General features: G+C 38.8%; 15 protein-coding genes and 1 pseudogene across 17 annotated transcripts; 2 read left to right on the forward strand and 14 right to left on the reverse strand.

Moving 5' to 3' along the window:
- Nucleotides 1–709: 709 nt before the first annotated feature.
- Nucleotides 710–2,142, reverse strand: LOC145490891 (uncharacterized). Its single transcript, XM_081470010.1, has 2 exons — nucleotides 2,112–2,142; nucleotides 710–1,260 (listed from the first exon to the last, which is right to left on the reverse strand). The coding sequence occupies exons 1-2, from the start codon at nucleotides 2,125–2,127 to the stop codon at nucleotides 710–712; spliced, it is 567 nt and encodes a 188-aa protein (XP_081326136.1). The 5' UTR covers nucleotides 2,128–2,142.
- An 8,336-nt stretch (nucleotides 2,143–10,478) lies between these two features.
- On the reverse strand, nucleotides 10,479–16,363 carry LOC145490619 (uncharacterized). Its single transcript, XM_081469705.1, has 5 exons — nucleotides 16,228–16,363; nucleotides 14,808–15,022; nucleotides 14,169–14,271; nucleotides 13,405–13,554; nucleotides 10,479–11,023 (listed from the first exon to the last, which is right to left on the reverse strand). The coding sequence occupies exons 1-5, from the start codon at nucleotides 16,361–16,363 to the stop codon at nucleotides 10,491–10,493; spliced, it is 1,137 nt and encodes a 378-aa protein (XP_081325831.1). The 3' UTR covers nucleotides 10,479–10,490.
- Nucleotides 16,364–30,811: 14,448 nt separating this feature from the next.
- Nucleotides 30,812–35,996, reverse strand: LOC145490622 (uncharacterized). Its single transcript, XM_081469706.1, has 6 exons — nucleotides 35,726–35,996; nucleotides 35,136–35,285; nucleotides 33,705–33,827; nucleotides 32,652–32,983; nucleotides 31,667–31,811; nucleotides 30,812–31,188 (listed from the first exon to the last, which is right to left on the reverse strand). Exons 1-6 carry the CDS (start codon nucleotides 35,994–35,996, stop codon nucleotides 30,812–30,814), a joined length of 1,398 nt encoding a protein of 465 aa, XP_081325832.1.
- Nucleotides 35,997–39,369: 3,373 nt separating this feature from the next.
- Nucleotides 39,370–40,182, reverse strand: LOC145491213 (uncharacterized). The gene is made up of 2 exons (XM_081470365.1): nucleotides 40,064–40,182; nucleotides 39,370–39,911 (listed from the first exon to the last, which is right to left on the reverse strand). The coding sequence occupies exons 1-2, from the start codon at nucleotides 40,077–40,079 to the stop codon at nucleotides 39,370–39,372; spliced, it is 558 nt and encodes a 185-aa protein (XP_081326491.1). The 5' UTR covers nucleotides 40,080–40,182.
- A 5,515-nt stretch (nucleotides 40,183–45,697) lies between these two features.
- On the reverse strand, nucleotides 45,698–48,704 carry LOC145490623 (uncharacterized). Its single transcript, XM_081469707.1, has 5 exons — nucleotides 48,668–48,704; nucleotides 47,885–47,995; nucleotides 47,597–47,806; nucleotides 46,787–46,936; nucleotides 45,698–46,251 (listed from the first exon to the last, which is right to left on the reverse strand). Exons 1-5 carry the CDS (start codon nucleotides 48,702–48,704, stop codon nucleotides 45,698–45,700), a joined length of 1,062 nt encoding a protein of 353 aa, XP_081325833.1.
- Nucleotides 48,705–52,006: 3,302 nt separating this feature from the next.
- LOC145490624 (uncharacterized) lies at nucleotides 52,007–55,557 on the reverse strand. The gene is made up of 5 exons (XM_081469708.1): nucleotides 55,521–55,557; nucleotides 54,903–54,977; nucleotides 54,232–54,441; nucleotides 53,417–53,563; nucleotides 52,007–52,563 (listed from the first exon to the last, which is right to left on the reverse strand). Exons 1-5 carry the CDS (start codon nucleotides 55,555–55,557, stop codon nucleotides 52,007–52,009), a joined length of 1,026 nt encoding a protein of 341 aa, XP_081325834.1.
- Nucleotides 55,558–61,711: 6,154 nt separating this feature from the next.
- Nucleotides 61,712–67,632, reverse strand: LOC145490625 (uncharacterized). The gene is made up of 5 exons (XM_081469710.1): nucleotides 67,497–67,632; nucleotides 66,057–66,271; nucleotides 65,405–65,507; nucleotides 64,649–64,798; nucleotides 61,712–62,441 (listed from the first exon to the last, which is right to left on the reverse strand). The coding sequence occupies exons 1-5, from the start codon at nucleotides 67,630–67,632 to the stop codon at nucleotides 61,909–61,911; spliced, it is 1,137 nt and encodes a 378-aa protein (XP_081325836.1). The 3' UTR covers nucleotides 61,712–61,908.
- A 5,799-nt stretch (nucleotides 67,633–73,431) lies between these two features.
- On the reverse strand, nucleotides 73,432–75,534 carry LOC145491211 (uncharacterized). Its single transcript, XM_081470363.1, has 2 exons — nucleotides 74,852–75,534; nucleotides 73,432–74,193 (listed from the first exon to the last, which is right to left on the reverse strand). Exons 1-2 carry the CDS (start codon nucleotides 74,855–74,857, stop codon nucleotides 73,771–73,773), a joined length of 429 nt encoding a protein of 142 aa, XP_081326489.1. The 5' UTR covers nucleotides 74,858–75,534; the 3' UTR covers nucleotides 73,432–73,770.
- A 986-nt stretch (nucleotides 75,535–76,520) lies between these two features.
- Nucleotides 76,521–85,427, reverse strand: LOC145491206 (uncharacterized). Of its 2 annotated transcripts, XM_081470357.1 has the most exons (7): nucleotides 85,182–85,427; nucleotides 83,341–83,695; nucleotides 82,751–82,900; nucleotides 80,412–80,534; nucleotides 79,335–79,666; nucleotides 78,349–78,493; nucleotides 76,521–77,869 (listed from the first exon to the last, which is right to left on the reverse strand). In XM_081470357.1, the coding sequence occupies exons 2-7, from the start codon at nucleotides 83,651–83,653 to the stop codon at nucleotides 77,493–77,495; spliced, it is 1,440 nt and encodes a 479-aa protein (XP_081326483.1). In that variant the 5' UTR covers nucleotides 83,654–83,695; nucleotides 85,182–85,427; the 3' UTR covers nucleotides 76,521–77,492. The 2 variants fall into 2 exon arrangements, with proteins under 2 accessions (XP_081326483.1, XP_081326484.1); XM_081470358.1 differs by lacking the exon at nucleotides 85,182–85,427 and having other exon boundaries at nucleotides 83,341–84,858.
- A 10-nt stretch (nucleotides 85,428–85,437) lies between these two features.
- Nucleotides 85,438–89,879, reverse strand: LOC145490626 (uncharacterized; annotated as a pseudogene). The gene is made up of 5 exons (XR_014049713.1): nucleotides 89,862–89,879; nucleotides 89,270–89,512; nucleotides 88,672–88,774; nucleotides 87,770–87,919; nucleotides 85,438–87,617 (listed from the first exon to the last, which is right to left on the reverse strand). The product of XR_014049713.1 is annotated as an uncharacterized LOC145490626 (transcript).
- A 2,843-nt stretch (nucleotides 89,880–92,722) lies between these two features.
- Nucleotides 92,723–94,354, reverse strand: LOC145491212 (oncoprotein-induced transcript 3 protein-like). Its single transcript, XM_081470364.1, has 2 exons — nucleotides 94,177–94,354; nucleotides 92,723–93,697 (listed from the first exon to the last, which is right to left on the reverse strand). Exons 1-2 carry the CDS (start codon nucleotides 94,352–94,354, stop codon nucleotides 93,321–93,323), a joined length of 555 nt encoding a protein of 184 aa, XP_081326490.1. The 3' UTR covers nucleotides 92,723–93,320.
- A 768-nt stretch (nucleotides 94,355–95,122) lies between these two features.
- LOC145490627 (lactadherin-like) lies at nucleotides 95,123–96,495 on the reverse strand. The gene is made up of 2 exons (XM_081469711.1): nucleotides 96,278–96,495; nucleotides 95,123–95,490 (listed from the first exon to the last, which is right to left on the reverse strand). Exons 1-2 carry the CDS (start codon nucleotides 96,396–96,398, stop codon nucleotides 95,123–95,125), a joined length of 489 nt encoding a protein of 162 aa, XP_081325837.1. The 5' UTR covers nucleotides 96,399–96,495.
- Nucleotides 96,496–97,672: 1,177 nt separating this feature from the next.
- Nucleotides 97,673–98,571, reverse strand: LOC145490628 (uncharacterized). The gene is made up of 2 exons (XM_081469712.1): nucleotides 98,301–98,571; nucleotides 97,673–97,860 (listed from the first exon to the last, which is right to left on the reverse strand). Exons 1-2 carry the CDS (start codon nucleotides 98,569–98,571, stop codon nucleotides 97,673–97,675), a joined length of 459 nt encoding a protein of 152 aa, XP_081325838.1.
- A 3,344-nt stretch (nucleotides 98,572–101,915) lies between these two features.
- LOC145491210 (uncharacterized) lies at nucleotides 101,916–103,168 on the reverse strand. Its single transcript, XM_081470362.1, has 2 exons — nucleotides 102,645–103,168; nucleotides 101,916–102,492 (listed from the first exon to the last, which is right to left on the reverse strand). The coding sequence occupies exons 1-2, from the start codon at nucleotides 102,658–102,660 to the stop codon at nucleotides 101,951–101,953; spliced, it is 558 nt and encodes a 185-aa protein (XP_081326488.1). The 5' UTR covers nucleotides 102,661–103,168; the 3' UTR covers nucleotides 101,916–101,950.
- A 9,543-nt stretch (nucleotides 103,169–112,711) lies between these two features.
- LOC145491208 (ubiquinone/menaquinone biosynthesis C-methyltransferase UbiE-like) lies at nucleotides 112,712–116,040 on the forward strand. The gene has a single exon (XM_081470360.1). The coding sequence runs from the start codon at nucleotides 113,598–113,600 to the stop codon at nucleotides 114,384–114,386; it is 789 nt and encodes a 262-aa protein (XP_081326486.1). The 5' UTR covers nucleotides 112,712–113,597; the 3' UTR covers nucleotides 114,387–116,040.
- Nucleotides 116,041–117,014: 974 nt separating this feature from the next.
- LOC145491209 (demethylmenaquinone methyltransferase-like) lies at nucleotides 117,015–119,238 on the forward strand. The gene has a single exon (XM_081470361.1). The coding sequence runs from the start codon at nucleotides 117,104–117,106 to the stop codon at nucleotides 117,887–117,889; it is 786 nt and encodes a 261-aa protein (XP_081326487.1). The 5' UTR covers nucleotides 117,015–117,103; the 3' UTR covers nucleotides 117,890–119,238.
- The last annotated feature ends 2,658 nt before the right edge of the window (nucleotides 119,239–121,896 follow it).

The raw sequence follows: 121,896 nt of genomic DNA on the forward strand, positions 1-121,896 counted from the left end.
TACCCCAATTGGACAGTGTAACTGGACAATACGCGTCATTTTCTTTGCACTCTGTCTTGGACAGATGTTCTTGAATAGATTCCTTTCCCTGTGTATCTTGGTCAAAACACTCTGAACTGTTAAAATTTTAGATTTCATCAAGACGTTGGTCATCACATTTTGTTATTGCTTTGATTTATTGGTAAAACGACTTCATGTTGTCCAATCCTGTATGTTATTATAGTCGTGATTAAACTATACGGACTACTGTTACGTAATCGTCCGGCTTTGGTAATCACTCCTATGATTACAGACCGAATAAGACACCACCCAGTTCTATTATCTTTATGAATCTTACGACACCCGGTCCAATTATCAGTACGACTGTCCAAAGTAATTTGCATCTGATTTCTTTTATAACACTTAAAAACCTCGCACTTTTCACCACTTTGTCGTGCAATCAGAAGTAAAACCAAAACCAATGGGGACTCATTTGAACACGTTTTCTCGCCCTTCACATCCCTTACAGTTATTTGCTTCCAGCATTGAATGACACTGCATTAACCATGCCCTTTCTGATGGGCTAGATTTATTACCCCTGTTTTGGTTTAACTATTCTCAATAGAAAACGGCTCTTATTGACTTCAGTTTTAGACATGAGTTTGCAGCTACGTCTACGTAAAATTTATTTTGGATTGAAATTCTCAGAAACATCCAAACTACTTATTGATTAACGGACATAAATATTCCAGAAGTCTCCAGATGAAAGAGTAGAGCCATCTACAAAATCATCACATTCCCATCTGTGCGGATGTGGAAGTGCGCTCCAGTGATATAAGTGTGAAATAAATGCTGGATATCTATACAACTCAGGCACTATATCGTGTCCCCATTTATCAACTTTATATAAACCACTGGATGTATTTAAACCCCAGTTGGCACAATCCCCTGCAAGAAATGAGTTGTCTCCACTCAGTCTTACAAATGATCCACAGGCGTAGGGCTTAGCATCGGTCTGACGGCTGAAGTACTGGACTACAGCTTTACCAGTGCTGTTAGTGACCGTGGTAACATGGAACGTACGTCCAAGTCGTTTACTGCAGTGGAATCTCAGCTGAGTGAAGGACAAGTGTGTTCTCAGCTCTTTCAAGGCGATAGTCGCTAGGACCATGTTGTTGTTCTTATAATGGTTGATACCGCGGTATGATGTCTCAATACTCAAGGTAGTGGGAGGAGATGAGGTGCCGTCAATCACAATGTTGTAGATCAGAAGCCAGCCTCCTGAAATACATAATATTTAGAATATCAGAAAAACATGAAAAGATAAGAACCCAACCACCTGAAATGACCATTTTAACATCCTGTTATTTCGCTATTATGTGGGAATACTGAGTAATGGGAATAATAAGAAGACAATCTTCTATTTCGTGGTGTTGCTTAGTTTACCACCCATATGCAAGAACCTGGGTCTGGCATGGGGAACTGTACAATAAGCATACGGGGACCATTGATGCTCCTTATGGCTTAGAAATTGTCGTAGGTTAAAAAATGCAAATGCCAATAATTTTTTTGACTTAAAAAAGGACATTTTTGTCAGCTTCTGGACTCACTGACTGGCATAAAGCAAGACATCGGGTACCCTTTAGATATTTCTTTCTAAGTTACCACATTTTGATCCCCTACAGAGACGTTCTCTGTGCTTGTCACATAATCTTGCAAGTCACAAGAACGTCTGCGTCGCAGGCCAATCGCCTTTCCTGGAAAGTCTCTTGGCTATGGACAGTGCTGCGCCTGTATCTTGTAAGAATTAAAACCCATTTTAACCTATCCTATGAAATTGAAGAGGAAAGGTGAGCTTTACAAGGGGTCGCCAGTATGATATCATCTCGCTATCTAACTCAACCTCGGTTATCTCGAAAATGGTTTCACTTGGGGAGGTTGGGGTTTGAGATAGCAAATGAGAAAAAAGCATATCCAGCGGAATATTATTTGAGATAGTGAGAAATTCGAATTAACCAAGTTTGAGCTCGGTTTCAACTGTTTGTGAAAACTCTGCCATCTGGAACCACTTTTTCGTTTTCATTCCAGATATTGATCCAATTCATCGTTTAAATAACAGTCAATTCTCCTACCTCCATCGGTTGTCATGTCACAGTACACTGATAAAGGGTTTCCGTTGTTCTCGGGGTCGATCCAGTACTCTCCGTTTCCTTTAGAGTTTCCAGAGCCCCGAATGCTCTTACATGAATGACCAGGCTGTTGAAAATACCAACCGGGTACTAAAGCTGTACAAGAAAAATCATTATTTCCATGTGGCGTTATGTTATCACATTGCAATGTTATCTTTTAAAACAAAGAACCTCATAATGGATGGTAAACGCCGCGTAGATTGGGAAGGACTAGGGATCCTCTCGTGACGAACTTGAACAATTTTGTTAAACATCATATTTAATATACGCAGCCCGGACGAGTTAGGTAGACTAAAGTTTGCATACGAACAAATTAAGTGGCCCATTGGGCCGACGCTTTTCTCCGGTTTCTGTAGCATGACGAAATATATCTACCCCACCCCATCCCCCTAGTTGGGATGCTAGTCCATCGTAGGGTTACCCCCTAGCATTAAATTCGCCGGTGCCCGTTCATACACCTGGGTGGAAAGAAGCACTGTGAGAGTGAGGTGTCATACACCAGAACAAAACATAACCCGGACGAAGCATCCTGAAACTGACATTTGCAAGATCTTGCCTTAAAATTGTGTGATACAGTCCTCGCAAGGCACAAGCTCGACAAGGCATACCATGCTAGACCCGTAATATTTAAATGTAAAAACATGCTAGATGACTTTTACACTTGGCTATATAAGAACTTTGGGATCATGGACGAGACAAGTAAACTATAAATCTGATACAGATCCGTTAGCAATAATGAAAGTGGTTGTTGCCTCACTTTTCTCATAGTAAGTGAATCCCTTGGTTGCTTTGAAGTCCTTTGGCTTAGAAAGTCGTGTTTGGTTATTCATTTCACATATTTTGTTGTCATGGTGGCCGTCAGAATGACAAGTGTATGATAGACATTTCTTGTTCCTCGCACATCGCAAACCACATTCAAACTCACTATTAATTGAAGTTTCTATGATGTGACCAAGAAGCCTGAAACCTGAAGGTAAGATATTTCATCAGAAATGAAACTTTATGTAAAATTCAAGAACAAGAAAAGCCTATACTAACAACACGTATCGCAGAATCTGTTTTGAGTTTTCAAACAGTTATGATTAAGGTGGGTAGCTTGCGTGGTTGCAATCATTTCGTATCCAGTGCAAACAGAGTAGTTGTCTTAATCTGAACCAACATACTTCGTTTATTGTTTTTGTTTAAAAGCAGACATGATCTGAATCCAAACAAAAGCGACAAAGGTACATATACGGGGCTCCGAAGTTTGAAATTAAAGTTGTAGTCATTTACATTTCAAAGCTTATTCATTTTTCATGATTTTGCGAAAATCGGTTCTTTAGATGTATAAACTTTGACGACAAAGGCAGTACTTACCTTTGTGAATTTCATACAACCGATTTGCATGTAGTTTTGAATAAGAATTAGATGGTGTTCCGAAAACCAGACTATCCACAAAGGGAAGAAGTGTCAACACAATGATCACAGTCTGAATGAAGCCTTTTAGTATCTTCACACACACGCCTGAGATTAGAATAAAAGGTTAAGCTGTAGGGTTATCTGGGGAACAGTTCAAAATTGGTTGTGCCAATATACCCCAAAGTCAAATATCAATCGTGTCTTTACATCAAACAAAGCCAAAAATCTAATCCGGATGAAAATTATTTAAGGTGGCTCACAACCGTTTCCAGCATCTTTTGGGCACTTGTCCCTGTACAAGAGAGAAAGGAGGGCTATAAAACTTAGTCTGACCTGCCATATATATTGAATATCAGTATATATAGCATGAGCAAAGTTAACCTCGTTTTGTTATTTTCATTGGCAATGTTTTAAGACAATTGAATCCAGCCCTAAGCTGTGCCTTAACGAGTTACGATACACGCTAAAGCATTAATCAATTGTCAAGTAATCACATTGGAGAACGTGTGTCTAAAAACTGACATATAGGTTCAGGTTATTTTGAAAAGGTTTTCAGAATCCATAAATACTTATTTTATAAATCCTGTTTATAACGTTTTCATCTGTTGCAAGATGCAATTAGAGCCAAAATGAAATTAAAAGTCTCACCTTTTTTCTCCTTGGAAAGTTTAATCTTGACCACCATTTTCCGATCAGTCAAAATAGATTCGAACTCCCTTTTTGATGTTAATCAAGTCAAGTGTCGCGAAAATCTGATGAACATATGGCGAGTAAAGAAATAGCAATGACATGCTAAAAACTAAACAAATAGCTATTATTTTTAATCCCAAACTGAGCTTGTACGGGTGCTTTGGGAAAAAATTAAATCTGTTTTATTTCTTGTTCAACATGGTGTGCATGGGTGCTTTAACGAATACATTTTTTATTATGAATTTAACTAAACTTCAACTGAGTTAAAGTACAATTTCTAACGAAATTTTTTTACAAGACTTCCCCCCAAAAAAGTTAATAATGATGTCAATATTTAAAACAAAGTTCAACCTAACATGTATCTGCATACTTTTTCCTCATAAGTGGAAAAAATGATTCTAAAAAGTGGAATGAATGGCTTGCGAATGTGACAGCTGTTGCTTGTCTCCATAATTGCTTTTCTACAACGTTCCAAAAACAAACAATACTATAAATGGGATGACTACGTCAATCTACTGATGAATTGTTAAAAACATTGGTGGTATTTTGAGAACTATTTCAAAAAACAACATGTGTCACACTTCCTTTAATTTGAAAACATAGCCTTAGCGAAGCTCGCGCTCTGATTGGCTGTAACAAACTCGATCCATTTGCCCGTGGGTTGCACGCTGACGTCAGTATGTTTATTTGTACTTTTTCTCGGCAATTTTTTTTTTATCGATGTAAAATATAATTCCTATTTTTCTTCTTCTAAAATATGGAAAATTCTGATAATTGTTTCGGAGATGAGGAATATTATTCCTGTGAGCTACCAAATTTCAAGCTTAAGTTTTTTGCCGGGCCTCCATCTAAGAAATTTGCGAATTTAAGCGAACAGGAGTTGAATCGGCTGGTTAAACAAAGGCACTCGTCACTCGGCGACGGACCAAAAAAACAACAAACTGGTCTGTATCAACCTTTCGAGGGTAGCAACGCTTAGCGGGAATTTTAGAGAGAAGTTTGTAATAAAATTCAGCACAAGCGCTAGCTTTCATTGTAAAACCTTTCTGGCATCGAAAGCCATTTAAATGCATTTGGCGAACAAAACAAGAAAGCTTTAACAAATCTCTGTTTGTGAAGTCTTACATACGAAATCCTTCTGTTCCAAAAACGTTAAAGGTAAAAGTTTTTCTGAGCTTAAATGAATGAAGTTTTGTCAAATATTGGTAGTCTCTGATGAATTATTTCAGTTCCCGGGTTTTAGTTTTGCTCGAACGCCCGTCGATCGCTCGATCGTGAATTGAACTCTTGAAGAAACAGCCGCTCGAAGGAAAGACTGCATCGTGCACAAATATAAGCTTACATTTCTGACATTTCCCTTTAGGCCTCAGTCCTCTGTTCATTTAAGCTTATTTTACCACGTAACGAAAGTGACAGAGATCATTTTTAAAAGCCATTTATGTGTTCAAGTTCAACCTTAGACGCGCAACTCATCAAATTTAAAACGAAAATGGAAAGGAAAACGTACCCCACATGATGCAATATAAACTATCTATCTATAAACTCTTACGCTTCTTTCGTGCTTAGCAACCTCCCGCGTGCATCCATTTAACAAATAGATTCCATGTTGCCGTGCGGGCCTTTGCCCACTTTGGCGAACACGCAAAAAAGCCATTTGACGTAATCTATTGTCTATAAAAAATGAAGCAATCTCATTGGTTGCTATGCGTAGCAAGGAATTGTGATTGGTCCAGAAAAATCACGCCACTGTCAAGCTTGACTCGAGCGTCGCTTCACGTGAAATGAAAACTTACAGCGAAAGCAGAACTGAGCTGCGAAATCTACAAATCTTAAAGAAAATGCTGAAAAGTCAGGTCAGTTTTTGTCATCTGAGCAGCCCTGAGAGCCGAGAAGCTTGGATGTTGTCTTGAATATTGCAGGAGTTTAAAAAATACGCTCGGAAAACTTGCGGATGCGGTCAACACTGGAGGCCATTCGGTTTGAGTTTTGTATGAAAGGAGCGTTAGTGATGGTGGAAATTTGTTTCCTCTGTGGTTGGTGATTTTCAAATCAGTTTGATATAGTGTCGGAGACAACTTATAGCTGGGATACAGTTGGCCATGAGCTGTAGTGAGCTCTGCTTTTCTCGCTACTGTGCCCTAGAGCATTCGCGTCGGAAAACATGGTTAAACTTAAGCTTATGTGTTTATTCAAACTGATGATGTTTTAGTGTTTAATTCCTGGAATCAAACTGTGTCAACAATCATTTTGCCGGACTGAGGAAAGTTGAAATTTTTAAATAAACTAATGACATAAACATTTTGCTTATTGGTTTATTTAAATTCGAGACAAAGCAATGGTTTCTTACCTTAAAGTAATTTCAAGACCAATTTTGTGTTTGGTTTAGTCTCTCTCGACTGCCGACTGACACTGCCCAAGTATTTTTCTGAGTCATTTTCTAGAAAAGACACGGCTTTTCTTTCTTCTTCCTGACTCTCGTACCTCTTCAATGCCTCGACAAGACTTTTTTGTACCTTATCTTTCCCCAGTCACGTAAAATGGTATCTAAATTCTCAAAACTTTCCGCCCTTTTAAACACACAGGGGAAAACTTTGAAATAATGACATCAATCGTGCGTCTGTCCACTAAAAGATCATAGGCGAGAACCAATCAAAATGCAAGGATAACTTGGGTTATTATATAAAACTCGATAGTTGCACGCTGCACGCTTACCATTAGGGAGCTTAGGCCCGGTTCATACGTCGCATTTCTGCCGTGTCGAATTCAATTCAACGAATTAAATTCGACAGAAATTCGACGTCTGAATCGGCTGCCGCATTTCTGCCGCACGTTCGACTGGTCTTGTCGCATTATCCGACAGAAATGCGACACCGATTCAGACGTCGAATTTCTGCCGTGTCGAATCTAATGCATAAATTATCTTAATGTATTGAGCATGCGTAAATGTGTTCCCGCCAAAGAAAAAGAAGAAACTTGGCCATTCTCGACCCAATGCAACCTGAGCATATTGCAACACATACTGCTGCGTTGTCAGCCTTCTCCTTCTCGTTCCATTGGCGGACAAGTTTTAGCAAAATTAAAGTCCTTCGTCGCTCAGTACTTTCGTCCGCCGTATTGAATACACTACGTTTAAAACATTTTCCGCTGGCCGACATACCCGACAGTATAAATTCTGAATTAAGTGCGACACAAGTGCGACGTATGAATCTACAGTCGCATTTCTGCCGCATTTAATTGAATTGAATTCGACACGGCAGAAATGCGACGTATGAACCGGGCCTTAAGAAACCACGACGGCGACGCCGAGGACAACGTCTATTAAAAAATGAGTTTATATTTTACCAACGAATCTCGAGGTACCCAAAGTCATTTACTTCGTTTATCACTGTCAAAGCTATCACGAAACTGAATCTAGGACACACCGATAAATTCGAAATAAGAATTTAAAAAATTAGCCGTCGTGGTTCACGTTCACCAAACAACGCAGAATTTCACGTTGTTGCTTTGCAGAGGACGGCAAAGAAATGTACCAAGAATTATAACGCACGGGCACAGCCATTGTTCTGCTCATTAAACCTTTTGTTTAGCGACGTTGCCGTAGCCGTTGCCGTCGTTGTTTTCTTAAGCTCCCTCTTTCTTAAGTAAAGGACGTTATTAACGGGTCAGAAATCTCCCAAAATCTTAGGCCCGGTTCATACGTCGTATTTCTGCCGTGTCGAATTCAATTCAACGAATTAAATTCGACAGAAATTCGACGTCTGAATCGGCTGCCGCATTTCTGCCGCACGTTCGACTGGGCTTGTCGCATTATCCGACAGAAATGCGACACCGAGTCAGACGTCGAATTTCTGCCGTGTCGAATCTAATGCATACATTATGTTAATTTATTGAGCATGCGTAAATGTTTTCCCGCCAAAGAAAAAGGAGAAACTTGGCCATTCTCGACCCAATGCAACCTGAACATATTGCAACACATACTGCTCCATTGTCAGCCTTCTCCTTCTCGTTCCATCGGCGGACAATTTTTCGCAAAATTAAAGTCCTTCGTCGCTCAGTATTTTCGTCCGCCATATTGAATACTCTACGTTTAAAACATTTTCCGCTGACCGACATACCCGACAGTATTAATTCTGAATTAAATTCGACACAAGTGCGACGTATGAATCCACAGTCGCATTTCTGCCGCACTTAATTGAATTGAATTCGACACGGCAGAAATGCGACGTATGAACCGGGCCTTACTGATTAAGAAAGATTGGCTGTTGGCCTGACGAAATGCAATCTAATTGAACTTAGGCTAACGCTTTCACCAGTTTAAAGAGCGAAAATCAGTTAATTACGATTAAAAACTGACTTTATCAATGGTAAGAATTCAATTCCATCTTAAGCCTTGAATTGTGATTTGGTATAGTATATGTCAAACATGACAGATCGTGTTCTACCAAATTTCCAAACACCCAGAGGAGAGGTGAAAATACGACGCCCTGGTATTTTTGGAAATTAAAACGTCGAGTTGTTTTGACATGTGTTAAAACACTGTCCTGAGTGTTTAGGATGCTTTCTCGATCAAATCAGGAAACTAACGAGAAAGCGAACAGTTCAACAAAAGCGTGAAAATATATGCGAATTCAGATCTGATGTCCAAGCACCATCATGGGTATGATTTCCGTTCCTTGAACTTGATGGCTAATATGTTTGAAAAGATATTCCTCAAAGCATCAAGTAGTGAACTGCGTTACGACTTAGTTAAGTCTACGTACACAAATAAATAGAACATTTGCTTCCAGATCTCCTGTTTACTAACGTAAAATGTAAATCTTATTTATAGTGGTGACACACTTAGCTCTACAAGCACTAAGCTTAGCTAGTTTACAGGCATGCCACTGAAACAAATAATTTTTGCGGACCTCAAGTATAGCTACATGTAACAAATGAAAGACTATAAAATGGTGATAGAGAAACTCACGAAAGAATCTATGGTCTGCTAAACTGTAGACTTAATACCCCGGTGAAATAATAAATTACAGACATGGTATCTTTTCCCATCATTGTCACCTTAGATCTTATGAAAGATATGTTTTTTTATGTTATTATAACGTTATAGGGTTAATCTCGTGTTTTCTTTTCAAGACGTTTTTTATGTTTTCTATTTTCATTTCTTCATCTAGCATAATTTTGCATGTATGTAACCTTCAAGGCTGTCTATTAGTGTAAAGCCGTAGTTAGGAGTATTTACAAGTAATTTACAGTTTCCCGACAAAATAGAGTACAAATTTTGCATCGAGTTAAACCATGCAATTTCTCCCTCTGTGAAGTGAAAGGACAAATCCAGAGGATACATCGAATAGAAATAACAGACGATTGTTTCCGCGACAAAACTCAACAAATTTTGAGGATCGCAGTCTCACCCGCCACAATCTGCGTCACTATACAGGTGCCCAAACCCAACAAGATGTTGTTGAAACTACAAACGAATCCTACAAGGGATTCGTACCAGGTTGTTTCTTCGTATGCACCTGTGGTATTGGTAAGTTTAATTGAACTGTTATCTGTCATTATAGGCTCTTAGAGATTTCAATCAAACCCCTATCATCCAGTCTACGAGGTCACTCGCCGTACGGTTTACCTGTTTGGTAAATTAGGGACCTCATTATACTCATAGATACATTATTTTCAAGTTGGTTTCTCTTGCATGTGTTTTCAACTTTACTTAATATAGTAAAGTGGCATTTTATCTCACTCTATTTTTATATATCCCAACCATTTGGTTCACTTCATCACTTAGAGTCCCTAGTTCCTGATGAATGTTACTTTTACCACCCAAATATTGCACAGCCTTGTATCTGTTTTTAACAGCCACTTTGACCCTAGCGATGCAGGCCAACAGTTAAGAGCTGTTTTCTTTTGCCTGGTTTTCAGTGGAGCGCTGGTCAAACTTTTGCGGCATAGGTCTAGTTGTTGAAAGAGCTATTTACTAACGTCCTTTATCTGAACAACTGAAGGAAAAAACACCAAATGTCAGCCTAGTGCCGCAAAACACAGAAGTCTTTTTCGGCGTTTCTGAGATTATACTCTACATCTTACATAGATTCTCCAGAAATCTTTCAATGATGCTACGCTGGGTAATTGTTTAAATTGCCTCACATTTCAAACGGAATTATGCTTTGTTTCAGAAGAAACGGACAAATGCCTCAAAATGTAAAAGTCAACAGTTCTGTGATTGTTATCTACATTTCAGCGCACATAGATTTTCCAAAAATCCCTTGACGATACTCCGTTGCTTCCCGTATCATCGCACAGCCATTTTCCGTTAACGATATTCCATTGATTCTCGCCAGGAATAAATGCCGCTCGATTGTACATCCTTTTGTTTCCTTTGTGGTTGCGGCTTCCCCATTTCCCGTTATTTTGTGAACCCCACCGATGACATTGTATGGCCAACTGAGAGTTATCATCATCCAATCTCTTAAGAGAATTGCAAGCAAGGGGAAGTACGTTCGTTTGATCACTGAAGTACTGGACCACAGCTTCACCAGTGCTGTTGGCGACCGTAGTCACGTGGAACGTACGTCCTTGTTGTTTACTGCAGTGGAATCTAAGCTGAGTGAAAGACAGGTGTGTCCTGAGCTCCTTCATGGCGCTTAATCCGATACCCATTCTGTTGTTCTGATAGTAGCTGATCCTGCGGTATGATGCCTCAGGTTCCCAGTTCTGAGCAGGTGGAGTAGAGCTTTCCATTAACCAATTGGCGACCAGAAGCCAGCCTCCTGAAATTAGGAAAACTTAAGTTTACCATTTAGTATTTCATGAATAACTTAAAGTAACACTGAAAAGTAAAAGGTATTAATTTTTCTGACTTAAGTAAGTAGAACTTTATTTTTTCAGGTTAACTCTGTCAGCTCTATGAATAAAACTGCCATCAATAGAGGCCCTGCTAATTATAAATATAAAAAATTATTAACTTTACAGTATGCCTAAAAATTATATAAAAATTAGTTAAAAATGTTAAAAACGTAAAAACTATACTAAGGTTAAAGCAAAAATTACATATATATATATATATATATATATATATATATATATATATATATATATATAAATAGAAAATTATATTTACACAGGAGCCATAATCGGGGACGGAGACCGTAAGTCTTTTGATCCGCGCGCACCTATGATATGGGACAATTTTTCTATTTTTAGAACAAATTGCGCTATCCTGACGTCATATATCCGCGCGAATCTAGGCACATGTCGGGGGCTCTCACGTGGATGTTGTCACGTTGCGTGATCAAATGGTGAGAGTTGAGAGACCTTGAGAGATTATCTTGCGTATTTTTCCCAGCGATGGCAGGGAATAAGGCAGGGAATACGAACCAGGGCGCTTATATGTAGTTTTATGCTCTGAGCTAACGGAAAAGGTGGATTTTTCAGTGTCGAAAACAAGACTTCAATCTCCCGCTGGGAATGAATAATAAGATCTGCTCGCGCTAGTTGGGCCAAGCTTACGCGTATGTTTTTGCGTTTGTTCTGACTTAAGAATGTAGCAAGAAAACTCTCTATTCTGGTATCGAATTAACTTGTGAGTTTCTCAGACAATGGTTAATCATAACCAAAACCTGTTTTGATGGTTTCTTATTGTTTCTGCTTGTTTGGTGAGTTTGCAAAAGTTTTTGAAAGGAAGGTCTGACGCGTACAATTAGCTCATTTGCATAGTGCAGCTCGTGCACTTTCAAGTCCGAGTCGATGTTTTTAATTGTCAACAAATCTTGACAAAGATTTCTTTCGTTATCTTTTGTGCTGAGATGCTGCAACAAATTTCACGAACGCAAAAAAGACTACTAACATCATGTGTGTTTCTTCAACATAAACATAGCGAAGTTCTACACTGCGAAAATGAAAATAGACAAGGCGTTTTGATAACTCGATCAACAAAATCGAAATCGTTATCCGAAGTTGATTAAAGAAAGCGTCAACGTAACTTTGCTGATTATTTCTGTTTTATTCGCATATTTTCAGCTTTATAGCTTTTAATATGTTCTCAAACATTTATCAATCTTAAACATATTCAAAAACTACAGAGTTTGTAAATAATATATTTTTAGCATTCTAATTATTTTAAGCTGAGGGCCCCAAGTTTATCAGTAACTTAAGTTACTGTCACGGGTCACCCTCATTAAATAAAGTCTTTCACTTCACTTCACTTCATTGTTTGAGTTCGATGTACGCTTTCACACGAAAGTGCGGTGGAAGTACAATTTGTCATGTTTACTGACTGTACAAAACAAGCATCAGCGGGCGCTCTCATTCATCGACAACAGAGAATTTACTGAATTTTTACACGAATAAAACTGAGCAGTATCTACGGACGTAAAGTTATTGGGCCTTGATGAAACATCAAGCGTTGCTTACAATTCAGGCGAAACTCAAACTAGCAATTATTTTGTTTTACTTTTCGGTCGCGATAGACTGGCAAATTTCTCGCAAGCGTGTGGCAAGAGGAGTAGGAAACTATGAAGTCCTGAAGCTCTGCTATATCTAAATATATTCAGCTAGTTTTTTGCTGCGTAATGGAAAGCTGTTAATCTTCAACATATGTGAAATTTAAAGTGGAGTAATGTACAGCTCATGTAAAAGAAGCATCCGTTGGAACACAACTTGGTCAGCGATATATATCTAAGCTTAAAGCGGAACATAATTCGACACTGTCCTACTTCACTCAAACTGGAACAGCTTACGACGAAAATACTTAAGCAAAATTCCAACAGACGTAAACGCGCTGAGTTGTGAGCCAAAAACATGAAAAATTTCGGGAATTTCGGACACCATTCCCCCCGCGCGACATCCGCAAAAATCCTCGACACATGTACGTGCGTGTGCCGCAGGCGATGGCGCAATTTGTTCTAAAAATGGAATTATTGTCCCATATCATGGGAACAACCCCAATACTAGAAATGGCGCGCGCCTACGGTCTCCGTCCCCGATTATGGCTCCTGATTTACATTTGCTTTTAAACAGTTATAAATTTGGCATCCAGAAGAATAAAGACTTTTCTACTACTTCAGTCTGTACTCTTGGCAAATGCAAAAAGTTACCCTGCCTCGTCCGTGGAAGCGAGACACCTCGATTAACATCGATAATTCCTTTTTACCTTCGTCAGTTGTCATGTCACAGTAGACTTTGATAGGGTTTCCATCTTTTGCAGGGTCGATCCAGTACTCCCCGTCTCCTTCCGAATCTCCAGAATACCGGATGTCCTTACAGGAATGCCCAGGAAACGTAGAGAATAAACCGAGCTTCGCTAGAAATTGAACTAAAAACACAGTTCATTGGTTATCGGGTTTTTTGTGCTTCTTTGTGTAATATAAAATAGCGACTTTTTCTCACTGTTACAAGGTCTTAGCTTATTACTTTAGGTTCTGAGAGGCGACTATGTCATTCGAGTATGGATTGCAATCAGTATCTGTTGTACTCGTCACAAAAACATAGCTTTACCGTGAGTTGCTTGTGGTGCTTCGTAGAAGTTCCTATTTAAAGGGCAGGGTCAGTTTGTTCAAATAAAGATTAACCTAACCCAGGAAAAGCGCAAGTTTGATTTTTTTCATGACTTACTGTGTTTTTTTTTTTATTTTTTTATCTCATTTTGTTTTTATTTGTATTTTTCTCACGTCTAAATACCTTATAATTGTTGTTGCTGTTCTAGCCTCTGTCTTCAATTTTCGACGTGGACTACTTTCAAACTCGATGGTACGTTTAAAATCATTGCTATTAAAATAGCAATGAATGTCAGCTCTTTTCAGTTTAATCCTGGAATAGTGTCAGTCAACTTTCAAACAACCATGGTCAGGCTACAAAACTAAACTGGGTTTTTTTCATGATTCATGATACATTAGAAAGTCCCTAACAAGAAGTTACCTGAGCTACAGGTGATCCCCTCGTACCCAGGATTACACTTGCAGTAATTCTGATGTGAGCTCCATCTCCCGTCGTTTTCACAAACAAAATTCGAGTTGGAAATCTGGAATAATAATAATCATCATCATCATCATCATAAAGGACGTTACTTAGCTTTTGTCTGAGTGTGGCATTTTATTGATACTGGTAACAGTGTGGACTCAACAGCTAACAAAAGACGTGTCTGCGATTGACTTCTTCTCCATAAGAGAAATATTATTTTATGGAGAACAGGGTAAGGTTACCCTTTAACTTTCTTTACTTTTTGCATCCCGCTAAAGAAAAGAAAACGAGAAAAGCGTAAATATAACTGGAAGAGGACCCGGGGGGACACCCATATAAAAGGATGGTGGTGCATGTCGTACCTTTTAGGGGGTTAAAAAGGCGGTTTTGGTACCTCTTGGTGTTCAGCCTCAAAAGTTTCACAGCAGGAGCTTTTCTGATACCTTTTAGGGTTTTGAACCGGAATATGTTAGGATACTGATGAGCCTACATGTAGGTGACCTATGCTTCACGGATAAACGAAGGGACATATAGAGAGAATGTAAGTCTTGGCGATATCATTTTGTCAATTTTAAGAAATATTGTGATAATACCAACCTGCTTTAGCTCGAAGTAAGTTGAGCCCCGGTTTTTCTTAAAGTCTTCAGGCCTGGAAAATCGCGTTTCTTTGTTTAAACGACAGATTTGTGCATTTAGGCTCTCTGCAGCGAAACAGTTGTATGATCGGCACTTTTCATTTCTCAAACACTGCAACCCGCACTTCAATTGGTCTCCTGTACAAACACCGATAACATGGCCAAGTAAAGCGTAATCTGCAAATAACAACATGTAATATGTGGAGAGTTAAATTGTATTAGAAAATTGATAACATGCATCTTATCAGACAGAGTTGTTGCACAGTGGTTCTTATCACAGACAGTTATTACTCTTGCTGTTTATAATATTCATTTGTTAGTTCAAATTAAACCACATTTTGCGTTGTGATGGGCTACCCAAGCGTGCAAGAAGAGACTAATGAAAATTTTGTTTGGGCAGCGATGTTCTGTTCAATGTTTCCTAGAAGGGCAGAAGGAAAGCTTCCTTTAGCCCAAGCAAACACACATTAAAAATCCCCCATAATATGTTACTAAAGCCAAGTTTGCTTTCAAAACATGTTTCCCGCGTAGCTTCACGAGGTAATCATTTATCTCGTTGCGCGCGTTAGTGTTATGTTTTGAATGTTGTGTTTGCATTCGTTTTTACACCCAGTCCTCTTAAAACTTATTAAATGTAACGAGCAATGATGAAATTGTGTTTTACTATAATCTCTGTTTAAATTTTGGCTTTAAATTTTAGCTTTATTTGTGATTTCTTGAATTTCCCCTGGTGAAATCTTCCAAAATTTCCACAGTACAACGAATGCGGTGGGATACCAATTGTAAACACGAAAAAAATTGGGTTTGTACAGGAAGTTTATTCTTTTATTTCTGCAAGGTTATGTCTGTTACCGCTGCGGAAAAACTGATCAGAAGGTTTTCCTGAAGCACCAACTAAAGTAAAATGTTTATTTACGGAATTTCTCGGGAGGAGACGCGAGTAAATTTACTGTCAGTTTTGCTTTTTGTGCTCATGTTGACGTCGTGAAATATTGACTGACATTTTCCTTCTAGCGCGCAGATTACTTAGGCTTTACGGTCCTCAGAGTGCGTGCTGTCGTAAAACTATAAGGAGCATGCGCACACCTTAATTGCGTCCTTCCTAAGTTTTAATCTCAAGGTTTAATGATCAAGGAGAGGATAACGGTAAACAATTAAACACGGTGTTTTATGAAGCACTTGTAGGCAGACTGTTTTGCTTTCCATAGTTCGCATTTTAAGAAGGGAAGTAAAAATTCTCAGTGATATCCGAATTACATGAATTACGTCTCTTGCTAGCCACACAAGGGCTCAAGGTTACGAAAATTTGACTTTGAGAAGCCTGAGGGGTTTTTATCCTAACTGCATATTGTTCTTGAAATTAAGCTAATATTTTAACCAACCTCCGTGACTCTCAAAGAAGCTTGAAACAGATGTAGCGGTTTCTGCGAAAGGTACAATCACTTTCAGGTAAATTAAGCTGTCAAGAAGTAATAGCAGTATGGATGGTAACAATATGTGTTCCAAGCTTGAAGCCATCTGTCTCGTCAAGTAAGCCTGTTTGTACCAAAACAGAAATAGATTAAACAAACAAACAAAAAAATCAAGTAGTGCCAATCAAAGTACTTTTTTCAGAAAAAGAGGATTTTGTGTAATAAATATTGTAAAGGGAAATATCTGCTGGATATCTTTAAGTATTCGTTGGCAGAGCTATGCTTAAATCAATTCCGTGCGAGTTGCGCACGTAATTACTGTTGCAGGAAGAAATCGAATAATTTCTATCTATATTTAGCAGGAGAAGACACCTGGTCTTTCTCTCTCTCTCTCTCTCTCTCTCTCTCTCTCTCTCTCTCTCTCTCTCTCTCTCTGGCCGCGTTCACACTACGCCGGAGGAATTTGAAAACAGAGGTTTCTTTCCGAAAATGCATCAAATGATTTCCGTCAGCACTACGCCCGAGGAATTTGAAACTGCAACAATCACCGGTCATTGTGGATCGATTTGTGTTCGAGATATAAAATTCGTGCAGGAAAATATCATGATTATCGTAAGCTCATCTTTTTTCGAAAAGCTTCGTTTTCAAAATGTTTTCTGTTCACGCTAAAACGTAAAGCTCCGTTTTCAAATCCCTCCGCTTTGAAGGGTGCTTTCGAAAAGCTTCGTTTTCGTGACAAATTAGCGTGGTAGGAAGGCCTAACAGGAGAAAGAAAGCTCCGTTTTCAAGTTCTTACAGCGTAATGTGAACGGGGCCTCTGAAAAACGAACAACAAGATGACAATTTCAAAGAGTATTTTGCAAAGTGATATCTCCACTTAATTGTAGTTTTGAAGAGTTCGTACAGGTGTATTATACTTGATCTTAGATTCTTAGTGTAGATTTCCTAAGCTGTTGTGTTTTAGTTATATATATATATATATATATATATATATATATATATATATAACCATATGAGGAAGTAGCAGATCCCATTAAAATAGTGCTCAATACACATATAGTGTAGAGCTGAGTATATGAGTAATAACGAAGAGGCAAGATTTGCTGTTACTCCGAGTTTCGTGCTTACGCACTCATCAGACAGTATTTAATGATAAGCATTCCTATCAACTAGATATATATACACGGTATTAAACAATAGGCTAATTGCTGGACTAGTTGCATTACAATAAGTGATAGTTATACTGGAAAACAATAGGTGTGAAGACAGAAATTACGGGGACGAGTATAAACTGCGTGGGTGCAGTACAATATAAAGAAAGTGTCAAGCGTTCTTCAAGTAGAATTTGTTCTCGTGCCGGCATTTAGAAATAAGTTCTGATCTTTTGTTTAGTAGATTGTCGTTGCTATGTTTGATAATCATTAGTTTTTCTGTGAGGCAGAGGTCGCATCGTTTGGAAATGTTGTTGTAGGGTCTTGCACGGCTAATAATTGACCATTTGATGTTGAAGTCTTGTTTTTTGTCGTGTAGTTGCCAGATGTATTTAGAAAGCTCGGTGCTGTTGATGTGTTTTCTGTGCTTAAATGTGGATTTGTGCTGCGAGAATCTCTGTTTGAATGTTCCTTCTGTCAGTCCAATGTAGTTCTTGGTTGTGTTGTTAGTTGTAACTTGTGCGTTGTAGATTACACTGGAAGTCAGGCATTTGTTGTCTAGCGGGCATTGGTCTTTTTTGCGGCAGTTGCATTGCTCTCCGGTGATTGCGTTGGCGTTGTTGTCGGCGTTTGTTATTTTCATGTTGTGTTTGTTGATTACTGTTTTCATGTTGTCCATGCAACTGTAGCTGACTTTGACGTTGTTTTTGTTGAAGAGGCTGTGGTATTTATGTTGGTTCGGAAAGTGCTTAGATATGAGCTTCAGGAATGTTCTACCGATGTTTGTCTTTACGTTTTTACTAAATGGAGGGTTGTACCATATAATGTTTCTTTGTCTGTTGCGTCGGGGGCGTGTTGGTTGATTGTCTTCGTTGTAAATTAGTGTTTCAGAGTATCCGCTGGCTTTCAAAGCAGTTTCGTAGATTGGTTTGGCCTTGTTGAATTCGTGTTCGTTGCATGAGTTGGCGGAAATACGGCGATTGATGGATGCTGGAAGTTGCTTTATTATGTTAGGTGGGTGGTTAGACTTTGTGTTGATGTACTGCGGCTCGTCGTTAGGCTTTCTGTAGGGGCAGTAGGTACCTTTTGTAAGATCGAAGGTGACGTCCAGGTAGTTAACAATTTTCATGTTAGTCTGTATGGTAATGTTAAGTCCATATGTCTTGAAGCGTCTTGTTATGTCCTTCCTTGTACGGTCTGCTTGAGGTCCGGAGATGTTTTTGAAGATGGCAAGTCCGTCGTCTCTGTAAAGCCCGATGTTGTCTATCCCGTATATGTTACACAGGTCGTCGACAATGAATAAGCCTACGAGCTCGCATACTTCGGCTCCGTCGAAGCTGCCCATAGTAACGTCAAAAGAACTGTTGTTTTTCTTGATCCAGGCGGTGTTACTGTCAAAGAGAAGGGATTTTCTTGAATGCATAATAATATCGATGTCGCGGTCCGTAATGGAAGTGAATTGTTTGGCGAAGTTGATTGCGTCTGTAAGAAGTTTCTCAGTAATGGAAGGGTAGAAGTTCTCAATGTCAAATACGGCGAAGGTATGTTGATCTTTGTGTTGTATAGAGGAGAACCAGTTGATGACGGATGATGAGTTTTTCCATTGGTTAAGGCCAGTCTTCTGTCTCACAGTCGTGTTAATGTTCGCGAGGATTTCTTTACTGATACGTCCAATCTCACTTTTTGCAGGGTTAATGAGTCTACATGTAGGTTTGTTCTGGAAGTTGTCTTTATGGTCTTTGAGTGTTATAAAAGCCTGTCGTTCAGCCATGCGTTCCGCGCGGTCGTCAATGTTCAGATTAGTAGCAATGACTTGAGCTTCTTTGTTAATAGCAGTAATCGTATTAGAATTTGCTTTCTTGTACGTCGATGTGATATTGTCCTTGAGAAGCTTGTCGTGCGAAGCTTTGTCTACTTCGTAGTAGTTGGTTGTTTTGTCAGCAGGTATGAATGTTTTTGTGGAGTTGTTTATTTTCCTAATGTCTTGTTGTAGATGGTCTTGGAAGTCATCTCGTATTTGCCTGAATTCAATGTTCTTGATCATTTCGTACACGTCAGTTTCAAAGTTGTTTAGGTCTTCGTTCTGAGGAGGGCATTTTCTTGATTTAAAACCAAAGTTGTTGTTGTCAATGTTGTCGTCGTCGTTGTTGTGGTCTGTGTTATTCTTATCTTTATTCTGTTCGAAGAAGAAGGCTTTCCAACGCATACGCTTGATTACACTTTCGGTCTTTTCGATGAGTTTCTTGAGGTAGGAGTTTCTTGGTGGGATAGGAATGTTCTTCATTGAATAGTTGAATCTTGTTTTCTCCATTGTGGATAACGGCGATCGGCTAACAACTAACAACACAACCAAGAACTACATTGGACTGACAGAAGGAACATTCAAACAGAGATTCTCGCAGCACAAATCCACATTTAAGCACAGAAAACACATCAACAGCACCGAGCTTTCTAAATACATCTGGCAACTACACGACAAAAAACAAGACTTCAACATCAAATGGTCAATTATTAGCCGTGCAAGACCCTACAACAACATTTCCAAACGATGCGACCTCTGCCTCACAGAAAAACTAATGATTATCAAACATAGCAACGACAATCTACTAAACAAAAGATCAGAACTTATTTCTAAATGCCGGCACGAGAACAAATTCTACTTGAAGAACGCTTGACACTTTCTTTATATTGTACTGCACCCACGCAGTTTATACTCGTCCCCGTAATTTCTGTCTTCACACCTATTGTTTTCCAGTATAACTATCACTTATTGTAATGCAACTAGTCCAGCAATTAGCCTATTGTTTAATACCGTGTATATATATCTAGTTGATAGGAATGCTTATCATTAAATACTGTCTGATGAGTGCGTAAGCACGAAACTCGGAGTAACAGCAAATCTTGCCTCTTCGTTATTACTCATATATATATATATATATATATATATATATATATATATATATATTAAGTTTTAGTACAAACGACTTCGCTTTAAATTTCATCGTTTTAAAATAAAGGTTGTCTATCTATATCTGTATCTTTTACCCATTTTGTCCAAAAGAAATAATAAAAAAAAAAAACAATCCCTCATACCGTCAACAACCTTAAGTTCTTTGTAGTGAAATTGGTCACGTATCGGCTTCTCCTTTTCTCTCTGTTTACAATATTTAGAGAGGAAGCTACATCAGCCTTAGCTGGTTTTCACGCGGGTACTCTATCCTGATCGAATTGAAATTTAGAGATGTTGGTTTTTGTGGAGGGAGGAAAACCAGAGAATCCGGAGAAAAACCCTCGGAGCAATGCGAGAACTAACAACAAACTCAACCCACATATCGCGTCGGAATCGAGCGCGGGTCACATTGGTGGGAGACGAACGCTCTCACCACGTACTGCGCCGTCCCTACTCCCCCCTCCCTTTCTCTCTGGGTAAAGAACGAGATAGAGTTGCTTGTCCAAAAGGAAAAGGATTGAAGTATACCACTATAATGTGTTTAAACTTAGCGGTACCTGACTTGCTATGGAGTTGTCGATGGAACTTCAGTTCACTGCTTGATGTTCAAACAAAGATGCTCACACGTTTCGTTATTCGTTATATATCGTCAGTTTAGAAAAGCACAGTCTTTTTCTTGATTCGGTCTGCATCAGTTGCACCGGACTGGCGACTTATTTCAGAAGATTTGTTTATCAGAAGATGTAGCAGCAGCTGCTGATTACGTTCTGATATGCCTCGGAATAGACTCGCTTAATATACTTTTAACAATTTGATCATTAAGTGAATAAACAAAGCATTCTGGTTTTGTGCAGAACCCTGCTGGTGATGACACAAAAGACTGCCAAGCTTTGAGACCTCTTAGGTTCAAGGGTGACATGTTATAGCATTTAAGTACGAAAACGAATTTGGATCGGAACAGCCAGCCATTTAAATACTTTTTTTGCAAATCTTTCTAATTTAAAGATTTTAACTTGCCGTTAACTTGGCCTTAATCAGTGATCTCAATTCACGTGGCGGCTTACCACAACCAGTTATTCTAAGAACGAACAGATCTAAATGCGTTTAATTTGCATGGCATTTTTTCATATGACCATACTTGCTGTGGCCATAAGACATGCGCATTACAATCCTTGGTCAGCGAAAAAGTCATTTAGAATTTGTTCTTGATTTCTAGTATATAAATCATGGATGCTTTAAAAATAGAACTATCTTTCTGAGGACATATCAGTTTTCAGGAGCCGAGTTCAATTCTGACTTTAATTAGGAATAGTAATTAGACCGAGTGAAGTACAATTCAAGGAGTAATCGGGCGAGTAATTTCAAAATCGGACGAGCGCGCGGCGCGAGACCGAATTGAAATCACGATCAGTACTCCCTGATTTGTACAACACGAGGTCCAGTTACTAATCAATCGTATCAATAACAAATTCCGAGATTTATCAAGTCTTGCTAACTTAGTTTGAGCGAAAAAGTCAGTAGCGTTGTCCGTAAGTTTCAAAAAAGGTAGGAAACACTAAGAAGGAATATCAAGCCATTAATTAACGTGCGGGTGATTGACTTGCGAGTGGCGTAGGTATCCAATTACAGTTAGTATAATTTAAAACGTTTAACTGGACACCCACGTAGTCCCGCGTAAATTACACGACGATTAGGCGCGCGGAGATCCAGTCGCGATCGAGAATCTATAGAAACGATTAAACAAGTAATTAGCAAAAGAAAAACCGAAAGTTTGAATTAATTTGGTCGTATATGATGACCAACCCAGAAGAACGGAAAGGTGGGTGCACTCAATTTGCGAGACGGGTGCTTCATCAAACACAGCAGGTACACATGCAACAACAAAATGTTCCATTAAAACTGAATCTCCCGCACAGTTAAATTAGAACGGTTTTCACTAAAGTGGCGAAAAATAATTGTTTTTGCATCATTACGCGATGCGATTGGCTAAAAAACAACTCGTGCCACGTTTAGATTCAATCACAAGTAATAACAAAACCAATCACAACTTGATCACACACGTTTTCCCGCGCTTCTCGTCGGCTACGTGTATTTACCAGAGTTTTAGTTGGTTCATTGGTTCGTCTGTATCCTTTGTGACTGGCCAGGGTGATCAATTTGGTTTTGGTTTTATACCGTCGCGTACTAATATTTACGTTTTAGCTTCAAACCCCAGGTGCCTCATCTTCCGAATGCTATTTCCGAATGTTATTTCCGAATGTTTTGCCACACACCGCGTGGATCCTAATAAACATTTTCCTAAATCTAAAAAAGTCATGATTTAAAAAATTATGTCTGTTTAGGATTCCAGAAAGTTTATTTCCTTATTTCATTTCCTTTATTTGTCGTACTTTTATAATTTTATTCCGGCTTATTTTAGCTTTCACTTTTTACTTTTGTATTTCAATTTTCGCAACGAACGCTTTATAGACTTTGCATGGAAAGTTAACTTTAGACTTACATATACTAAAATAAAGCTATGAATGTGCAAATAAACTTCACTCACCTCAACATAGGGTTGTCTTTGAGTCTTCGATGCTATTTGGGCGCAATTTATGTCCCGTTTACACCGTTTCATGGCTTGCCAACCAACGACATCGCAAACATTGGTAAGGCACAAAACGGTCTACCAGAATGTTATACGGTTTAGTTAAAACATATAATTGTATTGTATTTAAACATTTTCAACAGACAAAATTAAATTTTTTTAAAATCTCAGCCTCGGGTTTATTCTTAAAATTTCGCAAATTCCAGCTTCGATTTTTTTTATAAAATATATTATATATATATAAAACAGTGTATAAACACACTAATGTAGTCAACAGAAGAGTAGTTTGACTTTATAATGGCATGAAAGTGACTACGATCGTCCTTGCTTGTTGGTTTGCCCCGTTTCATTACCTGTTCTGTTTCACACTCGCCCTTACCCACTCAGCTAACTCGAACCTTTCCAGTACTCAGCGGTACATTTAGTATTCTTTCCAAGGGGGTCATCTTTGGGTTCTACGCTCAATGTATAAGAAAAGCTATAACAGTTGGCGTTAAATCAACACGAAAGTTTTGCTACGCTTATCACAACGCTGTTAATCTACTGGTAAACGATAACCTTTTTTACTTGGTACAAGCGTAATTTTTTTTTGGCCCTTTAGCCATGCACTAAGAACTTTTTTCTCGAGGCGTGGGGTGTATTCATAATATTTTTCCCAGTAACACGCTTTTATCGGCTTATGAACGTGCGTGCATTTTTAATAACACTTTTTCCATCCCCGAATGGTCCTAAGACTTTAAATATGTTTCACAAAAATTTTTGAGCAATAAAAATTAATTCTTTACTTTTAAAAGCAATGATGATCAATTTTGAAGATTTTTATTAACCATCAGGACATAAATGAACCGTTATTCTTAAAAAATTAAGCGAAAATCAGATTTAATTCTAGCGTAAAGACCACCACGCCATCGAGACCCTTCTAATGCCTTAAAGTGACTAGGGCGCCAAGAAACAATATTGATACATTCTTGATCATAATACCGACAAAATTTTTGCTTTCGATTTAAATCCCAAATTTTTATGAATTTTCAAAGTCGTGAAAAATCACCATAATGAAAATCGCCACCGATTCGAAGAACCAGTCAAAAGGATCTGGGTCTAGAAGGAGATCATTCGCACAACATTCACACACGTATACTTGCTCGCCTCGAGTTGTTGCAATACTATTCTGAGCAGGAAAATGCGTAAAAAGCGGTGAGTGCCGATCAAGGTCTTGGCAGCGTACATTAAGCGCCTCAGGGAACAAGATTAGGGAAGATTTCATAGTCAGGTTTGATCGATCTATGAGTCTGCAACGAAGAATGAGTAACGATAAAATTATAATTACATGGGCTTTGGTTCGTTTGGGTTACAGATTTTTGGTAGAGTTCAAGGTAATTTATCTTGTCAATTCAAGATGTTATCTTTGTTTGAATGTATTAAGTGATTCTGGTGACTGCTACTGATTTGAGTCAGAGTTTCTAATCTTCTCAGTCTGTTTACACGTACTACGCGAACGATCGACTCAATTCGGCGCACTTCGCATTTACGGTGTATAGTTTACGGATCTGAACGAAAGGCCACTGCAAAAATTTATTCATGAGACTTTCGTCGGCGAATTGCCATGCAAATAGTTATCCCAAGTCAGGGTATTTTGAAATTCTTTCTACAATCTTCGAAGCGATTCCGGTTTGTTTAGTTCAGCTTTGCATTGCATGGAATGATTACGCTACACTGCACATCCACTGGTGTGGATGTGCAATGTGGAGACAGTCCTCTAGAGTTAAGAATCTGAAGAAGTTTGGATGATGAACCTGCAATACATCTAAACATGTTTAAGGTCGCCAAGAAAAGCCGCTTTTCGATTATTTCATTGACAGACTACGGAAGTTCATTACTACTCTTCAATATCTACTCCTCTTCTCTTCAGTTCAAAACTGGCGCTAACATCCTTGTTTGACGTCTCTAGCCCCGGTCTCCGTTACCCTTGGTCGTGTACTAAATAATTACAATACAAAGAGTTCGACACTTACGTTACATGATGATTTTAACCTGAAGGTGATTCCTCAGAATTGAATTGCGCATCACTATTGGGCACCTTTTTCGCCCTCAGTGCGAGCACGCCCGCACATGAGCGCGTGCACACATCGAGAGATTTCCCTCAAGCTAAGCCCGAAAGCGAAATAAATGCTCGTTTCCTCTTAAACGAGCATGGTGACCTATATTTTTTACTGCATAACTTTCCTGTACGAATAGTTATCTTTAAGTTGAAAAATTAAAAAAATAATGTACGGAAGGAAACAAAGATATAGCTAAAAGCGTGCACAAAACAGTTAGTCGAGGATGGAAATTATGACCTCGAAACACGTTTTGAGTCGTTGTCGTTTAAAATTGTGTATTTTTCCCATAAACTATATATTACATTGTTACTGATGCTTTAGACTTTCTACCTATCAAGCTTTTTTTGCAAGTATTTCTTTGGAAAACTTTGCTTCCAGCTAACGCAAAACGTAACTTGAACCGATAAAATAACGCACGCGATTTGGCATAAATGGTGTAAGTTAAATTGCCCCATCATATCTCTTTCACGAGAATGGTGTCCTATCTTTTTCATGGTATTTTTCGACAAAGTGATTGGTAAGGAACATTCAGGGAAAGTTTCAAAAACATCGTTCGGCAACTTTTATTTCTGAGGAATCGCCTTAAGGGGGTCATACCTTAAAAGTAATTTTTTTCTATGAAGCAACTCTGTGGGACAGTTTTGCTACCAGGTTAAAGGACTTCATACTCTGACTTCAAAAATGAGCTTTTCCAGGTCACATACCACAATAGTTAATGAATAATTCGCCCCTGAGTGTTATGAAGTATTGTTCAGCATTCTCACGATAACGTACTAACTAACGGTTCGAGAGGCATGGAACTAAGTTCATCCTGTCCCTTAGCAAGTTGTCCAGGGAGCAAACCTCAGAAAACAGTGTTTTGAAGGGGTTTGCTCCTGAAAATGGGAAAAATTTTACTAATATTAACTAATATTAACTATATTAACTGAATAACAGGGGAAACATTTGAATAGCATAACATATTCGGCACTGTTTTACCACTATTTTTAAAGCATTTCACACCTCTTAACTTTTTAATAGCCACTAGTGTCTTCCCAGGCTGTCCTCGAAGATCTACTGCTGTTCCCTTAGCAACCTGACCACACGCACCTTTACCAATTATCTTCTCTAGAGTCACATGTTGTCTCGGAACCTCCCAGGAGCGTGTGGACGGATGAAGAGGTGCGTATTGGCTGCTTTGGGAAGCGTTTGATGAAGCATTATTCCCTCTATCTTCTGATACGTTTTGTAATCGAGAAGCCTGATTCAGTGACGTGTATTCGCTTTGAAAGGAAACTCCAGAATTTGGAATCCTGGCGGGATCTTCGTCCAGTCCAATGCCATCCATTTCCATTTGAGTCTAATGCGCGAAAAGTTATTAACACACAGTTGACGTTTACAAATTACCTTTTTCGGAAAGCGAGACGTAAGTTGATCTGAGTTAACTGCATAACTAATTCAGACCAGAGGGGTGATGAAAACTTTAGAGGCGCCTTCAAACTTTGAATGCTTGTACCTTTAAAAGCGCTAAAGCAATGATCTTCAAATTTGACGACTTGCCTAAAATTTATCTGGAAAAAAATAAGTATCGTATTTCATCGGTCAAGGATCTTGATCTTTCATGGCAACCGTATTGTCACAGGCATGTTTCTCTGTCGTACTTAAAATCATTAACCCTCTTGATGTTCTAAGCCTTCTTTGTTGGTTTTTAACTATTTGTAACAATATGTTTCATGCAATGCACGATGGCTCAAAGATGACGTCTGTTCAGAAATAATAAAGTCCTATGTATGTTATGGACTTCAAAGGAAATATGTTTAAACGTACTACAAATCCTTTCCATAGCCATGGTTTTAATACTCTCTGCATGACAGGTTAATGGCCTTAAATTCTCCGCCCTCCCCGCCAACCCTATACCATCAAAGGGTCAATTGCAGTCAAGTAAAAGGCTACTCGTGTAATACTTTATATTGACTACTTGAATTTTCTGTTACGTAAAGACCTACATGCATTTTGCCTCTTTCCTCATTAGATGCCGCTCCATTTACCCTAAAAAATAACTAGCAAATTAGTTTTCTCACGTAGAAAATCCACATTCAAATACACATCCAGTGTAGCTCAGTTTGTAGTGTATGACCCTTCAAAATACATTGTCATGAATTCGTCCCAGATCCCAACATAAGGTCTTTAAGTGTGAGTATTGAATTAACACGTTGTGAAATGAAAGGCTTCGTTACTCCAAACGTACTATCGACTATTGAATGAGCTTGTAGTTTTGTGCTACTCCTGCGAGTCTATCGCGGGGTTACCTCCCAACATTTTTTCCGTCAATATCCATTTATAGTCCTGGGTGGAGAGGGGCACTATAGGAGTAATGAGTCTTGCCCAAGAACACAGCACAACGACCCTGCCAGCGTTCGAACACATAATTGTAATTTGACAACATTCGTTTGAAACCCAGTGGAGATCCGTCTATTTGGTAATTTTGAAAAGTAAGGCCTTAAAGTTTTACTTCGGTCTCCGAGAACCCAAATTAGCCCTGTGAACAGGGAGGGATAGATGTAGAGAGAGGGGGAATATCGAAAGGTTTTACATAAATGTTCCACTGAATACCCGAATACACACCAGTCATAGAAATGTTAACCAGGTAGAGGAAACAATGTTCAGGACTATGATGCAAAATTCTCATAAGGACACATCCCTAAAGTTTTCTCTGTAAAGTATCATTAAAATGTACTGAATTAAATCCATTTTGAGCGTACTTTTGGACTGTAAAAAACCGTTGCTATTGGTGTTTGTATCATTGAAATATTGCTACCTGTGTAGATTTCTTAATTTTTAAAGTAAATCAAGGAGTGATTAGAGCAGAATCGTTTCAATATACGATTTGCAATTTGCCAGGGATGTTGAATCGTCATGTTTCGAAAGAACGGTTTTTTGAATAGAATTTATATCTCAGGGTATAAGGCCTCCTTAATTACGCGGCGAGTAATAGGACATGGACGAACCTGTTTAATTGAATCTGTTTAATAAGTTTAATTAAATCTACTTTATTTTTTTTTCATAAGAGAGTGACAACGAACTATGATGATTTTATTCCTCCGCAAAAATCAAAGTGACTGCCTTCTGTTATAAATCCAGGGCACTTGCAAATTGGGTGTCTAACCTGCCAAGAGATTGTATCACGAAAAAAAAGAGAGTTAAGGTCTAAAATACATTCATTCATGCATCATACACAAAATCGTTCTACTGCCGTCGCGTACCTCGATGCTTAGTTTACAGCATTAAACTTTTCTGTGGATCTGTCTGTTTGCAGTCCCAAACCCTTAGCGATTAGCCACTTTGGTCAGTTTGGGGCCTGCTCTTATGTGAGTAGTTTCAATCCTCTGATTCGAGGATTTTGTCAGTGCGATGTATGAATGAAGATTGTTGTGGTAACTCAAGTCCTAAGGACAGAAGCATCGATTTGAGAATTAAAATATCCCTCGATGCACCAGGGTGATTCTCAAGTCGAGAAGAATACAGATTTTGTTTTCGTTTGCTCGAAATTAAAGTGATTATAGTCATTAACTGAAACTTATTATATGGCTTTGGCTTGTGGCCGATATAACGCGCGCTCTGATTGGTTAATTGTCACTGAATTGTAGGGCATTATTCTCCCGTAATGCCCACGGGCCGATTACGGATTATGCAAATTAGGAAGAGCCCGGTTCTGAAAATTCAAGCGCATTGAAGTGATGAAAGCCGATTAAAATCAGTACGAGAATATCAGTAGCTAAAAGTTTAGAGATATTTCTTTAATAAAATTTATATAGATGACTTACCAGTCGGTAACCTTGGCGGGCACTAGTGAAAAACAATCAAGGTTTGCCTAGTCTTAAGTAAAGCTAAAATCGCTAAGTAAAAAACACCATCGGCAGATCTGCCATGCATCCTGAGTAGAACACCACAAAGAAACTTATAAGTTATCATCTTAGTCACAGCAATTACCGAAGTATTGAACTCCGTCAAAGTTCTCGTCAAATAGATTCCCTCGCTTTGACACAAGCAAGTGTAAATCAGCTTCCAGGATCATCAGATGTAAACAATCGGGCGGTTTCTGTCAGTAGCAGTGTTTCTGATAACTGCAGACGTTCACAAGGCTTGAAATGTTCATCCATAAATCCCAGAATGAAGAAGGCGAAGATATGTTGTCGAAAGCGAATGCGAAGATCGAGTTAAGCTTATTTTGAGCAGTGCATTCTGAAGCATTAGTATTTTCTTTCACCGAAAGACGGTTGGTTTGGACAATTTTGAAGCACTTGCTGTCTTTTCTATATGCGTTGACGTTTCGCCCCAAAAGTCGGAAAAACTTCCCCATCAACTTGTGGTACCACGATACTAAAATACGTTTTTGAGGCTGTGACAGTGACTTTTCCGTAAAGAAATGAGTGTTTTTAACGGAATACGTAATACAGTGGTGAAATTCACTGACTGTGTAGTTTTGCCCTGGGTTTGAGACGATGAATGAATCGGTAAACGCGCGCATCGCCGGATGTAAATTGACGACTTCCGCTCGAATGATTTTTCTCTTTATTGATGAGCCATATAATAAACAACTTAATAACTTCGACCGTTCGGTCGTTACGGGAAAATCTCAAACCTCGGCCTACTGTATTGACCTCGCTATCGCTCGGTCAATACGGCAAGGCCTCAGTTTGAGATTTTCCCGTAACGACCTCACTCTCGGTTATTAAGTAGTTAGTACTGTGCACAAACAAAAACTTCAGAGTTTTATTTGAACTCATTATACTTTATAACTACCTGTTACAATCAAAACAGCCCACATGTTCCAACTAAATTAAATATGCTTAATGATTATTTGTAACTTAATATAATGATTGTTGTAATGTTTTCGGCCGTATCACGCAAAATACAAACTCCTCAAAACCTTTTTCACTACCCTTGTATCACATGAAAAATGTCCCAGGTGTCTTAAAGCTACTACTACTACTACTACTATCAAAGATTGGGACGGAAGTCTATCCTAATGTATAAAACATTGAATGGTATGACACCTGATTATCTGAGATCAAGATTCGTATATCGTGACAACGTAAATGCGTATCGTTTAAGGAATACCGAAAACAAATTAGTTCTTCCACAACTTCAAACTGATTATCTTAAGAGAAGTTTTTCGTACGGCACAGCTCAGTTGTGGAACAACTTACTTACAGACCTGAGACAAGCATGTTCGCTAACCGATTTAAAATCTAAATTAAGTCGCCACTGTTTAAAGTAATATATTAATTTTAAGTAAAGTTTTAGACACGGCCTCCATAAAAAGCAGGTTTTTATTCTAATTTTTATTGTAAGTACGCAGATAGGTAGATATGTAGTCCAGTAACTTTGTTTACTATTGGAAAAACCGTGTATAAATAAAGTTATCTTATCTTATCTTATCTTATCTTATCTTATCTTATCTTAAGCATTATCCTCTCCAATGCGTGGCGCCAACATGAAATGGCCCTCGCTGCCATTTTTAAAGTTCTATTCCTATTAATTGGAAGAAGTTTCATTTGTTGACCTGGACAAATAAAAACGGCTTTGCCTTCAAAAAATTATAACCTAGAACTGCTGAAATTTAAAAAAAGTGCTCTCAGGGACAGGATCGGACTCCGTTCTACACAACTACAATTCAGTCTGAAGAATTCTCTGAAGAAGGCATCAGCTAATGATAAACCTTAGCTCTGTTGCGAGTTTTTTTGTCTGCGAAAGTATTTGCGAAAATTAAACTCTAGTAAACGTTTTAATTAGTGCCACAATAGATAAGATAACATGGATTGTACGGTGGTGTTCCACTGATGAAGTAGACATAGTAAGAACCGCAGTTTCTGACTTGAATGTTGGTGGCAAATTGACAGCAGTTTGATGACCAGGTGAAGCAGACTTGTTTGGAGACCGGACCTTCAGCTACTGTAGGATGAGGGCCATTCAACCATCCTGGAGCGTTTGCTCCACAATGGTTTTCAGAAACACACGAGGTGGGCATTTTAGTTCCAGCGTCGCCTTGGAAACGGAACCAGCCAGGACCGAGCGACTGGTCACAATAAAAGTCTGCTGCATCAACAGGAACGTACGTGGTTTTTCTGTGAGAACTGGTCAGATTTTGGTAGCCTTGGCATTCTACAAAATACAGGAAAAGAACGACGTAAGCAGGCAATTATCTTTTTATTTTGGCACGCTTCGTTGAAGAAATGATAAAGAGTCTTTAAGCGGGAATAACGTTTGTGGCCTGTATTTCGAAGACAACATTTGACAGCAACTGATAACAAAGAGGCAGGCTTGTTGCTCATACATTACCTAACTTTGTATGACAAGATATATACGTGTTGACAACGTCCTTTTCATTCACGAGATTTTTGCCCTTGTCGAACAAGCAACATAGAAGAATGTAATGACAACTATTCATAACGCACGCCCCTTACCAAACCATGTAAAAAAAAATTGTTGCTGTTGTTGTTGTTTTTGTTGCTACTGCAACTTACACCAAAACTACATGAAGTCTCAGCGACCTATTCTTTTCCTACAGAATAGTCCTACATAACCTAATTGACCTTAAAGACTGCAAATAATCTCCGCAAGCAGGCAATTTGATATGTACCTGAGTGATGATTGCTGTACACCTCCACTCTAAGGCAGTTCCAGTAATGACTATTGGTGGGGTGAAAACGGATGTATCTTGCAGGCACGGAAGTTGGTAACTTGTGTTGGTCAATAGTGGTACTGTTACCTTCCCTGTGAAATACCTTAAAATGCAACCCAAATATAACCTTGAGCATGCGCCCCCAGAGCCCGCTATCTATATCGATAGTAGCACATTGCTTCCTTAGCTAATTGGAAATTCAAAAACTAAGTCAACCACATTGTCAATAACCTACATATGCGGAAACTGACCACAAATCACTTCTCCGAAGACTTCATTTCTGTTTCGAGAAGCAAAGACTCAAGAAAAGACGTTTGTGTCTATCATCCTCAAAAAAGGATTAAATCAAATGTTAAAGTAGCTCATTGGTTCAAGAATGTTCTTTTATGCAAATCAAATCGCGTAACACAACCCGGTTGTCCTTATCCTCTCTAGATGTATTGTCTGTTTTACACCAAACGAAGCCGAACATTACTTTACCTTAGCGAGTAGCAGCAAAGAAGAAAGTTTGGAATCAAATTCAACAGCTGTGATGTAAGGCCTTCCAAAGGATCAGCAGTAAACCTTTGAAAATTTTATCCCCAGCAGAAGTCGTGCCAACTGGGAAACCCAAGGTCAACCACCCGTTGTAACCTAATGTAGATTGGGCCTAACGACCATACCTAACCGTTCAGTGGTGGGTATAATGTGCAGCTAATTTTGACGTACAATTTTGCCGGTTGGGAGATTTAATATGGGACTGGATAGGTTTCTGCCGCATTTTCCACGCCATAAATTCTTATTTTCCATGATAACTAGGGGCCATTCTCGGGGAATATCGACCTTCATGGTTGTTCTGTTTGAACCTCGAGCTCGCCGCGCTAAATCCACACTGGCAAGTCTTCAGACCATTATTAACTACTGTTTACATTCCATGGTCACTGATAAAATGTCTAAACGTTACCTGATCTGTATCATTCGCATCTTTGTAAGTTGTCCAATTTTTTCCGTCAGATGAATACGACAACTTGAAATCAGTAACCCATACATAACCACTTACGTCCCCCTGGGAAGCAACAGCGCAAACTTGGATTATTCTTTTAAAGTCGATTTGCAGCCAGTCGTTGTCGCTGTTAGAGACTGCAGAGCACCAACCGGCACCTCTGGTATCGTTCAGACGTCCGTTGTAACTGAAACTGCCACGATTATTAGTGGCGTGTGAAGAAGCTGTCATCTGGTTATCAGGAATTATGTCAGGTGAGGAGACACCAACAGGATAGTCGAAGCAATTAACCGCTAAAATTATTTTGATGAAACGTGACTTAATAGCACGGCAGATAAATACTGTAAATAAAGCCCCCGAGATTTAGTGATTTGTTGGGATCAATATCAATATCAGCAGCTGGACAATTAAAAGTCCCTTACCTAAAAATACATATTAAAATTACTTTAAAGTGCCTTACATAATAACAACAATTTAAACTGTTATAATTACTGTTCAGATGCCCTTTATAACTCTGTTGTCCAAACTATTTCACTTAAACCTAAAAGTTCCAACTTCCCTAATAATTCGTAAAGGTTCGAACTTGTTAGCCTCTTAAAGTTCGAACTTTTAGGACTGCTAAAGTTCAAACTTTAAGACTTTTAAAAGTTCGAACTTTAAGACTTTTAAAAGTTCGAACTTTAAGACTTTTAAAAGTTCGAACTTTAAGAGCCTTAAAAGTTCGAACTTTAAGAGTCTTAGTTGCTTATATTGGACCAAAGTTCGTCTTTAAGTTCGAACTTTACGATGCCTTCCAACTGAACTTGCACTTTAAAAGTCGGATCTATATCAGCACTTAAGACTCATAAGACTCTTCAAAGTCGTAGGATAGCAAAGGATAGCAACAGAAAATGGCTCTTAAAGTTCACTTTATTTCAAGCTTCTCAAGAGTACTATGAACTGACGGTATCAACAAAGGAGTATTGAAAGAATGTGGTGTTTATTTATTTACAGCGCCCGCATGTTCCTACCTACCTGTGCAGTTTTTACCATCTCCGGTAAACCCAGCATGACACAAACAATTGTAAGACCCGCGAGTGTTGATACATTTGGCATTGAGGTCACACAGCTGGACGTTAGTACTGCATTCGTCGATGTCTGAAGGGAAAATATACAGAGAATAATACGTGGGTGCGGGTAGATATGGAATCTATATTCGAATGTTCATCACTTAAATAAAGATTCTTATCCTATCTTATCTTAACTCGATATAACACCAGTGAGCGGAGCAAACTACTGAGATATAATGTTGCAAACGAGAAGAGAAATTTCGTATCTACAATCAACATGTATTATTTTGTTTATTATATTATAATATGAACATACTAATATAACGACTTTTTGACGATTTCTATTTTCTGAAAATTCTCCAAAAAATGTCCGGAGGTATTTTCCGAAAATGCCCGAAGCCGGATTACCGAAGATTAGCATATCGGTGTATGTTTCGATCATGCACCAACAAATTTAAGCTCAGTTAAAGGGTCAAACATGGTATCAATCATCACATCATCGATATTATCAAAGTGAAAAATTATCGTAATTTTATACGTGTTTAATTTCGACTTTTTTTAGAGCTGAAATCCTTTTTTCAAACACCGCAGTTTATGTAATAAAACCCTAATAGTAAAATTTAAGAAGTTCTATAAATGTCTCACCTAGATGTCAATCAAAAAACTTGCTTTTTCCAAGAAATATTTGTTGATTCATAATGGAATCGAATTGCATGATCTTCAACCATGGCCCTTAGAGTTCACAAAATGCAAGTTGTGAATAAGGCTTCAAAGGATAGTGTTATAATTATCGAACGTTTTCTTGCCTAATTTCCCTAATATATTGAATTGTTAAATGCCGCTAAATTTTACAAATAGCTTGGATAAAACGAAAAATTCCACAGGGTAAAATAGAACAACTTGCATTGCAGTCCATAAAACTTGATGATTTTGTGACAGTTTTAAGAAATCAAAATTCTGATTCTTTTGGACATCATTTTTGTTTCTTTTTGGTTGATATTTCATAATTCGCTTTTATCCCTTTAAGGGTTATGTTCTTTTTCTACTGCAAGATAATTAGGCAAGCTTATAGAAACCTCAAGTCACATTTATCAAAACTTGAGGCACCAGCTGCCTGACGCTGTCCCTTTAAATTTACATTTACGTCAGAAAGTCAGAAATGTGCCATCGATTCTATAGTCACAATACATTTTGTACTGACATTTTCCCCTCTAAGTTGTTTTTCTTCCTCGGGCAATCTCTGTAGTTTCCTACCATTCTGAGGCACCGAAATTTTGTACAATCATATCTGAAGGCGGCCGTTATGGCTGAGAGTCGTTCATTTCACGAACCATTTATGGCTACTTCATTGTAAAAGTTTAATTTTTACAGCTGTAAGTTTCATAATTTAACAGACCTTCTGTCTCCATGTCACAATGCGCAAGCACAACCTCCCCCGGTACAAGTGAATCAAACCAGTATTTGCCGCTGACCGCTCGTCCTCCTTCACTCTCCTTGATCTCTTTGCATGTTTCAGCGGGCAGTTCAGGACTGAAACCAAGTGGAACTATGACGCAAAAGCCAAGCGTTACTAAACAATTTCTGGTTTTCTGTAAAATGTATGCAAATAAATAGCATCGGTACCAACATTGTCTATATCACCCAGGTGATCGAGTCCTAGCAAAATGGCCGGGGTAAGTTAAGATGGAGCACTCGCAAAATCGAGGGCAGGAGTGATGACTTATGTCACTAGGCTATTGCAAGACGTCAGCGTCTTTTGTCCTAAGTCAAAAAACAAACACCACAATTTTTGCAGTGGATATGTCTGAGTTCTGGCTCAGGGTGGTTTTAACTTTTACCAGTGTGATAATTATAATAAACTCTCTACAGTAACAGTCACCTCTTTCTATTGTTCCAATGAATCAGTGATAATAAATTTTCGTGTGCATTAGCTACGATTTGTATCGACCTTTTCTTCCTTCCCTTCTCGTATCTTCATTGTCATACCTCTATTGGGCCAGCTTTTCACATAGACGCTGTTTTCATCCGGGACAAAACTGTATGGCTTTGCCTTTTTAGTCCTGTCATTCAGCTCGCAGATTTTGCTCGGTATGAAGTAGTTGTAGCTTTGGCACTTGAGTTCGTTTTCACATAGAACTTGACACTCAAATAGAGATCGAATTACTGATGTTTTAAAAGCGTGACCTTTGAGAGCTTTGCCATTCACCGACGCCTCAGCCGGCTTGCACTGTTGGTCAGCGGTAACACGTAGATCCATCCGGGAAATCAGGCAGAATGCAAAAAGTGCTAGCGGGCACATTTTTGTGAATCCTTAGAAAGTCAATAACATATGAAAGCGTATCTGGAGCATAAAAAAACTGAAATGAAATAGTTGATCACATTTCTTAGGCACCCGCATGAAATAGAAACGATGGGATTAACAAAAGATAATAAGTATAAAATTAATCTTCACAGCCATCAATGCAAGGCCATATGTTAATTTTCGACGATATGCTTGAAGAAAGCAGCTTGCTTAGGCATACAGCCAAACAAATGTCCTCAACAGTTGCAGTAATAATTTACTAGAGAGGTTTTAATCGTGTTCAGTCTTGAGGAGTCACTTCCAAAGGGCTAAAGCTATCAAACCTAAGTACCCTGGCGTACACTTGAGTGACCGGATGAACGATGCAAATTTGTCGACGTCTAAAAGTTTTTTCACCATTGGAAAAATCTCGAAATATAGTCCTTCAAGAACTTTTTCTACTTCTGTAATTGTCGTAGATCACATATAATTTTTTTGGCTTGATGGATAACTGTTTCTACTATCCATCGCAAATTGTGCAAAGGTGGATCTGCATCTCTGGGCCAAACGGGGTCATTTTTTTCAAGATACACTGTCCGTGTATGACCCTTGTAGATGATACAGCAGATTTTTAGGAGATCCCTGTCAATATCTTAGAGCTTGTTAAAACGTACTTCATCTGGAACTTTCATCTATCTCTAGTAAACTGTTAGCGTTCGATTTTCTGTTAGATTGATTTGGGTGGTGCTCTAGTTGCTCAAAGTTCAACTGTATCTGAACTCAAAACTCCGATCGAGCCATCTTAAAGAATTCGAAAATTTCAAACGTTCATCCTCAGTCCAAAACCTAGGCGTTATTGAATGTTCGAGTTCCTATTGGACTGACTATGATGGTGCTCTAAGCTGTTCAAAGTTAAACAGTATCGTTATATACAAACCCGATCGAGCCACTTAAGAGCTACCATTGCATCTGTTTCAATAAACTCTTAATGCAAGGTGGTATTCCAAGAAGCCGCATTTAAATTTTTCAATTTACAGGCGCAAGTCCATGTCACTGATGAGATGAAGGCGCTGGTTTAGTCTGAATATTAAAGAAGTTTCATTTATTTCACAGATAGCGACAAGTTTGAATCAATCTTCCTTGTTCGTGGCTATACTTGATTTCCTTAGTTTATGGATGTACTGAAGTTTCCTTCTATTTCAAGGGAAATTTTTTCATTGCGCAAAGAAAGCGAGTTAGAGTCTTGAAATACATTAACTCTTTAAAAACCAGACGGCGTTTTGGGTTTCCTTGGCGGTCATCCAGTTATGGTGGAGTACCTATAGATAGCCTCCTAATTGTATGTATATTGCCTTTTTCACTAGAAATTCGAAAGCCGAAAAAACATATAGAAATAAAGAAATAGTTACAACCCAAATATTAGCATGATATTTTATATTTGACTCAATCCTCATGAAGTTTCGACTTGAGCCCCAACAATGAAATGAAAAAAAAGTTTTACATCAAAGCGAAGAGACTGTTTGCCATGCAGATGAAGGAATGTAACTTACCTTCAAGACAGTTTCAAAACAACAAGACATGATTCACAAACCAAGATCATCAAAGGAAAACCATGAGCCTCGGGGAAAAATTAAGTATTTTTTTTAATATCCCAACTCGCTAAAGTTATGCAAAGTACGATACGTATCTAAATTAGAAAGTGCCGCGACAGGTGTTTAAAAGTTAGACATGTAAATTATCGTCTTTCACCTTCACCCTGTAGATAGAGGCAATGTCGAGTTAACAAATGATTACAAAACCATGGGACTCTCTTTTTACTAACTCTGGAAGGTTTTTAACCAATGCGCAGAAAAAAAAAAAAACAGGTGTAATTTGGATAATGTCCTGTAGGCGGACGTCAACTAAAATGTAAAACGGATTGGTACACAGTTCATATTTCAGTTTTAATTAAATCGAGCCTTGTCCTTCAGTTTTTGTTGATTTGTTTTCTTTAAAGTGAATGCTGCTGACAGGAGCTAAGCTCGCATCGCCACGATATATATATGTTCGTTTTTAGGCTTTTACCCCTAGAACGAAAACATGTTGAGCGCGTAGGGATGACTTTATTGTGAGAGCTCGCCTCCATTAGTGTGGCCGGAGGCGAACGGAGAAGATTGTTTCTTTTACATTCAAAACTGAAAGTTTAATTACTATCTTTTTTTTCCATAATTGTCACTTTTTTGTGTCACTTATTGTGCATGTTCTCGTGTTAGTCAAGCACGAACTCGGAACTTTGCTTCTGCAAGTTAACACATATGTTTGATGATGTGGCAGAAGAGGCCGCTTCTTTTGAGTCTTATGAGTTTTGACAGAAGCGTAAAGGAATTAGCATTACTTTCGGGGTGGGGGGAGGGCTTAACTTTGCGAATTCAGTTGTATTGTTGAATTTGGATGAGCAAGACTTGTGGAAAACAGGTTCAACTAATATGACACTAGAATAAATTTAGCCACGATGTTTCCATGGCAGCTGACTTTTGACAGGCGTAGTTTTCAAATTTGAAATTTTCCCGTCTTTAATGAAAACATTTTACATTTCTTGCAGTGACTTTTACATTTTGGGAATGCATGCATTTTTTAAATGTAGACTAAGAAGTGAACATGAATTGGCAGAAAGGGAAGATTCGCGAGCACAAAGAAGAAAGAATTGTGAGCAAAGACTGAGATAAGCTAATGTAACCATGAGAAACATTTTTTAGTCTAATCATGTGCGCTATTATTATTTTTTATTTTTTCGTCCCCAGAACCCCCTGTCCCTCTTCGCCAGCGGGGACTTGCCAAGATCTAGAGTTAAAGGTGGCTCTTGTTTTGATTGGGTACGATGTTCACCAAGCTTTTCGACTCCTAATGAATGTTACTTCTACCTAATCCGAAATATTGGACAGTTTGACCAACTCCGTTGATAAAATCCTCAAATAGACTTATCTAGAGCAGTTATCTTGTACCCGATCCTCATGATCACCGGGGTGCGGGCTCAAATTTTGCACCATGGCTGTTGAATAGACCATTTGCTAACATACGTGTCTGAACGAATTAACTCACACCAGTTGAACTCGTCACCATCGACTGCATTATTTTTGCAGGCCGGAAAGGGAGTCTATGATTTAGCCATGACAAAATTTTGCTCTGATTTGAAAACGTCATCCTTAGTGCAAAAAGATAATGCTAGAACACAAATGCTTACATATTCCACCAAATTTTGCTTTAAACTATCCATAAGCAGCAATATGTTTTTTTTTCTTTCTGGAAAACAGGTAAATGTCTCTATATAAACTAGAAATCAGCAGTTCTGTCTGTCACCACGGTCGGCATTTTAGCGCACGTAGATTTTCCAGAAATCTCCCAACGATAACGGTTTCTTTCCAACATCATCACACAACCAGATACCGTTCTGAACGACAACCCAATGATTCTCGTGAGCAATAAATGCCGCGTGGTCATACATCTTGTTCTCTCTGCGTTTGCTGTAGTGTCCCCACTTTCCAACGTAGTGTGAGCCGTCATTTCCCCACTTATCACAGTGCACGGCTAACTGAGAGTTATCGCCTTCTAGTCTTTGATACGAATTACATGAGGAGGGAAGCACGTCAGTCTGGCCGCTGAAGTACTGGACCACAGCTTCATCAGTGCTGTTTGCAACAGTGGTCACATGGAACGTACGTCCCTGTTGTTTACTGCAGTGGAATCGGATCTGAGTGAAATTCAAGAGTGCTCTCAGTTCATTCATGGCGCTGGTTGTGATGCCCATTCTATTGTTGTGATAATTACTGATTCCGCGGTATGATGCCTCAGGGGTCCAGCTAGGAGGTGGAGAAGAACTGTTCATTAACAAATTGACGACGAGAAGCCAGCCTCCTGAAATCAGACGAATGGACTTGAGTATTACCGCATTTTTAAACCGATAGGGTAAGTTATTTTTAGGTAATCACCTCCATCAGAGAGATCCTTGATTTTAACGTAGTTTTCAGATCCGTCACAAGGTAGTTGGCATATTTTCGTTATTTTACCTCCATTAGCTGTCATGTTACAGTAGACTTTCAAAGGGTTTCCATCCTTTGCAGGGTCGATCCAGTATTCCCCGTCTCCTTCCGAATTTCCAGAATCCCGGATGTCCTTACAGGAATGCCCAGGAAATGAAGAAGAAAAACCGAGTTTCTCTAGAAATTGACATAAGAACGCATTTTATTTGTTAGCGCATCTCGGTTTTTACTGTTTCTTTGTGTGATATAATACAGAGACTGGCTTTACTTTTCATAGCCTTAACTCCTTAGCTTAAGTTCTGTGAGAGGAGCGGGTAAAAAATACAGAATCGCTAGTAAAAATTCCGAAGAAGGAACTAAATGAACTTCTGGCGAATTTCTGGCCGAACATAACGACAGAAGGAAAAAGCTGATCTTATCCTTATGACGTTATGTTTCTGTTAAAGCAAGTGTGAACATCATCGACATGACAACATAACAAAGAACCAATCAGAGCGGCGCAAGAATTGTCGAACCCAGTGCGAAACCAGCACTATTTTCAAAATGGCGGTGACTGAGCAAGAATTGACTGTTGCAGAGCAAGAAATATTGACGGCGGTTCGATGCCATCCAATATTGCATGACAATTGTATGAAGGAGTTTATAAAGACCAAAAGAGGGACTTATGTCGTTATGTCAATGTTCACATTACCGACATAGGACGATTATGTCGTTATATTATGTCATTATGTCATTATGTCCTTACATTTATGTCGTTATGTCGTTAGTGTGTACTAGGCTTTATCAAGTCAGCTGCTTTCGTTTACAATGTATATCCGAGTACTTTGTTTTGTACCACATGATTTACTCTTGGCTTAAGTCCCAGGCGTAGCATAAGTCGGAACTCGAAAAAATATAATTTTTTTTCACCGTAATACAATTATTTTTCGTCTTCAAGTGTGAGTCACTGGCTCCACTTTAAAGGACAATGCAACAAATCTGGACTTCTCCTGCGTTATTTGTTTCCAGTGATTACAAAATGATCTGAGCATTTTTTTCTCTTTAACTCAATGAAGAGAGACGAGGATTTAATTCACACTATCCCGGTCGCTCTTGTAAAGACATCGTGGTCAGTGGAATTCCAGTGAAGAGCGGCGAGTATTGGATCGACCCTGAGAACAGTGGAAACCCTTTCAGAGTCTTCTGTGATATGGCAACTGATGAAGGTACATGTGATTGAGTCCGGACACAAGGAAAAAATTGCCGACGGAAATCTACATTTAATTAAAAAAAATTGAGCAGTTAAGTTATCGTACGGGCCGTGCAGGCCAATCAACCCCATTTTGCTTTACTGACGATTTATGGTCGCTCAAAATGTTTCGAAATTTCCCAAAGAGGGAAAATCACTCGCTTCTACAAACGCAAGCTGCACGAGCAGTCTACGTGATTTTCAACACATACAGGAGTTAATGATATGTCTGATATCAATGTTGTTAGCTTGATTTTCAGGTTTTTATGAATTGGCTTGAAGGCAGAATGCGATATTGATTTCTTTCTTGTGCTATTTCAAACAAAACGATATAGTATTTTTTTTCTGTAGGAGGTTGGATTCTGGTGGCAAACTTTGAGATAGATGACTCGGGACTCCCCTTAGATTGGACCCTTGAGCCAACATACCGTGCAGTAAGTAACTACAACAACAAGAGAATGGGAATCTCAAGAACCGCCTTGCATGAGTTGAGAAAACACTTGCCATTCACCCAGCTGAGATTCCACTGCAGTAAACAACATGGAAACACATTTCACGTGATTACGGTCACCAACATCACTGGTGAAGATGTAGTCCAGTACTTCAGCGGTCAGACGGATGTGAAGCCCTCTTCCTGTGGCTCTTTTGTACGAATGGAGGACGATAATTCTCAGTTAGCCGAGCAGTGCGCCAGTTGGGGATACAACGAAACGACTAATACATTTCGTGTAGGTAAATGGGGTGGGATACCTTGGTTCGGCTGGAGTAGCGATGAAATGATGTATGACCATGCTCTCTTTATTTCATCTGAAAGGCACTGCATAATCGGCAGGGCATGGGGCGGGAGATGGGAATGTGATGGTAGTGGCGACCCACCGTCCCCGAAGGACTTTTGGAGAATTTTTGTCCAGTAACTGATCGATGTACCAGTTAAGGGACAATTGAAAACTTCAACATCCCTTCTCGCGAGCTTGAGACATTTTGAATTTTCAGTTGGTCAAAATCCAAACCCCCGTCCCAAAAATGGGGTTCAAATGTCCCTTCTTAGGGTCATACTAGCTACGACCTCAAATGCCCCAACCTCCGGAGATATACACGGCAAAAACAGATAATGGAAAATAGGTATTGTTTCTGATCCAAAACGTATACGAAGAACGGTGTTGTGGCTTGATGTCTTCGACAATGCTTCACCTTGCTCGCGAGGCAAATCCCCCCTACCCCTGCCATTAATATTTGCCAGTGAGGTCAAATTCTCACCCTCCCGAGGCGCATCGAATAGTCAAATGCCCGGGTTGTGCCAAGGGGCGGGGATGTTGATGTTTTCCTTTGATCGATACATAGCTGTACGCTTACTTGCCAAGGTATGCGATGTAACACTGCATGGGTTTTCTTTAGTTGTAATATATTTTTCTGTGTCATTCTCACATATGCACGAGCATAGAACCAGTAAGCAGCTTCCGTGATGAGACACTTGAATAGGAAATGCTTGCTCACAAAAATTTAGCAGTGACGTGGAGCAATTTTGGATGCTTACCTTGACCAAACACCCACGTTCAAATTTATCGTTGAAAGTAAAAATATCACATTCAGCAGCAATATTGATTATTTAAACTATACTAAGGGTATTTTTAACACAAGCTAATCTTACGTTCTGTAAAATCGGGAAGTAATTATCATAATCAACGGCATGTGTTTTTTAATGGGTCTTTACTAAAGATGGACATTTGATGTATAGTTATCGACGAATTATAAGAGCAAGCCACATCAGCCTTAGATGGGTTACATGCGGGTCCTCTATCCTGATTGAAATGGAATTTGATGACAAATCAGTGGCAAATACCTTTCTTCGCTCAGTGGTGAAAGCCTTTACCCGAGAGACGATGATGGTCTCTTGATTTACTGTAACTGCGGCGGCCTCATAATCAGCGCTCTCGTCTCCGGATCGAGCGGTCCGGGTTTGAACCCTGGCCGGGGACATTGCGTTGTTTTCTTGGGCAAGACACTTTACTCTCAAAGTGCCTCTCTCCACCCAGGTGTATAAAAAGGGCACCGGCGAACTTAATGCTGGAGATAACTCTGCGATGGACTAGCATACTATCCAGGGGGGAGTAGAAGTACTCAAAGTCGCCTCATGCTAAAGAAACCAGGGTACACTCCGGCCTGATCCCCGGGGGGGGGGGGGGACTCCCATATTAAAAGGACGGGGTTGCCCGCCGAAAATTTTGAAAAGCACCTCTAAGAGGTACCAAGATCCTGCTTTGTGGGCGTGGCTTGAATTTTTTTCCACCCCTCAGAGGTACCAATTGTCAAACAGCAATTAATCTCCTGTCATATTTTTTCGGCTTCATAACCCAAAATGTACAGCAAAATCTCCCGCTGTGGACCCCGCTGTGGACCTTTGCGGGCTGAACATCCTAGGAGGTACCAAAACCGCTTTTCTGACCCCAAAAAGGTGCGACAAGTACCCCTCTTTTAATATGGAGTCCCTCCGGGCCTGATGGACCACTTGGCTCGTATTTTTTATAGTAATGTAAGCGCATTGAGTTTTTTTAAATGCGCCCAAAAAACTTTATTATTATTATTATTGTTATTAATATTATTATTATTATTATGGAAGACTTTACCTTTACTTACGACTAAAAATACCACGTCGTTTAGTAAATCGCAAGCATAGATTATTTTATCTTTAAAGTTTTTGTTAATAACAGCGACATTAACAGCGGCAACAACAATTAACAACAGCAACAAAAACATACACTTTGTTGCCATTGGTGGGGGGCATTGGTATTGGAGTAATATTTTCATATTTTAATAAATATTTGGATTGATATTACGTTAGTAATAGTTATAATCATCGAGCTGAGTGACAAAAACTAATATTTACAGGTACGAATTAGATAACGTGTAATAAAAGCTGAATAAGACAGAGAGGAGAGCAAACGTTAAAAGTCTATCTAATCTGTCATTTAATATAAAGAGAAACGAATAAATACTAAAAGGTACCAAATGAAAACCCGTAAAGTGCAACAACAAGATGACTGTAGTGTGTTTAGCTTGACGGTACTATTTTAAGCGTTGTAAAGGTTAGGTTAATCCACCAGTCTACATGTTTCGAACGTTTAAAGCTGCCAATTTAATAAAGCAAATGTTGAGTTTTCCACAGTTTGTTTTATCGAATCTCAAAAAAGAAAGTTGACTTGAAAGCAAGCCAAGTGTTGCGCTATGACTTGATATGACCTGTTTGAAAAAGAGAGGTAAAAGACGAGTTACAGAAGACCACTATGACATGGTTACACAATTAACCAGAGCATTGAAAAGTGGAACAAGGTAATGTCACACCACGTCTTGCATCGAGAGCAGGCGTTAAGCAACAAATATAAACAAGTAAAGTATGGGACCGGTTCGTTAAATCCACATGCAGTTTATTCTCTTAAATGGGCATGGACCTCCACATTTTTCGATAAATAGTTTTCTCTCCTATTTTCAAGAGATATAACAAAAACGAACAAGAACCAAGTTTAAGAAGTTTACGAGTTTGAATCAATTATCTTAATAGACCCACTCGAAATATTAAAGCGAAGGAAGCGACTTTTTACAGCACGTTTAAGAACTTAATGAACAGATTTTGCAGTCACATCCAGGCAGATCATTTTTCGGGCTTAAGATAGTTTTTTTGGACAATTTTTCGTTCTAACGAATTCAGCGACCCTCCATTTACACGTACGACTCAACCTAACCTTGGTGAGAGTTTATAATTACAGCTGAGCACCCACGACTTGCATATATCATCTAAAATAAGTGAAATTGTGGTAAGTTACCAGACTAGCTGGTTTGAGGAAACCGAGTTTTAGAATAGACCAATTTCGATATATTAAAATTCAGCCTAAAACAATGGACCTCAGTACGAGGCTCTGGGGAATAACTACAGAGTTTGTGGGGTTTATTCCCCAGGGCCTCGTGCTGAGGTCCATTGTTTTAGGCTGAATTTTAATATATCGAAATTGGTCTATTAGAGGCCCATTTCTGAAATGAGTACTGTTGCCATGGTAACGGGTATGTCTCCATAATTACTCTTAACATATTGTCTGAAGATATCTTTTCATAATTGTGTAAAAGTTACTACGTTATCAGTAGCTGAAATCTTTGATATATTTTGAAGTTACCTTGTAAAAGTGTGAAACGCTATATAAATGTTACGTATTTGCGAAATTCTTTGTCTCACTCTAAAATTCTCTAAACTACAGCTTGAATTCTTAACTCATGTAACTGGGCGAAGGTTTCCAAATTGTGTGACAGGTCCATGTCTCCCACAGAGACAGATTGTTCCTGAACAGAAAACATATTTACTGGAAATCCCCTTAACAGACACACTATTTGAACCCGAGTTTGTGCGAATGGAGATCAAGAATCTTTGTCCATCAAGTATTCGGTGATTAACGAACATAAATCTTCCAGAAGTCTCCAGATGATACTGAATTCGAATTTCCTAGGTCATCACATTCCCATCTGTCCCAGCCTGATTCCGGATTAGTGGCCCAATGGAAGTTAGGGAAAACAAATGCTGGGTACTTGTACAACTCACGCATTCCTTCATGTCCCCATTTATCAACGTTATAAACGCCGCCATCTTTTCCCCATTCTGTACAATGATTTGCGGTAACTGAATTGTCTCCAGGCAGTGTTGCAAATGATCCACAGGCGTCGGGCATGGCATCCGTCTGACGGCTGAAGTACTTGACTACAGCTTCACCAGCATCGTCAGCGAGCGTGGCCACGTGGAATGTACGATGTTCAGCTTGTTTGCTGCAATGGAATCTCAGTCGCGTGAAAGACAAATGAGATCTTAGCACATTTAAGGCGCTAGTCGCTAGCAGCATGTTGTTGTTGTTATAACGGCTGACGCCACGGTATGATGTCTCAATGCCCAAAGTAGAGGGAGTAGATGATGTGCCGTCAATCACAATGTTATAGATCAGAAGCCAGCCTCCTGAAATACACAATATTTTAAATATCAGAAAACAACAACTGCTTGTCTTAACAAAGGTAACAGTGTCTAATTTCGCCAAGGCACGGATCATTTTTTATCACGCGGAAGCAAGGGAATAGGAGAACTTTCCGTTGAAAGCTTAAGGACGATTGCACATTGCCACTTTTTGGCCTTGGCATTTGCAGTTTGACGTCACTTAGGACGTTTTTGCGTAAAACTAGTTTCCTGGGACTTCCTGTTGTGTTCATCCAGGACAAATATTAGCATGAGAATGAATTTGAGCAACGCCGAAAAAAAGACTGATGTCCTTCAGAAATCTCCGACGTTCCGCTTAAATGTCTGTACGGGAGGTTTGTATTCCAAGTGGTGTTGGCATAGTCTTCCGTCTTATGTCAAAAGATTCAAAGCCTTCCATAAAATTGAATAATTACGTAAACTGTGGGCATAACAAAACTCAAAATGTCAAATCTATTTCGAATGCTTCTCGCACTATTCATTTCAGAGACTGACCAACAAAGAATGATATATCACTTACCGCCATCAGTCGTCATGTCACAGTACACTGATAAAGGGTTGCCATTGTTCTCGGGGTCGATCCAGTACTCCCCGTCTCCCCTGGAGTGTCCAGAATCTAGGATGTCCTTACATGAGTGACCAGGCTGGTCGGAAAACCAACCTCGATTAGCTGTAACTGAAAAGCGCTGTTCATAGTAAAGAGATCCTTTGATTGTTCTCTCACACGAGGCTTAGTTGTTTTTCATACAGAATACAGTATTGTCCGTTAATATATGGCCATAACAATATCACAAGAACCGCAAATTGCGGTAGTGATGATGCTGAGAGTTCTCCCTTGTAGTTAAGGTTATCCCACCACTTCCGCTCCCCCCCACCTCCCCCAACCCCTACAGCCCCATAACAATGCATGGAAAATCAGGAACGTTTTAATTCAATTCAACCAAAAATTCTGGAACTTTCGAAATGGGAGCAAATGTAAAGAATTTCCTCCGAAAGATTCTGGAAAAACCGAAAATTGTTGAATTTTCGAAATGCGAACTGCAATCTAGAACTTCCTGAAATTCCGAGAGGAAAATCAAACGGAAGGGAAAGTCCCAGTAAGAAATTTTCGAAAATTTGGGTTTGCGTCGGGAGGTTGTATCCTTTTTCGGAAATTCCGGGAAATGTTGTTCTATTACACAGGAAATTTCTGGAATTCAAACCAGAGTTTTTGGTCGAATTGAACGCCCTACAAGTCGACCACTTTCGGAAATTGCAAAGTTTATATAACTAGCACGCACGATTTGGGCAGATTATGCTCGGGTAAGTTTAAAAAAAATGATTTACTTACCTTTTTCATAGTAAATGAATCCCTTGATTGGCTTCAGGTCCTTTGGTTTCATCCGTCGTGTTTGGTCGTTCATTTCACAGGTTTTATTGCCAAGGTGGCCGTCGGATGGCAAGTTGTATGACCGACATTTCACGTTCCTTGAACATCGCATACCACAGTCGAACTCATCACTTGTCGAAGTTTCTATGACGTGACCAAAAAACCTGAAATCTGAAGGTAGCCTATGTCATTCTAAATGGAAGTTAAAAAATGTTCACTGGACTTCTGTTCAGGACAAAAACGACCCACCTTTGCGAGTTTCAAAGAATTGAGTCACGTTTGATTCCACGGCGAAGGGAAGAAGTATCGTCACAAACATTACAGCCTGACCTAATCCTGCCATCATTTTTATGTACACTCCTGACAACGGAATAAAATGTTGAAATTTGTAATTAAGTATGCGTTGTTTTTTAATTGTTTACTACCTCAGAATCAAATGTCAACAATTCTTGTCAATAAAAGCCTCTTAAAATCGAGATACATTCATTTACTAGTTGTTACGATGTTGTAAGTCTTAAAGCAACCCAATTAATAATTTATGTCTAATGGAACTTCTAATCTCGATAGTTCGGGAGTATTTAGAAGAATGAAGAAACGCTTCATTTTTTGATAGCCAATAACTAGAAGGTATTTCATGCTTAAGGTGTGCTGTCATTTGTGTTTTGCATTGTTTTGAAAACTGACTCAATAGCGTGCGACATGAAAGACGACCAAAAACAAGAATATGACTAAAATTTAGCGACTTGTTCAACTTATGATAACATACATAACAAGGGGGGTTGAATTTCCAGTTTACCACACATTTCTTTGCAGTCTTCACGGACTGCATGGTGTTCCTATATGGAACATCTCTGCCTGTACATCGCATTATCGAAAGTGTCTCTAAAAATTGACATACCGTAGTCCGCTTATTTTGATAGCGCTTTATATTTCTCAAAATTCAACATTAAGTAAAAAATTCACATGTCATAAATCTTGATTATAGCGTTTCTAACTATCGTAAGATGCAATAAATAAAAAAAAAAACCTTACCATTTCTCTCGTTGAAAAGTTTAACCTTTCCGCCCATTTTGAGATCGGCGATATTCTAATGGATGTTTTGTTTTAAAAACTTAATCATGTTCAAGTCCGTTGCGTGCTTTCGTCCATGAAAATTTGGAGAACAAATTCTTAGTTAGCAACAAACAATAAAGTGCGAATAGTAAACAAATTGACTTTTTTGTTGGCCATCATTTCCGTCCCAAAATTAGCTCACCGGGTGCTATGTAGAGTAAATCTCACGCAGCTGTTTACTAACAAAGCTAAGGGATTTTTAAGCATAGTTATTTAGAGATACGCGCGAAGACGTGATTTTGGGGTGTGCGAAAGCAAATCTATTTTGTGGTCGGTTGATAATGCGATCAAGAAAACTGTAGCCCTAAAAATTACTGAGCCATAAACGACTGGGCCATGCCCCCTTGTAATTCATAACTCTCTAGCAACGTTTCCTGTTTTCTAAATGCAAAGCAATCTCTTTATTAGCATCGTGCTCCATATGTCCTTTTGTAAAGAAATTCTCAAAACATCAGTCTTCGACAATTAATTAGTATATTTCAAGAAAACATTCCATTTGTGGTTTTGTTTATTTGTAATATAATAGAGTTGAAAAACAGTTGTCTTGTAACTTCATAGTACGTTCGGCTTATCTCGATCAGCTATTTAAAAAAAAACTATAGAAAAATAATAAATGCTAGTTTAAGGTATATTTGAAATATTGAAATCACTCGAGCTTCTGGGTCTGTAAAGCCTCTAACGGAGATTAGTCGGTGATAAACTGTAGTTTCGTGACTACCAACTGGGATTTTTGACAGCAGTTTTAATTTTTAATTTCAAAATATTTGTTTGTTGATGTATAGTTTCCATGACCACAACTTGCGCAGCAGTGAGTCTCGCGACACTTATATCATAAATTCAGCACCTTGCATACGTCTGACATTCTATAAAAGAGAAAAAAGAGCTCAAATACCGAACGAAGGATTTTATGACTCTCTTCTCCATGATTGCCTCTTAATTACTGTTTCGTGTTTCTTCTTTCCAGTTTCAGACCAAAAGAGTTAATTTTTGCCTTATGAACAAAAACAAGGCCTTTGAAGATTGCAAACTGTTTAAACCTACTAGTTTACACAGCATCTCTTTATTCGACATGCAGACAGTCGCTCTTGCACTTATAACTGTGAAAACGCAGAACATGTATTAGATAAACTTCAAAATGGACTGAAATCAGCTTTTTTTCTTTTTTTTACTTTTTGACCCAGAGTGAACTATCACTTCATAGGCGTTCTGTTCCAAAGAAAAGTTTCATAGGCTTTGTAAATTACATGTAAAGCTGTAGGGATTAGTGTCGGAAAAAATGGATTAAGCCTCTCAAGGACCTTAAGGAAACCAATATTGGTGCCCTCAAGCTTCAGTTGACCCCTAAACGATTCCAGTAAAAAACATTAAGTTACATGAAGTCATGTCGGTTTTATATTTTGTAGCGACCAACTGATAAGGTCAAACACAAGCCTAGTTTATAGCCTCGTATATATTGACAAGAAATGGCGAAGCGTGTGAGAGTCAGTCCCCCATATAAGACTTCTTCCCAAGGCAATCGATCCCTTTTCAGTTAATAGATTATTCGCGGCTCAAGAAATCCCAGGGGACTCTAGGAATAGCCGATCCTATGACGGATGTTACACAGTACGTGGAAAGCCCACGCCACTCAGTTCCACGTATTTTTATCCGCCGATAAAGCATGCACGTAACGCGCATGGTAACATTATCCCCAGACGAACAGGATTCTGTATCCAAAAATAACTTGACAGGATCAGATCACCTTGAGAATATGGTCTATATGGGGGATTCATCCTACCTTAATACGTTAAACGCGTGTTAACATTAGTGTAAATGAGCTTTTTCGAATTCCTAATCGCTCGAAACGTCAGCTTTTCTCTAATTTGCTTAAGCGATTTATTTACCTTTATCGAATTCAAGTTGATGATCCAGGAACGTAAAGCGAGCTTTGTTCAAATCAGTCTAGAGAAAATACAGCGTCAATTGTTTATAACATCGAATTGTGTGAGTTGGGTGATAGTCGTACGAAGTAAACATTAACTACCACACACCCACACTAGGCAGTTGTTGCCCTGCTAGATGTAACCCCAAGGGGAACTACCATGTCGAAAGGTCGGAGATCCTGGTGGGAAAATTTGGATGAAAGCCCTGAAGGAGACCAATCTGAGCGTGAGGCAAGCTTTATTTGACCCCTTAAAGATATCACTTAAAACGGCAAGCAAAGCGTTTCTTTATTACATCGATTGACTCTAAAAGTATACAGCGAAAAGTAGTGGCGCTTTGTCCTAAATATCCTAAGTGAGATTTACAACCCTAAGCGAGACGACTAGCATGTCCTAATGTTTCCTATAGGAGTACCCACCCCAGGATCACATAGACTTTCGTTCTGCTCCAGGTGTCTGATAAGTTCTAGTAATAAAAATCCAAAACGAATATTCAAACTATAATTACAAATTACCTCAAATTACCCCAGTTTAAACTGTAATCTAAGCTATAACAAATCATGAATCCGATTAGCTATCAACAAGCCCGATTTTACCGTAAATAGAACACTATACGCGTCATACTTGTAATTGGACAGTGTGATTGGACAGTGTAATTGGACAGTGTAATTGGACAGTTTAAATCTAGTATCCTATCCTATCCTACCCTAATTGGACAGTGTAACTGGACAATACGCGTCATTTTCTGTGCACTCTGTCTTGGACAGATGTTCTTGAATAGATTCCTTTCCCTGTGTATCTTGGTCAAAACACTCTGAACTGTTAAAATTTTAGATTTCATCAAGACGTTGGTCATCACATTTTGTTATTGCTTTGATTTATTGGTAAAACGACTTCATGTTGTCCAATCCTGTATGTTATTATAGTCGTGATTAAACTATACGGACTACCGTTACGTAATCGTCCGACTTTGGTAATCACTCCTATGATTACAGACCGAATAAGACACCACCCACTTCTATTATCTTTATGAATCTTACGACACCCGGTCCAATTATCAGTACGACTGTCCAAAGTAATTTGCATCTGATTTCTTTTATAACACTTAAAAACCTCGCACTTTTCACCACTTTGTCGTGCAATCAGAAGTAAAACCAAAACCAATGGGGACTCAGTTGAACACGTTTTCTCGCCCTTCACATCCCTTACACTTATTTGCTTCCAGCATTGAATGACACTGCATTAACTATGCCCTTTCTGACATGAGTTTGCAGCTACGTCTACGTAAAATTTATTTTGGATTGAAATTCTCAGAAACATCCAAACTACTTATTGATTAACGGACATAAATATTCCAGAAGTCTCCAGATGAAAGAGTAGAGCCATCTACAGACTTATCATCATCACATTCCCATCTGTGCGGATGTGGAAGTGCGCTCCAGTGATATAAGTGTGAAATAAATGCTGGATATCTATACAACTCAGGCACTATATCGTGTCCCCATTTATCAACTTTATATAAACCACTGGATGTATTTAAACCCCAGTTGGCACAATCCCCTGCAAGAAATGAGTTGTCTTCACTCAGTCTTACAAATGATCCACAGGCGCAGGGCTTAGCATCGGTCTGACGGCTGAAGTACTGGACTACAGCTTTACCAGTGCTGTTAGTGACCGTGGTAACATGGAACGTACGTCCAAGTCGTTTACTGCAGTGGAATCTCAGCTGAGTGAAGGACAAGTGTTTTCTCAGCTCTTTCAAGGCGCTCGTTGCTAGAACCATGTTGTTGTTCTTATAATGGTTGATACCGCGGTATGATGTCTCAATACCCAAGGTGGTGGGAGGCGATGAGGTGCCGTCAATCACAATGTTGTAGATCAGAAGCCAGCCTCCTGAAATACATAATATTTAGAATATCAGAAAAACATGAAAAGATAAGAACCCAACCACCTGAAATGACCATTTTAACATCCTGTTATTTCGCTATCATGTGGGAATACTGAGTAATGGGAATAAGAAGAAGACAATCTTCTATTTCGTGGTGTTGCTTAGTTTATCACCCATATGCAAGAACCTGGGTGCTGGCATGGGGAACTGTACAATAAGCATACGGGGACCATTGATGCCCCTTATGGCTTAGAAATTGTCGTAGTTTAAAAAATGCAAATGCCAATAATTTTTTTGACTTAAAAAAGGACATTTTTGTCAGTTTCTGGACACACTGACTGGCATAAAGCAAGACATCGGGTACCCTTTAGATATTTCTTTCTAAATTTAAACCATTTTGATCCCCTACAGAGACGTTCTCTGTGCTTGTCACATAATCTTGCAAGCCACAAGAACGTCTGCGTCGGAGGCCTATCGCCTTTCCTGGAAAGTCTCTTGGCTATGGACAGTGCTGCGCCTGTATCTTGTAAGAATTAAAACCCATTTTAACCTATCCTATGAAATTGAAGAGGAAAGGTGAACTTTACAAGGGGTCGCCAGTATGATATCATCTCGCTATCTAACTCAACCTCGGTTATCTCGAAAATGGTTTCACTCGGGGAGGTTGGGGTTCGAGATAGCAAATGAGAAAAAAGCATATCCAACGGAATATTATTTGAGATAGTGAGAAATTTGAATTAACCAAGTTTGAGCTCGGTTTCAACTGTTTGTGAAAACTCTGCCATCTGGAACCACTTTTTCGTTTTCATTTCAGATATTGATCCAATTCATCGTTTAAATAACAGTCAATTCTCCTACCTCCATCGGTTGTCATGTCACAGTACACTGATAAAGGGTTTCCGTTGTTCTCGGGGTCGATCCAGTACTCTCCGTTTCCTTTAGAGTTTCCAGAGTCCCGGATGCTCTTACATGAATGACCAGGCTGTTGAAAATACCAACCGGGTACTAAAGCTGTACACGAAAAATCATTATTTCCATGTGGCGCTATGTTATCACATTGCAATGTTATCTTTTAAAAAAAAAGAACCTCATAATGGATGGTAAACGCCGCGTAGATTGGGAAGGACTAGGGATCTTCTCGTGACGAACTTGAATAATTTTGTTAAACATCATATTTAATATACGCAGCCCGGACGAGTTAGGTAGGCTAAAGTTTGCATACGAACGAATTAAGTGGCCCATCGGGCCGACGCTTTTCTCCGGTTTCTGTAGCATGACGAAATATATCTACCCCACCCCATCCCCCTAGTTGGGATGCTAGTCCATCGTAGGGTTACCCCCTAGCATTAAATTCGCCGGTGCCCGTTCATACACCTGGGTGGAAAGAAGCACTGTGAGAGTGAGGTGTCATACACCAGAACAAAGCATAACCCGGACGAAGCATCTTGAAATTGACATTTGCAAGATCTTGCCTTAAAATTGTGTGATACACTCCTCGCAAGGCACAAGCTCGACAAGGCATGCCATGCTAGACCCGTAATATTTTAATGTAAAAACATGCTAGATGACTTTTACACTTGGCTATATAAGAACTTTGGGATCATGGACGAGACAAGTAAACTATAAATCTGATACAGATCCGTTAGCAATAATGAAAGTGGTTGTTGCCTCACTTTTCTCATAGTAAGTGAATCCCTTGGTTGCTTTGAAGTCCTTTGGCTTAGAAAGTCGTGTTTGGTTATTCATTTCACATATTTTGTTGTCATGGTGGCCGTCAGAATGACAAGTGTATGATAGACATTTCTTGTTCCTCGCACATCGCAAACCACATTCAAACTCACTATTAATTGAAGTTTCTATGATGTGACCAAGAAGCCTGAAACCTGAAGGTAAGATATTTCATCAGAAATGAAACTTTATGTAAAATTCAAGAACAAGAAAAGCCTATACTAACAACACGTATCGCAGAATCTGTTTTGAGTTTTCAAACAGTTATGATTAAGGTGGGTAGCTTGCGTGGTTGCAATCATTTCGTATCCAGTGCAAACAGAGTAGTTGTCTTAATCTGAACCAACATACTTCGTTTATTGTTTTTGTTTAAAAGCAGACATGATCTGAATCCAAACAAAAGTGACAAAGGTACATATACGGGGCTCCGAAGTTTGAAATTAAAGTTGTAGTCATTTACATTTCAAAGCTTATTCATTTTTCATGATTTTGCGAAAATCGGTTCTTTAGATGTATAAACTTTGACGACAAAGGCAGTACTTATCTTTGTGAATTTCATACAACCGATTTGCATGTAGTTTTGAATAAGAATTAGATGGTGTTCCGAAAACCAGACTATCCACAAAGGGAAGAAGTGTCAACACAACGATCACAGTCTGAATGAAGCCTTTTAGTATCTTCACACACACGCCTGAGATTAGAATAAAAAGTTAAGCTGTAGGGTTATCTGGGGAACAGTTCAAAATTGGTTGTGCCAATATACCCCAAAGTCAAATATCAATCGTGTCTTTACATCAAACAAAGCCAAAAATCTAATCCGGATGAAAATTATTTAAGGTGGCTCACAACCGTTTCCAGCATCTTTTGGGCACTTGTCCCTGTACAAGAGAGAAAGGAGGGCTATAAAACTTAGTCTGACCTGCCATATATATTGAATATCAGTATATATAGCATGAGCAAAGTTAACCTCGTGTTGTTATTTTCATTGGCAATGTTTTAAGACAATTGAATCCAGCCCTAAGCTGTGCCTTAACGAGTTACGATACACGCTAAAGCATTAATCAATTGTCAAGTAATCACATTGGAGAACGTGTGTCTAAAAACTGACATATAGGTTCAGGTTATTTTGAAAAGGTTTTCAGAATCCATAAATACTTATTTTATAAATCCTGTTTATAACGTTTTCATCTGTTGCAAGATGCAATTAGAGCCAAAATGAAATTAAAAGTCTTACCTTTTTTCTCCTTAGAAAGTTTAATCTTGACCACCATTTTCCGATCAGTCAAAATAGATTCCCTTTTTGATGTTAATCAAGTCAAGTGTCGCGAAAATCTGATGAACATATGGCGAGTAAAGAAATAGCAATGACATGCTAAAAACTAAACAAATAGCTATTATTTTTAATCCCAAACTGAGCTTGTACGGGTGCTTTGGGAAAAAATTAACTCTGTTTTATTTCTTGTTCAACATGGTGTGCATGGGTGCTTTAACGAATACATTATTATGAATTTAACTAAACTTCAACTGAGTTAAACTGCAATTTCTAACGAAATTTTTTTACAAGACTTCCCCCCAAAAAAGTTAATAATGATGTCAATATTTAAAACAAAGTTCAGCCTAACATGTATCTGCATACTTTTTCCTCATAAGTGGAAAAAATGATTCTAAAAAGTGGAATGAATGGCTTGCGAATGTGACAGCTGTTGCTTGTCTCCATAATTGCTTTTCTACAACGTTCCAAAAATAAACAATACTATAAATGGGATGACTACGTCAATCTACTGATGAATTGTTAAAAACGTTGATGGTATTTTGAGAACTATTTCACAAAACAACATGTGTCACACTTCCTTTAATTTGAAAACATAGCCTTGGCGAAGCTCGCGCTCTGATTGGCTTTAATAAGCTCGATCCATTTGCCCGTGGGTTGCACGCTGACGTCACTTTGTTTATTTGTACTTTTTCTCGGCAATTTTTTTTTATCGATGTAAAATATAATTCCTATTTTTCTTCTTCTAAAATATGGAAAATTCTAATAATTGTTTCGGAGATGAGGAATATTATTCCTGTGAGCTACCAAATTTCAAGCTTAAGTTTTTTGCCGGGCCTCCATCTAAGAAATTTGCGAATTTAAGCGAACAGGAGTTGAATCGGCTGGTTGAACAAAGGCACTCGGCACTCGGCGATGGACCAAAAAAAACAACAAACTGGTCTGTATCAACCTTTCGAGGTTAGCAATGCATAGCGGGAATTTTAGAGAGAATTTTGTAATAAAATTCAGCACAAGCTTTCATTGTAAAACCTTTCTGGCATCGAAAGACGTTTAAATGCATTTGGCGAACAAAACAAGAAAGCTTTAACAAATCTCTGTTTGTGAAGTCTTACATACGAAATCCTTCTGTTCCAAAAACGTTTAAGGTAAACGTTTTTCTGAGCTTTAATAAATGAAGTTTTATCAAATATTGGTAGTTTCTGATGAATTATTTTAGTTCCCGGGTTTTAGTTTTGCTCGAACGCCCGTCGATCGCTCGATCGTGAATTGAAGAAACAGCCGCTCGAAGGAAAGACTGCATCGTGCACAAATATAAGCTTACATTTCTGACATTTCCCTTTAGGCCTCAGTCTTCTGTTCATTTAAGCTTATTTTACCACGTAACGAAAGTGACAGAAATCATTTTTAAAAGCCATTTATGTGTTCAAGTTCAACCTTAGACGCACAACTCATCAACTTTAAAACGAAAGGGGAAAGGAAAACGTACCCAAAAGTCTCAATGTTATAAAAGAAATGGTAAGCGTGCAGTGTGCAACTATCGAGTTATGGATGCACTTGGGAGGTTTGCTAAGCACTCAGGAAGCTGGAGTCGCACTCGGCTATCGCCTTGTGCGACTCTTACGCTTCTTTCGTGCTTAGCAACCTCCCGCGTGCATCCATTTAACAAACAGATTCCATGTTGTCGTGCGTCTGTTCAGTAATAGATCACAGATGACGTCAAAATGTGGTAAGAATAAATAAGTGGTATACGAGGCGATAGCCGAGTATGTCACTGATGTTCTTACCACGGTTTGACATCTTCTGTGATCTACTACTGAACAGACTCACGGCAACATGGAATCTATTTGTTTTATACAATAAAGAAACAACAGAAAAAGCTTTTTTTATTTCAAAATCTTTCAACATAACTCGAAAGCGGGCCTTTGCCCACTTTGGCGAACACGAAAAAAAGGCATTTGACGTAATCTATTGTCTATACAAAATGAAGCAATCTCATTGGTTGCTATGCGTAGCAAGGAATTGTGATTGGTCCAGGAAAATCACGCCACTGTCAAGCATGACTCGAGCGTCGCTTCACGTGGAATGAAAACTTACAGCGACAGCAGAATTGAACTGCGAAATCTACAAATCTTAAAGAAACTGCTGAAAAGTCAGGTCAGTTTTTGTCACCAGAGCAGCCCTGAGAGCCGAAAAGCTTGGATGCTGTCTTGCATATTGCAGGAGTTTAAAAAATACGCTCGGAAAACTTGCGGATGTGGTCAACACTGGAGGCCATTCGATTCGAGTTTTGTATGAAAGGAGCGTTAGTGATGGTGGAAATTTGTTTCCTCTGTGGTTGGTGATTTTCAAATCAGTTTGATATAGTACAGTGTCGGAGACAACCTATAGCTGCGATGCAGTTGGCCGTGAGCTGTAGTGAGCTCTGCTTTTCTCGCTACTGTGCCCTGAAACGGACTGGAACATTCGCGTCGGAAAACAAGGTTAAACTTAAACTTATGTGTTTATTTAAACTGATGATGTTTTGATGTTTAATTCCTGGCATCAAACTGTGTCAACAATCATTTTGCCGGACTGAGGAAAGTTGAAATTTTTAAATAAATTAATGACATAAACATTTTGCTTATTGGTTTATTTAAATTCGAGACAAAGCAATGGTTTCTTACCTTAAAGTAATTTCAAGACCAATTTTGTGTTTGGTTTAGTCTCTCTCGACTGCCGACTGAGACTGCTCGAGCATTTTTTCTGAGTCATTTTCTAGGAAAGACACGGCTTTTTCTTTCTTCTTCCTGACTCTCGTACCTGTTCAATGCCTCGACAAGACTTTTTTGTACCTTATCTTTCCCCAGTCACGTAAAATGGTATCTAAATTGTCAAAACTTTCCGCCATTTTAAACACAGAGGGGAAAACTTTGAAATAATGACGTCAATCGTGCGTCTGTCCTTTAAAAGATCATAGGCTAGAACCAATCAAAATGCGAGGATAACTTGGGTTATTATATAAAACTCGATAGTTGCACGCTGCACGCATACCATTAGGGAGCTTAAGAAACCACGACGGCGACGCCGAGGACAACGTCTATTAAAAAATGAGTTTATATTTTACCTATGAATCTCGAGGTGCCCAAAGTCATTTACTTCGTTTATCACTATCAAAGCTATCACGAAACTGAATCTAGGACACATCGATAAATTCGAAATAAAATTTTAAAAAATTAGCCGTCGTGGTTCACGTTCTCCAGACAACGCAGAATTTCACGTTGTTGTTTTGCAGAGGACGGCAAAGAAATGTACCAAGAATTATAACGCACGGGCACAGCCAATGTTCTGCTCATTAAGGACGGTGCCTACTTTTGTTAGTGCGCACACGTTCTGCGCATCACGCAAGACATAGTTAAAGCGTGCGCGCGCGCTAGGGTTGACATTGACGCAATCAACTACGCTACCAAGTACACGACTAAAATGAAAGCAAAATTTTCCCACTGTGACCAAATCAAGTTTAATGAACCTATACTTAAACCAGGAACACCAGAATAGCAGCATATCGCTAACCACTTACTGTTAACGTCTTCCAGCTGAAAAACTAGCTGTCATCTGTCGAAAATTATACTGAAATCCAACCGTGAACATGTACCTGCAGATGGCGTAGTGCGCACGCAAAACAAGTGCGAGATACGCAATTTTTTTACTTACTGGGGAGGCGACAGGAAACAGTGTAGCGGGCACCGTAAAAGTTTAAAAAAAAGATCAATAACTTTAAAAAACGCGTGGTTACCCCTACATTTTATGTTATGAAATGGAAGTGGCAAGCCTATTCAATAAGTGACTGGTTTCTGGTGGTGAGCAAAAGGTATTTAGACTGTATTTTAACTGAACCAGAGGAAGACTATCAGACATGCTAAAAGCGCTGTTGCAGCGATGTTGTTATAAAAAAAAACTTACCAAAAATGGTTTTTATGTTACCATTTACCATGCAGTTTTAAGATCGTTATAGATGTGTTTTGCAAGTGCATTTCTGTGTGTAAAGGCGAATTCTAAGGAAATCTGTGGAGAAGTATCCTTTCCTTCTTTTTTCAGAGAAATGCTGATGTCAGCATTTTTGTTAAGATTCAAGGCTAATTATCTCGAAAAAATGCGTGGCTACCCCAATTTTTCTTTGTGGATTCCAATAGCCCTTGCAAAGATCTACTTTTTCCGCGTGGTCCTCACCTGGCGAAAAAACCTTTGTATTTAGTAGGCACCTTCCTTAAACCTTCTGTTTAGCGACGTTGCCGTAGCCGTTGACGTCGTTGTTTTCTTAAGCTCCCTCTTTCTTAAGTAAAGGACGGTGTTAAGGGGTCAGAAATCTCCCAAAATCTTACTGATTAAGAAAGATTGGCTGTTGGCCTGACGAAATGCAATCTAATTGAACTTAGGCTAACGCTTTCACCAGTTTAAAGAGCGAAAATCAGTTAATTACGATTAAAAACTGACTTTATCAATGGTAAGAATTCAATTCCATCTAAAGCCTTGAATTGTGATTTGGTATAGTATATGTCAAACATGACAGATCGTGTTCCACCAAATTTCCAAACACCCAGAGGAGAGGTGAAAATACGACGCCCTGGTATTTTTGGAAAACGTCGAGTTGTTTTGACATGTGTTAAAACACTGTCCTGAGTGTTTAGGATGCTTTCTTGATCAAATCAGAAAACTAAGGAAAAAGCGAACAGTTCAACAAAAGCGTGAAAATATATGCTAATTCAGATCTGATGTCCAAGCACCATCCGGCATGGGTATGATTTTCGTTCTTTGAACTTGATGGCTAACATGTTTGAAAAGGTATTCCTCAAAGCATCAAGTAGTGAACTACGTTACGACTTAGTTAAGTCTACGTACACAAATAAATAGAACATTTGCTTCCTGATCTCCTGTTTACTAACGTAAAATGTAAATCTTATTTATAGTGGTGACACACTTAGCTCTACAAGCACTAAGCTTAGCTAGTTTACAGGCATGCCACTGAAACAAATAATTTTTGTGGACCTCAAGTATAGCTACATGTAACAAATGAAAGACTATAAAATGGTGATAGAGAAACTCACGAAAGAATCTATGGTCTGCTAAACTGAAGACTTAATACCCCGGTGAAATAATCAATTACAGACATGGTATCTTTTCCCATCATTGTCACCTTAGATCTTATGTAAGATATATTTTTTTATATTATTATAACGTTATAGGGTTAATCTCGTGTTTTCTTTTGAAGACGTTTTTTATGTTTTCTATTTTCATTTCTTCATCTAGCATAATTTTGCATGTATGTAACCTTCAAGGCTGTCTATCAGTGAAAAGCCGTAGTTAGGAGTATTTACAAGTAATTTACAGTTTCCCGACAAAATAGAGTACAAATTGTGCATCGAGTTAAACCATGCAATTTCCCCCTCTGTGAAGTGAAAGGACAAATCCAGAGGATACATCGAATAGAAATAACAGACGATTGTTTCCGCGACAAAACTCAACAAACTTTGAGGATCACAGTCTCACTCGCCACAATCTGCGTCACTATACAGGTGCCCAAACCCAACAAGATGTTGTTGAAACTACAAACGAATCCTACAAGGGATTCGTACCAAGTTGTTTCTTCGTATGCACCTGTGGTATCGGTAAGTTTAATTGAACTGTTATCTGTCATTATAGGCTCTTAGAGATTTCAATCAAACCCCTATCATCCAGTCTACGAGGTCACTCGCCGTACGGTGTACCTGTTTGGTAAATTAGGGACCTCATTATACTCATAGATACATTATTTTCAAGTTGGTTTCTTTTGCATGTGTTTTCAACCTTACTTAGTATAGTAAAGTGGCATTTTATCTCACTCTATTTTTATATATCCCAACCATTTGGTTCACTTCATCACTTAGAGTCCCTAGCTCCTGATGAATGTTACTTTTACCACCCAAATATTGCACAGCCTTGTATCTGTTTTTAACAGCCACTTTGACCCAAGCGATGCAGGCCAACAGTTAAGAGCTGTTTTCTTTTGCCTGGTTTTCAGTGGAGCGCTGGTCAAACTTTTGCAGCATAGGTCTAGTTGTTGAAAGAGCTATTTACTAACGTCCTTTATCTGAACAACTGAAGGAAAAAACAGCAAATGTCAGCCTAGTGCCGCAAAACACAGAAGTCTTTTTCGGCGTTTCTGTGATTATACTCTACATCTTACATAGATTCTCCAGAAATCTCTCAATGATGCTACGCTGAGTAATTGTTTAAATTGCCTCACATTTCAAACGGAATTATGCTTTGTTTCAGAAGAAACGGACAAATGCCTCAAAATGTAAAAGCCAACAGTTCTGTGATTGTTATCTACATTTCAGCGCACATAGATTTTCCAAAAATCCCTTGACGATACTCCGTTGCTTCCCGTATCATCGCACAGCCATTTTCCGTTAACGATATTCCATTGATTCTCGCCAGGAATAAATGCCGCTCGATTGTACATCCTTTTGTTTCCTTTGTGGTTGCGGCTTCCCCATTTCCCGTTATTTTGTGAACCCCACCGATGACATTGTATGGCCAACTGAGAGTTATCATCATCCAATCTCTTAAGAGAATTGCAAGCAAGGGGAAGTACGTTCGTTTGATCACTGAAGTACTGGACCACAGCTTCACCAGTGCTATTGGCGACCGTAGTCACGTGGAACGTACGTCCCTGTTGTTTACTGCAGTGGAATCTAAGCTGAGTGAAAGACAGGTGTGTCCTGAGCTCCTTCATGGCGCTTAATCCGATACCCATTCTGTTGTTCTGATAGTAGCTGATCCTGCGGTATGATGCCTCAGGTTCCCAGTTCTGAGCAGGTGGAGTAGAGCTTTCCATTAACCAATTGGCGACTAGAAGCCAGCCTCCTGAAATTAGGAAAACTTAAGTTTACCATTTAGTATTTCATAAATAACTTAAAGTAACACTGAAAAGTAAAAGGTATTAATTTGTCCGACTTAAGTAAGTAGAACTTTATTTTTTCAGGGTAACTCTGTCAGCTCTATGAATAAAACTGCCATCAATAGAGGCCCTGCTAATTATAAATATAAAAAATTATTAACTTTACAGTATGCCTAAAAATTATATAAAAATTATTTTAAATGTTAAAAACGTAAAAACTATACTAAGGTTAAAGCAAAAATTACATATATATATAAATAGAAAATTATATTTACACAGGAGCCATAATCGGGGACGGAGACCGTAAGTCTTGGGATCCGCGCGCACCTATGATATGGGACAATTTTTCTATTTTTAGAACAAATTGCGCTATCCTGACGTCATATATCCGCGGGGATCTAGGCACATGTTGGGGGCTCTCGCGTGGATGTTGTCACGTTGCGTGATCAAATGGTGAGATTTGAGAGACCTTGAGAGATTATCTTGCGTATTTTTCCCAGCGATGGCAGGGAATAAGGCAGGGAATACGAACCAGGGCGCTTATATGTAGTTTTATGCTCTGAGCTAACGGAAAAGGTGGATTTTTCAGTGTCGAAAACAAGACTTCAATCTCCCGCTGGGAATGAATAATAAGATCTGCTCGCGCTAGTTGGGCCAACTTTTACGCGTATGTTTTTGCGTTTGTTCTGACTTAAGAATGTAGCAAGAAAACTCTCTACTCTGGTATCGAGTTAATTTGTGAGTTTCTCAGACAATGGTTAATCATAACCAAAACCTGTTTTGATTGTTTCTGCTTGTTTGGTGAGTTTGCAAAAGTTTTTGAAAGGAAGATCTGAGGCGTACAATTAGCTCATTTGCATAGTGCAGCTCGTGCACTTTCAATTCTGAGTCGATGTTTTTAATTGTCAACAAATCTTGACAAAGATTTCTTTCGTTATCTTTTGTGCTGAGATGCTGCAACAAATTTCACGAACGCAAAAAAGGCTACTAACATCATGTGTGTTTCTTCAACATAAACATAGCGAAGTTTTACACTGCGAAAATGAAAATAGACAAGGAGTTTTGATAACTCGATCAACAAAATCGAAATCGTTATCCGAAGTTGATTAAAGAAAGCGTCAACGTAACTTTGCTGATTATTTCTGCTTTATTCGCATATTTTCAGCTTAGCTTTTAATATGTTCTCAAACATTTATCAATCTTAAACATATTCAAAACTACAGAGTTATTGTTTGAGTTCGATGTACGCTTTCACACGAAAGTGCGGCGGAAGTACAATTTGTCATGTTTACTGACTGTACAAAACAAGCATCAGCGGGTGCTCTCATTCATCGACAACAGAGAATTTACTGAATTTTTACACGAATAAAACTGAGCAGTATCTACGGACGTAAAGTTATTGGACCTTGATGAAACATCAAGCGTTGCTTACAATTCAGGCGAAACTCAAACTAGCAGTTATTTTGTTTTACTTTTCGGTCGCGATAGACTGGCAAATTTCTCGCAAGCGTGTGGCAAGAGGAGTAGGAAACTATGAAGTCCTGAAGCTCTGCTATATCTAAATATATTCAGCTAGTTTTTTGCTGCGTAATGGAAAGCTGTTAATCTTCAACATATGTGAAATTTAAAGTGGAGTAATGTACAGCTCATGTAAAAGAAGCATCCGTTGGAACACAACTTGGTCAGCGATATATATTTAAGCTTAAAGCGGAACATACCTAAATTCGACACTGTCCTACTTCACTCAAACTGGAGCAGCTTACGACGAAAATAAGCAAAATTCCGACAGACGTAAACGCGCTGAGTTGTGAGCCAAAAACATGAAAAATTTCGGGAATTTCGGACACCATTCCCCCCCGCGCGACATCCGCAAAAATCCTCGACACATGTACGTGCGTGTGCCGCAGGCGATGGCGCAATTTGTTCTAAAAATAGAATTATCGTCCCATATCATGGGGACAACCCCAATACTAGAAATGGCGCGCGCCTACGGTCTCCGTCCCCGATTATGGCTCCTGATTTACATTTACTTTTAAACAGTTATAAATTTGGCATCCAGAAGAATAAAGACTTTTCTGCTACTTCAGTCTGTACTCTTGGCAAATACAAAAAGTTACCCTGCCTCGTCCGTGGAAGCGAGACACCTCGATTAACATCGATAATTCCTTTTTACCTTCGTCAGTTGTCATGTCACAGTAGACTTTGATAGGGTTTCCATCTTTTGCAGGGTCGATCCAGTACTCCCCGTCTCCTTCCGAATCTCCAGAATCCCGGATGTCCTTACAGGAATGCCCAGGAAACGTAGAGAATAGACCGAGCTTCGCTAGAAATTGAACTAAAAACACAGTTTATTAGTTATCGGGTTTTTTGTGCTTCTTTGTGTAATATAAAATAGCGACTTTTTCTCACTGTTACAAGGTCTTAGCTTATTACTTTAGGTTCTGAGAGGCGACTATGTCATTCGAGTAGGGATTGCAATCAGTATCTGTTGTACTCGTCACAAAAACATAGCTTTAACGTGAGTTGCTTGTGGTGCTTCGAAGTAGTTCCTATATAAAGGGCAGGGTCAGTTTGTTCAAATAAAGATTAACCTAACCCAGGAAAAGCGCAAGTTTGATTTTTTTCATGACTTACTGTGTTTTTTTTGTTTTGTTTTGTTTTTTATCTCATTTTGTTTTTATTTGTATTTTTCTCACGTCTAAATACCTTATAATTGTTGTTGCTGTTCTAGCCTCTGTCTTCAATTTTCGACGTGGACTACTTTCAAACTCGATGGTACGTTTAAAATCATTGCTATTAAAATAGCAATGAATATCAGCTCTTTTCAGTTTAATCCTGGAATAGTGTCAGTCAACTTTCAAACAACCATGGTCAGGCTACAAAACTAAACTGGGTTTTTTTTATGATTCATGATACATTAGAAAGTTACCTGAGCTACAGGTGATCCCCTCGTACCCAGGATTACACTTGCAGTAATTCTGATGTGAGCTCCATCTTCCGTCGTTTTCACAAACAAAATTCGAGTTGGAAATCTGGAATAATAATAATAATAATAATCATCATCATCATCATCATCATAAAGGACGTTACTTAGCTTTTGTCTGAGTGTGGCATTTCATTGATACTGGTAACAGTGTGGACTCAACAGCTAACAAAAGACGTGTCTGCGATTGACTTCTTCTCCATAAGAGAAATATTATTTTATGGAGAACAGGGTAAGGTTACCCTTTAACTTTCTTTACTTTTTGCATCCCGCCAAAGAAAAGAAAACGAGAAAAGCGTAAATATAACTGGAAGAGGATCCGGGGGGACACCCATATAAAAAGGATGGTGGTGCACGTCGTACCTTTTAGGGGGTTAAAAACGCGGTTTTGGTACCTCTTGGTGTTCAGCCTCAAAAGTTTCACAGCAGGAGCTTTTCTGATACCTTTTAGGGTATTGAACCGGAATATGACAGGATACTGATGAGCGTACATGTAGATGACCTATGCTTCACGGATAAACAAAGGGACATATAGAGAGAATGTAAGTCTTGGCGATATCATTTTGTCAATTTTAAGAAATATTGTGATAATACCAACCTGCTTTAGCTCGAAGTAAGTTGAGCCCCGGTTTTTCTTAAAATCTTCAGGTCTGGAAAATCGCGTTTCCTTGTTTAAATGACAGATTTGTGCATCTAGGCTCTCTGCAGCGAAACAGTTGTATGATCGGCACTTTTCATTTCTCAAACACTGCAACCCGCACTTCAATTGGTCTCCTGTACAAACACCGATAACATGGCCAAGTAAAGCGTAATCTGCAAATAACAACATGTAATATGCGGAGAGTTAAATTGTATTAGAAAATTGATAACATGCACCTTATCAGACAGAGTTGTTACACAGTGGTTCTTATCACAGACAGTTATTACTCTCGCTGTTTATAATATTCATTTGTTAGTTCAAATTAGACCACATTTTGCGTTGTGATTGGCTACCCAAGCGTGCAAGAAGAGACTAATGAAAATTTTGTTTGGGCAACGATGTTCTGTTCAATGTTTCCTAGAAGGGCAGAAGGAAAGCTTCCTTTATCCCAAGCAAACACACATTAAAAATCCCCCATAATATGTTACTAAAGCCAAGTTTGCTTTCAAAACATGTTTCCCGCGTAGATTCAGGCTTTTAAAGTAGCTTCACGAGGTAATCATTTATCGCGTTGCGCGCGCTAGTGTTATGTTTTGAATGCTGTGTTTGCATTCGTTTTTACACCCAGTCCTCTTAAACTTATTAAATGTAACGAGCAATGATGAAATTGTGTTTTACTATAATCTCTGTTTAAATTTTGGCTTTAAATTTTAGCTTTATTTGTGATTTTCTTGAATTTCCTCTGGTGAAATCTTCCAAAATTTCCACAGTACAACGAATGCGGTGGGATACCAATTGTAAACACGAAAAAAATTGGGTTTGTACAGGAAGTTTATTCTTTTATTTCTGCAAGTTTATGTCTGTTACCGCTGCGGAAAAACTGATCAGAAGGTTTTCCTGAAGTACCAACTAAAGTAAAATGTTTATTTACGGAATTTCTCGGGAGGAGACGCGAGTGAATTTACTGTCAGTTTTGCTTTTTGTGCTCATGTTGACGTCGTAAAATATTGACTGACATTTTCCTTCTAGCGCGCAGATTACTTAGGCTTTACGGTCCTCAGAGTGCGTGCTGTCGTAAAACTATAAGGAGCATGCGCACACCTTACTTGCGTCCTTCCTAAGTTTTAATCTCAAGGTTTAATGATCAAGGAGAGGATAACGGTAAACAATTAAACACGGTGTTTTATGAAGCACTTGTAGGCAGACTGTTTTGCTTTCCATAGTTCGCATTTTAAGAAGGGAAGTAAAAAGTTCTCAGTGATATCCAAATTACATGAATTATGTCTCTTGCTAGCCACACAAGGGCTCAAGGTTACGGAAATTTGACTTTGAGAAGCCTGAGGGGTTTTTATCCTAACTGCATATTGTTCTTGAAATTAAGCTAATATTTTAACCAACCTCCGTGACTCTCAAAGAAGCTTGAAACAGATGTAGCGGTTTCTGCGAAAGGTACAATCACTTTCAGGTAAATTAAGCTGTCAAGAAGTAATAGCAGTATGGATGGTAACAATATGTGTTCCAAGCTTGAAGCCATCTGTCTCGTCAAGTAAGCCTGTTTGTACCAAAACAGAAATAGATTAAACAAACAAACAAAAAAATCAAGTAGTGCCAATCAAAGTACTTTTTTCAGAAAAAGAGGATTTTGTCGAATAAATATTGTAAAGGGAAATATCTGCTGGATATCTTTAAGTATTCGTTGGCAGAGCTATGTTTAAATCAATTCCGTGCGAGTTGCGCACGTAATTACTGTTGCAGGAAGAAATCGAATAATTTCTATTTATATTTAGCAGGAGAAGACACCTGGTCTTTCTCTCTCTCTCTCTGGCCGCGTTCACACTACGCCGGAGGAATTTGAAAACAGAGGTTTCTTTCCGAAAATGCATCAAATGTTTTCCGTCAACACTACGCCCGAGGAATTTGAAACTGCAACAATCACCGGTCATTGTGGATCGATTTGTGTTCGAGATATAAAATTCGTGCAGGAAAATATCATGATTATCGTAAGCTCATCTTTTTTCGAAAAGCTTCGTTTTCAAAATGTTTTCTGTTCACGCTAAAACTTAAAGCTCCGTTTTCAAATCCCTCTGCTTTGAAGGGCGCTTTCGAAAAGCTTCGTTTTCGTGACAAATTAGCGTGGTAGGAAGGCCTAACAGGAGAAAGAAAGCTCCGTTTTCAAGTTCTTACAGCGTAATGTGAACGGGGCCTCTGAAAAACGAACAACAAGATAACAATTTCAAAGAGTATTTTGCAAAGTGATATCTCCACTTAATTGTAGTTTTGAAGAGTTCGTACAGGTGTATTATACTTGATCTTAGATTCTTAGTGTAGATTTCCTAAGCTGTTGTGTTTTAGTTATATATATATATCAAGTTTTAGTACAAACGACTTCGCTTTAAATTTCATCGTTTTAAAATAAAGGTTGTCTATCTATATCTGTATCTTTTACCCATTTTGTCCAAAAGAAATTAAAAAAAAAAAACAATCCCTCATACCGTCAACAACCTTAAGTTCTTTGTAGTGAAATTGGTCACGTATCGGCTTCTCCTTTTCTCTCTGTTTACAATATTTAGAGAGGAAGCTACATCAGCCTTAGCTGGTTTTCACGCGGGTACTCTATCCTGATCGAATTGAAATTTAGAGATGTTGGTTTTTGTGGAGGGAGGAAAACCAGAGAATCCGGAGAAAAACCCTCGGAGCAATGCGAGAACTAACAACAAACTCAACCCACATATCGCGTCAGAATCGAGCGCGGGTCACATTGGTGGGAGACGAACGCTCTCACCACGTACTGCGCCGTCCCTACTCCCCCCTCCCTTTCTCTCTGGGTAAAGAACGAGATAGAGTTGCTTGTCCAAAAGGAAAAGGATTGAAGTATACCACTATAATGTGTTTAAACTTAGCGGTACCTGACTTGCTATGGAGTTGTCGATGGAACTTCAGTTCACTGCTTGATGTTCAAACAAAGATGCTCACACGTTTCGTTATTCGTTATATATCGTCAGTTTAGAAAAGCACAGTCTTTTTCTTGATTCGGTCTGCATCAGTTGCACCGGACTGGCGACTTCTTTCAGAAGATTTGTTTATCAGAAGATGTAGCAGCAGCTGCTGATTACGTTCTGATATGCCTCGGAATAGACTCGCTTAATATACTTTTAACAATTTGATCATTAAGTGAATAAACAAAGCATTCTGGTTTTGTGCAGAACCCTGCTGGTGATGCCACAAAAGAAAAGAACGTACTTTTTTTAAAAAAAAATAGAGTCTGCCAAGCTTTTAGACCTCTTAGGTTCAAGGGTGACATGTTATAGCATTTAAGTACGAAAACGAATTTGGATCGGAACGGCCAGCCATTTAAATGCTTTTTTTTGCAAATCTTTCTAATTTAAAGATTTTAACTTGCCGTTAACTTGGCCTTAATCAGTGATCTCAATTCATGTGGCGGCTTACCACAACCAGTTATTCTAAGAACGAACAGATCTAAATACGTTTAATTTGCATGGCATTTTTTCATATGACCGTACCTGCTGTGGCCATAAGACATGCGCATTACAATCCTTGGTCAGCGAAAAAGTCATTTAGAATTTGTTCTTGATTCCTAGTATATAAATCATGGATGCATTAAAAATAGAACTATCTTTCTGAGGACATATCAGTTTTCAGGAGCCGAGTTCAATTCTGACTTTAATTAGGAATAGTAATTAGACCGAGTGGAGTACAATTCAAGGAGTAATCGGGCGAGTAATTTCAAAATCGGACGAGCGCGCGGCGCGAGACCGAATTAAAATCACGATCAGTGCTCCCTGATTTGTACAACACGAGGTCCAGTTACTAATCAATTGTATCAATAACAAATTCCGATTTTTATCAAGTCTTGCGAACTTAGTTTGAGCGAAAAAGTCTGTAGCGTTGTCCGTAAGTTTCAAAAAAGGTAGGAAACACTAAGAAGGAATACCAAGCCATTAATTAACGTGCGGGTAATTGACTTGCGAGTGGCGTAGGTATCCAATTACAGTTAGCATAATTTAAAACGTTTAATTGGACACCCACGTAGTCCCGCGTAAATTACATGACGATTAGGCGCGCGGAGATCCAGTCGCGATCGAGAATCTATAGAAACGATTAAACAAGTAATTAGCAAAAGAAAAACCGAAAGTTTGAATTAATTTGGTCGTATATGATGACCAACCCAGAAGAACGGAAAGGTGGGTGCACTCAATTTGCGAGACGGGTGCTTCATCAAACACAGCAGGTACACATGCAACAACAAAATGTTCCATTAAAACTGAATCTCCCGCACAGTTAAATTAGAACGGTTTTCACTCACGTGGCGAAAAATAGTTGTTTTTGCATCATTACGCGATACGATTGGCTAAAAAACAACTCGTGCCACGTTTAGATTCAATCACAAGTAATAACAAAACCAATCACAACTTGATCACACACGTTTTCCCGCGCTTCTCGTCGGCTACGTGTATTTACCAGAGTTTTAGTTGGTTCATTGGTTTGTCTGTATCCTTTGTGACTGGCCAGGGTGATCAATTTGGTTTTGGTTTTATACCGTCACGTACTAATATTTACGTTTTAGCTTCAAACCCCAGGTGCCGCATCTTCCGATTGTTATTTCCGAATGTTTTGCCACACACCGCGTGGATCCTAATAAACATTTTCCTAAATCTAAACAAGTCATGATTTAAAAAATTATGTCTGTTTAGGATTCCAGAAAGTTTATTTCCTTATTTCATTTCCTTTGTTTGTCGTACTTTTATAATTTTATTCCAGCTTATTTTAGCTTTCACTTTTTACTTTTGTATTTCAATTTTCGCAACGAACGCTTTATTCTTAAAATTTCGCAAATTCCAGCTTCGATTTTCTTATAAAATATATTATATATATATAAAACAGTGTATAAACACGCTAATGTAGTCAACAGAAGAGTATTTTGACTTTATAATGGCATGAAAGTGACTAAGATCGTCCTTGCTTGTTGGTTTGCCCCGTTTCATTACCTGTTCTGTTTCACACTCGCCCTTACCCACTCAGCTAACTCGAACCTTTCCAGTACTCAGCGGTACATTTAGTATTCTTTCCAAGGGGGTCATCTTTGGGTTCTACGCTCAATGTATAAGAAAAGCTATAACAGTTGGCGTTAAATCAACACGAAAGTTTTGCTACGCTTTTCACAACGCTGTTAATCTACTGGTAAACGATAACCTCTTTTCGCTTGGTACAAGCGTAATTTTTTTGGCCCTTTAGTCATGCACTAAGAACTTTTTTCTCGAGGCGTGGGGTGTATTCATAATATTTTTCCCAGTAACACGCTTTTATCGGCTTATAAACGTGCGTGCATTTTAATAACACTTTTTCCATCCCCGAATGGTCCTAACACTATAAATATGTTTCACAAACATTTTTGAGCAATAAAAATTAGTTCTTTACTTTTAAAAACAATGATGATCAATTTTGAAGATTTCTATTAACCATCAGGACATAAATTAACCGTTATTCTTCAAAAATTAAGCGAAAATCAGATAATTCTAGCGTAAGGACCACCACGCCATCGAGACCCTTCTAATGCCTAAAAGTGACTATAGCGCCAAAAAACAATATTGATACATTCTTGATCATAATACCGACAAAATTTTTGCTTTCGGTTTAAATCCCAACTTTTTATGAATTTTCAAAGTCGTGAAAAATCACCATAATGAAAATCGCCACCGATTCGAAGAACCAGTCAAAAGGATCTGGGTCTAGAAGGAGATCATTTGCACAACATTCACATGCACACGTATACTTGCTCGCCTCGAGTTGTTGCAATACTATTCTGAGCAGGAAAATGCGTAAAAAGCGGTGAGCGCCGATCAAGGTCTTGGCAGCGTACATTAAGCGCCTCAGGGAACAAGATTAGGGAAGATTTCATAGTCAGGTTTGATCGATCTATGAGTCTGCAACGAAGAATGAGTAACGATAAAATTATAATTACATGGGCTTTGGTTCGTTTGGGTTACAGAATTTTGGTAGAGTTCAAGGTAATTTATCTTGTCAATTCATGTTATCTTTGTTTAAATGTATTAAGTGATTCTGGTGACTGCTACTGATTTGAGTCGGAGTTTCAAATCTTCTCAGTCTGTTTACACGTACTACGCGAACGATCGACTCAATTCGGCGCACTTCGCATTTACGGTGTATAGTTTACAGATCTGAACGAAAGGCCACTGCAAAAATTTATTCATGAGACTTTCGTCGGCGAATTGCCATGCAAATAGTTATCCCAAGTCAGGGTATTTTGAAATTCTTTCTACAAATCTTCGAAGCGATTCCGGTTTGTTTAGTTCAGCTTTGCATTGCATGGAATGATTACGCTACACTGCACATCCACTGGTGTGGATGTGCAGTGTGGAGACAGTCCTCCAGAGTTAAGAATCTGAAGAAGTTTGGATGATGAACCTGCAATACATCTAAACATGTTTAAGGTCGCCAAGAAAAGCCGCTTTTCGATTATTTCATTGACAGACTACGGAAGTTCATTACTACTCTTCAATATCTACTCCTCTTCTCTTCAGTTCAAAACTGGCGCTAACATCCTTGTTTGACGTCTCTAGCCCCGGTCTCCGTTACCCTCGGTCGTGTACTAAATAATTACAATACAAAGATTTCGACACTTACGTTACATGATAATTTTAACCTGAAGGTGATTCCTCAGAATTGAATTGCGCATCACTATTGGGCACCTTTTTCGCCCTCAGTGCGAGCACGCCCGCACATGAGCGCTAGCGCGTGCACACATCGAGAGATTTCTCTCAAGCTAAGCCCGAAAGCGAAATAAATGCTCGTTTCTTCTTAAACGAACATGGTGACCTATATTTTTTACTGCATAACTTTCCTGTACGAATAGTTATCTTTAAGTTGAAAAATTAAAAAAATAATGTACGGAAAGAAAAAAAGATATAGCGAAAAGCGTGCACAAAACAGTTAGTCGAGGATGGAAATTATGACCTCGAAACACGTTTTGAGTCGTTGTCGTTTAAAATTGTGTATTTTTCCCATAAACTATATATTACATTGTTACTGATGCTTTAGACTTTCTACCTATCAAGTTTTTTTTGCAAGTATTTCTTTGGAAAACTTTGCTTCCAGCTAACGCTAAACGTAACTTGAACCGATAAAATAACGCAGGCGATTTGGCATAAATGGTGTAAGTTAAATTGCCCCATCATATCTCTTTTACGAGAATGGTGACCTATCTTTTTCATGGTATTTTTCGACAAAGTGCTTGGTAAGGAACATTCGGGGAAAGTTTCAAAAACATCGTTCGGCAACTTTTATTTCTGAGGAATCACCTTAAGGGGGTCATACCTTAAAAGTAATTTTTTTCTATGAAGCAACTCTGTGGGACAGTTTTGCTACCAGGTTAAAGGACTTCATACTCTGACTTCAAAAATGAGCTTTTCCATGTCACATACCACAATAGTTAATGAATAATTCGCCCCTGAGTGTTATGAAGTGTTGTTCAGCATTCTCACGATAACGTACTAACTAATGGTTCGAGAGGCATGGAACTAAGTTCATCCTGTCCATTAGCAAGTTGTCCAGGGAGCAAACCTCAGAAAACAGTGTTTTGAGGGGTTTTTCTCCTGAAAATGGGAAAAATTTTACTACTATTAACTAATATTAACTATATTAACTGAATAACAGGGGAAACATTTGAATAGCATAACATATTCGGCACTGTTTTACCACTATTTTTAAAGCATTTCACACCTCTTGACTTTTTAATAGCCACTAGTGTCTTCCCAGGCCATCCTCGAAGATCTACTGCTGTTCCCTTGGCAACCTGACCAAACGCACCTTTACCAATTATCTTCTCTAGAGTCACATGTTGTCTCGGAACCTCCCAGGAGCGTGTCAACGGATGAAGAGGTGCATATTGGCTGCTTTGGGAAGCGTTTGATGAAGCATTATTCCCTCTATCTTCTGATACGTTTTGTAATCGAGAAGCCTGATTCAGTGACGTGTATTGGCTTTGAAAGGAAACTCCAGAATTTGGAATCCTGGCGGGATCTTCGTCCAGTCCAATGCCATCCATTTCCATTTGAGTCTAATGCGCGAAAAGTTATTAACACACAGTTGACGTTTACAAATTACCTTTTTCTGAAAGCGAGACGTAAGTTGATCTGAGTCAACTGCATAACTAATTCAGACCAGAGGGGTGATGAAAACTTTAGAGGCGCCTTCAAACTTTGAATGCTTGTACCTTTAAAAGCGCTAAAGCAATGAACTTCAAATTTGACGACTTGCCTAAAATTTATCTGGAAAAAAATAAGTATCGTATTTCATCGGTCAAGGATCTTGATCTTTCATGGCAACCGTATTGTCACAGGCATGTTTCTCTGTCGTACTTAAAATCATTAACCCTCTTGATGTTCTAAGCCTTCTTTGTTGGTTTTTAACTATTTGTGACAATATGTTTCATGCAATGCACGATGGCTCAAAGATGACGTCTGTTCAGAAATAATAAAGTCCTATGACGTTATCTCTGTGTGTTATGGACTTCAAAGGAAATATGTTTAAACGTACTACAAATCCTTTCCACAGCCATGGTTTTAATACTCTCTGCAGGACAGGGTAATGGCCTTTAATTCTCCGCCCTCCGCTCCAACCCTACACCATCAAAGGGTCAATTGCAGTCAAGTAAAAGGCTACTCGTGTAATACTTTATATTGACTACTTGAATTTTCTGTTACGTAAAGACCTACATGCATTTTGCCTCTTTCCTCATTAGATGCCGCTCCATTTACCCTAAAAAATAACTAGCAAATTAGTTTTCTCATGTAGAAAATCCACATTCAAATACACATCCAGTGTAGCTCAGTTTGTAGTGTATGATCCTTCAAAATACATTATCATGAATTCGTCCCAGATCCCAACATAAGGTCTTTAAGTGTGAGTATTGAATTAACACGTTGTGAAATGAAAGGCTTCGTTACTCCAAACGTACTATCGACTATTGAATGAGCTTGTAGTTTTGTGCTACTCCTGCGAGTCTATCGCGGGGTTACCTCCCAACATTTTTTCCGTCAATATCCATTTATAGTCCTGGGTGGAGAGGGGCACTATAGGAGTAATGAGTCTTGCCCAAGAACACAGCACAACGACCCTGCCAGCGCTCGAACACATAATTGTAATTTGACAACATTCGTTTGAAACCCAGTGGAGATCCGTCTATTCGGTAATTTTGAAAAGTAAGGCCTTAAAGTTTTACTTCGGTCTCCGAGAACCCAAATTAGCCCTGTGAACAGGGAGGGATAGATGCAGAGAGAGGGGGAATATCGAAAGGTTTTACATAAATGTTCCACTGAATACCCGAATACACACCAGTCATAGAAATGTTAACCAGGTAGAGGAAACAATGTTCAGGACTATGATGCAAAATTCTCATATGTACACATCCCTAAAGCTTTCTCTGTAAAGTATCATTAAAATGTACTGAATTAAATCCATTTTGAGCGTACTTTTGGACTGTAAAAAACCGTTGCTATTGGTGTTTGTATCATTGAAATATTGCTACCTGTGTAGATTTCTTAATTTAAAAGTAAATCAAAGAGTGATTAGAGCAAAATCGTTTCAATATACGATTTGCAATTTGCCAGGGATGTTGAATCGTCATGTTTCGAAAGAACGGTTTTTTGAATAGAATTTATATCTGAGGGTATAAGGCCTCCTTAATTGCGCGGCGAGTAATAGGACATGGACGAACCTGTTTAATTGAATCTGTTTAATAAATTTAATTAAATCTACTTTTTTTTTTCATAAGAGAGTGACAACGAACTATGATGATTTTATTCCTCCGCAAAAATCAAAGTGACTGCCTTCTGTTATACTACTAGTAAGTCCTTGCATAAATCCAGGGCACTTCTAAATTGGGTGTCTAACCTGCCAAGAGATTGTATCACGAAAAAAAAGAGAGTTAAGGTCTAAAATGCATTCATTCATGCATCATACACAAAATCGTTCTACTGCCGTCGCGTACCTCGATGCTTAGTTTACAGCATTAAACTTTTCTGTGGATCTGTCTGTTTGCAGTCCCAAACCCTTAGCGATTAGCCACTTTGGTCAGTTTGGGGCCTGCTCTTATGTGAGTAGTTTCAGTCCTCTGATTCGAGGATTTTGTCAGCGCAATGTATGAATGAAGATTGCTGTGATAACTCAAGTCGTAAGGACAGAAACATCGATTTGAGAATTAAAATATCCCTCGATGCACCAGGGTGATTCTCAAGGCGAGGAGAATACAGATTTTGTTTTCGTTTGCTCGAAATTAAAGTGATTATAGTCATTAACTGAAACGTACTGTGCACAAACAAAAACTTCAGAGTTTTATTTGAACTCATTATGCTTTATAACTACCTGTTATAATCAAAACAGCCCACGTGTTCCAACTAAATTAAATACGCTTAATGATTATTTGTAACTTAATATAATGATTGTTGTAGTATTTTCGGCTGTATCACGCAAAATACAAACTCCTCAAAACCTTTTTCACTACCCTTGTATCACATGAAAAATGTCCCAGGTGTCTTAAAGCTACTACTACTACTACTATCAAAGATTGGGACGGAAGTCTATCCTAATGTATAAAACATTGAATGGTATGACACCTGATTATCTGAGATCAAGATTCGTATATCGTGACAACGTAAATGCGTATCGTTTAAGGAATACCGAAAACAAATTAGTTCTTCCACAACTTCGAACTGATTATCTTAAGAGAAGTTTTTCGTACGGCAGAGCTCAGTTGTGGAACAACTTACCTACAGACCTGAGACAAGCATGTTCACTAACCGATTTAAAATCTAAATTAAGTCGCCTCTGTTTAAAGTAATATCTTAATTTTAAGTAAAGTTTTAGACACGGCCTCCATAAAAAGCAGGTTTTTATTTTAATTTTTATTGTAAGTAGGCAGATAGGTAGATAGTCCAGTAACTTTGTTGAATATTGGAAAAACCGTGTATAAATAAAGTTATCTTATCTTATGTTATCTTATGTTATCTTATCTTATCTCATCTCATCTTATCTTAAGTATTATCCTCTCCAATGCGTGGCGCCAACATGAAATGGCCCTCGCTGCCATTTTTAAAGTTCTATTCCTATTAATTGGAAGAAGTTTCATTTGTTGACCTGGACAAATAAAAACGGCTTTGCCTTCAAAAAATTATAACCTAGAACTGCTGAAATTAAAAAAAAGTGCTCTCAGGGACAGGATCGGACTCCGTTCTACACAACTACAATTCAGTCTGAAGAATTCTCTGAAGAAGGCATCAGCTAATGATAAACCTTAGCTCTGTTGCGAGTTTTTTTGTCTGCGAAAGTATTTGCGAAAATTAAACTCTAGTAAACGTTTTAATTAGTGCCACAATAGACAAGATAACATGGATTGTGCGGTGGTGTTCCACTGATGAAGTAGACATAGTAAGAACCACAGTTTCTGACTTGAATGTTGGTGGCAAATTGACAGCAGTTTGATGACCAGGTGAAGCAGACTTGTTTGGAGACCGGACCTTCAGCTACTGTAGGATGAGGGCCATTCAACCATCCTGGAGCGTTTGCTCCACAATGGTTTTCAGAAACACACGAGGTGGGCATTTTAGTTCCAGCGTCGCCTTGGAAACGGAACCAGCCAGGACCGAGCGACTGGTCACAATAAAAGTCTGCTGCATCAACAGGAACGTACGTGGTTTTTCTGTGAGAACTGGTCAGATTTTGGTAGCCTTGGCATTCTACAAAATACAGGAAAAGAACGACGTAAGCAGGCAATTATCTTTTTATTTTGGCACGCTTCGTTGAAGAAATTATAAAGAGTGTTTCAGCGGGAATAACGTTTGTGGCCTGTATTTCGAAGACAACATTTGACAGCAACTGATAACAAAGAGGCAGGCTTGTTGCTCACACATTACCTAACTTTGTATAACAAGATATGCACATGTTGACAACGTCGTTTTCATCCACGAGATTTTTGCCCTTGTCGAACAAGCAACATAGAAGAATGTAATGACAACTATTCATAACGCACGCCCCTTACCAAACCATGTAAAAAAAAATTGTTGCTGTTGTTGTTGTTTTTGTTGCTACTGCAAGTGACACCAAAACTACATGAAGTCCTAAGCGACCCATTCTTTTCCTACAGAATAGTCCTACATAACCTAATTGAACTTAAAGACTGCAAATAATCTCCGCAAGCAGGCAATTTGCTATGTACCTGAGTAATGATTGCTGTACACCTCCACTCTAAGGCAGTTCCAGTAATGACTATTGGTGGGGTGAAAACGGATGTATCTTGCAGGCACGGGAGTTGGTAACTTGTGTTGGTCAATAGTGGTACTGTTACCTTCCCTGTGAAATACCTTAAAATGCAACCCAAATATAACCTTGAGCATGCGCCCCTCAGAGCTGGCTATCTATATCGATAGTAGCACATTGCTTCCTTAGCTAATTGGAAATTCAAAAACCAAGTCAACCACATTGTCAATAACCTGCATATGCGGGAAATGACCGCAAATCACTTCTCCGAAGACTTTATTTCTGTTTCGAGAAGCAAAGACTCAAGAAAAGACGTTTGTGTCTATCATCCTCAAAAAAGGATTAAATCAAATGTTAAAGTAGCTCATTGGTTCAAGAATGGTCTTTTATGCAAATCAAATCGCGTAACGCAACCCGGTTGTCCTTATCCTTTCTAGATGTATTGTCTGTTTTACACCAAACGAAGCCGAACATTACTTTACCTTAGCGAGTAGCAGCAAAGAAGAAAGTTTGGAATCAAATTCAACAGCTGTGATGTAAGGCCTTCCAAAGGATCAGCAGTAAACCTTTGAAAATTTTATCCCCAGCAGAAGTCGTGCCAACTGGGAAACCCAAGGTCAACCACCCGTTGTAACCTAATGTAGATTGGGCCTAACGACCATACCTAACCGTTCAGTGGTGGGTATAATGTGCAGCTAATTTTGACGTACAATTTTGCCGGTTGGGAGATTTAATAAGGGACTGGATAGATTTCTGCCGCATTTTCCACGCCATAAATTCTTATTTTCCATGATAACTAGGGGCCATTCTCGGGGAATATCGACCTTCATGGTTGTTCTGTTTGAACCTCGAGCTCGCCGCGCTAAATCCACACTGGCAAGTCTTCAGACCATTATTAACTACTGTTTACATTCCATGGTCACTGATAAAATGTCTAAACGTTACCTGATCTGTATCATTCGCATCTTTGTAAGTTGTCCAATTTTTTCCGTCAGATGAATACGACAACTTGAAATCAGTAACCCATACATAACCACTTACGTCCCCCTGGGAAGCAACAGCGCAAACTTGGATTATTCTTTTAAAGTCGATTTGCAGCCAGTCGTTGTCGCTGTTAGGGACTGCAGAGCACCAACCGTCACCTCTGGTATCGTTCAGACGTCCGTTGTAACTGAAACTGCTGCGATTATTAGTGGCGTGTGAAGAAGCTGTCATCTGGTTATCAGGAATTATGTCAGGTGAGGAGACACCAACAGGATAGTCGAAGCAATTAACCGCTAAAATTATTTTGATGAAACGTGACTTAATAGCACGGCAGATAAATACTGTAAATAAAGCCCCCGAGATTTAGTGATTTGTTGGGATCAATATCAATATCAGCAGCTGGACAATTAAAAGTCCCTTACCTAAAAATACATATTAAAATTACTTTAAAGTGCCTTACATAATAACAACAATTTAAACTGTTTTAATTACTGTTCAGATGCCCTATATAACTCTGTTGTCCAAACTATTTCACTTAAACCTAAAAGTTCCAACTTCCCTAATAATTCGTAAAGGTTCGAACTTGTTAGCCTCTTAAAGTTCGAACTTTTAGGACTGCTAAAGTTCAAACTTTAAGACTTTTAAAAGTTCGAATTTTAAGAGTCTTAAAAGATCGAACTTTAAGAGTCCTAAAAGATCGAACTTTAAGACTTTTAAAAGTTCGAACTTTAAGAGCCTTAAAAGTTCGAACTTTAAGAGTCTTAGTTGCTTATATTGGACCAAAGTTCGTCTTTAAGTTCGAACTTTACGATGCCTTCCAACTGAACTTGCACTTTAAAAGTCGGATCTATATCAGCACTTAAGACTCATAAGACTCTTCAAAGTCGTAGGATAGCAAAGGATAGCAACAGAAAATGGCTCTTAAAGTTCACTTTATTTCAAGCTTCTCAAGAGTACTATGAACTGACGGTATCAACAAAGGAGTATTGAAAGAATGTGGTGTTTATTTATTTACAGCGCCCGCGTGTTCCTACCTACCTGTGCAGTTTTTACCATCTCCAGTAAACCCAGCATGACACAAACAATTGTAAGACCCGCGAGTGTTGATACATTTGGCATTGAGGTCACACAGCTGGACGTTAGCACTGCATTCGTCGATGTCTGAAGGGAAAATATACAGAGAATAATACGTGGGTGCGGGTAGATATGGAATCTATATTCCAGTGTTTATCACTTAAATAAAGATTCTTATCCTATCTTATCTTAACTCGATATAACACCAGTGAGCGGAGCAAACTACTGAGATATAATGTTGCAAACGAGAAGAGACATTTCATATCTACAATCAACATGTATTATTTTGTTTATTATATTATAATATGAACATACTAATAACGACTTTTTGACGATTTCTATTTTCCGAAAATTCTCCAAAAAATGTCCGGAGGCATTTATGTTTCGATCATGCACCAACAAGAAGATCTGTTAGATCTTATAACCGCGCTTTTAAAATTTAACTGTTTTCTTAGTACTACAGTCGCAACGCAGTGCATATTCCAAAGCAATCTTTGATGATTCATTGATTACTGTAGACATCACAGCACTTGATCAACATAAACTCTATTATCGCACCATCAGTCGTACCGTTGTGACATCTCCGATGGCGTAATAGTCTTAATCTGGAAGTTTCTTCGGGATATGTATGGGCATGAAGATACGAACACTATTACAAACCGCTTTCTTTTTTTAAAGTCACGATTAAATTTAATTGTTTTTTTCCCTTGAGTTAAGGGTTAGCAAAGAAGTCACACGAGTCACATAATTCAAGAATTGCGTTATCTACGGCTATCTTTAGTACGGTGGTTATTTCCCTATCAATGACGTAATCTTTGCACGTTCTGACACGTTCTTTGCTTGGCTTGCAAATATTTAATTTTCTTTCCGATCTATGAACTCGCTGCGATGAAACAGTCAAAGGATTTACTTCATTTGCCTAAAACCGCAAGAAATACTCGCAAAATTACAAATAAATTAATGACCGTCGCTTCTGCCGAAATAAACTTGCAAAGTAAACACGATCTTATTTGTCATGTAGCGAAAGTGAAAGCTGCAACGTCAGCGCATTCCATGGCTGACGTAATACCTTTTCTCAGCGTATTTATTATTCCCTTTAAATCCAACGCTTTGATAAAGCGAAAAGAAAATATATTTTACCCACAAAAAAGGAAACAATATCCGTAAAATTGTCCGTGTGTTTATGTTTTAACAGCTTCTGGCGGAAAAACATCACACGTTGCGTGACTCAAAGTTTGGCCGAGCGGAGGTCTGCGTCTGGTCACCGACAAAAAAAATTTAAAACAAAATAATAAACCACGGGTAAACCTAGAACCGCGCTCGGCCCATGGCCGCGCGGTTAACAAATTTAAGCTCAGTTAAAGGGTCAAGCATGGTATCAATCATCACATCATCGATATTATCAAAGTGAAAAATTATCGTAATTTTATACGTGTTTAATTTCGACTTTTTTTAGGGCTGAAATCCTTTTTTCAAACACCGCAGTTTATGTAATAAAACCCTAATAGTAAAATTTAAGAAGTTCTATAAATGTCTCACCTAGATGTCAATCAAAAAACTTGCTTTTTCCAAGAAATGTATTTGCTGAGTCATAATGGAATCGAATTGCATGATTTTCAACCATGGCCCTTAGAGTTCACAAAATGCAAGTTGTGAATAAGGCTCCAACGAATAGTGTTATAATTATCGAACGTTTTCTTGCCTAATTTCCCTAATATATTGTTAAATGCCGCTAAATTTTACAAATAGCTTAGATAAAAGGAAAAATTCCACAGGGCAAAATAGAACAACTTGCATTGCAGTCCATAAAACTTGATGATTTTGTGACAGTTCTAAGAAATCAAAATTCTGATTCTTTTGGACATCATTTTTTTTTCTTTTTGGTTGATATTTCATAATTTGCTTTTATCCCTTTAAGCGTTGTGTTCTTTTTCTACTGCAAGATAATTAGGCAAGCTTATAGAAAGCTCCAGTCACATTTATCAAAACTTGAGGCACCAGCTGCCTGACGCTGTCCCATTAAATTTACATTTACGTCAGGAAAGTCAGAAATGTGAAATCGATTCTATAGTCACAAGTCTATATTCCACATTTTGTACTGACATTTTTCCCTCTAAGTTGTTTTTCTTCCTCGGGCAATCTCTGTAGTTTCCTACCATGCCATTCTGAGGCACCGACATTTTGTACAATCATATCTGAAGGCGGCCGTTATGGCTGATGGCCGTTCATTTCGCGAACCATTTATGGCTACTTCATTGTAAAAGTTTAATTTTTACAGCTGTAAGTTTTATGATTTAACTGACCTTCCGTCCTCATGTCACAATGCGCAAGAACAACCTCCTGAGGCACAAGTGAATCAAACCAGTATTTGCCGCTGACCGCTCGTCCTCCTTCACTCTCCTTGATCTCTTTGCATGTTTCAGCGGGCAGTTCAGGAATGGAACCAAGGGGAACTATGGCGCAAAAGCCAAGTGTTACTAAACAATTTCTGGTTTTCTGTAAAATGTATGCAAATAAATAGCATCGGTACCAACATTGTCCGTATCACCCAGGTGATCGAGTCCTAGCAAAATGGCCGGGGTAACTTAAGATGGATCACTCGCAAAATCGAGGGCAGGAGTGATGACTTATGTCAGAAGGCTATTGCAAGACGTCAGCGTCTTTTGTCCTAAGTCAAAAAGCAAACACCACAATTTTTGCAGTGGATATGTCTGAGTTCTGGCTCAGGGTGGTTTTAACTTTTACCAGTGTGATAATCATAATAAACTCTCTACAGTAACAGTCACCTCTTTCTATTGTTCCAATGAATCAGTGATAATAAATTTTGTTGTGCATTAGCTACGATTTGTATCGACCTTTTCTTCCTTCCCTTCTCGTGTCTTCATTGTCATACCTCTATTGGGCCAGCTTTTCACATAGACGCTGTTTTCACCCGGGACAAAACTATATGGCCTTGCCTCTTTAGTCCTGTCATTCAGCTCGCAGGTTTTGCTCGGTATGAAGTAGTTGTAGCTTTGGCACTTGAGTTCGCTTTCACAAAGAACTTGACACTCAAACAGAGATCGAATTACTGATGTTTTAAAAGCGTGACCTTTGAGAGCTTTGCCATTCACCGACGCCTCAGCCGGTTTGCACTGTTGGTCAGCGGTGACACGTAGATCCATCCGGGAAATCAGGCAAAATGCAAAAAGTGCTAGCGGGCACATTTTTGTGGATCCTTAGAAAGTCAGTAAGATATGAAAGTGTATCTGGAGCATAAAAAAAAATGAAATGAAATAGTTGATCACATTTCTTACGTACCCGAATGAAATGGAAATGATGGGATTAACAAAAGATAATAAGTATAAAATTAATCTTCACAGCCATCAATGCAAGGCCATATGTTAATTTTCGATGATATGCTCGAAGAAAGCAGCTTGCTTAGACATACAGCCAAACAAATGTCCTCAACACTTGCAGTAATAATTTACTAGGGAGGTTTTAATCGTGTTCAGTCTTGAGGAGTCACTTCCAAAGGGCTAAAGCTATCAAACCTAAGTACTCTGGCGTACACTTGAGTGACCGGATGAACGATGCAAATTTGTCGACGTCTAAAAGTGTTTCACCACTGGAAAAATCTCGAAAGATAGTCCTTCAAGAACTTTTTCTACTTCTGTAATTGTCGTAGATAACATGTAATTTTTGGCTTGCTGGATAACTGTTTCTACTATCCATCGCAAATTGTACAAAGGTGGATCTGCATCTTTGTGACAATCGGGGTCATTTTTTTCAAGACACACTGTCCGTGTATGACCCTTGTAGATGATACAGCAGATTTTTAGGAGATCCCTGTCAAGATCTTAGAGCTTGTTAAAACGTACTTCATCTGGAACTTTCACCTATCTCTAGTAAACTGTTAGCGTTCGATTTTCTGTTAGATTGATTTGGGTGGTTCTCTAGTTGCTCAAAGTTCAAAAGTATCTGAACTCAAAACTCTGATCGAGCCATCTTAAAGAATTCGAAAATTTCAAACGTTCATCCTTAGTCCAAAACCTAGGCGTTATTGAATGTTCGTGTTCCTATTGGATTGACTATGATAGTGCTCTAAGCTGTTCAAAGTTAAGCAGTATCGTTACACACAAACTCGATCGAGCCACTTAAGAGCTACCATTACATCTGTTTTAATAAACTCTTAATGCAAGGTGATATTCCAAGAAGCCGCATTCAAATTTTTCAATTTACAGGCGCACGTCCATGTCACTGCTGAGATGAAGGCGCTGGTTTAGTCTGAATATTAAAGAAGTTTCATTTATTTCACAGATAGCGACAAATTTGAATCAATCTTCTTTGTTCGTGGCTATACTTGATTTCCTTAGTTTGTGGATATACTGAAGTTTCCTTCTATTTCAAGGGAAATTTTTTCATTGCGCAAAGAAAGCGAGTTAGAGTCTTGAAATACATTAACTCTTTAAAAACCAAACGGCGTTTTGGGTTTCCTTGGCGGTCATCCAATTATGGTGGAGTGCTTAGGTAGCCTTCTAATTGTATGTATATTTGCCTTTTTCATTAGAAATTCGAAAGCCCGAAAAACATTTGGAAAAAAAGAAATAGTTACAACCAAATATTAGCAAAATATTTTGTATTTCACTCAATCCTTATGACGTTTCGACTTGAGCCCCAACATTGATATGAAAAAAACGTTTTACATCAAAGCGAAGAGACTGTTTGCCATGCAGATGAAGGAATGTAACTTACCTTCAAGACAGTTTCAAAACAACAAGACATGATCCACAAACTAAGATCATCAAAGGAAAACCGTGAGCTTCGGGGAAAAATTAAGTATTTTTTTAATATCTCAACTCGCTAATGTTATGCAAAGTACCATACTTATCTAAATTAGAAAGTGCCGCGACAGGTGTTTAAAAGTTAGACATATAAATTATCGTCTTTCATCTTCACCCTGTAGATAGAGGCAATGTCGAATTAAGAAATGATTACAAAACCATGGGAATCTCTGTTTGCTAACTCTGGAAGGCTTTTAACGAATGCGTAGAAAAAAAAAAAAAGAAAAACAGGTCTAATTTTGGATAATGTCCTGTAGGTTGACGTCAACTAACATGTAAAGCGGATAGCTACACGGTTTATATTTCAGTTTTAATCAAATCGAGCCTTGTGTTTCAGTTTTTGTTTACTTGTTTTCTTTAAAGTAAATGCTGCTGACAGGAGCCAAGTTCGCATTGCCACGTTATATAAATGTTCGTTCCTTAGGCTTCTACCCTTGAAACGAAAACATGTTTAACGCGTAGGGATGACTTTATTGTGAGAGTTCGCCTCCATCAGTGTGGCCAGAGGCGAACGGAGGAGATTGGGTTTTTTTAACACTATTGTTTCATTTACATTCAAAACTGAAAGTTTAATTACTATCGTGTTTTTTCCATCATTGCCACTTTTTCGTGTCACTTATCATCCATGTTCTCTTGTTATTCAAGCACGAACTCGGAACTTTGCTTCTGTAAGTTAACACATATGTCTGATGATGTGGTAGAAGAGGCCGCTTCTTAATTTTGAGTCTTACGACTTTTGACAGAAGCGTAAAGGAATAAGCATTACTTTTGGGGACCTTACATTTGGGAGCTGAGTGGGGAGGAGGGCTTAACTTTGCGAATTCAATTGTATTGTCGAATTTGGATGAGCAAGGCTTGTGGAAAACAGGTTCAACTGATATGACACTAGAATAAATTTAGCCATGATAATGTCTCCATATATGGCAGCTGACTTTTGACAGGCGTAGTTTTCAAATTTGAAATTTTCCCGACTTTAATGAAAATATTTTACATTTCATGCAGTGACTTTTACATTTTGGGAATGCATGCATTTTTTAAATGCAGACTAAGAAGTGAACATGAATTGGCAGAAGGGGACGATCCGCAAGCACAAAGAAAAACGAATTGTGAGCAAAGAATGAGAGAAGCTAATGTAACCATGAGAAACATTTTTTAATCTAATCATGTACGCTGTTATTATTATTTATTTTTTCGTCCTCAGAGCCCCCTGTCCCTCTTCGCCAGCGGGGACTTGCCAAGATCTAGAGTTAAAGGTGGCTCTTGAGACACATGTTGTGATTGGGTACGACGTTGACCGAGCTTTTCGTTTTTCTCGCTTTTAAGACTCCTAATGAATGTTACTTCTGCCTAATCCGAAATATTGGACAGTTTGATCAACTCCGTTGATACAATCGTCAAATAGACTTATCTAGAGGAGTTATCTTCTACCCGATCTTCATGATCACTGGAGCGCGGGCTCAAATTTTGCACCATGGCTGTTGAATAGACCATTTGCTAACATAAGTGTCTGAACGAATTAACTCACACCAGTGGAACTCGTCACCATCGACTGCATTATTTTTGCAGGCCGGAAAGGGAGTCTATGATTTAGCCATGACAAAATTTTGCTCTGATTTCAAAACAAGTCATCCTTGGTGCAAAAAGGCAATGCTGGAACACAAATGCTTACTGATGTCATATTCCACCAAATTTTGCTTTAAACAATCCATAAGCAGCGATATGATTTTATTTCTTTCTAAAAAACAGGTAAATGTCTCTATATAAACTAGAAATCAACAGTTCTGTGACTATGGTCTGCATTTTAGCGCACGTAGATTTTCCAGAAATCTCCCAACGATAACGGTTTGTAATCGCTTCCAACATCATCACACAACCAGATACCGTTATCGACAACCCAATGATTCTCGTGAGCAATAAATGCCGCGTGGTCGTACATCCTGTTCTCTCTGTGTTTCCTGTAGTGTCCCCACTTTCCAACGTGGTGTGAGCCGTCATTTCCCCACTTATCACAGTGCATGGCCAACTGAGAGTTATCGCCTTCTAGTCTTTGATACGAATTACATGAGGAGGGAAGCACGTCAGTCTGGCCGCTGAAGTACTGGACCACAGCTTCACCAGTGCTGTTAGCAACAGTGGTCACGTGGAACGTACGTCCCCTGTTGTTTACTGCAGTGGAATCGGATCTGAGTGAAATTCAAGTGTGCTCTCAGTTGATTCATGGCGCTGGTTGTGATGCCCATTCTGTTGTTGTGATAATTACTGATTCCGCGGTATGATGCCTCAGGGGTCCAGCTAGGAGGTGGAGAAGAACTGTTCATTAACAAATTGACGACGAGAAGCCAGCCTCCTGAAATCAGACCAATGGACTTGAGCATTACCGCATTTTTAAACCGATAGGGTAAGTTATTTTTAGGCAATCACCTCCCTAAGAGAGATCCTTGATTTTAACGTAGTTTTCAGATCCGTCACTAGGTAGTTGGCATATTTTCGTTATTTTACCTCCATCAGCTGTCATGTTACAGTAGACTTTCAAAGGGTTTCCATCCTTTGCAGGGTCGATCCAGTATTCCCCGTCTCCATCCGAATTTCCAGAATCCCGGATATCCTTACAGGAATGCCCAGGAAATGAAGAAGAAAAACCGAGTTTCTCTAGAAATTGACATAAGAACGCAGTTTATTTGTTAGCGCATCTCGGTCTTTACTGTTTCTTTGTGTGATATAATACAGAGACTGGCTTTACTTTTCATAGCCTTAACTCCTTAGCTTAAGTTCTGTGAGACGATTATGTCATCTGAGTATGGAAAACAATCAGTGCCATTTGTGCTTGTTACCCAAACATAGTTGTGCTCGTTTTGCTTCAAAACCGTTCCCATTGGGAGAGCAGGGTCCGGTTTTTCAAATTAAGAATAACCTAATCCAGGAAAAGCGCATATTGTTGCTGCTGTTGTTGTTGTCTCTGCCCTTCACTAAACATGCAATAGAATGAAAACCAGCATTAATCTCAGGAGAAACTGAAATACTGCGATAAAGTTTAATCCCGAATAACTAATCGACTTCAAGCAACCAAAGTTAGGCTGCAAACCTACATTTATACATGATACATGTTATGTGAAAAGTGGCTGACCAACATGACAAGAGCGTGCAACAAAGAAAAACTCTGAGTCCCCGACAGGACCTCCCGAACACTGGAAGGGCGCTCTATCCACTGAGCTACGAGAACATGGAGAGCATTTAACTGAGTTCATATGTGACAGGCGTCCTGCATGCTGCTAGGATCAGCACTGTCGAAGTCATCGTGAGTGTGATAAGTGAATAAAGATGGTGGAAAGTGAAATTCAGCATCTTTATTCACTTATTATGATACAAGTTACATTGCAATGTTCCAGTGAACACTAACTTACTGGTGCTGCACGTGATCCCCTTGTAACCAGGCCTACACTTGCAGTAATTCTGATGTGAGCTCCATCTCCCATCGTTTACACAAACAAAATTCCAGTAAGCAATCTGGCAAAAATAGTAAATAATGTAATGTTAATAACAATAAAAAAATTGCGAAATATAGTTTTGGAAGAGCATTTTAAACCAGTGTAGCACGCGTGACATCCCATGGGGAATAAGGCGTTATATTATTGATTGTGTCGAAAGCCTGGACACAACAGAAAACAAAAGATGTGTCTGCGATTCGCTTGATCTCGATGACGAATCATGATAATATTTTATGGAGAACAAGCCAAGGTTGCCCTTTAACTTTCTTCGTGTTTTGCAAACACGCAAGGGAAGAGAGAGCGAGGAAGGCCTAGAAATTACTGGAGGAGGACAGCTGAACAAGACCTGCGGCAGACACGATGGATCGATCGATGAAACGCCATCAAAAACCTAGGATCGGGCAAAATGGGAAGACCTGAACATGTAGTTCATGAGAAGACGATAAATGGAGTTAATGTTTTCACTATACTATTTTGTTCATTTCATTTTCAGCAACATTAAGATCATGTAAACCTGCATTAATTCAAAGTAAGTTGTCCTCTGGTTTCCCTTGAAATCTTCAGGTCTGGATGTTTGTGTTTCATTGTTTAAATGACAGATTTCTGTACTTTGGTTCTCTGCATCGAAACAGTTGTATGATCGGCACCTGTCATTTCTCAAACACTGTAATCCACACACCAAATTGTTTCCGGTACAAACATCGATAACGTGGCCAAGTAAAGCGTGATCTGTAGATACGGTAAACAACACGTCACGCTATGAATTAACATGTGGATATGTTATGTTCTTTGACAATAAGAAATTGATTACGCATATCTTATCAGAGTGTACATCGTTGCAGTTTATTATATGGCTAGTCCTTCGATCCAGTGGGCATGATAAATCAAATCTTGCGTTCTGATTGGATACTCGAGCGGCAAGACGAAGTCCGACACACGCGGAATCATTCGCTGTGTTCTGCATGCCAGGAAATAAATCCTTTATTGGCCAAGCTTGCTTGTTTGGCTAAAGAGCCTTGATATTGGCCAGGTCCTTTTTTGCAATGTCTAGGTACACTTTTACGAAAAAAAGGAACACGACCATTACCTAGTCATCTTGAACTCACGCTGAAAAACTCAGACATATTTTATGAGTTTTCAATTCTTTGGCGACCTCGTACTTGGAGGAGTCCAAACGCAAATGAAAAGTTAAAATATACGGACATACTACATACAAACAGACTTACTACTTACTAGAATGTCAAATGATAGATTCACTGTCCAAAATTTTCGTTCCCGAAAGTCAAACTTTAAAAGTTAGGTTTTGCGTGGCGCGTGCTCATGCAAGAGGGCATCTTGAGCTCAGTTGTACTATGTCACAGTTAGCGCATCCTAAATTTTTCAACTTTGTCGTTTGTAATTCGTGTTAATCTTCTCCATCCTTAATCATCCGTGTCCCTTCATGGTTTTTTATTATCTCTTTGGTGTTTTTCTCTCTTGTTAAACTACTATTTTCAGAATTCCTTCAATTTAAAGGTAATTTTGTACCTGGCCAAGCTAACTCAAAATACCGTGACTGTAAGCTCCTTTAACCGGTTTTCCAATCAAAGAATACGCCGTGAAATATATGTAAAAAAATAAAAGAAATGACGTGGAATTGAAGGATGTTCAAATTTTCTTCCATTTTCATTGCAGTGTCAATGGACATCCGGGGGTACTCTCCGAAAGGTTGGGCGGGGGGGTGTGGCCCACTTCCCAAAACCCTTACCCTATTCATGACCAAAATCTGCGATTTTTTTTTTTTTTTGCGTGCTAGCTCAGTTATTTTAATCTCAGTGTTTGAAGGCCACGACAATTTAACGGAAAATGAATTAAACTTGACGTTTTTCGAGGACTGATCGACTTGTGGGCAGGTTGTTTTGCTTTTCCCATTTTCGCATTTTAGGCAAGGAATTATTTAAGTTGAAAAGTTTTGCCATCTGCATTTAAAATCAATATCGCCCTTCAAAACAAAAACAAAAGAAATATGACTCGGCGACTAAACAGTTGATACAAAATTTACACCGCCCGAGAGGCTATTTCCATAGATTTATAGTTCTTGAATTTAAATTACTTTTCTCACCCACCTTGGTGACTCTCAAAGAAGCTTGAAACAAATTCTTTGCATGATGCCAATGGGACAGTTACGTTCAGGTAAATTAAGCAGCCAGAGAGTATAAACAGTATGGATGATAACAGCATATGTGCCAAGCTTGATCCCATGATGTCCCGTCAAATATGCCTGCAGCTTGTACAGGAAAAAGCAGTGTCAACAAAATACGTTTTCATTTTCAGAAAGGAAGAAACTCTACTTATAAATACTGCAAAGCGAAATGACTGTTGGAAATCTCTTAACGATCTCAGACAGATATGTGTTTTAATTCCATCCCGTGCAAGTCGCAGGTACGTAATTAATTTTGCTTAAAGAAATTCAGAATATCAAATAATTTTTATTAAAAGTTAGTGGGCAAAAAACACCTGCTCTTACTGAAACACGAACAAGCAAGATAACCAAAGAGTGACATGTATGCTAAGTTTCAACCCTTTTGCCAAAAAACATCTTTTACACTGTCGATCAACAACCAAAATTTATTGTAGAAATTGGCCACTAATCCGGGGTATTTTTCAAGATATAGTGCGAGATGGAAATGCATGTGGAATACAAATGGATTAAAACAGACCGCTAAGTGTGTTTAAACTGAAAAATACACCTAACTTGCGAAAAAGCGTCGATGGAGCTCAACTGCTTAATCTTTCAAGAAAGATACTCACCCGTTTCGTTTACCTTTATATCTTGTCGATGTAGAAAAGCAGCTTTTTATGATCTTTTACGTATCCTTTGAGAGCGTCTTCCCATTGACAACTCCTTCAGAAGATTTCCCAGAAGATCTAGCAGCTGTTGGGAAGATGACGGGCCAATCTGATGCACGTCGGAAAAGACTGCTGGTTTAATTAGTTTGATCAATCAATACAATCATTAACCGGATAGACAAAGCAGTCTGAGCTCTCTCTTCGACTCGGTTAGAAATGAAAAGGACTCAGATTAAAATTAGAAAGTCTGTCAATCAGTTTAGACCTCTGAGGTATAAATGTGACATGCATGTTTTAGTATATGGTTTCACTAAATATACATGGAAAAAAAAATTGCATTGTTCTCGCCATTTAGCGACTTTTTAGTTATGATGCCGATCTTTCTCATTTGCAAAATTTGCCACAAAATTTTGATTAGGTCGTTATTAAAATTAGCAGCCGTGCATATGTCAGTGCGATGTATGAATGACGATTGTTGTGGTAACTCAAGTCCTAAGAACAGAAACATCGATTTGAGAATTAAAATATCCCTGGATGCACCAGGGTGATTCTCAAGGCGAGGAGAATACAGATTTTGTTTTCGTTTGATAGAAATTAAAGTGATTATAGTCATTAACTGAAACGTACTGTACACAAACAAAAACTTCAGAGTTTTATTTGAACTCATTATACTTTATAACTACCTGTTACAATCAAAACAGCCCACATGTTCCAACTAAATTAAATATGCTTAATGATTATTTGTAACTTAATATAATGATTGTTGTAATGTTTTCGGCTGTATCACGCAAAATACAAACTCCTCAAAACCTTTTTCACTACCCTTGTATCACATGAAAAATGTCCCAGGTGTCTTAAAGCTACTACTACTACCACTATCAAAGATTGGGACGGAAGTCTATCCTAATGTATAAAACATTGAATGGTATGACACCTGATGATCTGAGATCAAGATTCGTATATCGTGACAACGTAAATGCGTATCGTTTAAGGAATACCGAAAACAAATTAGTTCTTCCACAACTTCGAACTGATTATCTTAAGAGATGTTTTTCGTACGGCAGAGCTCAGTTGTGGAACAACTTACCTACAGACCTGAGACAAGCATGTTCACTAACCGATTTAAGATCTAAATTAAGTCGCCACTATTTAAAGTTAAATCTTAATTTTAAGTAAAGTTTTAGACACGGCCTCCATAAAAAGCAGGTTTTTATTTTAATTTTTATTGTAAGTAGGCAGATAGGTAGATAGTCCAGTAACTTTGTTGACTATTGGAAAAACCGTGTATAAATAAAGTTATCTTATCTTGTCTTATCTTATCTTATCTTATCTTATCTTATCTTATCTTATCTTATCTTATCTTATCTTATCTTATCTTATCTTATCTTATCTTATCTCATCTCATCTTATCTTAAGTATTATCCTCTCCAATGCGTGGCGCCAACATGAAATGGCCCTCGCTGCCATTTTTAAAGTTCTATTCCTATTAATTGGAAGAAGTTTCATTTGTTGACCTGGACAAATAAAAACGGCTTTGCCTTCAAAAAATTATAACCTAGAACTGCTGAAATTAAAAAAAAGTGCTCTCAGGGACAGGATTGGACTCCGTTCTACACAACTACAGTTCAGTCTGAAGAATTCTCTGAAGAAGGCATCAGCTAATGATAAACCTTAGCTCTGTTGCGAGTTTTTTTGTCTGCGAAAGTATTTGCGAAAATTAAACTCTAGTAAACGTTTTAATTAGTGCCACAATAGACAAGATAACATGGATTGTGCGGTGGTGTTCCACTGATGAAGTAGACATAGTAAGAACCGCAGTTTCTGACTTGAATGTTGGTGGCAAATTGACAGCAGTTTGATGACCAGGTGAAGCAGACTTGTTTGGAGACCGGACCTTCAGCTACTGTAGGATGAGGGCCATTCAACCATCCTGGAGCGTTTGCTCCACAATGGTTTTCAGAAACACACGAGGTGGGCATTTTAGTTCCAGCGTCGCCTTGGAAACGGAACCAGCCAGGACCGAGCGACTGGTCACAATAAAAGTCTGCTGCATCAACAGGAACGTACGTGGTTTTTCTGTGAGAACTGGTCAGATTTTGGTAGCCTTGGCATTCTACAAAATACAGGAAAAGAACGACGTAAGCAGGCAATTATCTTTTTATTTTGGTACGCTTCGTTGAAGAAATGATAAAGAGTCTTTAAGCGGGAATAACGTTTGTGGCCTGTATTTCGAAGACAACATTTGACAGCAACTGATAACAAAGAGGCAGGCTTGTTGCTCACACATTACCTAACTTTGTATAACAAGATATACACATGTTGACAACGTCGTTTTCATCCACGAGATTTTTGCCCTTGTCGAACAAGCAACATAGAAGAATGTAATGACAACTATTCATAACGCACGCCCCTTACCAAACCATGTAAAAAAAAATTGTTGCTGTTGTTGTTGTTTTTGCTGCTACTGCAACTGACACCAAAACTACATGAAGTCCTAAGCGACCTATTCTTTTCCTACAGAATAGTCCTACATAACCTAATTGAACTTAAAGACTGCAAATAATCTCCGCAAGCTGGCAATTTAATACGTACCTGGGTGATGATTGCTGTACACCTCCACTCTAAGGCAGTTCCAGTTATGACTAATGGTGGGGTGAAAACGGATGTATCTTGCAGGCACGGGAGTTGGTAACTTGTGTTGGTCAACAGTGGTACTGTTACCTTCCCTGTGAAATACCTTAAAATGCAACCCAAATATAACCTTGAGCATGCGCCCCCAGAGCCCGCTATCTATACCGATAGTAGCACATTGCTTCCTTAGCTAATTGGAAATTCAAAAACCAAGTCAACCACAATGTCAATAACCTGCATTCAGGGGAACTGACCACAAATCACTTCTCCGGAGACTTCATTTCTGTTTAGAGAAGCAAAGACTCAAGAAAAGGCTTTTGTGTCTATCATCCTCAAAAAAGGATTAAATCAAATGTTAAAGTAGCTCATTGGTTCAAGAATGTTCTTTTATGCAAATCAAACCGTGTAACGCAACCCGGTTGTCCTTATCCTTTCTAGACTAATTGTCTGTTTTACACCAAACGAAGCCGAACATTATTTTACCTTAGCGAGTAGCAGCAAAGAAGAAAGTTTGGAATCAAATTCAACAGTTGGGATGTAAGGCCTTCCAAAGGATCAGCGGCAAACCTTTGAAAATTTTGTCCCCAGCAGAAGTCGTGCCAACTGGGAAACCCAAGGTCAACCACCCGTTATAACCTAATGTAGATTGGGCCTAGCGACCACACCCAACCGTTCAGTGGTGGGTATAATGTGCAGCTAATTTTGGCTTACAATTTTGCCGGTTGTGAGATTTAATAAGGGACTGGATAGGTTTCTGCCGCATTTTCCACGCCATAAATTCTTATTTTCCGTGATAACTAGGGGCCATTCTCGGGGAATATCGACCTTCATGGTTGTTCTGTTTGAACCTCGAGCTCGCCGCGCTAAATCCACACTGGCAAGTCTTCAGACCATTATTAACTACTGTTTACATTCCATGGTCACTGATAAAATGTCTAAACGTTACCTGATCTGTATCGTTCGCATCTTTGTAAGTTGTCCAATTTTTTCCGTCAGATGAATACGACAACTTGAAATCAGTAACCCATACATAACCACTTACGTCCCCCTGGGAAGCAACAGCGCAAACTTGGATTATTCTTTTAAAGTCGATTTGCAGCCAGTCGTTGTCGCTGTTAGGGACTGCAGAGCACCAACCGTCACCTCTGGTATCGTTCAGACGTCCGTTGTAACTGAAACCGACGTGATCAGTAGTGGCGTGTGAAGAAGCTGTCATCTGGTTATCAGGAATTATGTCAGGTGAGGAGACACCAACAGGATAGTCGAAGCAATTAACTAAAATTATTTTGATGAAACATGACTTAATAGCACGGCAGATAAATACCGTAAATAAAGCCCCCGAGATTTAGTGATTTGTTGGGATCAATATCAATATCAGCAGCTGGACAAAGTCTTTTACATAAAAATACATATTAAAATTACTTTAAAGTACCTTACATAATTACAACAATTGAAACTGTTATAATTACTGTTCAGATGCCCTATATAACTCTGTTGTCCAAAATATTTCACTTAAACCTAAAAGTTCCAACTTCCCTAATAATTCGTAAAGGTTCGAGCTTATTAGCCTCTTAAAGTTCGAACTTTTAGGACTGCTAAAGTTCGAACTTTAAGAGTCCTAAAAGATCGAACTTTAAGACTTTTAAAAGTTCGAACTTTAAGAGTCTTAAAAGTTCGAACTTTACGAGTCTTAAAAGTTTGAAGTATAAAAGTCCTAAAAGTTCGAGCTTTAAGAGTTTTAAAATTCGAACTTTAAGAGTATTAAAATTTTGAACTTTAAGAGTCTTAGTTGCTTACATTGGACCAAAGTTCGTCTTTAAGTTCGAACTTTACGATGCCTTCCAACTGAACTTGTACTTTAAAAGTCGGATCTATATCAGCACTTAAGACTCATAAGACTCTTCAAAGTCGTAGGATAGCAAAGGATAGCAACAGAAAATGGCTCTTAAAGTTCACTTTATTTCAAGCTTCTCAAGAGTACTATGAACTGACGGTATCAACAAAGAAGTATTGAAGGAATGTGGTGTTTATTTATTTACAGCGCCCGCGTGTTACTACCTACCTGTGCAGTTTTTACCATCTCCGGTAAACCCAGCATGACACAAACAATTGTAAGACCCGCGAGTGTTGATACATTTGGCATTGAGGTCACACAGCTGGACGTTAGCACTACATTCGTCCATGTCTGAAGGGAAAATATATAGAGAATAATACGTGGGTGCGGGTAGATATGGAATCTATATTCGAATGTTCATCACTTAAATAAAGGTTCTTATCCTATCTTATCTTAACTCGATATAACACCAGTGAGCGGAGCAAACTACTGAGATATAATGTTGCAAACGAGAAGAGACATTTCATATCTACAATCAACATGTGTTATTTTGTTTATTATATTATAATATGAACATACTAATATAACGACTTTTTGAAGATTTCTAGTTACCGAAAATTCTCCAAAAAATGTCCGGAGGCATTTTCCGAAAATACCCGAAGCCGGATTATCGAAGATTAGCATATCGGTGTATGTTTCGATCATGCACAAACAAATTTAAGCTCAGTTACGTTAAAGGGTCAAAAATGGTATCAATCATCACATCATCGATATTATCAAAGTGAAAAATTATCGTAATTTTTTACGTGTTTAATTTCGACTTTTTTTAGGGCTGATATCCTTTTTTCAAATACCGCAGTTTATGTAATAAAACCCTAATAGTAAAATTTAAGAAGTTCTATAAATGTCTCACCTAGATGTCAATCAAAAAACTTGCTTTTTCCAAGAAATATTTGTTGAGTCATAATGGAATCGAATTGCATGATTTTCAACCATGGCCCTTAGAGTTCACAAAATGCAAGTTGTGAATAAGGCTTCAAAGGATAGTGTTATAATTATCGAAAGTTTTCTTGCCTAATTTCCCTAATATATTGAATTGTTAAATGCCGCTAAATTTTACAAATAGCTTGGATAAAACGAAAAATTCCACAGGGCAAAATAGAACAACTTGCGTTGCAGTCCATAAAACTTGATGATTTTGTGACAGTTTTAAGAAATCAAAATTCTGGTTCTTTTGGACATCATTTTTTTTTTCTTTTTGGTTGATATTTCATAATTTGCTTTTATCCCTTTAAGCGTTATGTTATTTTTCTACTGCATGATAATTAGGCAAGCTTATAGAAAGCTCCAGTCACATTTATCAAAACTTGAGGCACCAGCTGCCTGACGCTGTCCCTTTAAATTTACATTTACGTCAGGAAAGTCAGAAATGTGCCATCTATAGTCACAATACATTTCGTACTGACATTTTTCCCTCTAAGTTGTTTTTCTTCCTCGGGCAATCTCTGTAGTTTCCTACTATTCTGAGGCACCGAAATTTTGTACAATCATATCTGAAGGCGGCCGTTATGGCTGGGGGTCGTTCATTTCACGAACCATTTATGGCTACTTCATTGTAAAAGTTTAATTTTTACAGCTGTAAGTTTCATAATTTAACTGACCTTCCGTCTTCATGTCACAATGCGCAAGCACAAGCTCCCCCGGTACAAGTGAATCAAACCAGTATTTGCCGCTGACCGCTCGTCCTCCTTCACTCTCCTTGATCTCTTTGCATGTTTCAGCGGGCAGTTCAGGAATGGAACCAAGGGGAACTATGACGCAAAAGCCAAGCGTTACTAAACAATTTCTGGTTTTCTGTAAAATGTATGCAAATAAATAGTATCGGTACCAACATTGTCTATATCACCCAGGTGATCGAGTCCTAGCAAAATGGCCGGGGTAAGTTAAGATGGAGCACTCGCAAAATCGAGGGTAGGAGTGATGATTTATGTCAGAAGGCTATTGCAAGACGTCAGCGTCTTTTGTCCTAAGTCAAAAAGCAAACATCACAATTTTTGCAGTGGATATGTCTGAGTTCTGGCTCAGGGTGGTTTTAACTTTTACCAGTGTGATAATCATAATAAACTCTCTACAGTAACAGTCACCTCTTTCTATTGTTCCAATGAATCAGTGATAATAAATTTTCGTGTGCATTAGCTACGATTTGTATCGATCTTTTCTTCCTTCCCTTCTCGTGTCCTCATTGTCATACCTCTATTGGGCCAGCTTTTCACATAGACGCTGTTTTCATCCGGGACAAAACTGTATGGCCTTGCCTCTTTAGTCCTGTCATTCAGCTCGCAGGTTTTGCTCGGTATGAAGTAGTTGTAGCTTTGGCACTTGAGTTCGTTTTCACATAGAACTTGACACTCAAATAGAGATCGAATTACTGATGTTTTAAAAGCGTGACCTTTGAGAGCTTTGCCATTCACCGACGCCTCAGCCGGCTTGCACTGTTGGTCAGCGGTGACACGTAGATCCATCCGGGAAATCAGGCAAAATGCAAAAAGTGCTAGCGGGCACATTTTTGTGAATCCTTAGAAAGTCAATAACATATGAAAGTGTATCTGGAGCATAAAAAAAAAAATGAAATGAAATAGTTGATCACATTTCTTAGGCACCCGCATGAAATAGAAACGATGGGATTAACAAAAGATAATAAGTATAAAATTAATCTTCACAGCCATCAATGCAAGGCCATATGTTAATTTTCGACGATATGCTTGAAGAAAGCAGCTTGCTTAGGCATACAGCCAAACAAATGTCCTCAACACTTGCAGTAATAATTTACTAGAGAGGTTTTAATCGTGTTCAGTCTTGAGGAGTCACTTCCAAAGGCCTAAAGCTATCAAACCTAAGCACCCTGGCGTACACTTGAGTGACCGGATGAACGATGCAAATTTGTCGACGTCTAAAAGTTTTTTCACCATTGGAAAAATCTCGAAAGATAGTCCTTCAAGAACTTTTTCTACTTCTGTAATTGTCGTAGATCACATATAATTTTTTTGGCTTGATGGATAACTGTTTCTACTATCCATCGCAAATTGTGCAAAGGTGGATCTGCATCTCTGGGCCAAACGGGGTCATTTTTTTCAAGACACACTGTCCGTGTATGACCCTTGTAGATGATACAGCAGATTTTTAAGAGATCCCTGTCAATATCTTAGAGCTTGTTAAAACGTACTTCATCTGGAACTTTCATCTATCTCTAGTAAACTGTTAGCGTTCGATTTTCTGTTAAATTGATTTGGGTGGTGCTCTAGTTGCTCAAAGTTCAACGGTATCGGAACTCAAAACTCCGATCGAGCCATCTTAAAGAATTCAAAAATTTCAAACGTTCATCCTCAGTCCAAAACCTAGGCGTTATTGAATGTTCGAGTTCCTATTGGACTGACTATGATGGTACTCTAAGCTGTTCAAAGTTAAACAGTATCGTTACACACAAACCTGATAGAGCCACTTAAAAGCTACCATTGCATCTGTTTCAATAAACTCTTAATGCAAGATGGTATTCCAAGAAGCCGCATTTAAATTTTTCAATTTACAGGCGCAAGTCTATGTCACTGATGAGATGAAGGCGCTGGTTTAGTCTGAATATTAAAGAAGTTTCATTTATTTCACAGATAGCGACAAGTTTGAATCAATCTTCCTTGTTCGTGGCTATACTTGATTTCCTTAGTTTGTGGATATACTGAAGTTTCCTTCTATTTCAAGGGAAATTTTTTCATTCCGCAAAGAAATCGAGTTAGAGTCTTGAAATACATTAACTCTTTAAAAACCAGACGGCGTTTTGGGTTTCCTTGGCGGTCATCCAGTTATGGTGGAGTACTTAGGTAGCCTTCTGATTGTATGTATATTTGCCTTTTTCACTAGAAATTCGAAAGCCGGAAAAACATATAGAAATAAAGCAATAGTTACAACCCAAATATTAGCATGATATTTTATATTTGACTCAATCTTCATGAAGTTTCGACTTGAGCCCCAACATTGATATGAAAAAAAAGTTTTACATCAAAGCGAAGAGACTGTTTGCAATGCAGATGAAGGAATGTAACTTACCTTCAAGGCAGTTTCAAAACAACAAGACATGATCCACAAGCCAAGATCATCAAAGGAAAACCATGAGCCTTGGGGAAAAATTAAGTCTTTTTTTTAATATCCCAACTCGCTAAAGTTATACAAAGTACGATACCTATGTAAATAAGAAAGTGCCGCGACAGGTGTTCAAAAGTTAGAGATGTTAATTATCGTCTTTCATCTTCACCCTGTAGATAGAGGCAATGTCGATTTAAGAAATGATTACAAAACCATGGGACTCTCTGTTTACTAACTCTGGAAAGCTTTTAACCAATGCGTAGAAAAAAAAAACAGGTCTAATTTTGGATAATGTCCTGTAGGTTGACGTCAACTAAAATGTAAAGCGGATAGCTACACGGTTTATATTTCAGTTTTAATCAAATCGAGCCTTGTGTTTCAGTTTTTGTTTATTTGTTTTCTTTAAAGTATGCTGCTGACAGGAGCCAAGCTCGCAGCGCCACCATATATAAATGTTCGTTTTTAGGTTTTTACCCCTAGAACGAAAACATGTTGAGCGCGTAGGGATCACTTTATTGTGAGAGCTCGCCCCCAACAGTGTGGCCTGAGGCGAACGGAGAAGATTGTTTCTTTTACATTCAAAACTGAAAGTTTAATTACTATCTTTTTTTTCCCATAATTGTCACTTTTTTGTGTCACTTATTGTGCATGTTCTCTTGTTATTCAAGCACGAACTCGGAACTTTGCTTCTGTAAGTTAACACATATATTTGATGATGTGGCAGAAGAGGCCGCTTCTTTTGAGTCTTATGAGTTTTGACAGAAGCGTAAAGGAATTAGCATTACTTTCGGGGTGGGGGGAGGGCTTAACTTTGCGAATTCAGTTGTATTGTTGAATTTGGATGAACAAGGCTTGTGGAAAACAGGTTCAACTGATATGACACTAGAATAAATTTAGCCACGATGTTTCCATGGCAGCTGACTTTTGACAGGCGTAGTTTTCAAATTTGAAATTTTCCCGTCTTTAATGAAAGCATTTTACATTTCTTGCAGTGACTTTTACATTTTGGGAATGCATGCATTTTTTAAATGTAGACTAAGAAGTGAACATGAATTGGCAGGAAGGGAAGATTCGCGAGCGCAAAGAAGAAAGAATTGTGAGCAAAGACTGAGAGAAGCTAATGTAACCATGAGAAACATTTTTTAGTCTAATCATGTGCGCTATTATTATTATTTATTTTTTCGTCCCCAGAACCCCCTGTCCCTCTTCGCCAGCGGGGACTTGCCAAGATCTAGAGTTAAAGGTGGCTCTTGTTTTGATTGGGTACGACGTTCACCAAGCTTTTCGACTCCTAATGAATGTTACTTCTGCCTAATCCGAAATATTGGACAGTTTGACCAACTCCGTTGATACAATCCTCGAAGAGACTTATCTAGAGCAGTTATCTTGTACCCGATCCTCATGATCACCAGGGTGCGGGCTCAAATTTTGCACCATGGCTGTTGAATAGACCATTTGCTAACATACGTGTCTGAACGAATTAACTCACACCAGTTGAACTCGTCACCATCGACTGCATTATTTTTGCAGGCCGGAAAGGGAGTCTGTGATTTAGCCATGACAAAATTTTGCTCTGATTTGAAAACGTCATGCTTAATGCAAAAAGGTAATGCTAGAACACAAATGCTTACTGGCGTCATATTCCACCAAATTTTGCTTTAAACAATCCATAAGCAGCAATTTGTTTTTTTTTCTTTCTGGAAAACAGGTAGATGTCTCTATATAAACTAGAAATCAGCAGTTCTGTCTGTGACTACGGTCGGCATTTTAGCGCACGTAGATTTTCCAGAAATCTCCCAACGATAACGGTTTCTTTCCAACATCATCACACAACCAGATACCGTTCTGAACGACAACCCAATGATTCTCGTGAGCAATAAATGCCGCGTGGTCGTACATCCTGTTCTCTCTACGTTTGCTGTAGTGTCCCCACTTTCCAACGTAGTGTGAGCCGTCATTTCTCCACTTATCACAGTGCATGGCTAACTGAGAGTTATCGCCTTCTAGTCTTTGATACGAATTACATGAGGAGGGAAGCGCGTCAGTCTGGCCGCTGAAGTACTGGACCACAGCTTCACCAGTGCTGTTAGCAACAGTGGTCACGTGGAACGTACGTCCCTGTTGTTTACTGCAGTGGAATCGGATCTGAGTGAAATTCAAGTGTGCTCTCAGTTGATTCATGGCGCTGGTTGTGATGCCCATTCTATTGTTGTGATAAGTACTGATTCCACGGTATGATGCCTCAGGGGTCCAGCTAGGAGGTGGAGAAGAACTGTTCATCAACAAATTGACGACGAGAAGCCAGCCTCCTGAAATCAGACCAATGGACTTGAGCATTACCGCATTTTTAAACCGATAGGGTAAGTTATTTTTAGGTCATCACCTCCATAAGAGAGATCCTTGATTTTAACGTAGTTTTCAGATCCGTCACTAGGTAGTTGACATATTTTCGTTATTTTACCTCCATTAGCTGTCATGTTACAGTAGACTTTCAAAGGGTTTCCATCCTTTGCAGGGTCGATCCAGTATTCCCCGTCTCCTTCCGAATTTCCAGAATCCCGGATATCCTTACAGGAATGCCCAGGAAATGAAGAAGAAAAACCGAGTTTCTCTAGAAATTGACATAAGAACGCAATTTATTTGTTAGCGCATCTCGGTTTTTACTGTTTCTTTGTGTGATATAATACAGAGACTGGCTTTACTTTTCATAGCCTTAACTCCTTAGCTTAAGTTCTGTGAGACGATTATGTCATCTGAGTATGGAAAACAATCAGTGCCATTTGTGCTTGTTACCCAAACATAGTTTTGCGGTGAGCTGCCGTGCTCGTTTCGCTTCAAAGCCGTTCCCATTGGAAGAGCAGGGTCCGGTTTTTCAAATCAAGAATAACCTAATCCAGGAAAAGCGCATATTGTTGCTGCTGTTGTTGTTGTCTCTGCCCTTCACTAAACATGCAATAGAATGAAAACCAGCATTAATCTGAGGAGAAGCTGAAATACTGCGATAAAGTTTAATCCTGAATAACTAATCGACTTCAAGCAACCAGAGTTAGGCTGCAAACCTACATTTATACATGATACATGTTATGTGAAAAGTGGATCAACATGACAAGAGCGTGCAACAAAGAAAAACTCTGAGTCCCCGACAGGAGGGCGCTCTATCCACTGAGCTACGAGAACTCGTGGAGAGCATTTAACTGAGTTCATATGTGACAGGCGTCCTGTACGCTGCTAGGATCAGCACTGTCGAAGTCATCGTGAGTGTGATAAGTGAATAAAGATGGTGGAAAGTGAAATTCAGCATCTTTATTCACTTATCATGATACAAGTTACATTGCAATGTTCCAGTGAACACTAACTTACTGGTGCTGCACGTGATCCCCTTGTAACCAGGCCAACACTTGCAGTAATTCTGATGTGAGCTGCATCTCCCGTCGTTTACACAAACAAAATTCGAGTTGAAAATCTGGCAAAAATAGTAAATAATGTAATGTAAATAACACTAAAAAAATTGCGAAATGTAGTTTTGGAAGAGCATTTTAAACCAGTGTAGCACGTGTGACATCCCATGGGGAATAAGGCGTTTTATTATTGATTGTGTCGAAAGCCTGGACACAACAGAAAACAAAAGATGTGTCTGCGATTCGCTTGATCTCGATGACGAAACAAGGTTACCCTTTAACTTTCTTCGTGTTTTGCAATCACGCAAGGGAAGAGAGAGCGAGGAAGAGCCTAGAAATTACTGGAGGAGCACAGCTGAACAAGACCCGCGGCAGACACGATGGATCGATCGATGAAACGCCATCAAAAACCCAGGATCGGGCAAAATGGGAAGACCTGAACATGTAGTTCATGAGGAGACGATAAATGGAGTTAATGTTTTCACTATACTATTTTGTTCATTTCATTTTAAGCAACATTAAGATCATGTAAACCTGCATTAATTCAAAGTAAGTTGTCCTCTGGTTTCCCTTGAAATCTTCAGGTCTGGATGTTCGTGTTTCATTGTTTAAATGACAGATTTCTGTACTTTGGTTCTCTGCAGCGAAACAGTTGTATGATCGGCACCTGTCATTTCTCAAACACTGTAATCCACACACCAAATCGTTTCCGGTACAAACATCGATAACGTGGCCAAGTAAAGCGTGATCTGTAGATACGGTAAACAACACGTCACGCTATGAATTAACATGTGGATATGTTATGTTCTTTGACAATAAGAAATTGATTACGTATATCTTATCAGAGTGTATATCGTTGCAGTTTATTATATGGCTAGTCCTTCGATCCAGTGGGCATGATAAATCAAATCTTGCGTTCTGATTGGCTACTCGAGCGGCAAGACGAAGTCCGACACATGCGGAATCAACCGCTGTGTTCTGCATGCCAGGAAATAAATCCTTTATTGGCCAAGCCTGCTTGTTTGGCTAAAGAGCCTTGATACATTTTTACGAAAAAAAGGAACATGGCCATTACCTAGTCATCTTGAACTCACGCTGAAAAACTCAGACATATTTTATGAGTTTTCAATTCTTTGGCGACCTCGTACTTGGAGGAGTCCAAACGCAAATGAAAAGTTAAAATATACGGACATACTACATACAAACAGACTTACTACTTACTAAAATGTCAAATGATAGATTCATTATCCAAAATTTTCGTTCCCGAAAGTCAAACTTTAAAAGTTAGGTTTTGCGTGGCGCGTGCTCATGCAAGAGGGCATCTTGAGCTCAGTTGTACTATGTCACAGTTAGCGCATCCTAAATTTTTCAACTTTGTCGTTTGTAATTCGTGTTAATCTTCTCCATCCTTAATCATCCGTGTCCCTTCATGGTTTTTTATTATCTCTTTGGTGTTTTTCTCTCTTGTCAAACTACTATTTTCAGAATTCCTTCAATTTAAAGGTAATTTTGTACCTGGCCAAGCTAACTCAAAATACCGTGACTGCAAGCTCCTTTAACCGGTTTTCCAATCAAAGAATACAAATACGCCGTGAAATATATGTAAAAAAAAATAAAAGAAATGACGTGGAATTGAAGGATGTTCAAATTTTATTCCATTTTCATGGCAGTGTCAATGGCGATCCGGAGGGTACTCCCAGAAAGGTTGGGTGGGGGTGTGCGGCCCACTTCCCAAAACCCTTACCCTATTCATGACCCAAATCTGCGATTTTTGCTATCCTATTTCTGACGTGGACAGAAATTTGATACTGTATTTTTGAGCTTGGGGCTGGCGCAGTTGCCTTAATCATAAGTTATGGAGGGCATTCGGTTGACGGTCTTATTGATAATGATGAAAAAGTAGTTTCTTCCAAGAAACATACCCAACTCAAGACCTGAGTGCTAAAACCATACCCTATTTAAGGGTAAAATTGTCAAAATCGATACCCTATTTATGACCAAAACGGCCAAAAACCCTAACCTTTGGGGCCGCACATATCTATATAGCCCATATAAGGGAGTACCCTCTCCCCCCGGCCCCCCCGCCCCCGCCCCCCCTGATGGAGATATGCAATGTCAATGGCGAAATTAAAAGAAAGAACATGTTGTATTGAGTAAACATTACGGAAACAAATGCTTCCCGAAGAAAGACCTGGCTATATACTACCGATGCTAAAAAACGAAAATTTTGCTTTGGCATCGATGTTGGCTACAATACTTCCTACTGGTGCAGATCTAGGGAAAGCTTCCGTTAGGAAAGAGAACGCATATTCAACATCATTCAGACAAGGCGGTCTGCTTCTGACATGTGTTTCCCGCACAGCTTAATATCCGGCGGCGCGATGTTTCTATATTTGCCATGCGTGCTAGCTTTTAATTACGTGCGGTAGCTCAGTTATTTTAATCTCAGTGTTTGACGTTTATTACAATTTAACGGAAAATGAATTAAACTTGATGTTTTTCGAGGACTGATCGACTTGTAGGAAGGGTGTTTTACTTTTCGCATTTTCACATTTTAGGCAAGGAACTATTTAAGTTGAAAAGTTTTGCCATCTGCATTTAAAATCAATATTGCCCTTCAAAACAAAAACAAAAGAAATATGACTCGGCGACTAAACAGTTGATACAAAATTGACACCGCCGGAGAGACTATTTCCATAGATTTATAGTTTTTAAATTTAAATTAATTTTCTCCCCTACTTTGGTGACTCTCAAAAAAGCTTGAAACAAATTCTTTGCACGATGCCAATGGGACAGTTACGTTCAGGTAAATTAAGCAGCCAGAGAGTATAAACAGTATAGATGATAACAACATATGTGCCAAGCTTGATGCCATGATGTCCCGTCAAATATGCCTGCAGCTTGTACAGGAAAAAGCAGTGTCAACAAAATACGTTTTCATTTTCAGAAAGGAAGAAACTCTACTTATAAATATTGCGAAGCGAAATGACTGTTGGAAATCTGTTAAGGATCTCAGACAGATAAGTGTTTTAATTCCATCCCGTGCAAGTCGCAGATACGTAATTAATTTTGCTTAAAGAAATTCGAATATCAAATACTTTTTATTAAAAGTTAGTGGGCAAAAAACACCTGCTCTTACTGAAACACGAACAAGCAAGATAACCGAAGAGTGACATGTATGCTAAGTTTCAACCCTTTTGCCAAAAACTATCTTTCACACTGTCGATCAACAACCAAAATTGATTGTAGAAATTGGCCTCTAATGGGTATTTTTCAAGGTATAGTGCGAGATGGAGATGCATGTGGACTACAAATGGATTAAAACAGACCGCTTAATGTGTTTAAACTGAAAAATACACCTAACTTGCGAAAAAGCGTCGATGGAGCCCAACTGCATGCTTAATCTTTCAAGAAAGATACTCACCCGTTTCGTTTACCTTTATATCTTGTCGATGTAGAAAAGCAGCTTTTTATGATCTTTTACGTATCCTTTGAGAGCGTCTTCCCACTGACAGCTCCTTCAGAAGATTTCCCAGAAGATCTAGCAGCTGTTTGGGAAGATGATGGTCCAATCTGATGCACGTCGGAAAAGACTGCTGGTTTAATTAGTTTGATCAATCAATACAATCATTAACCGGATAGACAAAGCAGTCTGACCTCTCTCTTCGACTCGGTTAGAAATGAAAAGAACTCAGATTAAAATTAGAAAGTCTGTCAATCAGTTTAGACCTCTGAGGTATAAATGTGACATGCATGTTTTAGTATATGGTTTCACTAAATGTACATGGAAAAAAAAAATTGCATTGTTCTCGCCATTTAGCGACTTTTTAGTTATGATGCCTATCTTTCTCATTTGCAAAATTTGCCACAAAATTTTGATTAGGTCGTTATTAAAATTAGCAGCCGTGCATATCTCAAAGCACCGTTTTCATTTCTGTTACATATTTTGCACTACTGGCTGATTGGCAAGCCCATCTTACAATTTCTGTAAACACGTCAAACAGGTATTATAACTTACTTTTAATGGATTGGTACTGCATGGAGCAACAATTAAATCTCTTGCAAAACATCAATCTTTGAAAAGAGGCGTCCTACAGGCAGTTATTTCAAGAACCAATAGGTCTAAGTTCGTTTACGTGACTGTTTTCACCTCATATCTTATCTCGAATCATTACAATCCTTGGTCGACGAAACAGCCGATTTTAAGGTTTGTTTTATTCTCCAGTACTTTTCCGTCGATCCTTTAATTATAATTCTCTGAAAATAAACTTTATACAAATGGACTTTATGCAAATGATGGATTCCAATTTGGTCAGTTAATTAAACGAATGGTTAGAAAGAAAAAATAAAGTAATTTCGCTTTGCTCATTAATAATTCGTCAACCCAAAGGAGAGAAACAAAGATCACTACAGAAGTTTGATTAATAGAGTGATTCGCTTAGGATTCACTCAATTTACATGACCGCTGGTTTCGTCAAATATAGTGGGTGCCCTTGATTCAAGCTCATGCAACCCGTCAAGATGACAAACACGACGCCTACGAAGACCCAAGATGGCGGAAAATAATCAATTGAGGAAAAAAAAATATTGGCAGTGCACTTCAAGAGAGTTGGAACGTTGACGGGAGAGCATGAAATGAAACTGATAACATTGAATATCCCTACAACCGAATGATTTCTCTTCAGTACAGTACTATTTGCTTCGCTCCTAAATTCCGAGTCTTTTACGATAGCTGGTATCACCATTTATCTTGCGCCAATATATTTGTCTTTCAATATAAACACACCTTTGTCAACAGAACGGCAGAACCTACACTGCAGAGGATCTGTTATGTGGAGCAACATTCCCTCGGAATCAGATACCTGCCTAGTTTAAAAGTATTGAAAACCCCATTGAATGGGGAAGATTATTTTTAGTGCACTATAAATTAATCAAAGTTTATTATATGGGTTTTTGGTATCTTTCTAAGTTAAATAGTTTGTTACTTAATGTAATTAAAATGGTTCGCCATCCCGCGCAGACAAAACCCAATTCACTTTATAGTGGTTCTTAGAATAAAACGTGAGACAAACCAGGGAAGGAACTGGACGCTTTAGTTTTCAGAATATACACCGCGTACAAACAGGTTCGCCCGTCGACTAGTTACATTCATGACAAGTCAGTCTCATAAAAAAAGAAATAAATATAAATGTAAAGTTGGTATTTAAATACTTTATTAGCAATGATGGAAGATTTTTTTGGCAGAAATCAATAAAAACAACACTGGGTGAATTTTATGATACAAAAATATTTTCAAACATATAAATACTAACAGTCTAGAGTGCAAAACAAGCCAAATCGACTTTTTGGCAGGATTACCTTGAATTATAATAAAGTTTCGATATAACGCGCGTTCGGATTGGTTGAAACAGCGTGCTTTATCAGAGATGCACGGTAAGCTGAATTTCAAATTTTTGCTTCGACATTTTGACAGATTTGACCCAAATTAAACGTTCCCTACGACTCAGACAAACGAAAAGGCAACGAGTTATTTGTCTGTAATAAACATAGCTGCATGGAGGCTATTGTTAACAAAAGTAGTGTTAGAACTGTGCTAAAATTACAAGTTTGCTACATTCAAACAAAATGGTAGACACGTGGCGAAATAACAAATTCTCAATGTAGCGAATGCTTCGATAAAATACATTATATCTGTGACGAAGGCAGAAATTATACTGCGCATGTAAAACAACGACGTGCAGAAAACATCAATTGAGCTGTTTCTGTTTATGACGAGAAGCTTTATTTTTGAGAATGCTCAAACAGCACTTACATAGAATGTAGTAACGCTCATTTGTTCGTCCAAGTGCGCATGCCATGGAAAGACGAGGGTGCCCCAAAAGAGAGTAACTACGATGTCGCCAACAAATGGCTGATCTCTTCTGAGAAAACATTCAATAGAAAAGATTGCCTTGAAGTAACACAAGCCGAAGATCAAAAGCTAGTCGAACAAGGATTCGTTAAAGAAGCAACTCCAGAACAGATCAACCATGAAACGCGCGAGTGGTATCTGAAGCAGTTTTCAATGCTGACAGAACAACCAAAGTCCGCCTAGTCTTCGATGCCTCCGCGAAGGGACGTGATGGAAATTCATAGATACACAAGCGTTCAAGTACATCAGATAAGATCAGATTACCGATCATAATCCAGCTGACGAGAGTGACTCCGCCAGAAGAGTTTAAGTCCTGGGTTGATAGTCTTCCATTCCTAAAACGCCCAGAAGAAGAATTACTCAAGTTTGAAGAGAATCCGGCCTAAGGAAAGTTCTGCGCGTGCTACGCCAGAGCAGAACTGTGAACCGTTAGCTAGATAGCCAGTAATTTCAGTTAGCTTTTTACACCGACGAAAACCCAAGTTGTTCGGTGGAAACGTCTTTGTATAAGTACCTATGACCGTTGTTTCAGTTAACGTTTTATTACATCCACATTCAGTGCCGGTCAAAACAACTTCGAATTTATACTACTGATATAGCAACATGTAAGTCACGAATCCTTTTTCATTTTCTACAGTCGTAGTTTGACTTTTTTATCAACATAAGTACAAAAATAAAGCTCTTCCATATCCTCTGTTAACACCTGCCCTTCACTATTGCTTAACTTTGACCGCAAGTTCGAAACACATTGTTTTCTCTATCGATCTCTTGCAAATCGATTTCTCCACAGAATTCTACGTTCGATATGTTAGTTAAAATTAAAGCGACTACAGATTCACCCTAAGACAATTATGATGAGGAATTAACAACATACTCTGAATACCTCATCTGCCCAAGATTCGGCATTTACTGCGTGGTGGGAAGCACTATATCCAGGGCTTTAAAGAGTGGTTTTCAGGCGGTCACTATCCTGCCCAAAACAACTACGAAGTATTTTTCCTTCCAAGTTATCCTTTTATCACAGCTTTCTCCTCTGTGTGTTAATAGCACGGGCTATTCGTCGCATTCAGTTTACCCATGTTCACACAATACGAGTGGCTTCACTAGGCAACGCCATTTTGAATTTGCCAAGCTTGAAAACTTCCGCCTTACCTTTTCAAGTGTCTGAACGAAACGTCGCAGAAGCACAATTTATGACATCGTCACTTTAGCACAGTTAGCTGGCGCCAAAGTGATCAGGGTTTCTTCTGTAAGGTGTACTGACATTTTCCTGGGAAGCAAGTTATCCTAGCCTGCGTCACAGACAGTCTACACCTCCGGTATAGACCGTCGGACTGTATCAAGGAAATGTTGGCCCGTGCGGTTGAAACACGCCCGTGTTTCATTGCTTACATTCGGCTGCGCCAAACAAACACCACTTCTGACGTCTTTCCTCGATCATCTCGCTTGCACACTAATAATTGAAGAAAAACTGACCCGCCACCAGCAATTTTAGGCGATTTTTCTGATCCGAAAGAACAGTTTATGTTTTCAAAACCAAGGAGGAACCTTTGGGTAAGAAGTCTGACCTTTGAATCTGTAACGCGTCACGCCTTCCGAAAACGAGAAATCGATGTAAACAAGGGGTTTGCAGAGTTCCAAAATTAAATTCAGGGAAAAGCTTCGCTCACTATTAACTTGCAGTTTGTTCTACTAAGCAGCAAAAAAGAGCCAGCGAACTAAGGATCCACTTTGTTTTTCCATGTAGCGTGACGTTAAAAATAGAATTTTCGCGGGAAAATTTAGCCTAAATAATGGTAAGGATTTGGCGAGTTGGAAATGTTTACCTAGGTTAATAACGATGTCACAGCTTAAATATTCTATTCCGCAGTCCAGCTAACTATTTTTTGGAGATCTTTCAGTAAATCATGGACAACAATCGCAGAAAGTCGGTATAAGGTGATATTCTTCGCTAAAAATTTGGCGGGAAATATTTCTGACTAATGATTCTTTTTAGTCTTTGCGAGACCAATTACTCCAATTTGCGTGGAGATACCAATCTTAACCAAACTGGATATTGATAACAGTACAAAAGACTTTCCCAAAAATGTCTTTCTGTGGAAATAAACTGCCGCACTTTTGAAAAACGACTCTCTGAAAATAGCTAAAATTTGGGTCACGCTCATAAACGATTCGGCCGCGATATTTGGCACCTCAAGAAAACCGTAGAATTAAAGCGAAAGACCTCAAATATATCTCAATCAACTGGTAAGAGAGCAAATATTATCTCACGAAATAAGAGTTTCTGGAATTTGTATGAGGTATCTTTTAGGCTCACCTAAAGTTGCCCGAAATTTCGGCCAGTTTAGACCGCTTGAGAGGCCAAAATCATGACGTGGTGATATCTCGAAGAAAAAGAACGCCTACCTCGGCAAATGTCATGGCTGTTAATCTTTTTGGATAGCGTTTATACTGTGAAAAGATGAAGGCAAACGGCCGACCTCGATCCCTTGGTACTGCCCGGTTTTTTCTCACAGTGACACTTAAGGTCACTTCCAACTTTCGCGTGCGTCCTTCGGGATAAAATTCGTACGCGCGCCAGCTTGAATAAAACTCCAACAAACTGTACATGATCAGTAGAAAGCTTAATAAATATTGTCATATCATAAAATTCACCCACTCGCACTTCAGTTTTTCCTTACCTCTTTCCTTTTCTATTTTATACACTGCGCAAAAATTAATAATGGTCAATCAAAATTTTGACCAAACAATACAGGTATGTGTAAAAGTTTTGATGAAACACAACTCTGTTATAACAATTCACCAGTAAATGGGCAGAGATGTGATAAGCGATCAAAAGCTTCGTTATGATTGAACGTCAACTGTTAATCTTCACTGATTTAAACAGTGCTCTTCTGGTCCCAGAGCGGACTAGCTGCCAAAGAGTAAAGTACTAAAAATGTTTGCGATTCAAATTATGCCTTAAGGCCGGACGAGTAAGTGAGGGCGAGAGAGTGAACAAGTTATAAAGTGGGGGATACTTTCATGTCGACTGTAGTCAATACACTCTAATGTTGACGAAAGCGTGTTTACTGTTAAAGACAAATTTCGTGTGCAAGATAAACTTGTTTCTTTTTTATCGCCCCCCCCCCCCCCTTAAAGTTTCATCCAATTTCATAAAAGTTAAACCGTACTGTATTGACCTTTTTGGGAAAGTAAGTTATCCTAGCCTGCGTCGAAGAATTAGACCATTTTCGTATTCTCGGTATTGGACTGGAACTAGCTTGCAACTGAGGCTCATGCGGCGGAATATCATTAAAAAGAGATTAATGTGATTTGCATTTGAAAAGACTCCCCGCATTAGCCTCAATTGCAAACTAATTTCAGGGCAAAACCGAGAATATGAATACGGTGTGATATTGTACACCCCCGGTAAGGACCGTCGGACTGTATCAAAGATTCCGTAACACGTCCGGTTGCACCGCAGGCGAAGCGATGAACCATTATTTTTTTGAGGAAAGGGGGAGTTGGGAAATTTCCAGAAAAAATTATTCTGCAAAGCAAAAACTGTTGAAAATTCAAGCATGTGTTTTCTACCATCCAGGACCTGCGTTTTGATGCTCAAAAAAAAAATTCTTGCACAAGCTTTTGCCCACCAAAAGGTGAAGTTGAGAAAAAATGTCATGCCCTGGAAAATAGCCCACACCCCAACATAGATAGAGTTACCCTAACATACAAATGAAAGCTAACCGCAAGCAAAATGGAGTGACACTAACCGCAAGCAAAATGGAGTGACGCTAACCGCAAGCAAAATGGAGTGACGCTAACCGCAAGTAAAATGGAGTGACACTAACCACAAGCAAAATGGAGTGACGCTAACCGCAAGCAAAATGGAGTGACACTAACCGCAAGCAAACCTAACCGTGCTAACCGCAAGCAAGCAAGGTAAACATGTGCAGCGGTTTATTAACTCGTCTACTTTGTATAAGCAACATCCAGGCGTCCAAGCCCCCGTTACCAGGGTTAGTGACATCCGTTTCACTGTAGGGCAATCAAGTCACGACTCGACAAAGTTCGTTTGCTCTTGAATTTAAAAGTGCTACTAGTATATATACGTTGTACAGTCATGGCTGCCGAGGGCTATCAGCAAAGTTCCCGCGATGTACAAATGGAAGGCGGTAAAATTTTCATACAAACTGACGTGAATCCACAGCCCGGAGACGCCATCTTGGATTTAGGTTGCGGAACTGGGGAGCTTTCAGCGTACTTGGCTGAACTTGTGGAACCAGAGGGATTTGTTGATGGCGTTGATCCTGATGTGAAACGCCTTAACTTGGCGAAAGAGAGTCATCGCGACATCAAGAATCTCTCGTTTGCCGAAGGGAACTCGGACAATTTCCACGGGATGGGCTGTGAGAAGTACGACATCATTTTCCTTAATCAAGTTCTTCACTGGATTCCTAACCAACAACAAGCGTTCAAAAACATGTTTAGCAGTTTAAAAGAAGGCGGAAAAATTGCCATTAGGTACACAGATCACTTTCCTCCGTACATTGTGACCGCGCTAGAGGTGTTGACCCCTGAGATAGAAGAACGAGTCAAGAAATCGGCTTGCCATGTTGACAAGGCTAGTGTGGATCGCATGTGCGTGACAGAAGGATTTGAGATCGTGAAAAGCACCTACGTTAATGATATAAAGGTTGAGTTTCAAAGCGTGGAGGTTTATCTAAAATGGCTATGGTCAACTACACATGGAAATTTTGATTTAAAACTTGTAACAGAAGAGAGAATTCAACGGTTCTTAAGAAGGGTTGGAAATCCACCTTTCGACTTCACGTCTGAGAATGTCAACACCAGACTCATTGCTGTGAAGCCAAAAGAGCGGACCGATGTCCATAATGAAGGCGCTGAATAATAATCCACAACAATGGAATATTTTTTCATGAAACTCAAACTTACGACCCGCATAATTTTTGTTTATTCTCGAAATAATATGTCACGCAGGACTCTCCTGGTTCAACAGGTTTTTTTTTTTCTGTCTGTTTCTCGTTTTCGATCCTGGGTCCAGGATACTTCACATGGCGTTTTTGATCAATAATCTGTAATCAGGCGATGTAGCACGTGGAAAAATAACATACAACAACAGCTGTATAGTTGATATAGTTTGTTAAGTGTAATATAGTTTATTAAGTTTTTATGCATTTCAACTTCTGAGCCTATTCTTTCAATATACCAATAACAGTGATGTCTTTAACTGACCAGAATAGTGTAGATTCGGGAATGTGTGCAGGCTCGGAACTCCAAGCCAGACCACTGGGAATTTTTCATGACATAAAATTAACCCTTTATGTCAGATCATTCACTCATCAATCTTGTCATGCATTTGTAAGCTATATTCATGGAACTCAAACGTGTCAAACTCATGACCCGCATAAATTATGTTTATTCTCAAAATAACATGTCACGCAAGACTCTATATGGTTCAACAGGTTTTTTTTTTTTTGCCTGTTTCTCATTTTCGACCCTGGGTCTAGGATACTTCACATGGAGTTTTTTATCAGTGTTTTGTAATCAGGCGATGTAGCACATGGAAAAAAGAAACATACAACAACAGTTTTTAACTTTAATCTAGTTTGTTGAGTTTTTATGCCTTTCAACTTCTCAGCCGGTTGTTTAGATTCACCAGTGTCTGGAGTCTCTGAACACCAACCCAGAACACTGGGAAGTTTTCATGATATAAAATTGAATCAAACCCGTTATGTCAGATCATTTGCTCATTAATCTTGTCACGCAGTTGTAAGCTGTTGTAAGGCAGGAATAGAGACCATCAAAAATATTATTAAAATCACTAGGCACCCAACTTTCTTAATTTTCTTGCCCTGCTTTTCGAGAAATATTACTTAACAATAGATGTAAAGTATTGACTTAGGTAATACCTTTGAAGAAGGCACGCAATTTTAGTGATTCGACTTGTTCCAAGCATGCAGTGACCTGCAGCGTTATCGAGACTTCAATCATATGGTTATGAGCACATGGTGACTAATTTCACGCCGGATACTGTAGATTTTTTTATCTTCTGCGATATCAATGCTATCAGTGATTCGAAATAAGAAAAAGATTGAGAGGTCACCATACTTGTTTGCAAGAAAACGATGAGTAAGGGAAAACGGTTGAATCGTTATGAAATTAAATGAAAGTTGAAGGGGGAATAAAAAAAAGGGCTATGTTTCGCTCGATATTTGCCTTTTATAGAAACATGCTTTGATCAACAGTTGAGTATATTGACTAAAGTCAACATGAAAGTATCCCCGCTTCATAATCTGTTCACTCTCTCGCCCTCACTTACTCGCCCCCTTAAGGCAAAATTTGAATCGCAAACATTTTCAGTACTCGTACTTACTCTTTCGCAAATGGTCGGCTTTGGGTTATGCACGCTTGCATGAGAGCTGTATAAATCAGTGAAGACTAATTTGCAGTGGACGTTCAATCACAACCAGAGTTTTAATCGCTTATCAAATCTCTGCTCATTTACTGGTAAATTGTTATAACAGAGTTGTGTTTCATCAAAACTTTTACACCTAATAATAATAATAATAACAATAACAATAACAATAACAATAACAATAACAATAACAATAACAATAACAATAACAATAACAATAACAATAACAATAACAATAACAATAACAATAACAATAATAATTATAATTATAATTATATATTATTGTTATTATTATTATTATTATTATTATTATAACCTGCCTAAAGGTGAAGGTGAGGAAACATTTCATGCCCTAGAAAATAGCCCAAGCTCCCACCCCTCCCCGCCTGTACTCCATAAGTCATCCTTGATCCCTTGTCCGTTAATTTCATAAATCCTTCTATAATCCCTTCTATAATCGCTACTTTCGAGGGGTAGTTACTTTCGGGGAGCAAAAAGTGTTACATAAAATTGGTACTATTGAGCTCTTTTCACGAAATAAAAGACGGAAATTTGTGAAAAAAATCAGTTCTTAAAACATGAGATACAATTCTTTTTGTTCCAGTTTAAATTTATCTTGCCGTGTTGTCAGTGGACGGCATGAGATATTGCATCAGCCATCACAGTATTCGGCCTGGCAGATACCGTTAACTGTTTGTACTGCATGACGGACTGTCTGTTTTACTGAATTATATCGCAGTGCATTAATTCCTTTTAATGCACGCTTGCTGAAAATGATATCAATTTAAATCACAATTTCCTATGGTACGTTCCTGTTACATTATGAAAATTCTACGGTTTTTTTTTATTATTATGTTGTTGTGTTCCAACAGGTCGCAACATTATGAAGTACGTTTCGTTACATAAGCGATATCTTCCCTTGTTGAAGAGTACCTTTTACGTACCTTTCACTTGACTAATGATTGAAAAAATATACTATTGAACCTTGGCCTCACTATTTTCGGGTGGGGGGAGGGGGCGGGTAGGGGTAGGCTCGCTACTTTCGGGGGTATTACATGTAAATTCGCGATTTAATTTCGCCTACAAATTGTTTGACGGTACTTTTCAGGAATCGATCAGTCACAACTCGTCAGAGTTTGCAGCAGCCTTGAATCTAAAAGCGCTACTAGTATCTTACACATTGTACAGTCATGGCTGCCGAGGGTTATCAGCAAAGTTCCCGCGATGTACAAATGGAAGGCGGTAAACTGTTCATACAAACTGACGTGAATCCACAGCCCGGAGATGCCATCTTGGATTTAGGTTGCGGCACTGGTGAGCTATCGGCGTACTTGGCTGAACTTGTAGGACCGGAGGGATTCGTTGTTGGCGTTGATCCCGATGTGAAACGACTTAACTTGGCGAAAGAAACTCATCGTGACATCAAGAATCTGTCTCTTCTCCAAGGGAACTCGGACAACTTTGAAGGGATGGGCTGTGAAAAGTTCGACATTATTTTCCTTAATCAAGTTCTTCACTGGATTCCTAGCAAACAACAAGCGTTTAAAAACATGTTTAGTAGTTTAAAAGAAGGTGGAAAAGTCGCCATTCAGTACACAGACCATTTGCATCCCTTCATGGCGACTGCGCTTGAAGAGTTGTTTCCTGAGATTAAACAGCGAATCAAAGAACGAGGTAAGGAAATATTTTTTGTTGACAAGGACAATGTGGATCGCATATGCGCGACAGAAGGATTTGAGATCGTGAAAAGCTACTACGCTAATAACATAAAGCTTGTTTGTGAGAGCGCGGAGGTTTTCCTAAAGTGGTTATGGTCGAGTTCACATGGAGTTTTTGATCTAAATCTAGTCACGGAAGTGAGAATTCAACGGTTTTTAAGCAAGGTTGGAAATCCACCTTTCGACTTCACGTCTGAGAATGTCAAAAGCAGACTCATTGCTGTCAAACCAAAAGAGCGGACCGATGTTCATAGTTAAGACGCTGAATAATAATCCAAAACAATGGAAAGCAATGGAAAACAATGGAAAGAAATCAAGCCTGTGGCACGCATATGTTATGTTAATTCTTGAAGCTACAAGTCACGCAAGGCTTTTCTTGTTCTTTTTTTGTTTGTTTGTTTGTTTCTTTTTTTCTGTTTCTTATTTTCAACCTTGGAACAAGATACTTCACGTGAAGTTTTTGATCTACAATTTGTGACCAGACGTTGCAGCTGTAACTCATACAGCAACTGTTTTGAACCTTTTGTTAAGTTTCGAAGCTTTTCAAATTGTTCAGCTGATTCTGTCAATTAACACTAGACGCCGTACCCATAATAGCGAAGCCCTCACTACGGTCGTGCAGAACGGATGCAGTAGTATATGAAGGTTGTGAATACTAATTCAAAATACTGGAAATTTATTTAACAAATATTAAAAGAAGCCCAGTCCGTGTATTACACTGTGATAAAAGGTTTTAGGGGTTAGGGCTAAGTTAGGAAACTGCAAACGGAAACTGTGGTCTATAATCACTTAATAGTCTCGCCCATGAAGATCTGCGATCAAAGCTCACTGACCGTACAGAAATTTCTATTTACCCATTGAGGGACTGCGAGGACAAACTAGCTGTCCCACTGCCCCGCACGAACTTTCTAAAAAAAATTTGCTGTGGCACAGTTAAGGACAGGTGGCCGAACACAGTTTTCGCGCGCGCTCCAATCTCGTCCCCAGAGTCTTCGTTCCCCTTGACCAGCGGTCGGAAAACGAGAGCTCTAGGAGCAACCATTTCAGGCGCGCATGGGTCCGCGCATGGCCGGCGCGCGTAGTTGCAGACTGCGCAGTGAAACCGGATGGGAAGAATTCGGTTATTTCAAAATGGTTGCTCCCAGAGCTCTCGTTTTCCGACCGCTGGTCAAGGGGAACGACGACTCTGGGAAAGAGATTGCGCGCACTCTTGCTAATGTAATTCGGCGCGCGCACAAGGATTGCAAAAAAACAAACATGGCGTATACAGCTATCATTTTATTTGCTCAATGACCGCGCTATCTGAACTATTTTTCTTCATAATTTAACACAGTGTATTGATGGTTTTAGTCTTCTATTACAAAGGTATGTTAGAAAAGGTAACGTCGCAAAGAAACAAGCAATTCTCAGCTTTTTCATTGTTACCAAAAGAACCCGGTTAAATGCAGCGCATGCGTAGTAAGTCGAAAAGTTGCGATTGAATTCTCGGAAATACGCCTATTCCTCGAGAACCACTCATTGGAATTTTAGGAAATCATTAACTGGAGTATTGAAAAAAATTTGAACTTTAACGAAGGAAATTCAACAAGGAATAATTAAACATCTCTCTGTTAAATTATTATTAAAATAGTGTTAACTTCTGAGCATCGTTTCAAGCTTGTTTTCTGCAAATTATAAAGAAAATCTAATGACTAGATTTTCTGCAAATAATTTTTCATGTTACAAAAAAAAAAAATTATTCATGTCACATACGTTAGAATAACTATCAAAAAACTGAAGTTTGTGTTGTTAACTTGCTTCCTGCAATTTTTGGCGACCGAGGGATCAAGGGTTTTAGAGAAAAAGGTGAATGAAACACAGGTATCAAAAACTGTGTTCTGCCATCTTAACCTGTCAAACGGCGGCAAGCACAACTCCCACCAGTTTTAAATCCGGCTGCAGCGGTTTCTTTCATTGTTGCAGATAATAAACGAGGGGGATGAAAGAGTAAAAGGCCAAAACAAGGACAAATCCACTAATCCCAGAACGAGATCGAGTTTCTTTAAGAGTAGTCTATTGGTATTCATCGAACAATCATTATCTTAAAAAGCTTCTGTCAAATCTCCAATAATTCAACCCTAATTTTTCTTTATTTAACTCAAATCCACCATTCCTCAAGTTCCCCTTTTTTTTCTTTACAACTCGTAAAATCATCCAAGACTTTTACTGTAATCCTACTAAGAAGGAAGTTTGTTTGCTTGAAGCCTCAAAAAGATACCAGGAGAGATACATTGCACTGGCAGAACATATAACAAATGACTCCGCCTTACGCTCCCGTTCTGCAGCGTGCACGCAGTATTACCCGCGAAATTATGTGCGATAAGGACGAGCAGTAAAATTATGCCACACTGGAGTCAAGCAAATACTTTTTGCGCAGTTTGTTCCATATGCGAGTTCAAGGTAAAACAAAACACTTAATGACTGGCCCCACTGGAAACATTGAGTTTTGTTTTCCCTTCGATGCTTCCCTTTTGAGGGTCCCGGGGAAAAAAATCTCAATGTTTCCCTTGGGGCCAGCCATTTATGTGCTTAATGCTGCCCTTGAATAGCGGACGTCTCTTTCTGAAGAAATGGAATTACATGCCGGCATATGACGGCAGTAGAATCTGTTGGCCTGCCATTACATTCACTCAGATTTCTGCCTGCTATTAACCTGTTAACCCTACTCCTTCCCAACCTCGTCATAACAAATACAATACTCGTCTTTCAAAGAACTATTTAATTTTATTAGAACTGTACAAACCCTCTGGGATTGTGTACAGAAACACGATTTATGACCGTGATTTGACGCCTTTGAAAACATGTTTTCACGATCTGTCTGGATCACTCTACAAATGTTACTAGATCACAAAGTAAACGGAATTTACCATGTTATTACGCACTTAAACTTTCTAGTATAGTGTACGAAAAACATTTAAATAACTTTGTGAGTACAAAGAATAAATATACTTAGATGAACGAATAGTTCACAAATTAGATATTAACAAACAAATTACTTTTAATCTCTCATCGAGTCAAAATACTACGCTTCCCAGTTGAGCACGACACCAAGCACGGTTTCCGCAAAAAGTTCCGTTTCTGATGGCAACGAGAATGTATCCAATGGAAACAAAGCGCGCGGAAAGCTTTCTGCAGAGACTCGATTCGGCACTTAGGCGGCCCGTTTTGGCTCGGTTGTACTTTCCTTTATTGTGGATTATATGTTTTTTTTCGTAAAGCTCCAACATCAAACATGAAGTTTCAAGTTAAACTTGAGTGCGTGAAAGGCTAGTGGATAACCTTAATGGTTTGGAGTCGTTTGGTTAGTGCTGCTGAGTACCGTTTTAAAGATTTAGTTGAGGACATAACAAGTCGCTGCACGACACTGAATTATTAGAATGAAACGACCATTAGACTGCGTTATTTACACGACAAAGATAACTGGGTCAATTTCAACTTTTGGGGACGAACGATCGTTCGCACAGCTCTGGCAGTGTGCTCGTTTATTGCCCGATAGAGAATTTACACGAGTAAAACTCCAAGCTGTAGCTTTAGACTCGCCACAGAAAGGAAAAACGTAACTTGTACAGCGCCGACCGTGCAGCCCAGAGCACCCACTCGAGTAAATTCGTCTTCAACAACCGATCTTGAACCTACAAAGTCAGCTTTAAACCCTGTGGATCGTATGCTAATGCGAAACAACTCTAGATAGATAAAGTAAGAAAAGAACTGGAGAACGCGAAAACCCAAAAACAAAACTTCGAATTAACAAATCAAATGTGGTTTAGTGTGGTATGTACTCTTATCCACAACAATACGCGTCATCACAGTGGTCAAAATGTTGTGAACTAACGAGGCGCAGCCGAGTGAGTCCACAACATTTTGACCACTGTGATGACACGTATCGTTGTCGATAAGAGTACAGACCACGCTAAATCACATTTCGATTTGTTTTTTGCCACAATATCAACGTCACAGAAAATGTTTTTTCAAATCTTGCGTTCTGATTGGATACTCGAGCGGCAAGACGAAGTCCGACACACGCGGAATCAACCGCTGTGTTCTGCATGCCAGGAAATAAGTCCTTTATTGGCCAAGCTTGCTTGTTTGGCTAAAGAGCCTTGATATTGGCCAGGTCCTTTTTTGTAATGTCTAGGTACATTTTTACGAAAAAAAGGAACATGGCCATTACCTAGTCATCTTGAACTCACGCTGAAAATCAGACATATTTTATGAGTTTTCAATTC

Source organism: Orbicella franksi, chromosome 6, assembly GCF_964199315.1.
Source record: "Orbicella franksi chromosome 6, jaOrbFran1.1, whole genome shotgun sequence".
NCBI classification, from domain to species: domain Eukaryota; kingdom Metazoa; phylum Cnidaria; class Anthozoa; order Scleractinia; family Merulinidae; genus Orbicella; species Orbicella franksi.

What these genes read in the sequence shown, in the direction of transcription:
- LOC145490619 (XM_081469705.1), bottom strand. Translation starts at nt 16,363, where the DNA reads ATGGCTTCAAGCTTGGAACACATATTGTTACCATCCATACTGCTATTA. An exon ending in CTTACTTCGAGCTAAAGCAG is followed by an intron (nt 14,272 to 14,807) that starts GTTGGTATTATC and finishes TTATTATTCCAG; the next exon opens with ATTTCCAACTCGAATTTTGT. An exon ending in GGGGATCACCTGTAGCTCAG is followed by an intron (nt 13,555 to 14,168) that starts GTAACTTCTTGT and finishes TTCAATTTCTAG; the next exon opens with CGAAGCTCGGTTTATTCTCT.
- LOC145490622 (XM_081469706.1), bottom strand. Translation starts at nt 35,996, where the DNA reads ATGGATCTACGTGTTACCGCTGACCAACAGTGCAAGCCGGCTGAGGCG. An exon ending in TTGTGACATGGAGACAGAAG is followed by an intron (nt 33,828 to 35,135) that starts GTCTGTTAAATT and finishes TTTTCCCTTCAG; the next exon opens with ACATCGACGAATGCAGTACT. An exon ending in GTACAGCAATCATCACTCAG is followed by an intron (nt 31,189 to 31,666) that starts GTACATATCAAA and finishes TGTATTTTGTAG; the next exon opens with AATGCCAAGGCTACCAAAAT.
- LOC145490623 (XM_081469707.1), bottom strand. Translation starts at nt 48,704, where the DNA reads ATGGGCGGAAAGGTTAAACTTTTCAACGAGAGAAATG. An exon ending in ACTTTTCAACGAGAGAAATG is followed by an intron (nt 47,996 to 48,667) that starts GTAAGGTTTTTT and finishes TTCCGTTGTCAG; the next exon opens with GAGTGTACATAAAAATGATG. An exon ending in ATTCTTTGAAACTCGCAAAG is followed by an intron (nt 47,807 to 47,884) that starts GTGGGTCGTTTT and finishes GGCTACCTTCAG; the next exon opens with ATTTCAGGTTTTTTGGTCAC.
- LOC145490624 (XM_081469708.1), bottom strand. Translation starts at nt 55,557, where the DNA reads ATGGTGGTCAAGATTAAACTTTCTAAGGAGAAAAAAG. An exon ending in ACTTTCTAAGGAGAAAAAAG is followed by an intron (nt 54,978 to 55,520) that starts GTAAGACTTTTA and finishes TTCTAATCTCAG; the next exon opens with GCGTGTGTGTGAAGATACTA. An exon ending in TGACATGACAACCGATGGAG is followed by an intron (nt 52,564 to 53,416) that starts GTAGGAGAATTG and finishes TATGTATTTCAG; the next exon opens with GAGGCTGGCTTCTGATCTAC.
- LOC145490625 (XM_081469710.1), bottom strand. Translation starts at nt 67,632, where the DNA reads ATGGCTTCAAGCTTGGAACACATATTGTTACCATCCATACTGCTATTA. An exon ending in GGGGATCACCTGTAGCTCAG is followed by an intron (nt 64,799 to 65,404) that starts GTAACTTTCTAA and finishes TTCAATTTCTAG; the next exon opens with CGAAGCTCGGTCTATTCTCT. An exon ending in TGACATGACAACTGACGAAG is followed by an intron (nt 62,442 to 64,648) that starts GTAAAAAGGAAT and finishes TCCTAATTTCAG; the next exon opens with GAGGCTGGCTTCTAGTCGCC.
- LOC145491206 (XM_081470357.1), bottom strand. Translation starts at nt 83,653, where the DNA reads ATGTGCCCGCTAGCACTTTTTGCATTTTGCCTGATTTCCCGGATGGAT. An exon ending in GAAAAGCTGGCCCAATAGAG is followed by an intron (nt 82,901 to 83,340) that starts GTATGACAATGA and finishes TTTGCGCCATAG; the next exon opens with TTCCCCTTGGTTCCATTCCT. An exon ending in AGATGGTAAAAACTGCACAG is followed by an intron (nt 79,667 to 80,411) that starts GTAGGTAGGAAC and finishes AAATAATTTTAG; the next exon opens with CGGTTAATTGCTTCGACTAT.
- LOC145491212 (XM_081470364.1), bottom strand. Translation starts at nt 94,354, where the DNA reads ATGCTCAAGGTTATATTTGGGTTGCATTTTAAGGTATTTCACAGGGAA. An exon ending in GTACAGCAATCATCACCCAG is followed by an intron (nt 93,698 to 94,176) that starts GTACGTATTAAA and finishes TGTATTTTGTAG; the next exon opens with AATGCCAAGGCTACCAAAAT.
- LOC145490627 (XM_081469711.1), bottom strand. Translation starts at nt 96,398, where the DNA reads ATGGACGAATGTAGTGCTAACGTCCAGCTGTGTGACCTCAATGCCAAA. An exon ending in AGATGGTAAAAACTGCACAG is followed by an intron (nt 95,491 to 96,277) that starts GTAGGTAGTAAC and finishes AAATAATTTTAG; the next exon opens with TTAATTGCTTCGACTATCCT.
- LOC145490628 (XM_081469712.1), bottom strand. Translation starts at nt 98,571, where the DNA reads ATGGATCTACGTGTCACCGCTGACCAACAGTGCAAGCCGGCTGAGGCG. An exon ending in GAAAAGCTGGCCCAATAGAG is followed by an intron (nt 97,861 to 98,300) that starts GTATGACAATGA and finishes TTTGCGTCATAG; the next exon opens with TTCCCCTTGGTTCCATTCCT.
- LOC145491208 (XM_081470360.1), top strand. Translation starts at nt 113,598, where the DNA reads ATGGCTGCCGAGGGCTATCAGCAAAGTTCCCGCGATGTACAAATGGAA.
- LOC145491209 (XM_081470361.1), top strand. Translation starts at nt 117,104, where the DNA reads ATGGCTGCCGAGGGTTATCAGCAAAGTTCCCGCGATGTACAAATGGAA.